Source organism: Nannobrachium achirus, assembly GCF_963921795.1.
Source record: "Nannobrachium achirus genome assembly, chromosome: 2".
Classification (NCBI taxonomy): Eukaryota; Metazoa; Chordata; class Actinopteri; order Myctophiformes; family Myctophidae; genus Nannobrachium; species Nannobrachium achirus.
The window spans coordinates 36,227,270-36,358,470 of record NC_137811.1 but is presented as its reverse complement, the minus strand read 5'-3'; the positions used below and the strand labels follow the sequence as shown (position 1 = coordinate 36,358,470).

Sequence of the window (131,201 nt, the reverse complement as noted above, 5' to 3'; positions counted from 1 at the left end):
CTTTCTGATGACCAACGAGTTAGCATGGTGCGATATCTGACAGCGGGACGACACAGGGAGACCCAGGGACAGGGAGGTACTACGCGTGGCACGCCAAACCCCTCTTCTGACCAGCTGACCATTAACGTTCCACTCATCATGTCCCTTCCTAACCCTTCCTCTTTCTGCGCCATGGACGTTCGTGTCCCTTTAAACTGCTGATCAGATCTCCATCATTAGGCTGTGTGTGTGTGTGTGTGGGGGGGAGGTCATGGTCTACTTTCTGAAGCACAAAGGCGGTAAGGGAAGACTGGTGTGGTCCCAGGACACACAGAGGTCCTTTCACTGGGCTGCTCAGCACTGTGACAGAGTGATTTTACTGCTGCTGGACTGAAATGTCAACGCTCATTAGTGGAACTGGGTCCAGTGACCAAACATTATAGTTCAACCCATCTCAAATGTGTCATTTTCATTTTTGATTTGTTTATTGATCTGGCCAATCCCCGGAAGACAACGTACAGCAGTTAACAGCAGTTATCAGGTGAAAAACGCAGGAGATGAGTTTTGTTGAGAACACTTGCTCAAAAAGAGCGGTAACCATGGCAACTTTGGTGGACTGGTGGAGACACAACAAGGAGGGTTTTGTGCATGTGGCACAGAGCCGTTTAGCTGGCCCTGTGTGACTGCTCTCTCTTTTTGTACTCCTTCTCCTCCCCCCCCCCCCTCTCTCTTACCCACAGAGAGAGAGACATAGACTGAGGAGAGAGAGAGAGAGAGAGAGAGAGAGAGAGAGAGAGAGAGAGAGAGAGAGAGAGAGAGAGAGAGAACCAGTATGTTCCCAGAGTGTTGTGGTGTCCCTGCACCATGGGGAGTGTTTACAGGATGTTATCTGTCTGTGCCTGGCCCCCACCATCTCTCTCTCTCTCCGAGTGGGTTCCCGTGGAATGCTTGGAGGGGATGGAGGAGTTCCAAAGGGGAGTGACGAGAGAGGGGGAGAGAGAGGGAGGGAGGGAGGGAGAGAGAGAGAGAGAGAGAGAGAGAGAGAGAGAGAGAGAGAGAGAGAGAGAGAGAGAGAGAGAGTCTATATATACATCCCATGCAGGCTAGTACTCAAATGATACAGCTATAGCTGGATAACTGGACTGTATCCACAGCATTCTTGAACTTGTGAGGTAAGTTTGATATGTTGATTAATTACTATTATTATTATTATTTGTCTTTTATACATTAAAACAAATGCATTTTGTATATTTTGTTTGGTTAGATTTTTTTTTATCACTATGGCAATCATAGCTTGGCTAAGAACTAGAGTATGGGAGCTTGAAGACCTTTGATGACATGACTTCTAGAGACATCCATATCTCATTTTGACTTTTTGCACAATAAGATTCAAAATGTCAAACTGCTTAAATTCAAGTAGAGCAGATGTTAGAGATCTTATCATCCACGGATGTGGTCTGGGTTGTTTTCATGACATGAGGATGTGGTCTCCATAAGAGCTCAATAGGTTGGTACTGCCACCAGTTAAGTGGAAAGTAACGGATCATAATGGTGTTTTAAGCATCACTTATGTGAAAAGCCAAGAAACGTATTGCACTGAAGGAGAGGCCAGAAGTTATCTTATTGGGTGCGGCGTATCAACTGATACTCACCTTCAAAATTTTAAAACTGCTTGCTTTTTAATATTTTCAAGCACAAAGAAAATCGATCAGTAAGTATATTTATATTATATAAATATAACTATTTATTGTTTTTAAATGTATTTTATAATAGAATGCCAATTGCTCAAATTAGGAATAGTATCATTCCAAATTCCATTAGAGCTATGCCTTTCTCATCATTTTTGATCAGCTAGCTCAAATAGGAACGTGGGAAATCGTGTAAGCAGTGATGTTATCTGACTACGCAAGGCAAAATGTAATTAGTGCAGTGATAGTCCTTAGGACAGCTTGTAAAATGACACCATTGATCTCAACACTGCAGCAATTACTGGAAAGCCTGTGACGTTCAAACCTGTATTTTTCTAAATCATTTGTTGTAATCACACCATTGATATAACAAATACATTTTGTGTTTCATATTTTGTGTTGGTTATTTGGGCTTCAATCATAACATCCATTATTGCAAAAAAGTTGACTTTTTTTCTTCTTACCAGAACAAGTGCAGTTGTGGGGGTTTTCTTTTCTCAGACTAGGGTAGGGTGTGCCTTTTTCTGAACTGGATATGGACTCCAGGGAATTATATGTGAGCTCATCTCTCTTGTGTATTTTACACTGAAAACTACGATATAGTCACCCAAGTAAAGCCCTTTTATTTCCCATGTTGTGAACATCTGTGTTTGCTTTGGGTCTTGGCTATTGTTGGAGCAGTAAATTACATCCCAAAAGGCCAGTACTGCAGTGTTGCGCAATTTTGATGTCATTGTGTACACATACCATGTTTGATATTTGCTCTGAATTGCCATTTAGGTTTTCTGTGTACCTATCTGTACGCTGTGTACTTTCATATGATTTGTAATGTGTGACAATGCCACCAAAGGTCTAATCCAGTCCCTGTCATTATGAGACGCGCAGGGTGCGGCATGAAACTGGAGGGCCTGCAAGTACTGACATGAACGGCCGTTTTTTTTATGGAGGGGTTTTGTTTGTCAGGAAACACTTGTGAAAATATTACTTTAGATTGAATGTTCTCTAGATACTGAACCTGCTTTGTCCCTGGGTTCCGTTAAAAAAAGAAAAGGCACCGAAGTGGCAATGTTGCTGTAGTGTAAGACATATAATCACACTACAATGAGGTTTACAGTGGTTTTATGTTTCTTCTCCTTTCAGGAAACTGGCTGTTGACAGACCAAAGTTTGGATTAGTAAGTCTCACACATACTATCTAAAGATGACCAGTGTGGCAGATTGGCTCGTACAGAACAGGGGCAAGATTGAGAAAGGTGTGGAGATCATGGGGCAAGCTTCTGAGGTTCTGGCAGCCACTGTGGGCCAGCTTCACCCTATCTTGGAGGCTGTCTTTGTGGCCTCAGCTGAAATCCTCAGCAACCCGGATGGGAGTGAGGCTCGCTACCTGACCGAACAGTTTGACCAGGTCAACCAGAAGCTTGAGGGTATCCAAGATGAGATTGATAAAATTGCGCTGGAGCTTCAGAGGACCTCCATGAACAGGCAGAACTTTGATCAGGAGGCCCAGATGCTCAGCCAGTATGAAAAGTTCCAGGACTTTATCAAAGCTAAGCCTAAATTTAAAGAGAAGAAGATGGAGAAGTTCCTCATCCAATATGATAACACAGGTCGTGATATGAATTTAGATGCTCTGTACAATTCTGTCACTGGAGAAGCCATGGGAGGATCAGTAGATCCCATGCTGGAGACAGTAGTTGCAACAGAGCAGAGGAGCAGGAGGGCAGTTGAGGATTTCTGTGCGAGTCTCAAGAAGCTTTTTGTGGTTGGCATCATTGCAGTCATGGGCCATGCTGCCCTAAAGCAGGGGGTAGTTGGGGATGATATTGTAAAGAAGTGGCAGGAGCGCATGGAGGATGTGGAGAAGCGCATGAAAGCTGCAGTGGACGACTGCACTGAGAACTTTGCAGATCAGGCCAAGCTGGACATGGAGCACCAGCTTCAGCAGACACCTGGCAGTGTTGACCTTGACTTCAACAAATCCCTTCTGGATTCCCTCGTTAAGAAATATGACTGGGTGAATTGGTCCATCAGAGTCTTCAATGACAAGGAGCGCATTTTCTTCTTCAACTGGTTGGCGGGGAAGAAGTACCACGGCAGCGGGGGAGGAGCTAACTACTTTGACGTGTTGACCAAGAACAACATCAAAGTGGTGATCTCTTTCAGCGTCAACCCAAAGCCTATCAACAAGAGCCAGATTCAGGAGCAGATCGAGAGGCAAAAGCTGAAGGGGAACATGATGGATGTGGCCCTGTCTTTGAGCACCAGCTTCCCCAACTGTTTGGTGCACGCTGTCAGCCACTATAAGGAGGTGGTGGAGACCAACAACTTCCATGAGGATTGTTACTACTATGGGAAACATAAAAGAGCCTACCTCTGCATTCACCCTGAGTAGTTTCACAATTCAGAGTCAATGCAGATTGTTTTAATGGGGGAAAGTACCAAATACAATTCATGAATGTTTACCCCTGAATTGTAATGTTATACAGCAGTATTGCTTGTAATCTGTTCTGTGTTGAGGCTGGAATGTAAATTGCTGTCTTTCTTTTTTACATGATTATAATATATATGTATATTTCTTTTCTCTAGTGATATAAAAGGCAGGCTTTTTATTTAGTTTTTTGTTCTTTTACAGCAAATTCACCTTTTTGCATCTGTGTTCAAGTTGTTCAGAGCCCACGTGTCAGTGTTCAGCGTTAGGGAAAACCACTCTATTCACAAATAATTCAATAAAATGAGTTACATTCCAAACATTTACTGCTTACATGCAAATGATTTAGGGCAGTAGCCTACTAGCAGGCAACCTACTGCAGACAATCTTCTCATATAATCTACAGATCTTTTTTTTCTGCTTTTATTTGTAATAAACCAAATGTATACATGATTTTGTTATCACTGGTCTTCATTACATTGTTAGAATAGTCAGCTTCAGGTGCAATATAGGCATATAAGAATGACTAATAACCTCTATTCCTGTGATAGGCGTTTTACATTTGGTTTCCTGTCAAAATGTTGTGGCTGTTTTATTCCTGAGGGGCATTATTACACATCATGTGTTCACCATAAATGTCGTTATATTAACAGACATATATTTATCAAATGGGTGGAGGCTTCTCGTTTAGACTCTGGGCATCAACTTTTTCCACCGCCCAAGTTTTGTCATTTTCTGTTGTTTTTCTTCCCCTCCCCCTGTCTCTGGGTGTGCCTCTGTAACCCGAGACACTTCAGAAACACTTTAGTTAGCTGTTCCGCAAACTTTCTAAGGTGAGTCCATTTCAGTTCAGAATATTTGTTTGTAATTGTAGCACATCTATTATAGTACTCAAATTAGTCAAATGTTGTCCTATTTTTCAAAGATAAATATGTAATGACCCCCGGCCGTTCTGTCGAGCTCGTTCGTTTCACAAGCGAGCCTATATTTGCAATAAAGATTGTTATTCTCTTTGAATATCAAATAGTACAGAGTAGACTGCTCGTTGTTGACATTTATAAGTTGATTTTTATACGACATAAGTTAATGTAGGGGTTTTGCAAACATTGTTTTCGTAAAGGGCGTTGGTGTATCGAGGAAAAGCGTTCCCGTTTTCAATCCAGGATTCAGGAAGTGTCACAAGTTATTAAAGACGAAGGTGCGTGCGTGAGTGCGCGTGTTACAATACGCCATCTTAATGCGATGTTTGTTTATAGCTCGCTGTTTTAACACGGGTCAAATGATACAATTAGAGCCCTTGTACACGAGTCGATCGATATATCTTCCATTAGGGAGGCGCATTAACAGACCGTTGATCTTTACGTTCATCTGAGCTCTGAGTCTGGACAATCTCTCACTGGCCAGACGGACGGACACTTGTCTCCTCCTCTTCCTCAGGGCGACGGTCTGTCACAAGACAAGTCGAGACATGAATAATGTTTTTCCTTCGTTCTGCTAAATGACAGAATGGGGTCATCAATATGTCCGTACATGGACAAATGTGCCATGGCAAGACTTTGTCCTTGTCCGTGGCACATTTTAGAATTACTTCACCCTTATAATGTTATTATTTTGACCGACCCAATTTCTGAATGTCAAGTCTCAAGGTTTTCTCAATATGACACTGAAGTAGCCTACTATGACATGACACATTAGGAGTCTACTAGTACTAATGGTTCTCAAAGATTATATTTGCTGAGATAATAACTGAGAGTGTACAAAATGGACCTGTGGGGTTCATTTGGTTCCATTTGAACACTCTGAGTTACAGACTTGTTATGGTCATTCAGGGCTATATCTTTGTGTGTTTCTGGTAATATTCTGCTCATTTTGCATGTCCGTGGCAAAACATTTTTTCCCTCCCCAAAAATGTCCACCTCAAGCCAGCATGGCAATGAACCCTGAATGTAATTTGGGTCAACATGTTAACTTTCAACTCTATTATTTGTGTGCAGATATATTTGAAGTAAAATACCTACTATGTATTTTTTTTTTATGGAAGTTGATATTCGTCAGTGGTTCAATGAGCCTGGGGTCCATGTTATGTGGGGGTTCCAGGGAGTCCCAGCTAAATGATTGATAGTTGACATTCTGGACCAAATGGTGCTGTCTTGTGGTGGACATTCTCCCAGGGAGATAGCCCTTAATTACCATAACAGGTCAGTAGCCCAACGGGTCCATTTGGTGGTTCCATTTGTACTCTCTCAGAGTTAAGGGGGTCCTTGCAAATGAAACATTTGCAAATAGCCAACTGAATAGCCAACTGTCAGTGAACACACAATGCTGTATTGTTGAATATTAAAGCCAAATTCACACTGTATAAGTGCATATGGTTCTTGTTTGTGGACTGGCATGACATTCATCCATGATTCTGTATACTGTCCAAGTCCATTGTCTCTGAAAATGTGAAATCTTACAGCACTTTACTCCTAGTGGAATTATCCACTGTCTGTAATGTCTGTGTGATGGTGCTTCACGAGCACTCAGAATGCTGTTAAACCACCCCTGGGACCTTGAGAGAGAGGGGGAGAGAGAAAGCACATCAAACCAGAAATATCTCATTTTTAACATGGCCTAATCATATCACTAATGCTCCACCAACATGTATATACTAGGTTAATGTAAAGCTGTGTTGTTGTTGATACAATCTATTCACAATTAGAGGGAGACATGTTCGTGGATTTGTAAATGCCTTCGCACAGCCTTCTCTGACAACTATAAGGGGTGTGATGTATACTATAGGCCTGTCACAATTATTACATAATCGTCTCATCGCAATTATTTGGCAGTAATCGTTTCCATGTTGAAAAATAACTCATTTATTTTCAAACAATTGAACAAATAGTGGAAATAGATGATCTACAAGCTCACAACGCATCAACGCTATTTCCACAATCAATATTCATCTTTGAGTATAAAGTTGTCAAATATGTCAGTAATTTCTTCGTATATTTAGGTTATGTGTCATATCTGCCATGTTCAACTTCAAAGCCTACAAGCCAAACAGAAATGTAATTGTCAACGACAAAAACACAATTGAAACGTCAATCGCAATTATTTGAGTGACAATTAATCGTCATGTAAAATGTCGTAATCGTGACAGCCCTATATTTCTCTGAGTGACGACTATTAAGGTGTGTGATGTATGACGTGGAGAAATGGATGCTCTGTCACTACAATCTGTGCACTGTGAAACCCCCCTCGGGACAAGCCTCAGCATATACCAGAGAGCTGACAAAATAGTTTCCACTGTCTGGTTGCCATGGTTACTTGCTGAGTTGCAATAGAAAACTCACCCTTGCCCAGCAAGTTTAACCTCCTACGGTTAATCTATCACTTCCCACGCCTGCTGCTCCGTCTTTGATTGGACTGGACCGCGCTATCATTTAAAGGGCAGGGGAGATTGGTAAACATAGGCTAGATCCGTTAAAGGTCAGGGTATTCGTTACCTCTCGTTGCACTTGCATCAGACTGGACAGGAAATTCATTTCTCTTCCTATAAATGATTCACATGATGTACCAGAGATGAAAACAATGAAATTAAAGATTTATCCATTAACTTATACAAATTAATTTAACAGATTACCTTTTCCAAAGGAAAGAGACAAATGAACAATGCCCACACATTTTATATTATGTAACAAATATGACAAGAAACGCATGGAGACGAAGAGGAAGGAGCAACACGATGATTGCTTAAATAGATGACGTTTTTTATTTTTTATGATTTAATGTTACTCCCTCCCTTTGTATAATGGTTTCCAAATTGTCAAATGTTTTTCTCACTTAGTGAAGGGCAAAATGATGATTTGTGTTAGGCCTCCACCTTAGCACTGGAGAAAGTCAAATGCATAAATGCAATGAAGATCCGCACAGCAGCATGCTGATCCAAGACATTTATTCTAAAATGTTGCAACTTGTTTACAAAAAGAAAATGTATGCTTCCTAGTAGCTACCTTTTGTTTTGTTATTTTCATCATGGTTACAGTAACACAAGCATCCTGACATGAACTCTGCATAAATGGATGATGTAAAACCAGCAAATACTTTTAGATCACTGGCAAATGCAAATGCACCCTTTACTGGTCTTCTCTCACTGGTGGATTCCCTTTGTGTTGTTCATGCATTACTCACTGGGTGTGTCCAGCTACAGAAAGATTTGTATGTTCTGCACACTGAAACTCACTTTGCTGTTTGTCTCTGTCTTTCCTTATCAGCATTCACTGTGAACCGAAGGGCAAGACAGCAGGCCAGAGTCCAACTGTACCTCAATAGCTCCGTAAGTACAACAAGACAGCATTTCTTACTTTAATCAAAATTATGCCTGGAACTATCGATAATTTCCTTTGTGATTATTTTATTGATAACCTTTTTGATTAATCGAATAATCAAGAAGCATTTGGTTTTTTGTTTAATTCTTTATATATCATATATTTATAATCAACAAAATTGAGTAGTCTAATTATATCATATTCATATATTGATTAACTGTAGCATCCCTAAACTAATCTAAATGTTTACATATGTAATCTGATTTGTAATATCTTCAAAACCACACATACTCGGCTGCTTCTAATGTCATGATTTGTTTGTGTTATTAGATTCTCCTGTGATTCTCGCCGTGTCAACAAAGATGGCTGACCAGCTACAGAAATTTGTAGCAGAGAAGAAGGGCATGGTGGAGACTGTGATGGATGTCTTTGAACAAGGAGCTGAATTGGCAGCCAGTATCGTGGGTGACCTCTTCCCCGTCTTTGCCGTTGCTGCACCGATTGTAAGGTTGTGCTTGGACAATGTGGAGAGCAAAGAGGCGGTGTTCATGAAGGAGCAGTTCCAGAAGGTGCGTGATCGCCTGGACGTTGTTTCCGAGGAGATTCAGCGGGTCTCCGATGAGATCAAGAAAAGTGCTGTGGATGCCCAGTACTTCTCCGTGGAGGAGAATATCACTAACCAATTCCGGAAGTACATGGACATCCTCAATGCCAAGCCCAAGTTTCGTGAAGCCAAGAAAAAGCAATTCCTGGATCACTTTGAGAAGACTGGTGGTGACAAAAACCTTCATGTTCTCTACAGTGCAGTGACGGGAGATAACTTTGGAGGTGAATCTGTCCTGGAGATCACGCTCAACTATGAGGAGAAAAGTCGGCGAGTAATGGAGGACATCTGCTTCAGGTTCAAGCATCTCTTCTGTATTGGTATCATTGCCCTGATGGGCCGCACTGCTCTAATGGGGTATGATGATGAGGTGGAAGAGCTCCTTAAAGCCTGGCGCGAGAAGATGACGGACGTGCAAACCAAGATGAATGCTGTCATTGAGGTTTGCATTGTTGACTTTCCCAAACAGGCCGAGCTGGATTCCCGTCGTTTGGTTAGAGACCATTCTGACTTATCCAACCAAGAGCTGGCTGATGCTATCATAGAGAAGCTTAAGAAGAAGTATGACTGGGTGGGTTGGTCTGTTCGCATATTCAGGTCGCCTTCAGGGCTCTTTTCCAGCAAGAAGGATCTCCACTGTGGAACAGGAAAAAGTCGTTTCCAGGTGCCTTCAAGCGATGAGAAATTAAATATTATGGTATCCTACAGTGCCTCGCCGGAGCCTGTGGACAGGAACAACATCCAGCGTCTGATCCAGGGTCAGAAGAAAGCTACCGTGGTGAGTGTAGCAGAACTGTTGTTTGCAGAGCTGCCTGGTCCCTGTGTGGTCCACACAGTCAAGACCTGCAAAGACCTGGCCTGCTCTTGGAGCTTCACGGATGAGCTGCACTACTGGGAGGAGTTCAAGAACTTCTACATCTGTGCTCACTCCGCTTGAAGTAATGAAGAGCTCAAAATGGAGCAAGCTATATACAAGCTATATACGTCCAAACTAACAGGCTTCCAGAGGACCTTTGCACTGCACTGACTGCTCTCATATGGCAGAAAAATAATATAACCTTATGCTTCAATGTTTCACCCCAAGAAGCTATTAGAAATATGCGTCATTCAAAATAATTTGGAGGGCTAAAATTTACCAGGACCAAAATAGTGCCTCAACTGCCTCACGTCAGTAGAAAACACCAAAGGAACACTTTAATAAAAAATGAACAATATGTACAGTATACTGTATATACGTATAAATATTTTGTTTACCACTATTTTATGTAAGTGCTATACAGTTTTAACGTCTCACATAGTAAATGCATTTGATATAAAGGTATAGTTGTTTACTTCCACTAACAATTAATTCAGTGTGGCTTTCTTTTATTTCTTTAGTTATCGTCACTACTCTAAAGTGAGCTAATGCCAATTCCATTACATTTGCTCCACCTACTCCAAGGGCATGTCCAGGCTTAATGATGGCATCGCAGGAATGTTTACTGAGTGAATGTCTAGAACAGGTGTCACATCTTTACCTGTGATGTTATACAATAAATAGTGGAATTTAAGTATTTCTATTAATATTTTAGTCCATGCACAGTTATGCTTCGATAAAAGATTGTATCATTTTGTTGGGGTTTCTTATTCTTTTGTGGCTTTTCTGCCTTTATTGATTTATTTGTTGAAGTGCATTTGTATGACCAAGCTATAAGGAGGTGTACAGTAAGGGATACAAAAAAAAAGCAATGGATAATGCAATTATCTAGTTGATTCTATGTTGAAAATGTGATTTGAAGGTCCACCCCCATTAAATATTAGGAACAATCTAATAGCATTTTATAGAAAGCTTATGTTGTGTTTTTACTTTTCACATGTAATGGGAATTATTTTAACATGACCCATTACAGAACATAGATCAGAATGTATCTGCTGTTATTCCATGAGCAGAATGCCAATGAATGTCTCACGCTTCACAAATAAACACAGTTTTATGTAATTTCATTGTGTGGTGTTTTTGTGAAAGCTAACCAGTCCAGTTAATCTTAGAGAAATGATGAGCAGAAGTGGTGTGATATTGTTCTAAATATATCATCCATTTTAGGTGTGTACTTAATAACAGATACATAGTGGCAAAGTACGTTTACTCAAGTACTGTACTTGAGTACAATTTCAAGGTAATTTGACCATACCTGAGTATTACCATTTCTTGATACTTGCAAATGTACTTTTTACTGTGTATTGAAAAAAGTTAATCTACAAGCTCGCAACACGTCGCATCCTGACCCATTGTGAGGTTGTAAATCTAATAGTATAAAATAGGGCTTAAATGGTTAATGATCTATAATAATTGCCAATATAAAATGACATACTACATATTCTGATATGGGTTTGGGAACCACACTTCTCTAGATTGTATAACAAGAGAACAACAGCACTGAACTGATCTGTGTTCAATAGCAATTTGTCATACAGACATACTTTATTTAGTGAGTATGTGCTTGTAGGGGGTACCCAAGGGCATAGGTTTGGTTTGTACGAAATAGATTTCCCTTGCTTAAACCTGCACTATGTAGCATTCCTGTTCTATTTGAACCCTAGTCTCCTGTGTGCTGATTTGTTTTTATTTTTTACCACTGATAGAGCCCGCTTGCTTGCTTGGCAGAGAAACTTTACCTTAAGGTCAAAACATTGGAGATCAAATGTATAAATTATATTGTATTAACATATTCTACTGTACAGATTTGGCAAAATAAACATTTATTCACTAAACAAAATGACATGATAGAGCTTTAACTTTCAACCAACCAATTATATTACGGGCCCATAAACAACTTCCTCTATGAGCAAAGCAGAATGGAACATATGCCACATCCTGTCTCTCCTACATGTCTTCATTCTGTTGCCGTCTGAAAAAGATTCAGATTTATTACTTAAAGGACCACTTCACCCATTTTCAACCTGTCTTTGTTTAATCGGTCCTCACTAATAATACTAATATAATATGGTACTCTGTTTCTCAAATGGCCTAGTAGAAAAGTACTGGCATAAAAATGCCTATACTCACAGTACCAAAGAAGTACTCATTATGAATAACCCATTTCATAAATGTTTTCAAACAAGTGATTAATGTATATTTTGTCATAATGATCTTTTCAAATAATTGTAGAAGAGTAAAAAAAATAATAGTTAAAAGTAAAATATTTACCTCTGAGATCCTGTAGAAGTAGGTCTGTATTAAAAAAGGGAAATACTCAAGTAAAGCAAAAGTACCTCAAAATTACTTGAAAAAATAAAACAATTGTAAAAGCCTGCACATGATCAATGTTAAAGAAGTTAAAACTGAACCCAGAGTTCCTCCCATTTCTGCTCCACTTCTCTCATTTCTGCCCTGCTGCTTGAACCAGTACCAGTACCAGCATCCTTCTGAACAGAATCTTGTGTATACATGTCCTTCACGCATTTCGAGAACCACCCGATTGATTGAATTCAACCAAGGGAGTGCGGTGTCTGGCTCGAAGTCAGTTGGATTGGTAGTCGTCCAGAACTGCCGAACTTCATGCTGAGCCATATAAACTAGCCGGTCCTATACACACCATGTTTTCCAGCGAGCTAAATGTTGACTAACATTAGGCATTATGTTGATGTAAGCCTATGGTGACACTACAGGAGCTTGTTTTTGTATGTGAAATAAATGTATTGCAAATCTATTGCATATAACACTTTCATTTTCTGATTAGATGAAACCATCCTAGATGCAGCCTTCTCCTCGTAAGATGAGATAATTCTGGGATCAAGGTTAGGCCTCATGTATAAATAGGCCTATTAGTTTATTTGTGAGCCTGTGACAGCAAGTCCAGTTTATCTACACTGCAGTTAAATCAGGCAATCATAATTAATGGAAGAGGTGGACCAGAAGTTCAGACCTTACAGATTAGATGAGATGATAGGAGAGTTTGCTGTTTGCTTCTAGCTGCTGTTATTGTCATCTGTCAGCCCTCACCCTTTGGATGAGGGACCACAATCCCAGAAGGTTAAATTTGTCTTATTTTACGGGAAATATATATATACTTTTAGTAGCGTGTCGAAATGTTGGCTCTATTTTGATTGTCTTAAGTTCCAGCTCTTATGCCTTAACTTTAAGGACTGTCCATACTGTCTCCGACCACCAAACTTTCCGTCGGAAAGGTCCGGTTCAACTACAAAATTACATCAGTTGCATCTTCTGAAAAGCATTCCCCCAAATTAGAGTTCGGAAAGCTGCACGTCGGAAAGTCGGAACTCTCTGATGAAAAGTTTGGTGGTCGGAGACAGTATGGACAGGCCTTAAAGTTAAGGTATAAGAGCTGGTACATAAGACAATCAAAATAGAGCCAGCTCACAATGCGCAACACTGTCATGCTGCGAAGTATGAATTGGGCTTTAGACTTTACCAGATCCATGGAGAGAGAGAGCAATATGTTCATCCATGCCTTACCCCTTATCCATAAACTTCTTTGCCTTTTTTACTATTTTGAAAAACATTTAAAATGCTTCAAATAGCTGATCTACATTGACACATTGTTTGTATGTTGTATAACTATTTAAAATGTTTTTCAAAATGAGGCAAAGAATTTTAGGGATAAGGGATGAAAATAGGGCCCAGAGTATACGTCACACTAGCATAGACTCCCATTGTAAGAATGCAATGTGTAAGTTCTCATTCCATCTCAAAGAGCAAGTTCCAATGTTTGGAACTACAGCCAATAGCATCTCGCCGCAAAGCGCTGTGGCGAGATCAAAGCGTGACGCAACTCTCTCTCTGTGTCTGGGCTTGACATGATGATGCCAGACTGTCATTGGCCACGTTTAGAGTGGACCCACAGGAGCAATTGGATGTTATTATATGTAGCCTGCTTGCTTATGTATACCTGTTTGTTCATAATTTTCAAAGCAACTGAGCAAAGTCTATATAGTTCTTAAAGTTTACAACCAGTGTGGTGAACCGGAGATACCAGCCTTCTCTACAGTTTGATTTTCAGGAATACTTGATGGAGAAACTAAATGAGTAATGTTCTCTGTTCTCCTCAACAAGTAGAGTTTAGGTAACACTGAGCATAATGCTTGAACCTTACATTTTAAAGAAGAAGAAAAAGAAAGATTACAAAGCTGTCTTACAGATGAAACTGAGAAAAGGAATGCTATGGCTTGCTAGTTTGGAAACACCCACCATGCGCTGTAATTTTGTGGTTGTGGTCCTGCCTATTTTTAGTAGATTTCTTTGCCTGTAAACACATGTGGGTCAATATATCCTAACATTGAACAAGTGCACCAACAGCTGTGTGTGACAGTGTGAGCACGTATAGTCATTTTGGGCAGTTAGAGAGGAATCATTCAGTCATTCCATCACTGAGAACACCTGGAAATAGCAGATCTACAAGCTCTCAACGCGTCGCATCGCGACGCGTTGTGAACTTGTAGATCGGCTATTTCCACTATCAAAGTTATTTTTTAAGTATAAAGTTGTCAAATATGTCAGTAATTTCTTTGTATATTTAGGTTATGTGTCATATCTACCATGTACAACTTCAAAGCCTATAAGCCAAACAGAAATGTAATTATCAACGACAAAAACACAATTAAATCGTTAATCGCCAATTATTTGAGTGACAATTAATCGTCATGTAAAATGTCATATCGTGACAGCCCTAGAGGAGACATACTGCAACCCTAAAGTGGCAAACTCATATTCAAATTCCACACTGGTTTTGATCTAATAACCTTCTGGCAACTTGTGGTACTGTAGGCCTATGTCAACTTGAGATTTTTGGTGAAAACTGAATTTACGTTCCAGTTGTTTGAAATCAAATCTACCATTAGAGCACGTTTTTAAAAGATAGTGTCTGGCTTAGTGCAGAATAAGAGATGACAAAAGCAAATATTAATAAACGTGAGTGTGTGCGTGCCTGCGGGCTGTCTCTCTCTCTCTTTCTCTCTCACGCGCACACGCTCACACACACATACAAGCACTATTTTCTTATTAACAATAGCTTAGTGGTCCAAAATCATTATCTTTACATCTCATGAGAGACTAAATAATTTGCCAAAGCATTTAAAGTGCTCCAGTGTCTTACATCATCAGACCGGAGGCGTGTTTTCCTCACAAGTAAAATTATCTCCTGATCAAGAGATTGACATGCTTGCTATAGGCTGACTATATACAGCAGTTTATGTTTATTGATTATGTCTGATAGCTTTCCACTGCACAAAGCTGTTCGGACAGATTCAGTGGATTGCCTATGTTAGCCTAATGTTATCTGAATAGAGGATGAAATGGGAGTGGATTTTCACTCCTGTCACGTCCCACTCCCGCATAAAAAATCCTGTCCCATCCCAATCCCGGGCCAGAGTAAAAAATCGAACCTCTGTTCGAAGTGGAGCTGTGAATTTGAGCAGTTCCAGATCTATGTTTTGATTCTATGTGTTTTAGATCTATGAATTCTAAGTGTTCTATATATATAATTGTGTGTGTGTGTGTGTGTGTGTGTGTGTGTGTGTGTGTGTGTGTGTGTGTGTGTGTGTGTGTGTGTGTGTGTGTGTGTGTGTGTGTGTGGTAAAGCCGCGCATGCGCAGATCCTGTTCATTCTTGACGATAGACTCTGGTGAGACTCTGGTGAGGACACACATTGCTGCCTATGGGGAGCTTGTGTTCCACACAGCTCCAAAAATTCATCCCGTCCTGTCCCACTCCTGTAGATTATTTCCTGGTCCCATCACGCTCCTGGTCAAAATCACTCCCATTAACCTCCCGCTCCCGAAAAAAAAAAGAAATGTTTTCCATTTTGATCCATATATATTTGATATCACGTTTATTATTTATAATGTATAATTTTATAATGTTCGCAGTTCGAATACCTCGCTTTTTCCCCTCCCAAACGGCTAATAAAGTAGCACTGTTTATTTCTGCGGTTTGATGAACTGGTCTGGAATGATTCCCCCTCCTGCCCACTCCTGGTGATTTTCATTCCTGTCATGTCCCGATCACGGCATTAATACAAATCTGACTCCTGTCCTGCGGGAATCCCACGGGACCCATGGGACCCACGGGAATTCCTGTTAAATGTCATCCTCTAATCTGAACACAGTGATTAGACAATGAGGGGGTTTCACATTTGTTACCCCAGCCTGGGAAACAGTAGAATCTGCGAGAGTGAAATCATTAACGTCATGATTAACGTCACAACATCATTAATCGTAGTCTTTTTGCATTGTATTGCATTTTAATGTACAAAATGTGATAAATTAAGTTTGTTTTAATTGTTCATTGATTGGTACAGACATCTGAACAGAGTGCAGATTTGATTGTACAAACAGGCAGATGTAGACCAGGGTATAGGGCATAGGAACTGGGCCGTTGAAAGCGAACTGAAGATGTGTGCTAGGAGGCATAACACAGCCAAATGGCACGAAGGAACATTTGAATGACTCCTTGGTACGTAAATGTGGGATGGATGTACTGAGACCAATGCTGGTCCAGAGAGTCATCATCACAGCATCTGATTGACTAAGTTTAACCACTTGAACCCCAGCAAGCCTATTCTCTTGCCAAAGAGATTTGGTGTAGAAATATGCGGTCCAACTACAGTTGTCTTTATCCATCTTTCTGCCACCACCTCCATGGTGTCCTTCTCCTAAATACGACCATTATAACCCTGAAGTCTAAGTCATTTTCAGCTAATTAAACCAACAGGCAGGAGGTTTTCCATTGGGATTTCAGTTTATCATTGTGTCTCCTCCATCTTCATGGGTCCTCTGAGGCCACCCTCTGCTTCTTGCAGGTGGAGCCATGTTGGCCGACTATATAAAACTAGTGAATAGGCGAAGAGATGCTTTTAATCAGACTAGAATTACTCTACCATGGATATGATTTGGTCACAAAGTCCTGCATTGAGACTCGGCCCATCAGGTGACCTTAGGAACGCAGAAAAACATCACGAGGCAACGAAACGTTTCAGCCGCCATGCAGGGATACATTGTACTCCAGCTCGCCACCTCTCCGTAACCCTTAATTCAGTCTCAATGGAAATAACATTCATTTTGTCCCAGAAAAAAGTGGGCACAAATCTTTATCAGATGGTGGGCTCCAGCAATTTGCTGGCTGCATCACAAGGGCCTGACGCTCAACGCTGGGAGGAGCTGAGCACAGAAAGGTTTTCTGAGATGTATCATGTGCCCTGGACACTGGAACCATTACAAATTAGTTGGTAGGAATAGAATATATTTGGTTCTGAGCAGGAGGAACATGACAGCGTCCATTGATGCTTGAAGGAATTGAGGCAAAGCATCACTGGAGATGCCTCAAAGAAAACTCAATAAAGTTAATTGGTTGCCAAGCTCCTCCTTTGGCCTCCAAACATCAAAAACATGTTCAGGGACAACCATTAAGTCATTTAGCTCACAGTAGATTCTTCCCATGCCGTTTGATGTTTGGAAGTTCTGCCAGTGTTGCAAGACGCTGGTAGGCGGGTGGTGATGAAGATAGATTGGCCGAAAGATGAGAATTATTTTTGAATTTTAATTATGTCTTTGCTTGTACTTACAAGACAAAAACTATCAAGAGTTTCTTTTTTCATTCCTTGCCCTGATGATGACCGCAGTGTTGATCGAAACATCGACAGTTGCCTTTTGAATTTAATAAAGGCTTGTTCCTCTCTTTTAACTTTGAGTGCCTGGATCTCCTCAGTTTTTTCTTATGTCTTGATCCCATTTGAACCGTGAGCACCATCTTTTTTACTCTCCTTTTACCTCCTGTGAGCACCTGGTTTCCCTTGTTTTTTCCGTATGGATTAATTTTGTCCTTTTCCCAAAACATTTCAAAACCGCTGGCACTTAATAATGAAAGAAGAAAACCTTCAGAGATTAAAATGTTTTTTGTAAAGACCTTGAATTTGTGAGACCTTGAAAATGGTAAGCTCTTTGGACTTGCACTCAGATAACACCTCTGCACCACTCATGTTGCTGCTGTCTTCCATTGGTCCCTCTTTGCATACCAGTTTCTGGGCAAGACCCGACAAGCATATTTGGCACTACCATCAGACTACACACAACGGAATTCTATACAATGGAATTTTCTAGTTTCTATCACAATACGCTGGTGTCACTTTCTACCGTTCAAATAGGCCTAATGAGTAAACAGTGTCCTCATTCTTTTTTTACTGTAGTAACAAAAACCAGGACATGGTAAACTATATTCAGGTCACTATCTCCCCCTCCCCGCTCAGTTATGATTTACAAGAGATCACTAACACAGAGACACAACAGAATTGTAAACATTCTGCACAGACACTCTGGCAGTACATGAGCAACTATACTGTAGGTCAGTGGTTCCCAAACCTTTTAGCTCATGACCCAAAAGAGAGATTAGACCTTTGCCCGGTACACAAACTTGTGAAAACAGCAGATCTACAAGCAAAAAATAAAAATAAAAAAGTAGGACACAAAAGTTAAGGGATCCATAAAAATGTGTCTGCGACCCACAAATGGTTCCTGACCCAATGCTTGGGAAACAGGGTTGTATAGCCTGTAGGTAACATATGTATAAGCAGATCAGACCAACGAGACTGCTGTGAGTCTGTGGGAAAGAACTAGGACTATCAGCATGAGAAATGTGTAACAATCTTCTAAGGCTATACTGGACACAGCCTTGAGTTCACTGGTGTGAATTTGTAGGAATCAAAAGCTCAGTGTTAAAAAGAAGAAAAAAAGAATGAAAGACCATGCAAGCTTGGGCAACCCTCTCTAGATAAATAAATGTTGAAAGAGATACAGGTTTCCCATTCAGGGCTGATACTACATGGAAAACACAGACATACCTGAGGTTAAGCCGTGCCTTTGAGCTGCTCTACCTGCTTTTGTTGCTGCATTGAATTCTGACTGCATGAACAAGCACCTGTTGCAGACGTTGGATTAATATTACAATAGTAGAACTTTGTTTTTAATATGCACAATGTTTGGCAGGTGCATGCCTCTCTGTTATTAACTGAACAATCACACTGGAGTTGCCAAGACAAATATCTCACGTAAACAAAGGCACCCACATACTTACAATACAGACAATGTCTGAAATTATAACTACTGTATATTGATATTAATAATAGGCACCAAGACATTGAGTCACTTGTTGCCTTGCATGGGCACCCAAAGCTACTTGTTGCCAAACAGGAAGCTGTTGGGTCTGTTGAGAGAGATAACTTGACATAAAGGCCAATGTGTAATTTTCTTTATTTTTTCCAGCATGGTACTGTAGGTGGTATTTCAAGAAAGGGGAAGAGGAGCACTCATCAGCGTTTGACTCAAGAATATTGTATCTCAGCCGGGTGCACGGTTCAAGCATCAACAAACTTCTTTGAAAAAGAAAACTAGTACTCACTTCAAAGTTACTCTTTCTTGTTTATTCAAGAGTTTACAGTTCATGTCGGACGCTTCGGACCAGAGGCTTTTCTCAGCGTTTCATATGTATTCATATGTATATGTAGACTACAGTTACCAAAACAAATATTTCATAATTTGTGCACATCACGTTCATACACTTCAGAGGATTTGGCCACCATGTGGCCTAACTGGCCTCGCATTATGCCCTCATCTCTATTGCCAACCCTTTCAAACAACTCTGTTGGGTTTGAGTAACACAACCTGTAGGGGGCAGTAGTAAGGCTTTGGGCCCTTATGTCTAATCTTAATAGACATTATTTGGAAAACGTTTTTAAACTCATTTACTGACACAACCCGAGTTTTCCAAGATATTCCGTTGGTCCAGGCCGCCGCGCCCGAGTTTCCTGAGTTTAGATTAATTATATTTAATTAAAAACAATCCAAAATCAGATCACCGATCCAAGGTTCCTAAGGACCTGAGGGTTAGGACTGGAAAAAGAAACAGGATCTCTGTTTTATTGGCCGGAACAACCCATTTCTCTGTTTCCTCTTCCTGCCTCTGTTTACTTCCGTAAACACCAGCTAACACTGCTGCTAACTCAGAAACGGTAGCTTGGATTAGGATTTTGTTTTGTTACATTTTACGGAATGGCTCCTATGGGGTGGAGTAGTTTAGGAGAGGTTCTGTCTGTGTCTGTGAGACTATGATCTGTCTGGGGGTTAACTTCACAAACTGCTGCACTGCAGTGCCAAATATATTGTGCAGGAAGTATATTTATTTCCATATACTGAGGATATCCTTTAAAGTAGCCTGGCAATCCAGCCTGAACTGTGCATTCACTCACTCGTTCCTTCCCACAGTATACTGGCGAAGGAATGAGTGACTGTACATTATCAGGGCTGGCTTGCCAGGCTAGTTTAAAGTGGGATTAGAAAATTGGCGCAAAATATGGAAATGACTGATGTCATAGTACTGATATCATATATGACTAGTGTTAGTAGTATGAGATCCATGGAAGCCATGCTGTCTTGTTCTTTTATCAGTATGATATTTAGAGATCTGGCCAACTGTTCTAACGTATGTCATTCTGCTCTTGTTTGTATGTTGAGAAAATACAATAATGTGAAGAAAGAGTCTAAAGAATGTTTTAATTGCTTACTGCAGTCGTGCTAACCTTAAGGGATGACTGCAGGCTGAGCCAGTAAGAATGTCAAGCATATGCAATAACTACAACCTCCCTCCCTGTCCCTGGGATGATTCCTGGCCATCGACCTGCATTGCATTTAATTGCTTTTGTCTCTCTCCACTCCCCTGTCCAAATAAATCAATTACATTAACATAAAACACAGTTAAGTTCGAGGTCACATTCAAAGAATGGATATATGCTTGCAGTCAGTCTAATAATTGCAAAGCAAAAGCGATATTGATCTATTCACAAAAAAGTATTAAGGGTGTATCTTTACTAGGTACAAGTAAAAAATAATTCAGGCTTAATTGGAGCCTATAGTGTAGGAAAAACACAAGGACCTGAATAGTTTTGATTGCAAGTTTTTGAATGCATGAATGACACCTAGTGGCAAGCTTTAGAAAGAAGAATTGTTTTTCTTTTTTTTTTTGGTTCTTTTTTATTCTTTTTATTCTTTTCTTTTAAATCATTGTGGATGGCTCACTTTGTAGGCAACATGCTGATAATATTACAGTCTATGTGGCCAGACTATAGTGTGATCATGATGAATGAGTTCTAATGAACTATTGTGGGAATCTGACTGTGAATAAATGTTGTCCACTTAATATACTTTGTCTTACAACAAAAAATATAGAATAATCTCACGAGTCAACATGTCGCGATATGAGCGTGCAGATCTGCTATTTTCTAGCATTAATAAAATGCTAAAAATAGCATTGAAAAAGATGACATCCAAAATAGGGATGCCAGGGTTAATGTGCTATGGTATTTTTTTATTTGTATTTTTTAATTTTAGCATTTAATTTATTTCAGCCTTGAAGGGGGAGAAGAAAAAAATATTGTTGACTGCAAAAGTGTTTTTAATATTTCATTGACTCCATGTATGAATATAGCCAGATATCCTCTTCATGAATTACATTTTATGACTGGGTTCTCTGCAGCACTTACATACATCTAATTCAATATAACAATCTGAATGAGTTGTAAAAAACAACAACCTTTTAATAACAAATGGCAGATCTTTCATGTGCTTGTGTACTGCAGTGGAGTGTTAATTTAACTCTATGAGGATAAGAGTATAGGTTACGCTTTTACACTGTATCAACACCCAGGGTTTGACCATGTACCGGTATATTCAATGGAACAACAAAAAGTAACCTTTCAATTTTCTACAAAAACATCCAAGATTAAGCAGGGACATGCCGGGCCCCTGATTCAGCCTGGGAAAAAGAGTTGTAAAGGCCCTCATTGCGCGCTATAGCGCTATAGAGAGAGAGATCTCTCTCTATAGCGCTGCTGCTACTCAAAGATTTGCCATTTCAGATCATGACAAGTGACAAGCCAGTGGGCCAATTACATGAGTTATATTTCGTCGTTGTCGGGTGGAAACCTTGTATTTACGCGAAGTGCGTAATGTCAGTCCCTCTGAGGTAGATAGTGATGAATTTACACAAGTGACGCTGGTTAAAGGGTCCTCGTGGCTGGTTCACTACATTGTAGTATGTTGTAAAATATGGCAACACAACTAAATTAAAATATACATGATTTCTTTATTATTTTTTTGTGGATATAGAGAAATAAATATAGAGATTAAAAGGTAAGCAGGTGAGACGAATGAATAAATAACATTATTTGGATACTAAATAACAGCAAAACTCATGCATGGAGAAAAATGACCAGAAAAAAGTATAACCACAAGATGAGAAAAGGGAACTAAAAGAACATTTTTTTTTTGCTGGAAGCTGCTTTAGTGGGAACTCAACTGATCAGCATGTTCATTGTTCACCCGAACAAACAGGAACACAAACTGTATTGATGTTGGGCTTTCTCTCTTCCTTTTATCTATTTATTGTCAATTATTGCCAATGTTACTGTATGTGTTCAAGGAACGCAAGACATCACTGTAGGCTTTTTGGAAGTGGAATATGGACAGGTCTTTCTCAACAGAGCCTCCAAGGTATTCCTTCAATAATGGCTTTTCCTCCTGAGTGGATATAAAAGAGTAGCATAGTGCACATTATTATCAACAAGACATTATTATATGGTACATTCATATTATAACTATACTATACTATACTATACTATACTATACTATACTATACTATACTATACTATATCTACGTATATATCTTATATAATATTCACCTCTTTTTCCTCATTATTTCTCTGGTGCCTCATAGTCTCCATGGCAAAGACAGCAGCAGACGTGCTGACTAAAATCTGGAGTACAGCAAGGATAATCATGACAGTAGCCAGGACAGCTCCCAGGTTGGTGATGTACAGCCCTATGCCAGTGAGGGCTACAGCGGCAGCCAACAGGTTCATGGCTGCACTAAGGCCAGTCTGAAGACAAACACACTTCAGTCAGGAATACTTTATGTCAGTGGTTCTCAACCTTTTCAGGACGCGACCCCCAAAATAATCATATTTTAACTGCCCCCCCCCCCCCCACACACACACACACACACACCCTGACAAATACTAAGAGTTAAGGCATTACATTTTCCATAACAGTTCTATTGTGAAAATAGCAGATCTACAAGCTCACAACGCCTCGCAACATTGGCCGAATTGTCAAATATTAGAGGCAGAAATTGTGAAAATAGCCGATCTGCATGCTCACAGTGCCTCGCAATGTTTAATTTGTCATTTTAGAGGTGACATTAAATTGTCTCTTTAGAAATGTGCATTTACCCTATATACACTTAAACTTTATGTTGGTTTGTTTACTGTTGAAGGAGAAAACAATGTTGCACATTAAGTTAATCATCTGGGGACCCCCCCAAATTATTTGGGGACCCCCCTGGGGGTCCCGACCCCCCCCCCCCCCCCCATAGGGTGAGAACCAGTGCTTTATGTCATAGGGCATTGGTTCTCAAAGTGGGTCCTTGGAGGTGTTCCAGGAGCTCCCCAACAAAAATCTGCTATTTTTGAACATTTTTGAAAAATCCTAAATGTTTGAAAAATGTAGATTCATTTGAAATATTTGAACACAAATCTTATCCTCTGGGGGTCCCTGGCACAAAAGATTTTCAGATGGGGACCAACGACCAAATACATATAAATGTGGGGGTCCTTGGCACGAAAAGGTTTGAGAACCACTGTCATAGGGATAAACGTTTTGTTTACTTAACTCATTGAATGCCCTTTTCAAGATGGCCGCCAAGTACCAGGATGCCACGTTCCTAGATTTCTAGTGCACGGATCAATTTTTAGTGCACGGATCGTGCACGCCCATGCACCATATATGCATCATATGTGTAGTACTTTTTAACAGCTTTCAAACAAAAAAATCCGCTTGGAAATGAAGTATATCTGATCAGACAATAACGCATAATAATTCAGAATAATATCAACTATTACAATAGTGTGGAATTGGAGCAAATGGCTGTTTAAGACAGCCTCTAGTCCAAACCTCTACCAAGGCAAGACGAGACCAGATTAGGCTTGTTTGTGTTTCAACTGAGTTCTAAATCCTGCTCTTTGTTTGAATGGCCACCTGTGGACCCTAAAGTCATAAAAGACAGTGAGACCCCAGGATATATGTTGATAAGGGCGTCAACAGAGCAGCTGTTAAAAGCTTGTCTTGTCTTATCTGGGAACACATTTCAAAATACAGGGTAACCTTATACTAGTTAAATAATCGATAAGTTGGTGAAATGTGGTTAAACACACAGTTGAGTTAATCATATCCTATCTGTGATGATTCTGTGACATTCAAGAAGAGACTACATGCTGATCTTGTCTTCTTGACATACAGTAATTCTTAAACTGTAGTACCTTTAGCAAAGTATAATTTAAGGTTTATACTCTTTTAAACTGTAAGATGCAAACACATGGTTTTAAGGGTTTTGGTTTATATACATGAGACATATACACATTGAATATTAAAGTAGACATTATGTTAAGAGACATTTACATTACATTTGCTTGGAGTTAAAAATAGTGAACCAAGGAATAGGTCATAAACTGTGCCTGCCCCCCATGCCCACAGGCAGCGGAAAACAGCAGGACACCAACAGGCCATTCTTTTGTTAAGATTGGGGACAACTGCCTGCACCTTTGACCTGGTCAGAAGATGAGATTCCCAGATAGATTTAGACCACTCCTCTGCCTCCTCTGTGTTTGATCTGAATTGTACTTAAAAGTGACTAAATGAGTTAGTAGGAGAAAAGAGAAGCCGGCGAGAGGCTGAGGGCTGTCGGAAGGCTGGAAGCTCATCGCTTCAGCAGGAATGCATTGACTCATGGAATCGATCTATACTCTGTCAATAAAGGAACAACGCTATGGAACAACACTGCTGTCTTCATCTTTCCTCCCAAGTCCTTCCTGGACCTTATAGAGATTCAGTCTAATAATTCAGTCTAATAGGAGAAACAACAGAATGGAACCAAAACCCTGGTTTACTACAAAATGATGCCTCGAAACCCGGTGCTGATGGAGATTTTTCGGTCTCCACACAGAGAACTTTCTGGAGGACGCGAGGAGGACTTTGATGGAGTGATGGCGCTCAGTTGTTTTGTTCCTTTTGGACTTTTTTGGCTGTGAGTAGGTTGGCATGAGCTGAGGACAGTCAGTGTTAGAGAGGCCTCGGTCATTTTTATGTCGAGATGTTATATTAGTCACTCTGGTGATAATTTTTCTAGTTACTTGTGTATTAGACCTACGTTTTGTCTAGTCACTCCTGTGTTAGCCGGTTGTTTGCGTAGGGCTTAGTCGTATTTTTGGGGGGTATTTTCGATTTTTTTCTCCTTTATTCTCTTTTTTCATTCATTCTCTTTGTTCAATGTTTGAGTTTCAGATTTTGTTAAGCAAATCTGAGGGCTGCTACCTCTTAATTTAACAGTAGGACGATTTTGTTGTCTTTCTGTGAATTTACCTAATTCAGCAGTTCCGTTTCGGCTAGAATGGTTTGAATCCTTTTCATTGAACAACTTTTCTTTTTCCCTTCCTTTTCTTGGCTGAGTGTGTGTGACAGGGTTTTATTCTTATAGGGGGTATTCTCTTTGTATGAATGTGTGGGAGGAAGTGTGTGTGTGTGTGAAGGGGCTGACAAGGGCCGCAGCGCACATAGGCTGCATATACAGTATGGTCAGGGGTTTATAGGCTACATTTTGGGGTAACTTGTTTTTATTAGGGGTATTGATTTGAGTTGTCGAGATATATTTGTGATATCTCGAAGAGGGGAGGGTATAGGTATAGGTATAGGTATAGATCGTAACAATATCATTTATTTATTGGGATTTATTGGGATTGTAAAGGAAGTATCATAAATTCATGTAATGGGGTTTTAATGTGGGATAAACATTTTGAAGACAAAGGTTACACTTTAACAGAAGTAATCATTCAGTAGGTAACTAAAAGTAACAGACAGTAAACTAGGTATATTTCATATATATCTATTTTTGATAATTTCATTGGGATTTCAAATTTAAGGGGTTAACTTTCAGATTAAAAGTAGTGAGTAATTACATTGGGAACAAATGGTCAATGTTTGTGTATGGGTGAGAGTGTTGGTGAGTGAGGGAGTTGAGTGTGAAGGAGTGAGTAATGTTAGGGTCTTTTAATCTTTGAGACTAGGCTGTTCTGTAATCTCTTCCTTCATTTTTCTTCTTTGTGTGAAAGAGTCTTGTGAGTTGAGCAGTAAGAGACAGCTTGTTACATTAGGCCTGTATGTAAATGAGTGTGTGGTTGAAGACATTGGCCCCCACTTGTGTGTGTGTGCCTGCAGGGGACATACTGTGACTGCTGACCCCCGACCTGTGTTTGTGACCTGTGACATCTGATCTGAGTGTGTGTGGGTGATATCTGTGTGTGAGTGAGATCTGAATGAGTGTGTGATTGACTCTCTCTCTCTTTATCTTTCACTTTCTCTACTATTATTACTTTTGTAAACAAGACACCATCACTTTTTTGTCTTCGTTTATTTTTTACTCATTTAGTTTTAAGATGGATTCTGAGAAAGTTATGACGCCGGCAGAGGTCATACAGGAAAGTAGCACAGTTTTTAATGGTGTTTTAGAACTTTCTAAAAAATGGGCACGACGTTGGCAAGACATTTGGTTCGACCAGGGAACATTTGAGATAGAGCGAATTAGGAAAATGCAAATTCTGGTCAGCACGTATAGAGCTGGTCAGAACACAGCAAAGAGGGCAGAGAAGCGCCGTGTGGAGCTAGGTGTTTTGGCAATGTTTTTTAAAGAGGGACAGCGGCTGATCAGTCTTACCGAAGAAAAGGAAGTATGCGAAGCAGCTCAACAACATGGGACCTCACATCTGTCAGCATGTGAAGAGCCACCACTTTTTCCACCTACGCATCCTTATTTTTTTCAACCGGAGCCCCTGGCATGCTTGTCACAGCCCCAGAGGGCAGAGAGCAGGCCGCCTCCCTGTATAGAGACATTGACACTGGCAGCACGAGAAGAGTCTCCATTAGGAGAGGAGAAGCAGCCAGCTACGACCACAGCAGCTGCAGCAGTACCTTTTGGACTGAGCACCAGGACGAATCATGGAGAGAAGGAGTCAGCGATGACACCAGCAGATCTACCGGAATCAAGCAGAACAGGCCGCAGCCTGCACAAGAGAAAGGTGATGACGACTACAGCAAGAGGAGCTACTGACCACTGCAGCAAGGACAGCAGCGATGACAGCAGACACCACAGTGAGGAGAGTGCTCACCGCCGTGACGACAGAGGACATTGGCATGCCCGCCATGTTGGCAGGAAGTGCACAGAACGTTCCTGTCTGCCGGACGACACCAGCCCAGCAGAGGAAGATTCTACGGAGTCTCGAATGGACAGTGACAGCGACAGTGACAGTGACAGTGACGATGAGGAGCAGAGAAACCTTTTTGAAACTTTGATCGCTATTGGCAAAAAGTTGAAGAGACACCAGAAAGCTTGTGCCCGCTTGACTAAGCAATTGAGTCAGCTTTCAGCGGCAGAAACTGAGCTAACAATGACTTTTGATGACATTTTGGAGAAGATTAAGAAGTCGGGTCCTCACCGAAGAAGTGTGGTGAAGAGGAACACGCAGGACAGGAGGAAACGGAGGAGAACGGATGAGGATCAGTGTGAGAACTACCAAACTACGAAGCGAGTGGTCAGAGAAGCGAACAGACCACAAAGCAGAACGAGGAGTCCTGAACCGAGACAGGAGGATGAAAGGAGGTCTCAGTACACTGTGAAACAAGCACCAGTGTTCCTCAGAGACCAGATTCTGGACTATAAGCCATTGTCAAGCATGGAGGTTCTACACCTTGAGCGTCATTTGCCAAATCTTGAAGAAGGAGCTTGCGGATGGCTTAACAAGTTGGAGAAGCTTGTCTTGGATATTCCATTAGCGATGGGTGATTTTAAGAGGCTAGTTACACGTGCAACTGGACCCACTGGAGAACAGGTGTTGACTGACATCTTGACCGAAGCAGGACTAACTCAATACATCGAGAATGGAGAATATGACGCAGTCCCTTTCGCCGAGCACAGGGGTGTGCTGGGGCGTGCGTTTAGTGTCCACTATCCGTGGAATAGGACCTTGGATTCTGTAGTTATTGACCCACTACGAGAGGAGGAAGACCCAAATAACTACATTTCCAGAGTGTACGAGCAGTGGGCAGATTTAACAGGAAGAAATGCTACCCGGAGTGACATTGATGAAGCCCTGGTTAGATCAAAAATCATGCAGGGACTACCAGAAGCGATGATATCGGAGCTTGAGCTTGTATGGGAACTTTCTGCAATGAACATTAAGTCCTACACGAAACAAGTGGCACACGCGGTGAATTTAGTCCGTAAGAGAGATGCCAACGAGAAGTTGCAGGCTATGACTATAAAAAGGAAGTTGCAAGAAGCCCAACTGGCAGAAATTATGGAGAAACGACGACAAAAAGAAGGAAGTCAGCCATTGCCATGCGCTGAGCCTGTCAACTACCCGCCCACCGAACAAGTGGTGCAGCAGTATGCGACAGTTCCGGATGCCTACCGAACAAACCAGTTCCAGAGGCTACAACAGATCCCATCGTATTATGCCGGATGCTACACCTGTGGAGCGATGACCCATTTCACAAGAGATTGTGTAGCTGCAAGTCCCTCATTCCGACAGCAGCAGAGACGACGAGGGAAATTGAAAGCACCCTGTTATATCTGTCACAAGAGAACGCACTTCTGGAGACAGTGCAATCGGAAAGAGGAACAGTGTCCACCTTGGAGATTAGCTGCCCAACAGAAGGAGATGGAGCCAACGAGCCGTCAGATGGGTCTATTCTACAGACAAAATTCAAACAACTGGAGGGAAGTTGATTATGGAGAGGATGACTATTATCCCCTGGAACAAGTGCTGACAGTTTAATTGCCCAGACACCTACAGTGGAGGCAACCGCCTGAGATGAAGATGAGAGGAGCACCCTATGCTCCGTCCGCTGCCAGAAGATGTGTCATTGCCCTTTCCAAGAAGGATGACAGTTCCTTGCCCCGCCCCAGTGTCACTTTTGACACAACGGTGCTATCTAAGGCACACCTCTTTTACTCTGTCTAAATCTCAGTCTAACTCTCTAACTATCTTTCTACCTTTTGCTCAGTCAGTATGGCCAAAGTAAAGCGCATATATTTTGTGTGCATTTTGTACATGAAGACAAAGAAGAAGATCATTTTTCGCGTTTTTCCTTTTTTTAAGTTTAAGAAAAGACATTCATTTTGCGTTTAGTCTCAGGAAAAGAAACTTATGAAGTGTGTGTCTATGATTTTACAGATACAATTCCGTAAATCCCCTACAATCATGGCAGATAACATTTTGGCCATGCCCAAAAAAAGGTGGATAGGAATACTTGTTTCTAGTTCGGTGTGAATGGATTTTACCATGTCTGGCTTACTTTTGCATTCATGAACGTATTATTCATCGGCATCCTACTACAGGCGATGATCCAAACTACATTGGTTTATTATATTCCTGTACAGTCATGGCATAGCTCATATACCTTAGGTTGTTCAAATACTTTGATGTTCTAAATTGTGTTGTAGTTGTTTCACTGCCCAGAGGGGACAGTCAACTAGGATACAATTTGAACATTTTATTAGGTATTTTTATTAAGATGATGATGACGATCTTGTTTTATTCAATATTTTTGGGGTTGCTTGGTTAAGTAATCATGATAGTCTAATTGTCCCATAGTTTTTACTGACCATAGCGACAGTGAACTGTGTTACAATCAGATTACACGGATGGATTGATGGAATCATTTTTTGGAACAATGTAACTTTAAGCTGTAATATGTATGTAGACCTGTGGTTACCATGTATGTCTGATCAGTTGGGTGTCGAAATATATTGTTTATATTTCGAAGAGGGGATGTGAAGTATATCTGATCAGACAATAACGCATAATAATTCAGAATAATATCAACTATTACAATAGTGTGGAATTGGAGCAAATGGCTGTTTAAGACAGCCTCTAGTCCAAACCTCTACCAAGGCAAGACGAGACCAGATTAGGCTTGTTTGTGTTTCAACTGAGTTCTAAATCCTGCTCTTTGTTTGAATGGCCACCTGTGGACCCTAAAGTCATAAAAGACAGTGAGACCCCAGGATATATGTTGATAAGGGCGTCAACAGAGCAGCTGTTAAAAGCTTGTCTTGTCTTATCTGGGAACACATTTCAAAATACAGGGTAACCTTATACTAGTTAAATAATCGATAAGTTGGTGAAATGTGGTTAAACACACAGTTGAGTTAATCATATCCTATCTGTGATGATTCTGTGACATTCAAGAAGAGACTACATGCTGATCTTGTCTTCTTGACATACAGTAATTCTTAAACTGTAGTACCTTTAGCAAAGTATAATTTAAGGTTTATACTCTTTTAAACTGTAAGATGCAAACACATGGTTTTAAGGGTTTTGGTTTATATACATGAGACATATACACATTGAATATTAAAGTAGACATTATGTTAAGAGACATTTACATTACATTTGCTTGGAGTTAAAAATAGTGAACCAAGGAATAGGTCATAAACTGTGCCTGCCCCCCATGCCCACAGGCAGCGGAAAACAGCAGGACACCAACAGGCCATTCTTTTGTTAAGATTGGGGACAACTGCCTGCACCTTTGACCTGGTCAGAAGATGAGATTCCCAGATAGATTTAGACCACTCCTCTGCCTCCTCTGTGTTTGATCTGAATTGTACTTAAAAGTGACTAAATGAGTTAGTAGGAGAAAAGAGAAGCCGGCGAGAGGCTGAGGGCTGTCGGAAGGCTGGAAGCTCATCGCTTCAGCAGGAATGCATTGACTCATGGAATCGATCTATACTCTGTCAATAAAGGAACAACGCTATGGAACAACACTGCTGTCTTCATCTTTCCTCCCAAGTCCTTCCTGGACCTTATAGAGATTCAGTCTAATAATTCAGTCTAATAGGAGAAACAACAGAATGGAACCAAAACCCTGGTTTACTACAGAAATCCGTTCAGGCATTCATGAGATAGAAGCCTTCAAAGTCAGACAAAACAAACACTGCCACCTTCCAAAAGTTCTAGTGCACGGATCAATTTTTTGTGCACGGATCGTGCACGCCCATGCACCATATATGCACCACATGTGTAGTACTTTTTAACAGCTTTCAAACAAAAAAATCCGCTTGGAAATCCGTTCAGGCATTCATGAGATAGAAGCCTTCAAAGTCAGACAAAACAGCCATTTTTGCCATTTTGAAAGATGTGTTTGTTATGGGGCTAACCATGCAATTTCGCGATTGCGATCATGCCTAATACATTTTAGGCATTTTTAGAAATGTTTTTATTAAAAAAAAAATGATTTTTTTTTTTTTTTATTTTTATTTTTCAAAATGGCTTCCAACTCGGGAAACTCGGGCTGTGGCAGCCTGGGACTACTGTAATAACTCGGGAAACTCGGGCCTTGGCAGTCAATGAGTTAAGTAAAAGTATCAATATCACATTGTAGAAATACTCTGACTGTCTGGTATTCAACATTTACTTGAGTAAAAAGGAATAAGTAATAATACTGTTACTAACCCTTCTAAAAGCATATTTGATCTGTACAACCTGCAACTGTGCAGCCTTGAATGACTTTAGTTTAGAGTTACGCAAATATTAATCATGGTTGCTAAGATACCCTTTTCACAATAGGATACTGTCATGGTGTTCTTTGACAGAAGACTATGAATTTTGCTTATGCTCTGAATCAAGCACTTAGCAGCCAAGAGCCCCAAATCCCAAAAAGTGAAACTCAGAGAGATGTATTTATACTCACCAAACATCGATGAGGGCATTCCTCTGCAAGAAAACTCAACATGCCAGATGTAATGAACTGGATTTGAACAAAATAACAGGTGAATATTGCAAAGTCTAAGTACAATGCATGCTCTCTGTAAAATATTAACTTACATAATAGATTGTCACATTGACATTTGTATTTGTTTCGTTTTCCTTTTGAATATTCTGTTTCATTTGTTCTTCAAGTGTTTGAGGAACCGGTACATGGTCTAAATACATGGTCTTGCTGCCAGTATTCTGTTTTGTTTTTGTTTTCACACAATATCCATTGAAATGCTGAATTTGCACACACAAGCTCACCATTACTCTTATAAGATGGCACAATTGCTATTTACTTTGTCTGTGTCTCAACGGTTCTGAAACCAGCCTACGAGTGGTAGACATAATCTTTAAGCAGGTTTGGTCATTTTAGACAAGGTTTCTTTCTAATCAATGCAAGAACATTAACTTAGATTCAATTTTCCAGTAAGAGTGAAAAAGAACTGGAGGTCGCATAGCTCGCAGTCACGATGCAGTCAACTTTATTTATAAATTACCAATGTTTCGACATGTTATGTCTTCATCAGGGTTTTTTCCAGGAAGAGAAATACTTGAGTTTCTATTAGCTTGGAATCCCCACTGATTATGTAATTGGTATAGGCAAGTTGAACTGCCCATGGATTTTCTATTATGTATATTGACATCTGGTCCTGCCTTGTGAGCCAAGTTGTAATTATTGTATCAATCTTACCTAGACTAATACTATTATGATTTCAGTACTTGTGGTTATTAAATACAGAAAGGCCTACAGTATACCAATACGTCCATTGTAGTTATTACTATTATGCACAAGTTGCTGACTAATCCATGGTAACAATTATAATGCAATTATTTGCCACAACTTATATACAAATCAGAATTGTTACAAATGTTATCGACCCCTCAATACTATGAGAATTATATTATATAATGTAATCTTCTTGATAGATATATATACATATATACAGTATATACTGTATATATGGATCTCTCACCACAAAGCCAAGCTCACTTATGTTGGACGTTGAGCTATCCTGATATTGTTCCAGTAGCGCTATGCAAAACATGCCCAGCACGCCCTGCAACATCTGCATACCCTACAGAGAGAAACAGAACTAGAAATTAACATATCACAATCTTTTTGAAAATGAGACTATAGCATAAGAAATTATGAAGATAAAATGAGTAACACAACTGTATGACAAATAAACACATTTCTGCAACAGTGTTTATGAATGAAATGTTTCACTTACTCCTAAAAGTCTATGGTGTGGGACCGGGTGATGTAGGCTTGGTTCCTGTACGGGGCATTTCATTGGGTTTTTCAACACTTTCCATAGTATTTTAAAAAGTCGAGGCCAATAAGTGCTTGTTGTGTCAAAGGTCACGTTTGCTTTGACAACCTCTTGATCCTTTCTTATAGGCAGTGACATACTGGTACTGCATAATTATACGAGAGAGAGAGAGAGAGAGAGAGAGAGAGAGAGAGAGAGAGAGAGAGAGAGAGAGAGAGGGTGACAGAAGACATGAATTATGTAGCATGAGTTTTTCCTAACATATTCATTTACAGCAGGGGTCTTCAGCATTTTCAGGCCAAGGACCCCTTAGTTGATAGAGAAATGAAGCAGGGACCATAATCTTTTCATAGATTCCACATAAGTTTCATTGTTTGACAGCACAATCATCAGTGGATTTTGGATTCACGTCAATTTGTGTTTTCAGATTTATCACTCTGTACTTAGTCTGCTCTTTTCCCCCTCTAAACCAAACTTCTTTGCCAAAAATAGCCGATCTACAAGCTCACAACGCCAGGCAGCGTGAGGCGTTGTGAGCTTGTAGATCTGCTATTTTTGTCTAAAGTTCTCAGAATAAGGACACTAGGGTTCAAGTGGTTACTATAAAAAAATACGAAAGAAGTTTCTACCACACAAAGATTTGGAGGTCCCCTTGTAGGAACTCTGAGGACACAGGGATTATTATTATTAATCCAGATCAAACACCCATTATCCTCTGATCATATAGACACAAAAAAAGCTAAGCAACCCCAAAGTAAGTACAGTCATTTTTTTTTTACATTGACACATTACTTCAATATTTTGTTCAATGCATAAAGTCATTATAGAGAAAATAACGTTACTCTACCTGGGAGACAAATCTTGGGCATGATGACATCTCAGTGTGTGTATGAATGAATGAATGTATGTGACAGCTGGTCGTATTTATCACTGCTGTGGTTGCATCACAGGATGTCTTTCCTCTCTCTGACTTTCCTCCCCTTTCATGTAATTCATGCATTCTGTATGGCTGGTTAAAACTACCGGTAAACGTCTTTAGATTATTTTGTGATATATCTTAGGCTTGACCTGATTGACCGCTTATCTGTTTAGCTGCTATACTGAGTCACTTTCATCTGCGTAAGCAGGCATATACAGATAAAGCAGTGATGCCACTGCTTTATCTATATGGTTAGTGTTACACATATTTTTCCCCCCTTGCATTTCTGCTTTATTTCGATAGCGACAGTGAGAGTGAGACAGGAAAGGGGGACAGAGAGCAGGGGAATGACAAACATGTCCCCAGTTCACAGAAGAAGGCATTTTGCTCTTTCCAACCTAGACATTCGACTGTTGGGTCACCCTAACCTTTTGAATTTAGAAAATGTTCACGTAATTATATGAAGCAAAAATAGGGATGCTGAGTCTTGAAAGTGGGTCTGTCTATGGGATTTCATAAATAGGCCTACATAACAAGAGCTTGTGACCCCAAGGAGGATCACATTTGCCTACAGTACCTCAGTCAGGACCAAAGTGTGGTGGAAATGTGAAAGTCTTCAGGGCAGAGAAGTGCACTTGGAAAAGTAAACTATTAAACTATCTTTGAGGTTCACTTGATCAAGTCTCCTGCAGTAACATAGGCTGCAGTAGTACAGTAGGTGCAGAGCTAACAGTAGTGGCTTAACTGAACAGTGATTTTATTTGGCAGATTCCAGATGTGAATCATAATGAGGCAAAGAAAAGTGTAGATTAGCATGGAAGCCTAAAATTGCCACACATCTGATGTGGTTTACTGATGACTGTGCATGTGCAAGCATTACTGGCATATTATCAGACTACAGAATCTTGATTATGTACCAAGCAAATTGGTGTCATCAGTTATTGAAACATGCAAGACTGTGAGACCAGAAGCCCTAAAAGTAAATTATTATCAATATTTATATACAGTAGCAAATGTCATACAGACTCAATGTTCTTAAAATAAACAAGGAATAAAAACATATACAAAAATACACAACAATAATCCCGCTCCTGTATTTAACAATGTATACAATATACTGTAATAATACCTGTATATAAAGATATATACAAACACATGAGAGAGTAATCTCTCCCACACGCACACATAAAATAAAGCATGTAAAATAATATCCATCAACACCTTTACCAGAAATATGTTTCCTTCTATGTACAGTCTAAGAGGCATAGGTGCCGGAGGTCCTGAATGTCACCCTCACTATCGGGGACACTATTGCGATTAACTGGTCTATTTATTTATAGCACCCCATCGTTTCCCATTGTGTTGCACAATCGTTGTTGTGTTGACACACAGTCAATATAAAATCTGGTGGATTGGTGTGTTGAAGTTAGTGTAAAAAAAGTTTGAAATAAAAAATTGAAAAAAAAAAAAAAGTTTGAAAAAAATATTTTTTAGAAAAAAAAAAAAGTTTAGGTCCAAAAATGTGTTAAAAAAATCGACCTGATGGTGGCGCTATATGGGACAGATCCATGTTGATGAGATAAGTGTAGACATACACTTGTAGCGATTTGTGTGATTTTAGGGCAAAAACTGTAGGAGCAGTATTCAAAAATGTGTTTTAAAAAATTTGGCGGGGGTCCCTGGAGCTGCGGGGGTCCCTGGAAGGGTGGAGGTTGTGGATTGGCAGACAAGGATTGTGTGTGGAAAATTTCACATGGATAGGGGCAAAAAAGTGTGATGTGACGTGACAGACAGACTGACGGACAGACAGACAGGCGGTGGAGGTTTTCATAGTAACTGCGACCTGACGGTCGCAATTATAATCATTAGTATTGTTTATTTTAATTATTATTATTAAGGAACTCTAGAAATCTCAGTTGGAACTGTTACCCCAGTGACCCGATGCTGGATAAGCGGTTGAAGATGGATGGATGGATGGATGGATTATTTGAGAGTAAGCTACTTTATTTACCATTATTGTGTAGCAATAAAACACAGGCTTATAGTTTAATAAAGAGCCTAAATGCAACAATAGTATAGGCTTGTCATTCATGATGGAAAATACATTTTGGGGAGAAGTGGAACTTAAAGTCATTTTAGCATGAGGGGGAGATCATGATTACTTGATATCTGGGCTAATGCATTCAGTTGACACACGCAGCACAAGCCAGACTATGCCCATGTCAAATGAGGGTCAACGAGCTCGTTAACCTAACGTTACACAGCCTAGGATAGCTGTAAAATATGCGCAGTGTTGAAGAGAAGACAAATGATCACGCATCGCATCGCATTTCTCTGGATCTAATGCAAGCGGTTGGAGCCTAAAAACGTGGATTTCAATGTGTTGCTGTTGTCCTCTCCAATTGAACATCCAAAGGTAGTAGATCCCTATTTGAGATGTATTGATGATCAGTTATTAATCCAGTGGCAGCGAATGGTTTCCAAGCTGTTTAAACAACTTATTTTCAGACAACTTTTTTCTCCCCCTCTGCTGTCTGCTCAGAGTGACTGACTGAGTGTGTGAGTGAGGAGGGGGGAAGGACATTAGGCAGCGCGTTACAGAAAGGGGGCCCCAGTGTGAGAGGGGGTTTTCGATGGACTGTCATTGGCATTGACCGTGATTTGGACTTAGACTGACCGGCAGTCGGAGGCCCCCCTGACGGCCGCGGCCCGTTTCAATTGACGGTTGAAACATAGTAAAGGCCGCTACTGTCTACACTACAAGATCACAACGTGTCGCATCTGTACTTTTGCTACTTTAAGTACATTTTGATGACAATACTTTCATACTTTTACTCAAGTACATTTTGATTTCTGGACTTTTACTTATAACTGAGTACATCTACAGTGCAGTATTGATACTTTTACGATACTTTTACTTAAGTAAAACATTTGAGTACTTTTTCCAACAGCTAATTTTCCCCATAGCCTGGAGGAGCGCCCCATTGTCTAGAAGGGCACTCCTGGGGTACTGTCCTGCGATTGGCCCTTAGCTCTACCATGTGACATGAATAGCCTATCCAGAAGAGGTACTCAATGGTCGTCAAAGAAAGTGAGGTGATTACTGATCTGTGAGGTGTTACTGATCTGGTTTCCACCAGATAAAAATACGAAAGAAGTTTCTACCACACAAAGATTTGGAGGTCCCCTTGTAGGAACTCTGAGGACACAGGGATTATTATGATTATTATCATTATCACATTCAAGAAAGGGTTACACGTGGCAGAGGTTCGCTGTCTGGCCCACACTCTCCTGCAGCTAATATCTACACATCAGTGTTTCTCTAAAGCAGTGGTTCTCAACCTGTGGGTCGGGACCCCCAGGAGGGTCCCAAAATTATTTTGGGGGGTCCCCAGATGATTAGCTTAATGTGCAACATTGTTTTCTCACTCAACAGTAAACAAACCAACATGAAGTTTAAGTATATAGAGCAGGGGTCAGCAACCTTTTTGAAATGAAGTGCCACGTTTTTATTTTCTAGAGTGTCGGTGTGCCATGTCAACATACGGTACATTTTAATGACAAATATTTTGTCATATTTTGATTGGCAGGACATTGTTGTAAGTATCATTAGACCCAGAGCAATAATCCATCTCCCCGACTCCCTCCCCAGTCAGAGTTCAGAGTTTTAATGAATGTAGAACTATCTGCAAGATATAATTTGCTATAAATTAGCTAACTTCATTTAATTGACCACATTTACATTTTTTAATGACAAATATTTTGACATATTTTGATTGTCAGGACATTGTTATAAGGATCATTAGACCCAGAGCAATAAACCACCTATCTCCCTGACTCCCTCCCCCAGGGACGTGCTGGGCACCTGATTCAGCCCGGGAAAAGGAATTGGAGAGGCCCTCAATGTGCGTGGCTATTGGCAGTGCGCCAGATTTTTTGGGGGGCCGGTATTCACATGATAGACAAGCCAGTGGGGCCAATGTGATTGCTCTGTGGGCTTCTGCTACTCAGCGCAATAGAGAGAGCATATAGGTGCCGTCACCATTTTCAAAAGTATTGCCATTGAGAGGGACTAAATGATGTTGGAACAACAAAGGTTCAGGAGAATAGACCACACCGGATAACCACCTTCTCTCTTCCCTAATCATCTCCAATCTAACCTGCTTTTCTCCTCCCCACCTCGCTTGCTACAGGTCTAACTGATAACACCTCCTCCCTTATCTCCTCCTACCAGGTTAATCAAGCGCTGTATTTAAACCTGGCCGTGCTCACAGCACTTCCCTGCTCAGTTTCTCGCATACAGAGGGACTCGCAACAAGTACAAACTCGCGTCTAAACAGACACTTGTACAAATCGCGTCTAGAAAGACAAAGTACACACGTACAAATCTACGATTAAACAAACAGACAACTTGCTCACAAACAAGTATAACTTCGCGTCTAAATAGTGAAGTCTACTCGTCTCATTGACACCATCGTCGTTCTCCATAAGCATGGAAGAACCCATGGACCTGCTCGCCTCAGAAGACGAGATCCCCCCCACGGCAGATCTCAGGCAGGTTTTGGACAGGCAGAGAAACGTCACCGCCGCCACAACCACGCCACCGCCACCACCCGCCAGCAGCCCAACAAGGGCCACAAGCACCCCACCACCGCCACCGGCTTCCCAGCGCTCCACCCACAGCCCCGTTGCCACCGCCGGCACCGGCCCCTACTCAAGCACACGATCTGCCACCTCCGTGCCACGCTCCAGGTCAGTCAATCCTCCACTAGCCATTAATGATTGGACCGTACGTGGCTTACAGAATGCCCTGACTAGCTGTAACATAGTATTTCCCCGTACCGCATCTAAGCCCGTCCTTTATGAATTGTTTTGTACGGCTATGTGTTGCCCCTCCACGCCTAGTCCGTCGCGCAATGATGATGCGGGACCTAGAGGCGCGTCAGAGGGAAGCCCCGGGGAATCCCAGTCACGACACACTCCCCCCCCCCCCCCCCCCCCTCCTCCCAGAAAACGCGCTCGTAAAACCACCCCAGCTCGCGTGTCCTCCCCCATTGTTACCACCACAGCCACTACTATCGCCACCCCATCAGTAACTACTACAGTGATTCCACCATCACCATCCACATATGCCAATCCACTGCTTCACTTGCTTGCTTTGTATGCACAAAACCCTGGCCAATCATCCACCATCCCACCCCAGGCTAATCAAACCCTCATCCCACCTAATCAAATTCTAGCACCCCCCCACCCCCCCCACCCCTCTCACAACCAAACAATGTTTCAACCCACACAGGGCCAAACAGCCCCCCCCCCACCCCCCCCCTCTCACAACCAAGCAATGATACAATCCACACAGGGCCAAACAGCCCCCCTCCCCCCCCCACGGCCAATCAGCTCCCACACACCCTACCACAGGCTCCATTTCCCATCCTCCGCCTTCCTGCCACGGCCAACCAGGCCGCCCACCTCAACCCACAGATCCAAATGCCCCTCCCCCTCCCATCCATGTATAACCAAGCCCAGGTCCAAATGCCCCTCCCCCTCCCCTCCACGTATAACCAAGCCACCTTTCCTCCCATACCCACGCAGTCTGCTCTGCCCCTCCCTTCCCAGCCATTCTACCAACCCATAGCCCAGGCTCAAGTCCACACCCCCATACCTCAATTCACATATTCTCTCTCCACAGCCCTGCCTGTACCCGTACCCCCGTCGGCCATCTCCGCCAACCCGATGCCGGTGTCAAACACCCTTCGCCACCAGATCCTCCAGGGTATGGACGTGGATTTAGCCGCACTAATCAAACCCTCTGCTTTTTCCCACCAGGCCAGGACCGTAGACTGCGGAGGGGTGTCCATCACCCTCCGCGATCTCAATTCCTCCTCTAACCCCACCATTCTCTCCCCCACAGAGTTTGCCCTGGCTTTCTCCCTCTACCGGAACGTCATTTGTTCCGTTTTCCCCCACCGCAGGCAGGAGCTGAATGATTATTTGCAGATAATCATCGACCTAGCCTTACGCTTCCCGGGGGCCCTCTTTTATCACTACCACAGGCAGTTCGCAGCGACGGCGGCAGCTCGACTCCAGCAGTCAAACCAGCTGACCTACTGGGGCGCACTGGACTCCGAGATGTACTGCCGGCTCTTTGCCGGCAGAACTGCCGTCGCCTGCGAACTGTGCAGCTGCCCGGCCCACCCCACCTCAGCTTGCGTCCTCGCCACCTCCCGCCCCACAGCCCCCACTTCATCCACCCGGCCATCGTCCCACCAGGTACCACAGACCCACACACAATTCCCACAGCCCATGACCCCCCCAGCTAGGTCCCCAACCCAAAGTCCCACCACCTCCCCAGCCTCCTCCCAGGACAGGGACCGTCGAGGCCGCCCCGTGCTCTTCGTCGGGTCAAAAATGCTGTGCAACAATTTTAATGACCAGGGCTGTAAATCGTCCGCATGTAAATTGTTGCACGTGTGCTCCTCTTGCGGCGGAGCCCATTCCCTTGTCGCATGCCCCCACACAACCCCACCAAAACCCTTAAGCAGCCGACGAACGGAGCACTATTCATTGTAGCGGCTTCCCTTGGGGTTCAGAATGGACCAGCCGCTCTGTCCTCATCCACTCAGTCAACCAAACCACCGTAGAGATAATTAACAAGGCAGTTCCTCCTCACTCCCCATTCACACGTACATTCGCTCTAATGCCCACGACCTCCGCCAAGCTCACTCAGTGCTCGTCCATAAATCACGGCTCCTTTTTGGGGACTCTGTTCGGGCCCAGCCATAAGCTGTCCAGAGACAAGCCGTCCAGACACAGGCTGTCCAGAGCCCCAGAGCCAAACTACCCAGGGCTCGTGCCCCGAGCACTCAGCCCCCCCCGCCTTCTCCGCTCCACTCAGCAATGCCCGTCCTCGCTAAAACATCACAATCCCTCCCGTTAACTCACTGGGTTCATTCCACCATCCATCAAACCATTCACTCCTCTCCAACCCGGCCAATCCCCCCATCCACAACAGCAACCATTCACTCACTACAGTCACGGCGTTCCGCCGCCTTCCTGTCACCTAAGCAAAGGCGTTTCCGCCTTCTCCCTGTCACCCAAGCAAAGGCGTTCCGCCTTCCCCTCGTCTAAGCAAAGGCGTTCCGCCTTCCCCTCGACTAAGCCAAGGCGCTCGCCGACCTTCCTGTCACCTAACCAAAGCGTTGTCGCCGCTTTACTTAGCAGGTGTTGTTGCCACCTTCCTGTCACCTAACCAAAGCGTTGTCGCCGCTTTACTTAGCAGGTGTTGTTGCCACCTTCCTGTCCCGAGGCACCTCCCTGGCCTCTTCTTTTCCCCATTCTACCTCCAAACGTATTTCCATGCCTCCATGTTCTCCAAATACATTTTAATAAATACAACCCAAGTGTGTCTCTGTTTGATGGTGTGGTCTTTACTAGTGAATGCGCACGTGAAGTGCACACGCAAATATTTTCGGATGTCCTCGGGTGTGTGTGTGTGTGGGGGGGTGGTTGACAGTTCAGTTCAGGGTGAATAGGGTTAGTAGGCCTACAGGAAGTGTAACACTTTATGATCATTTACATTTTGCATGATTGAAATTATGATCTGATCATTTACATTGTTGCATCATTTAAATTCAAATGTCTTAAGAAACTCTAGCTGAGTAAGCTTAAGTTTTAGTTTATACACAAGTTAATGACCAAGTACTGTATCTCTTAACTGTGTATTCCCCTCCCATTGACACAATGTGTTTACCACAGAGGTCATCAAAATGTCTGTACACAGACAAATGAGTCTGTGGCAAGACTTGTCTATGTCCATGGCTCATTTTGTTTATTTCTTTTAAATGAAAAATATAGTCTTTGCTGAGTACCAATTGTGTTGGAATGACTTGCTCATTAATATGTTGCAGGAGATTTGTGGTAATGTACATGGTACTGTACATGATTGCATCAGATGAGAACAAGACAGCTAGAAGTAATGTTTGATAATAACCTTACTTCCCTGAAAAAAGCAAAACGTGTGTTTAATCCTTTGTTGGAGATTTGGAATTTTTTTGGACAATGGATTCATATGGTGGTCAGACAATGAAACAACTAAGGTCAATGGGACATCAGTGAAATATTGTGCAGGTAAAGATCAAAACAGATCTGTTCAGAAGGATCTATTTGCTACAAAAGAAAAGGAGGGCAGAACTGGACAAGTAAAGCTTGATGAAAAAGATTTTCACCCTTCAGAGAAAGTGTTTGAAATTGTCCAAAAATAACAATATACTTTAGTAACACTCCATAATCATAGTCAGTGGAAACCACTGACCACAGCCTAGGGTCCACAATCACCATCAGACCTCCAGCTTATAAATCTGCTCACCTCTGATTAAAGTTAGGAGACATTGCATGAAAGTAGTTGTGACACTGCATTCCTTTAAATCCTGTCATCCCCTTTATCATTATCTAATCACTGGTCATGTACGTCATGTACAGTACATGACCTTTCCATTTCCATTGTTTCACATATCTTGCATCACAACTCTGCAAGGTCTAGACTGTCTCATCATGATAGAAGATTTCTCATCAAGATATCACCCCTATGAAAACTTAAGAAACCACAACTGTCAAAGCTACCATACCAAAAAATAGTTTTGGATCGATAAGGTAGAACTGGTAGAACTTGATCTCCCCCTCACCTCAACTAACCTCTGACAAGCCAGCAGTCTCTACAATAAGCACATGACACTGTACCTGCACCTAAATGGCCCTTTGGCTCATGTAGTGTGCGATGGAAGTACTAAATGTACTGATAAGACCCAAATATTGAAATCCCAAATACGGAATAGACTTTCACCATGCCACATTTAATGCCTGTCTTAACCTCCTAGAAGTCTAAGGTTTTCTTCATAATATGTAACCTGGCATGCTCCATTTTGGGCATGTCATTGAAGGCCAAGTAAATAAATAAATACGTAATGAGAAACATTTCTGAAAATGTGTCGTGAGCTTTTAGATGGGCTTTCAAAACAATGGCGTATTATGTTTCTCTGTGGCTCAGTGGTTAATGCAGACATACTATCATTGTAAAATGTATAGCACATTGGCATAGACAATAAGGAGTTTATTAAGTATTTTTGGTAAAAGAATAAATGTGTTGATTGATTTGTGTTGGTTGAAATATTTAATACATTCTCTGAAGTTTTGCTATATTTAGTTTTTATAGCCGCATTTGGGCATTGCTTCTGAGATATTTCCACTCATTTGAATCATCTGCTGCCTTGTACATGGTACATGATGACATAGGCCTACATTTAACTTAGTTTTTAACCACATTGTCTTGGTTTATATTTTAATAAAAAGAAATGCTCAAAACTACCGGTAAATAAAATGCCATGTGATCCATATGTGTGTGGTGTTGCCAGGCAATATAGAACATTCTTTTTTTCTTTCTTTCTTTTTTTCTTTTTAATTGCCGGCCTGGACCAGCCGGGAATGGTCCGGCCGTTCGGGAGTTGTCCCGCTTTTCCCAATGGCCAGCACGTCCCTGCCCTCCCCAGTCAGAGTTCAGAGTTTTAATGAATGTAGAATTTTGTGCAATATGTAATTAGCTATTCATTAGCTAACTTCATTTAATTGACCACGTTCAAAAAAAGTTTTGTTTTTAAAATAAAAATCCTCTCTCTCAAACTTCTTCCAGTGTGCCGGCGATCACCCTCCCCTGTGCCAATGTTGGCACCCGTGCCTAAGGTTGCCTACCCCTGATATAGAGGGTATCTGCACATTTCTAAAGTGACAATTTAAGGACTTTTTAATACCTCTAAAATGACAAATTAAACATTGGCCAATTGTCAAATATTAGAGGCAGAAATTGTGAAAATAGCCGATCTACATGCTCACAACGCCTTGCAACGCGAGGCGTTGTGAGCATGTACAGTAGATCTGCTATTTTCACAATAGAACCATGTTATACAAAATGTAATGCCTCAACTCTTAGTGCTCGTCAGGGTGGGGGGTCCCCAGTTACAATGTGATTATTTTGGGGGTCACGGCCTGAAAAGGTTGAGAACCACTGCTCTAAAGGCCAGACCGCACAGTCGCAACTCAGTTTTAAAGACGTAGTGAAATCAAAAATATGTTTTTTCACACTTTTAGAGCATTTCTGTAGTGATAATATGGCCATACCTAACAGTAGATGGCAAAAAAGTGAAAAAATCCTGTGTTTGAGTAACAAGACAATTACAGTCCTAAACAAAAACATAATTTGGTTCTGTGAAAATGTAATTATATGTTATATATTCAATACATATTTTTTGCGTGTTTCTTTCTTTTTCTTTTTTTCTTCACAGAATTAAATATTTTATGGAAAGATTATGCCCTATTTGACCTGTAAGGTAAAATATCCCTTCCCAGGCTGGGGCCCCAATGTATTCAATCTTTGGCGATGCCCCTGAACAGAAGCCTGCACTATATGAGATAAAATGATGACCCTATCTTGAAAACAGCTTGCTTATCCGGGCTCAAAGGACCATTGATACACCTCTGTGAAGTTGGCACCCCATATGTTGAAAACATATATAAAAATGGTGTCATTTTTTAGTGCTGGATTTGTGCTGAATTGTGCCGTAAATTTTATAATTTGTGCTGCTATCATTATTGAGATATTGATATTCTAAAGTTGTAATTTTGCTGAGGCTTGCACCCCCCACTTTTTTGGCTCCAAATCGGGAAAATCTTCTCAATCTTTAGTGCTGGATGTGCTCTAATTTGTGCCATTGAAATCATCAATTGTGCTTTTATATATATTTATATATATACATATTTATATGGTTGAATTAGCAGATTTAGCAGCAGTATACTGATTGACCTACAGAGGGCGGTGTAGAGCAGCAGTGTTTCATGGTAGAAGATAGGAGCAGAACAGTGGTGTTTTGTAGAATATCTCAATAATGATAGCAGCACAAATTATAAAATTTACGGCACAAATTAGAGCACATCCAGCACTAAAGATTGAGCCCATTATTTCCCGATTTGGAGCCAAAGAATTGGGGGGTGCAAGCCTCAGCAAAATTATAACTTTAGAATATCAATATCTCATGTAATAGAATTCTTTAAGCATCACCTTATATAAATAATAACATAATAAATTGAATTGAATTCTTAGAGGGTGGAGTATAATGAATACAACATTTATTGAACAATCTTATCAAGAGCTCTGAGCGACACGCATCCCCATCTGTCGCTCCCATTTCTCAGGCATGGTCCCATTATATACACGGACAGTGTGACAAGAATAGTTGAGAGGGTGTATCCTAAACAATGTCTAAAGATACAATTCTGAAGAGTCTTCCATGTATGGACTGATGACGTCGGAGCGCGCGTGGAGCCACGGTCCCGACAGCTGTTGCTGAGTCAGTCTTACTGTATTCTTAGGTAAAGTGACAGACACGTGACTGCACATATAAAACAAATAGATTACATTTCATAGAATCTATTACAATTCCTCCCTTTGATCATATATCATCATATATGGTCATTAACAGTAAATGTAATGAGATTTTGTTTTCCATCTCCAGGAGGATATTTATTAGACACATTTTAATGTGGTAGGGGCGAAAAAACCAATGATGCATATCTTGGGAAAATTCCATCCTACGACCCTCAGGTTTGAGCGATCACTTCGTAAAGCCAGCATTTTGTTTGTGTATGTGTTTCTCCTGCACTCTTCTCCACTTGAATGAATGAGTTCCTTCTTAGGTTGGTTCGTAATGTCTCTTCTTCCCTTATTTGGGCAATGTCACGACACAGGGCTTCCATGCCCCTTTTCCGATCACAACGTCCTCATAGCAGTTGGATTGACAGCGTCCTTCATAGTGGATGGGATGCAAGGCAGTTAGGGTATATCCCTTGCACAGTTCTATCATCTCATCTGGTTGGGATGCAAGGCGGCAATTCCATGGTGATTTCCCAGACATCTTTTGGTTTCCATACATCTCATTTTTATGGCTCCGTCTCATCTTTCATGTATGGTTTAATTTATTGGATTTCATAAAACTGGAAATAGAAAACTCAGCACCAAGGGTTATCACATCCTAACCTAGAATGATTTTTATAATCTATACAGCCATCAATATTCTGTATTTTCCAACATGGCAATGGGGAGCATTTATCACTTAAACAATATTCAATTTGTAGTACAAAATGGTCATAAATAGTGCAATAATGAATGATACCTTATATTTTTACATACCTTAATGTGTGGAAGTATTTTCTTACCATAGGGTTTAGACATATTTGACATATCTTTCCTTCCATTTTTTCCCTTGTTAGGAGTGTTCTTTTACCATATTGACTCAATGTTTTTGGAAACATTTTGACATCTCCTGTAATTACATTTCATCTACGCAACAATATTTCATAGCATAGACATGTTGTTACGGGTTTAGTTAGTTAGTTTATGTTAACAACACATACAGTATGTTGGGAAGAAAAGAGAAATCCGTTAAGACATCCACAACTTAACATGTGTTTCTCTCTTAAGACCCCCAGAGTATTTCAGCACCTAAAAATTGGAAAATCCTTTCATGGGAGGACCCAATTTTGCATTAAAACACTTGACACCTTTCTCCGTGCCTAAGTGATTCGTGGGAGAAAACAATCTTTCATTAGACAATCCCATGACATACAATATATTTCATTTCCGTCCAAAATGGGACTCAGGCTCCCTATAGAGAGAAATCAAAAATATAGTTAGCGTGACTGTTCTTTCATTTTCAAAGGTGAAAACATCCTAATTTTGAAAACATACTCCGTATAATGCATTCAACATTATTCTCCAACAAACCAGTGATTCTCAAAAAACACTGTCTTCACTCATACATACACATATATTCGACCCATATATGCTCAATATACCCGGGTATCACTCAACCTCAGACATGCACTCCTTGCATTTCAATTCAGTGGGCAGTGGCCTGTGGTTCAGGCTCCTGTTATTCCCAAACATACAGTGACTCCAAGGGTGTACCTCCCATTTCTATCAGCTGGTCATTAACCCAGCAGGAGTCCCTCTGGCCAGTAGAGAACTGAACAGGTGACCAAACAAACCTGAAAATGTACTAGAGTCATTCTATAATTGTAACTTCTTCTAGTCCTCTTATAATTAATAGCCTAATGCTCATAAAAAGGCTAATTCATATCCTGTCTTCTTTTATGATTTATATTACCATTCTTCTTATACGAATTCTTCTTATACTTCTTTTATAATCCATATATTACCTCCCCCCTCTTTTTGAGAAGCACTGGTTAAGCTCACTCTCTCCAAACCGAAGCATCCCGGTCTCCCAATTGAGCATGACCTACAGTACAAGCTCTCACTGTGACGCGCTGCTCACCCAAGAACACCAATAATTATTAGGAGCAGGCAGACTCAAATACACATAAACCCCCCCCCCCCCCCACAGGGCCACTGGCGGTGCGGGGGCGGCGGCGGGGCAAGCAAGCCATAAAAAAATAAAAATAAAGAAAGAGACCAGACTGCCATGTCACCTGTGACGCAAGCCTGGCTTAGTAGCGTCGTATTAGAAACTGAATACAACCGCATTGACCCATTCGAGTTTATGCTGACTGACCCCATGTCGCGGGCCTTATCCATTAAACTCCTAGGAACTTCATGGATAGTGCTTATTAGTTAAATAAGAGGGCTCAATTTGCTAATAACATGCTATCCCCCAACACCGATTATTACCGTCCTTAGGAACCACCGTAAGTGTTCTCACTATTAACTAAAATAGAAGTAAACAACAACCAGCCCACTGGTTTAAGCCTGCATGTATTAACTTAACAACTTAAATGTTAAACTCCATACTGACCTCCCTATGTATAAAACATATATTTTTCCTAGAATTATATATTATTTTATCCGGCACAGGACTTCTTCCTTGTTTTATGGAGGAAATTGGTACGATTCCATTTTGCCTATTAGTAGTGCAATACATTTAATACATAGATTAATCCGTTGTTGCAATGTACTGTACTACTCCAACAAGCTCAACATTACTCCTATGGATATCCTATGAGAAATGACAGAACTATAAGGCCAAACTTTATAGTGAATTCACATTAGTCCAACTCCATGGTATAATTCTCCTTTCAATCTTTGAATGTCCTCATTTCAACCTAGTCAATTACTGTCACCTGAAAACGACACCGTTCTTGTCATTCAGCTATTTTCGTTACCCTTGGGTGATTACAAGCTTGAACCGCTGAACTGACCTCTGCCTGTCTCCCCCAACGTCATATGTCGGACTTTCCAACCCACTGCAGACCAAGTCGTAAGTGGCCACCAGGCGTGATCTAGCCTGAAAATAATAAATACTATTTTTGTTGTTGTCCTTCTGTATGTTTACCCCAGAGTCAGATAATACCTACAGTACATACTAGTAGGCTTACCTAAAGTACCTATTTACTTGAGTCCAACTATTATAGAATCAGTACTGTATGTCAATACATTCAAAATAAGAGTTATATTATAATTATTTATGTCTAAGACATTAGACCCCTCTATTCATATAAAAATGCATCATTCCTACTCTAATCTCAATAGATTTAAGATGACTACCCTATTTAGTCGGAAGAGAACAACATTTGATATTGGCCTACGACAGGGATTCATTCAAATACGATTTTAAATCATTTTAAATCAGTTATAATTATCCTTAATTATATTGGCAACAGTCAGTCTGATGCCACTGTTGTGTTCTTAAATTCCATGCCACTGCACTATTTTACATGATCTGGGTCCAATATTAATGACAATGTGACACTTATCCTATGTAAGTGTAAAAATCAGGCTTCTATTGTTAGACATCCTTGGGACCTTCTCTTAAGTCCAAAGGACTACCCCACGGCTGAACACTTCCTCTCCTGGGCATAATAATTTTCAGTGAGACAATTCTCTTCACAGACTGTCCTATGACTGGCAAGGTTAAGAACCATCCCAGTATACATAGTTATGGGCATATTAACTAAGCATACTACTACTATAAAGTATTTTAAATAGGGTTCAAATTTCACAGAATACTTCATTCCCATTCACCCTCTTTTAGTTAGGTCTATATTTCAAATCCAAAATATCATGGTTCCAAACACTCTACAAAACTCTACATGTTCTGTAAACAATTTTGATTGAGTTATAAGTAAATGGTTTATCTATATACTGGTTTGTATCACCCTGGCATAGGACTATATTTATCTAGATAGTAATGTTGCATTTTCTATTATATGGAAGCCACTTATACCTAGAGAAACAGCCTTTCTACTCACAGTCAGCTCACTACGGATCCATCAATGTCCCACCGCCACACCGCGCTCCACCCGGATAGGAAATGCACCCATTCAAGGAAAAAAAAAAATAGTCAACGGAAAGACAAAATCATTAGTTCATGAAGAGAGTTCATTCTTCCCATGTGACTCCAGGAATGTTCGTCATCAGTCTCTGTTTTTGTTGCCAGTTGCCACCTGGCGACCTCCGTGTGCCCTGGTGACCTCTGTGTGCCCCTCACAGTAGGTCATGCCAATCTCAAAATGTCTCTGGAATTAGATTCCTTCTTAGTCATTGTGTTGCTCCATGTCAACACATGTCGTTCTGGAAGTGCGAATGTACGTGCAGTTTTCCTCCCAGTAATCGCACCATGCGGCAAGTGAGACACTAAATGGAGACGCAGTGAGCAACTGGAAGGATTCCCCATTTTGTTCACCACTACCATGTAATGAATCTTAGTTTGTCTATGCTTTTGAGGGTTGGCCTATACCAAGATGATCAAACAATACAACCATACACTATCACTATCCTTACCCCAATGTTACAATTATCTTCATTCTTCTGGTATTTAATTATAACTTCAATGATAGTAATTAAGTGGGAAATGTCATGCGATCTTATTTTACAGTCACACAGAATCCTCCTTCAAGCAATTCTGTAAATACTATGGACCGAACAGCTGCTGTGAGAGAATTATTTCTATTACGTCCTGACTCCGAAATACATGCACTGTCCGTATACCGTTTTATACTAACCTTCTTATAGTCAGTTTTCTAGATCTGACTATACTAACCTGTCTTCCATTAATAACAAATAATATAATATTATAATATTATGTCTATTTTTCACATGGGAAAAACCCCAGTACATTGGATAATTTCACTACCCATCTTACAATATTAAGTACATACATTCACCACTATTTAGTGCCCGTTTTTCAGCTCCCTTTCTTTAGATACATTTTACATGCCACATCTAAGAATTTAAAATGGTTACACTTAAAAGCTAGTCATTTAACCAATCGGTTGTTTATCCTTTCTCAAAGAAATTGCCATGTTGGCTGCTAAGACTTTAAAAATAAACTAGTAGCAGTGCTCTTCCGAGCACTGGTCTCCACACAAGTTGAAGTATGCGAAAATATACTGACAGGTTGGCAACCGTTTTTTTTTTACTGTCTATATTAGGAAAAATTAGATTCTACTGAAACATTTAACTTCTTGTATGTGACATACTTGTGTAACCAGATTACACCATCACTTTGCTTGAGTTTCACTGAATTAGAGAAACATTTTATCAATAAAGTTTTCAGCCAACCATATATATTTTGCACTACTGTTTATTTCCTACCCTTACCCTTAGTCCTTGCTTGACCTATGAAGAGAATAGCCTGACAACAAGCTGACTACAGCCTATTTTAAATCAATGTTCATTAGTTCATATGGTCACTTTTATTTTTACAACTGCTAAACTGCAAAGCTAAAGATATATTTTGGACAATCTCTTCTTCAGTCCACTGGCTGAAATAAGTTACATTCTCCTTTTAAATGAGCGTACAAAGGCCAAATAGGCCCAAATATTGAAACAGCCATTCCACCCAGACTGACACACATTTGTGATGGACCACAGAAATGTTATTCTCACAGCAGGGGTTGTCTTCCACAGGCCCCCACCATTCCTAAAGCACGGCACCTGTTCCCCATGTCCAGCTATTCTACACTGTCCTATCCAAGTCAGCAAATAGCATAATGTCAATCACAGCCCAAGCTGTCTATTAATGAACTACTAAACCATTTAGACTGACGTCCACTACCATGTCTATGATGTGGTTCTCACCCACAAATTACCTCACTTAATACCTGGCACAAAGCAATGCCAACCGATTTTACCGTAGTGTTAATAATTAAGAATAGACTGCTACCCAACCTTAATTTAACCCTGGTAAAATAATCTAAGTCAAGCTTTAGAGGTCAACCCAGAATGATCTGGTCAACACATACATGTAAATTCATCCATTTAACCTTCAAACATCACTGTTTACCAAACAATGAGATACTCTGTCACAACTATAGCCTAGTTTCCAATCACTGCAGCTAACATTCACAGTACAGTATACAGTCTCAATAGTCAAACTGACTTCTATGTCCTACTTAAATATTAAGACAAAATTAAGCCTTCATTAACCATTATAAATTATAATCAATATTATAATATATATATAATATAATCATGCCTTGAAAACCGCTGATCTACCGTTCTGCTAGAACAGACTCACAAGTTTACAATGGTCTACTCTCATGGGTTTTCCCTGACCCCAACGTGTCCCTGGGTTTTAGATTTAAATCAAATAATGTCTATTTAATTTTGCCGAGGTTTCCTTTGCTGTATGATTATGCAAGCGTTGACGCACGAGAACAATCGTCTCCTCAATGTAGGCCTATCCGCTTCTTCGTATGGCCGGTGCGGTACGCTACTAAAATAGCCAGCAAAGGAACCCTTGCCTGCTGTGACCCTGTATCTCATTTAAAAATAGCAGACCTACAAGCCCACAGCGCAGCGCATTTCACCGTGCTGTCAGCTTGTAGCTCTGACGGGTCCGTGAAGTGAAGTGAGCAGAAAGAACGTTTCCGGTCTGAGAGACGGCAGAAATATGCCAGGCTCCAGCCTTCAAACTAAAGGTGCAGTAGGCCTACATAATGTATATTATAGCCGGCTTTAGGGATACTCTTATTCTTAAGAGACCAGCGCCGGAAGCCTTATTTCTGCTAACGCTATTTCTGCTCATTTCACATAGGCGCTCTGTCACCCCCCCACCGCGCGTAACTGTTGTACGGCGAGAATGGAACGTAACAGAAGCAGACAGCTGCCGTGTCAGACAGGCTCACAAGAGTTTGACAGGTCATAGACCTCAATTAACTAGGTATTGTTGTAGCTTTACCACTTTAGACAAATAATAATGTGTAATTCGAAGTCTATAGGCTTAAATTATAGCTTGAAATTGTTTTCCCCCCGCCCATGGTGGTCGGGGACTCTTTATTACCAGTCAAACGGAAAACTCCAGCATTCCCTCCAAACAGTTTCTTCATTCCAGATATATTGATCGCTCGACCACAACTGAGACTGACTATTTATATAAGGTAACAGACTCTCCCGTTGCCTGGTATTTTTTTACACTAGCATCAGTTATTTGATATAGGTCAAAAATGTATTTCCTTACATTTTACACACTCACATTCACACAGCAGCTCGAGACTTACGCTTTCACAAAAAATTTAAGGTCAAAACCTATATTTAGTCTACCCAATGTCTTAATGACATAAGACCTTCTCCCAGGCCATTTTAACCCAGCGAGAGAAAAGAAAAGATAATACCGATTCCTATTTTGGTTCTGGTTTCAACTACCCACTTCTAGTTGATTATCATAAATGCATAATTAATATCATTACCATGTAATATATTAAATTCCTACTATAATATCATTACCATGTAATATATTAAATTCATATTATATTATCCCCCTTTTGTGAGCAGCTATCACAGGATTGCCTATGGATGTTCGAAGTCACCCCAAAATACAGTAGGCATATCCAGAAAGATGCTCACAACACATCATTTAACAACCAAGTCTGGCATTCATAGTTAAACATTATACGTCTGGTTACCAACCAAGTCTGGCTTTCATAGGTAAACATTACACGTCTTCTAACGTCTCGTCTCCCACGAAGAGTTACCCGCCCACGTGCGGCGTCCCAGAGAATATTTCGTCATGCAATATTCTATACCGAGATGATTATTGCCGAAAGGCGATTCCCCAATCGATAATCATTTCCTCGGTTTCCTACAGGTACTGTACTTTAACAGAAACAACCCACGATCAAGTGGAGCTATGTATTAGCTTTCACCCCGAATTACACGGGTAGGCTACTGTACGATTAAACAGTAGGCCTATTCTTCCGAGATACGGTAGAAACCTTCTATACATGCAAGGCATCTCTCTATTAAATTTTGTTCATGCAAGTATGACAGCCGCATCTTAATGATGTGGCCCGTCCTGGGTACATGCAATTACAATGACCACGTCTGGCCTCCCAAACAATATTGTATACACGATACTCTCACCCCGTTAAGTTCGACCGGCGATACCCTGTCCGTCAGCTGCCCTGAATCCACCGTGTCCTGGACAGAAAAAGAGAAAAGCTGACAGACAGAATATGCCACGCGGCAAAGGACCTCCACTGTAATAGAATTCTTTAAGCATCACCTTATATAAATAATAACATAATAAATTGAATTGAATTCTTAGAGGGTGGAGTATAATGAATACAACATTTATTGAACAATCTTATCAAGAGCTCTGAGCGACACGCATCCCCATCTGTCGCTCCCATTTCTCAGGCATGGTCCCATTATATACACGGACAGTGTGACAAGAATAGTTGAGAGGGTGTATCCTAAACAATGTCTAAAGATACAATTCTGAAGAGTCTTCCATGTATGGACTGATGACGTCGGAGCGCGCGTGGAGCCACGGTCCCGACAGCTGTTGCTGAGTCAGTCTTACTGTATTCTTAGGTAAAGTGACAGACACGTGACTGCACATATAAAACAAATAGATTACATTTCATAGAATCTATTACACTCAATAATGATAGCAGCACAAATTATAAAATTTACGGCACAATTCAGCACAAATCCAGCACTAAATAATGGCACCATTTTTATATATGTTTTCAATATATGGGGTGCCAACTTACTGTGGAGAGCCGTTCAGAGCTCTTGGGTTTGAAATGATGATGGAAGTCTTGTTTCACAGCAGGGTGGTTTAATTTCCCTGAACAAAGAGGCTGAACACACTACACACCAAACTATTATTTGGTTATTTGATAGTTTGTACTTAATATATGATTACCTCAATAATTCTCTTGACATAATTCACCCACAAAAAGCTGTATGGTATATTCTTTTCAAGTGTCCTTATTTGTTTGCATGATTTGTAAAATGTCCTTCTCCTTGGTTAGAAACTAGATGGGTCCCTGATGTTTAGCAACACACTTGGCTCAGCATCATTCTAGCTGTGAAACCCAACAATGTCAGGTGGGTTATGACTAGAAGTGTTGCATCTGGAAATCCTCGTATTGACGGTACTGACGATGTATTGGAATATCACTATATACACTATATACACTAGTTAAAAAAGGATACTGTAACTGTACTAATTGAGTTCTATGGCAGAAAAGATTAATATAGAGAACATTTTTTTTTCTTTTTCAAATTACGTAAAATAACAAATTATGTAGGCTATAAGCTACCCCACCTTCCTTACAAATCGTAATTTCACCCTTGGCTAAATGTAATCCGCATAAAAATTTCCTAACCTGAACTTGGAGTTTAGCTAAGATTTACAAACTTCTATTCATCTGTTTTTATGACACCTTATTGAGAAAAGCTTGATCATAAATATTATGACTCCTCATAAACTGTACCACGGCCTGACAGCATCAGCCCACAACGTGGCATTTAGTTCTTTAGTTCTTTAATCGCAAATGTGCAAATTCTGAAAAAAAACATGGATAGATTTGCCCACCTGATTTCAGCTCAAGTTGTTGAAGCTCAAATGTCACCATCAAGAATGTAGCCTTTATCAGCCATGCTTCATGTAAACTGAGACACTTCCCCATAGAAGTGACCCAGTTCCTGGCAGAACAGTTATTGTTTGTTTTTTATGATGTGTGGGCGTGTGGTATACTGGCCTTGTGATGACTCATACCCTCCTAGCTGGCCATGTTTTTTTTTTCTTTTTTTTTTTTTCATATTTTAAATTTTGATTGTTTTTCATTTTCCAAAATAATTATTACCAACAATACAGAGTTTGAAGTTATCACAGGCTTGTATAAGAAGTGGTCGTGTCTGATGAATGTCTGAATGAATATCAAATATCTAAATACTGAATAAAGCTACTTAAAAACTGTCCAGGGTGCTCCCAAAAGCAAAAGTGTTTTTGAAAGTGAAATATCCCTTTAATTAGAATGAAAACCTCCAGCTCATGTATGTCTGTCTGTCTGTCTGTCTGTCTGTCTGTCTGTCTGTCTGTCTGTCTGTCTGTCTGTCTGTCCGTCCGTCCTTGTCCCTGGGATGAGGTGTCATGCACTGTGACGCACATTAAGCCCATGTGCGTCACAGTGCATGACACCTCATCCCAGCTCATCCATATTTGGGAAAATATGGCCACATTTTTCAAGACTACCTGGCTGCAGACACTAGGGTCCTGTTGATGTCCACGGGAGACAGGAACATCAACAAGTGGCAGGAAGTGACCTCACACCTCTTTCTTGCTCTACCCCATGGAGGTTCTGTTTAGGGTTAGGGGGTAGAGTTGGGTTGTCTAAAAGATAAAAGATAACATGTACACATAGCGACAATGCGGCTCAAAGGGACTGTAGTGCCTTGGACTGCAAGGCAGAGACGTCACGTGACCTCCACAAGCGGCATGAAGTCACTTGACACTGTGAGGTCACTTCCTGCCACTTGTTGATGTTCCTGTCTCCCGTGGACATCAACAGGACCCTAGTGTCTGCAGCCAGGTGCTGCTCACATTTTGGGTACATTTTGTCCTACTTAAATAACCAACCGCAACACGAGTCACACAATTCATTCAAATACATTTGGGGGTCCTTGACATGAAAAGGTTTCAGAGGCAATGTCTTAGACTTAGAGCGACAGGAAATCAATTACTGATCAGAAATCCATGCCCAAATTGCCCACATTGTGAATATTTCACTTTATTGAAATATTCTTTATCTTAAATTATCCAGTGAAAAACATGAGTAATATTAGTCCAGTGTGATTACTCTGAACAAAGCAACAAAGGCAAGACACGGCAGTCTATTTGCACAACACATTACATACACAAAGGAAATTCTAACAGCTTTACATGAGGAATAAAAAGGCATTAAGGGTACGGTCACACCAATGTTTAATTCTACATATCGTCGCTGTCGGGTAGAAACCTCGTATCTCCAAGTTTCAAATTTGTAAATTTTTTCGCAAAGCCCTGCTTCATCAGACAAGGCCGTCGCACAAAAGTAGTGAAAACAGCAGATCTACAAGCACACAACGCCTCGCGACGCGAGGTGTTGTGTGCTTGTAGATCGGCTGTTTTCACTAGTTTAAATCATTTTTAAAATGATAAATGCAAAACAAACGGTTTTGGACATACAAGGTTTCCACCCGACAGCGACGATATGAGGGTGGATTCTGCTAATGCTTTTCAATGGGAATGGAGTGGTTTCTGGCCATTTGCGGGTTTCAGCAAAAAAGTCACACTGTTCCCATTGAAAAGCATTGGCAGAATCCGCCCTGATAAGTACGATTTAACTCGCTGTGACGTACCCTTAAAGGGGTCATGACATCAAAAAAAGCTCCTGACCTCAATTACACAATTTTCCTCTGGACGTACGCATCATCATCCAGGGGAGGATGTGGTTACAGGGGAGGGTGTATCACCTTTGATGTTACTTTACACTGTGTTTGCATCGTTCCAATGCACCATTTACCAGTTCAGTTGTTGCGTTCACCCTCACCTACCGGTACAACCACATCCTCCCCTGGGTGATCATGCGTACATCCAGAGGCAAATTAACCCACTTTTCTGAGCCTAATTATTCCAAAAACTACAGATTACAGACAAAAACACTGAATAACAGAAAGAATAAATCAGAGAAATAAAAAGAGGCATAAAAATACAGTAAAGGTCAAAGTACAGTAAGGTTTTACATTTTCCACACTATCTAACTAACTAAAAAGAATGTAATTCATGTTTATTTGAATGCATAATCCAGTGTTTTCTCATTCTTCAAAGACAGGGAATGAAGGCAATTATCTCAGTTTTGCATCATTTTGTCTACATATGGTGACAGACAGACAGTCAGACAGACAGACAGACAGACAGACAGACAGACAGACAGACAGACAGACAGACAGACAGACAGACAGACAGACAGACAGACAGACAGACAGACAGACAGACAGACAGACAGACAGACAGACAGGGAAATGTATTGCACAATGTTTCTGTTAAACAGCAAGATAGTAGGCAATTTATCTTTTATGCAGCCAAAATAGTGCCTGTTACCTCCTTCGATAATGGCTTGCAATACCCCAAAGTTTGAGCAACCTGTTGGTGTAGAATAAAGTTAGATAATTGCAAAAAATACACAAGAAATATACTGTAAGTATAGAAGATGACAGTATAAAACACTTATGGGACAACCAGGCAGAATGTGTAATTGTTAAACAATAGACCTTTTTAGGTTGCAACCCCCAAAATAATCATAGTTGAACCAGGGACCCCCCACCCTGACGAGCACTTGGAGTTGTAAGAGCATTACATTTTGTATAACACGGTTCTATTGTGAAAATAGCAGATCTACTGTTAGCATGTAGATCTGCTATTTTCACAATTTCTGCCTCTAATACTTGACAATTTGGCCAAATGTTTAATTTGTTTTTAGAGGTATAAAAAAGTCCTTAAATTGTCACTTTAGAAATGTGCAGAATTGTTTACTGTTGAGTGAGAAAACAATGTTGCACATTAAGTTAATCATCTGTCCCCCCCTGGGGGTCCCATGCAACCCTCAGGTTGAGAACCACTGCAATAGACTATATCGGCTCCAGAGGTCATGTGACCTGAGACATAGTCATATCCAGGGACGTGCAGAGAATGTTAAAGAGTCAGGGGCTGAAATGTCTAAAATTGCCATTTGGTGAAAATATCGTTGATTTCTTGATTTCAACATAAGATGCTGCACTCAAGTTCAGGAGAGTTTGGACAAGGCAATTCTCTTCAATGCTGCCTTCAGGTATGGCATGGAAGGGCATTTGCATTTCTTTCACCATAGTGAAAACTGCATTCTTGGTCTGGAGAGGGAACTTTTTACAGACGGGTTAAAGGGCAGGGGCTCAGGCGGCAGGCCCCCTTTAAAGGTGATACACCATGCATTTAAAAAGTATTTATGTCATATTGTTTATGTCCCAAAAACGTTTTTCAAAAGGTTTGAGGCTAAATTACCACTCCTGAATAGAGAGCCTCTCTCATTTTTGAAATTTTTGATTTTTTTTTTATGACAACGTCACAATCGGCAGATGACGTCACAATCGGCAGCAAATCTGGATAGCCTGTTTTGAGAACCCGTGGGATACTTTTAACCTTCGCCTTCTCAAAACCAGAGAAAGACACAACGGTCAGAAATGGGACTTTGTGAGGATAGAAGGTGCTAGTGGGACCCCAAAAAAAGGTTTTAAAATAGGAAAAGTGAAATTTCATGGTGTATCACCTTTAATGTCTATGTGTGCACGTGCCTGGTCATATCATGAGTCTGTCAGTCTGTTCATACCTCTTCCTCTTCCTCTTCCCACTCTTCCTCCTGTCCAATCAATGCCTTGATCCCCAAGGCAGAGATGCTAATGTTGACAATCAGCTGAATGACTGCTAAGACAATCAACAAGATGTCCAGGGTCATCAACAACCTCTGATGGCAGAGACACACACAACGTGTTAATTAAACAGAAAGGCTACATAATGTATCCATTTGGACACAACAAAACCTCAGCTTGAATGTATGTTTATCAAATATACAGTAAGTGAACCGGTCTTAGGGTATAAAGAGCAGGCCTACCTATTGAGTGAAGGATTTAAGTTATTTTCTATCCTTTAAAAATTACCAGAAGAGCAGATTTATCTTTGAATAACATTTATTTAGCTAGATGTAGGTTAAAGTTTTGACATGGTGCCAAATTCTCAATCAATCTTCTAGTTGGCTAATGGTAACAGCAAAAGTGATGAACACTATTGACTGCGTGTATTGACTAGTTCCGTATCCTCATTTTATCAAGTCAAAAATGTTCATTTACATTTTTATTTCAGGGCTTTTATGCCTTTATTGATAGGACAGTAGAATGACAGGCAATGGGGAGTGACACGCAGCAAAGGTTGTGGGGTACAACAAGATTCGAACCTGCAACACACTGTCAGGCTGGTATTGCAGCCTAGGACAGTGGTTCTCAACCTGTGGGTCGGGACCCCCAGGGGGGTCCCCAAATTATTTTTGGGGGTACCCAGCTGATTAACTTAATGTATAACATTGTTTTCTCTCTCTTCAGTAAACAAACCAACATAAAGTTTAAGTGTATAGAGGGTATCTGCACATTTCTAAAGTGACAATTTATGGACTTTTTCAATACATCTAAAATGACACATTAATCAATGGAGGAATTGTCAAATATTAGAGGCTGAAATTGTGAAAATAGCCGATCTACATGCTCACAACGCCTCGCAACTATTTTCACAATAGAACCATGTTATACAAAATGTAATGCCTGAACTCTTAGTGCTCGTAGGGTATGGGTCCCCAGTTAAAATATGATTATTTTGGGGGTCGCGGCCGGAAAAGGTTGAGAACCACTGGCCTAGGGTGCCCGGACCACCACACCGGCATCAAGTCACATTTTTAAGCACACTTACATCAGCGATGAGCGCCACCATCTTGCAGTTGTCCTGTATCTCAGGCCCAACACAGAACCCACTGGTGGAGGGACCTGACATGTCAATGGCATACAGCGCAATGCCTACGATGGCAAAAATACCTCCAATCAGATTTATGGCCACGGCGACACCCACCTGAAATGAAATAATTCATTCAATGAGTTACTTTCAAAAAGGGTTATTATTTTACTGACACCAAATACTTCAACTGATTAATTAACCACTTAAACCTACTTAATTGATTGAATGGAGTACATCAAGTTTATACATGGCCCCCTCCTGTTTTGACAATACACTTATCTTTGCCAAAAATAGCCTATCTAAAAGTTCATAACATATTCGTTCGCTTCATTGTGAGCTTGTAGATCTGTTTTTTTTTACCACGTTTGGCCAAAATAGGGTCGCTCAAGTTTGTGTGGTTAGTGTTAGTGTAACTACATGCAGGCAATCACTGGAGTGCAAAAGAACCACAGCAGACAATAGATGTAGGCCTACTATTATAATCCTGTGACAACACAGTCAAATCCTCAGTGTAATTCATTTGTAGCTTTGTAGCTACATTTGGTTACACAACTGTAACCAAATGGAGGTCATTTGGTTACATTTTTACACTCTCAGAGTTAAATGAACACAGAGGATCTTACTGTGTTATGATCATGTACGGTGGATAACTGTATGATAAGGTATTAAGATATGAGTGCTGGGGAAAGATGACATTACTCACCAGACAGGGAGAAGGGAAAGCTCCAGCCACAATGCACATGATTCCAGCAAAGATGTACTAGAAGGAGGTCAAAATGCAGTTAAAGTTATTATAAACAAATAAAGCATACAGTAGTTTAATACAGTACACTTGAAGCATTACACTTGCATTTATGCACTTTATTTATTTCCAGTGGAAATAGTAAGTAATGGAACTAGTAGCGTATAGTAAGTAGTTTTCTTTTCTCCAATAAACACTGGTGGTGCTTGGATCAAAGCTACAATTTATATTTACAGTTCTATAATATTTACTATTATATTCATTATTGTCAATGTGATGTTTTCATTACACATTAATGCATCTGAAAGTGAAGACTAATGTGTTCAAGTGCTAATGGGAGGGTCCAGACCATACACCCCACCCACTCTCTTGAAGCTCCACGCAGCTTCAGTCTGATAATCAGGCTAGTAATGATGACCTCATATTGTAGCCTGCTGAGCTGAAGTTTAAAGATTTTAGAAGCTGCAGTTAATAACTATTTTGTTTCAAATGTTTTTTATTGTCAAGCACTTTCAAAATTGTCAAGCATTTTCAAAGTTAATACCTATTTTGAAGTAGCTGTAGCATAGCTTAACCACTCAGTGGTACAGAAGGTTTGCCATTAGGCTTAACTATTTCCGAGGTGGAGTCATTTCAGCACAAATAATTTGGTAGCTTCCCCAACATAGGCGATTTCATTATACAATATGCCAATGTTAAACATGTTTACCAGCTACTGCTGTCATTATCTATATCTGACTACATGTCATCTTATCATGAAATGCAAATTGGAAGGAAAAAGGAATTGATAAAAGTCATTTCATATGCCTGAAAAAGATACATACTGTATGCTTCCATGGTAACAAATGAAAAACACAAAGATCTGCTATTTTTTGTCAAATGTTTTCCCCAGATCACGGATGCAAGGCTTCAATATGGGATGATGACATACCACACCGCCAAGCCAATACGGAGCTCCCAAATCAGACACATCTCCTGTCTGTGTGCTTGTTCGTCCTGGTCCAAGACCAATGTTGACCAGGCCAATAATGATCTGTACAGCCTATTAAAGATAGAAAAGAAGAACATCTATATACTATAGTGTTTTTTGATTTTAACAGATACAGTAATTGTTTTGTGGCTGCATTTAAATGCAGGCAAATAATGTGTGCCTTTCACATCAATGTCACTCACCCCAATAACTGCTGGAGCCCATGCCAGCAGATTCATCAGTGCCTGGGACACAGAGCAGCATGCTGGGTTGCAGCAAAACTTCATCAACAACTTACAGATTTGACGGCAATCGATTGTAGGTTTGGGTTTGGCTGTCACACTGTATCCCTTGGTCACCATTGTCAACATCCTGATTCCTCCTTGCAAATGCAGCAACTGTGACACAAAAGCAACACAGTTTAGTTTAGATTGATATCACACAGGCACTGTCACTGTGGGAAGATTACCTGCAATCCAATCCTGAGCAAACATTAATAGATTTGAGATGGAATTTTCATTATTGACAAGATACTGAACTAAAATAAATGCACTATTAAAATAGTAACTGCATTCATTATTTCCCCAACAGGAGATTCAGATTTCTCGTTTGGTAAGGCTGAGGAGAGTTGTTAAAAGAAAACATAACAGAAGAATGTGGAATATTCTCCTCCCACACTTCCTTCTTTGGCAATTGTATCTGTGTTTACTTTATGTCTTAACATCTTTATGTCTGTTATCCAAAAGCTAACACAAAAAGAACAAAGAGAGAGAGAAATAAGCACGAACTGAACCTTACTTACTCCCCGCCTCCCTTTTATTTTTACTTCTGATTTTCACTGTTGGCACTTTTAAGCCGTGACATCATTTTGTAGGCAGAGGAGAACTCTGCCCCCAGAGCATTTTCTGTCCCTCGCTATTTCAACAGATCCGAGACAAAAATAACGACTAAAGTATAATTCTAACACTTTCCTTTCAACAACAAAGAGAAGAAAAATGTGTAAATGTAGTAAAAATAGTAAAAAGATTCACGGAAACTGGGGGCAGAAATCTCTTCTGCCTACAAAATGATGTCATACTTAACAGCCCTATACACCTAAGCATGCATGCAAATGCTCATCAGCATCATGCACAAACACACAAATCACCCTACTAAACAATCTAATTTCCCATAACTCACCATAACCCATAGCAGCTGTTTTGGTACACTTTATAAGTAATATCAGTCAAAACATTCAACCCAACCGAGGACTTCTTGATGATAACGTTTAAGTGAATCTGTTCCAGAAGTCCCCGATAATTATATCACTAGAATACTTGGAATGTGTAGAAAGCTCACCTCTTACTGGTGAAATGGATGTTCACCTACTGTATAGGCTGTCCTCTGGTACCAGTGACAGATGGTGGTGCGGCCACAGTTCTGTTTCAGCAACAGTGAGGTGAGGTCATGCACAGCTTTGATTTTATGTGAAAGCGCCTCCCACATAGTTCTTGAGCTCACCCTAACAGATTGCAAAATAACACATTTTTTTTACACATTCTCTACGCTGTACAAATTCTCATCACAAATCTCATCGAAAGCTACGAAAAAATATTCTATAACCCACTTGAAATCATTTTTGCAATAAAGATAGTTGTGACAAACTTGAATATGTTTTTTTTTCTTCATAATATGACATGTGTAGTGTGTACACCCACATTTATGTTAGGGTGTAAAATATAGAATTGCCTTATCTGTCCCTCTAGCATATTAGTGAGACCACTCTTTTCCTTCTATACCAAATACATTTGTAACTCAAATCTTTCTTTCTCGGGGTCCCTGGAATAGAAATATTGAGATGGGGGTCTGTGGTCAAATACATAATATCATTCTAGGGGTTCTTGATATGAAAATGTTTGAGCACCATGTTTTTCTGAAAACTGTTAGGATTTAGAAGACATTCTTGATGGGTTAAGATTCTTTGAAATCTTATCATATTTCAGTCATTTGACACTTATTTCAACCTAGTCACTTGAAAAATCACCATAAATACATAAACAAAATAAAGCACACGTGCCTCTGGAATCAACAGCATAGCACAGCAGTTTGTCAAAGGAAAACATCAAATATCTAAAAAAAAAAAATGATGATGCTTTAAATGAAGGTTGTTGGATTATTTTATTTGTTTATTTGACATGAGACAAAGTGGACTAACATAAACTCCCTAGACACAGGTTCTCATTCATTGATTTAGCTGTAACTATAATTTACCAACTGAAAGAATACCAGGTTCAGCTTATTATAGCACTTTATGTAGCCTATAACCAACAATTTAAGGTTCAGCCCGACTTTGATCTACTGCATGAACTTCCCTTTCCAATCAGCTAATCATTTTTGATTTGGAAAAAAACTAACATTACAATGCATTGCTACAGACTTTCTATTCCATATGGGCAAATGCTTGTTTTATGCCGTCGTGTTAGTGGCATCTTCATCCAGCTGTGACTTGTAGACTTCTGAGTCGTGGATGTTCTGAAATAAGTATAAGACTATTAGAATATATATGGGAATCATGAAAGTCCTAATACAATCCAATAATTAATTTTTACCACTTAACCCACTTAAACACTTAAGAATTGATAGGGGTCCCCAGGGGGTCTATATTCGTCCCTATACTTTTTTCCCTCTACACCAGATCTCTTCACCAAAAATAGCTGATCTACAAGCCCACAACCAACACATTGTGAGCTTGTAGATCTGTCATCTGTCCAGAATAGGAATTCTGGGGTTCATGTGGTTAACCGCCTTCATAACATTTGGCCATGCATGCCCTGTCTCACATATACCACAAAACACAGGACAATATTTCTCAATCTAGGTTCCTGTGAAATTGTCACTCAAACTTTACCACTACTCTAAATTAACCATTGGTATGTGGTTTTCAACCCTTTTCACACCAAGGACCTTTATTTATTTGGCATTTGAGCCACAGACTACCATGTGATGAGATTTAGCCTCTCAGAACCAAACCGTAGAATATTTTGTTGTAGTTGGATAAGATTTTGTCCACAATTCCATGTTGTATTGATGTTGGTACGATAGGAGAGATAAAACAGGTATGTTGATCAAAATAACAATTCCTCTACATTTTCTAATTGTGTAGTCTTATAAATTGAGTAATGCAGATGTTTAACAATAATGTAACTCTTGACATATATTATGGGGTCGTTTTGGTTACCAACTCTCCATCATTTAGCTGTGGACCACCTGGAACCCCCTCAAGGACCACTGGTGGCCCCCGGACCACTGGTTGAAAACCACTGGCCTAGATGAATGCTGCTACTGTAGCATTCATGTTCCAACAATGGACCAAGGGCGGAGCGCTTGTTTTCAGTGGAGATGACGGAGGCGCACCGTCTCAGGCGACCATGAGCTACATCAGACACAGCCGAGCGAGCGAGTCGCCGTGTCGAGCGTTGTGACGGTCCTATGAGCCGACTCAGCGCCGTTACCGAGTTATGTGCCGTTATGGACAGAATAGTAAATTTTCGTCCACCGACTTTCGGCACCTCCGCGCGGTCCAGGAGGACACAACGGAGCGCTCCCTATCTCCGGTTCAGCCAATCACAAGCTTCCGCGGGCGGGTCTTAACTGGAACCAGGACGGTGTTAATACACGCGCTACTGTAGTGGATCCTGAAGAAGGGGGTAAAACCTAAAAACACCAGTACATGTAATACCGTACCTCCATCCCCCCCTTTTGGTTCTTCTTCAAAACCTTGATGCCCAAGACGACAGCGCTGATGTTAACACAGAGCTGGAGGACTGCCAGGGTTATCAACAGAACATGCAGACCACCATACAGCATCTAGTGGGGTTCAACATTGGCTTTGATCAATGGAACAAACACTATAGAAAACATGCTGTCATGTTGTCTCTTTCCTAAACCTGATGAATGTGGCAAATCCAAATTATACATCCTCCAAATTGTATAATTTGGTACAGACTCATCATTATAGTATAGCCCATATACAGCATGAACATGTACATGTAGCATTATTTAACCGGTATTATAAAATACTAGAAGCTCGGCCAGCGGCCGAGCGTCTAGTCGGCGACCTGGCCAACTCGGGAACGATGTAAATAGGGAATTAATGCCCCACCCTTTAATGCAAACCCCATTATACCTGTTGCCATAGCCATAGGACCCGTTTTGACCATCTGTTTGCCTGTGTCCATATATGGAGATATCTGTCTGTCTGCGTCCATTTTATGCTCTTATATGGAGATCCCTGTATCTGCCTGACGGGCGGCCGAGCGTCTAGTCGAGGACTGGCCTACTCGGGAACGATGTAAATAGGGAATGAATGCCCCACCCTTTAATGCAAACCCCATTATACCTGTTGTCATACGACCTGTTTTGACCATCTGTTTGCCTGTGTCCATTTATGCCCATATATGGAGATATCTGTTTGTCTGTGTCCATGTTACAGTATGCCCATATTTGGAGATCTCTGTATCTGTCTGTCTGCAGTCCCTTTTATGCCCATACATAGAGATCTCTGCCCTTTGGGCGGCCAAGCATCTAGTCGGGTGCTGGCCTACTCGGGAACGATGTAAATAGGGAACGAATGCCCCACCCTTTAATCCAAACCCCATTATACCTGTTGTCATAGGACCCGTTTTGACTATGTGTTTGCCTGTGTCCATTTATGCCCATATATGGTGATATCATGCCCATACTGTTTATGGAGATATCTGTCTGTCTGCGTCCATTTTATGCCCATATATGGTGATCTCTGTATCTGTCTGTCTGTGTCCCTTTTATGCCCATATATGGAGATCTCTGCCCTTCAGGTGGCCAATCGTCTAGTCGGGGACCGGCCTACTCAGGAATTATTTAAATAGGGAATGAATGCCCCACCCTTTAACGCAAACCCCATTTATCTGTTTGCATGTGTCCATTTATGCCCATATATAGAGATATAGGCAATACCCATCATACCCGTTGTTTGGTTATTGCCTATAGCGGACAACATTGCATACGGAGAATCCGAACCTTTCGCGCCGGTTCCGGAAAATCGCATATCGGGTCGGGTCGAGGCCAGGCACTGCACTCCCTGCTGCGGCGGGGAACGCGTGTGCCGAATTTGAAGCCGGTGGGACGAACGGTTCTCAAGATACGCGGATTACATACATACATACAACCTCACAGAGATTTTTTGTTGACTCATGTGGCGTACGCGATGTCAGAGCCCTTTATGATGTGATGTCACAATGAGTCAGCGGTTGCGCCGATTTCCTCCGGAACAGCCTGATGTCAACAATCAGCTCTGCATAAGGAGATTCCGAACGTTTTGCGCCGGTTCGGGAAAACCGCGCGTCGGGTCAGGGTCGAGGCCCGGCACTGCACTCCGCGCCGTGGCGGGGAACACGCGTGCCGAATCTGAAGCCGGTGGGACGAACGGTTCTCGAGATAAGCGGATTACAGACAGACACACACGCAGAGACTTCTCGTTTATAGATAGATGATACATAATTATATTATACAATGTACTGTATCTCATATATTACAAATTCCAATGAGACGCTGGAGGTATAGAGGCAACTCGTGAAAATTATATCAACACTGTTTTATTTGTATGATTTAAAGTCACTTAAACTAAATCAAGAAGAACATTTTAAAAAGTCTTCATACTCACAGAGAGAACCTGTCTGCCTTTCCTGCATTCCTCCCAGTAATTCTCCTCCATAGGAGAGGGGGTTGTCGTTGTTTGGTAGTATCTATCACGGCGGTAGTAGCGATCATAGTCATAGCCATAGTTCGACTGCTTTTGGCACAGCCAACCATAAGTGCGATTTCCTATGTTTGCCGCGTAGATTACAACAGCTACAATTGCCAAAGCAATTCCCACTAGGTTCACAGACACGTTCATTCCCACCTATAAGTAAAAGAGGCATGGGGTTCACACATTTTCAAATCAGTCATATTACAGGCATATTTTTAGAATAAACAACTTGATGAAGAACAGCTTCACTTAAAAGTTGTATTTCAATGACACTACAGCTTTTTTGCATTGATAAACATTTTAAATAAAATGTTTATTGCTCTCTAGTGTTAAGTGCAAGTATGGGAGTCTGTCCTTTTGCATTGTAGGTGTGTGAAGAACCAAGAATTGTTTAAAGGATCAAAGGGCCACAAAATTCACTCAACATTAAAACTGTCCACTTTCAATTGAAATGACGATCAAACCAAGCAAGATAGAGATGTAAGATATAAGGACCAGGTATGAAACAACTCACCAAGCATGGAGATGGAAACTTCTCTGCCAGAATACACATCACTCCAAATGCAATAAACTAGAGAAAGAATAAACATTTATCTTCACTTGCAGATACAGTAATAGTTTACAGCCGAATCTGAGAACCTTTGGCAAAGAACAGATTTCAGAGGTTGCTTACCAAACTGCCAAGCAAATAAGGATACAAACAGCTATAACAGTAGTTGGGTGGACCCACGGCGATAGACCCAAGGCCTATGTTGAGTAAACCAACCATGATCTGCATAGTCTGTGAAAAATAAATACAATTTTGTTGGTGTTGTTGTATAAGCAATTACTCTGTGTGTGTGTGTGCGTGCGTGTGTGCGTGCGTGCGTGCGTGCGTGCGTGCGTGCGTGCGTGCGTGCGTGTGTGCACAGCTGCACACACGTGAGTGTTTGCTTAAAAATAAAAATCATACTGTGTAGTGTGTACACAACAGTGTTGTCAAATAAAATGCATAAAAAAGAGATGCCACTCACCCCCAGTGCTGTTAAAGTGCTGCCTTGCAGACCTCTCAGCCCAACAGAAACAGAGCAGCATACTGGGCTGTAGCACAGAGAGCCCAGAATTTGGAACAGCGGAGGACAAGGACTTTTGGGGTTAGACTTCAAGGTTAATATTGTCACTCCCTCAGCTTTGGTCATGGACACAGACATCCTGATTATTCCTTAAAAAAAAAAAAGAAAGAAAGAAAGGAAAGTCTCTTAACACATCTGTTGCCATGGCTTATTTCTGTCTGTACTGTGCTCTTGCCATGTTTTTGACCAATAACTTCGAAGACAGCCTCCGCATTCAGTTTTATCGTGACAAAATCACACAACACATCGAATGAAAGAGGAGATTCTCTAGTTTCACCCGGTCCAAGAACCATGTTTCTACGATGTTCGCTTCTGTATTTATAGGCCAGACAAAAAAAAAAAAACGGCCAAAAATGACCCCTTTTTAGACCTTGTTTTGAGAAAAACAGCTTTTAGTGAATGATACTGTATCAGGCTGAAAACTCACTTGATCTTTTTAGCTTTGATTTCAATGACTTCAATATTGTATTTACAGTATTTTTCCTTCAAAGAAATACAAAAGAATAAGACAAATAAGTGTTTTTTATTTTGTTTCTTTACCGTTTTCAATCAAGTGTATTCTTGCTAGTTCAGTGTTTCTCTGGCTTGTTCACATTGTTTCTCACATTGTGTGTCTGCGCGCGTGCATGCGTGCGCCTGTACGTGTGCACGTTCACAGTTCAGAGTCTGCATGCATGCTCGTGTGCGTGTGCATGTGCATGTTCACAGTTCAGAGGCTGCGTGCGTGCACGTGTGAGTTGAGATGAGGCCGGTCAGAAACAGCAGGCAGGCCAAGGAAAGTTTTCAGTTCTCCAAAGGGAAGTCAGCAGGCTCCTCTGCACGAACCACTACCTATAAATATAGAAAAATAAAATCCATTTACAATACAATACAATGTGTCTCACACACACGCACGCACGCACGCACGCACGCACACACACACACACACTATTTCTCTCTCCCCTCCCTCTCTCTCTCACACACACACACAACAATAAATACTTTTTCTCTCTCTCTCTTCCTCCTTCCTCTTTCTCTCACACACAATACATTCTCACTCTCTCACTCACTCACTCACTCACACACACACACACACACACACACACACACACACACACACACACACACACACACACACACACACACACACACACACACACACACACACAATACATTTCTCTCTAACCCTCTCTCTCACAATCAATCACACAGTCAATTCAATGGAGCTTTATCCTCCCTCCCTTTCTTTCTTTCTCTCTCACACACACACACACACACACACACACACACACACACACACACACACACACACACACACACACACACAATAAACACATTTATCTATCCCTCCAGCCCTCTCTCTCTCTCCCCCACATTTATCCTACCCAGAGCGATTTAGATTATAAAAAATAAATTGATTCATCTGACGATTATATAGGCTATATATATATAAAATACAAACTCACTGGAAAGTTGTGGTCTGGGTCTCTGGGAATGGGATGTGTGCCTTCGATCTCGCTGTGGTTTCCACTCTTCACCGAGTCAGTCAGGGGACTACACAACGCCTCCCCATGCGAGGCGTTGTGTGCTTGTAGATCGGCTGGCGTTGTGTGCTTGTAGATCGGCTGTTTTAGACTGCGACTTCTGAGAGCTGAATGGACTCGCGTTAGCGACTGGTTCCGCGCACCACCGCGACCAGCTGCTGTTGTTAGCGCCACCGTCTTTGAAGGAGGTGACATTGTTGTAATGAAATAGAACACGTTTTTTTGTCACAGTGACCCACTAACAGGACATTCACAGCAGCCCGTGATAGACTAGAGTGTGTTGTGATGATGATGATGATGATGATGATGATGATGATGATGATGAAGAATATGTTGTTTGTCACCGCGACCGACTAATTCTTGTGGGGGTCCGCTCACTATCCCGACGGGCCGCTGTTCCGGCTAGCGTGGGCAGGTTTTTAGTTACTGAGGTAAGGTTACTGAGGTGATGATGAACCACAATCGTTTGGAGTGGACCAGGAGGAACCAGGACATCACGGCGTGCGGACAATCGGTCCGGCCGACGGCTAAGCAGCGTGAGGACTGGGACATCACGGTGCGTGATCGGGACATCGTGGTACGTTGACCAGGACGACTTGACGGCGATCCGCGAAGGAGCCGTATCACGGCGTTTGGAACCGAACCGGCCCGGCTCCGCGTCACCGTTTGGAAGAGCCTGCCCGCTTGGAGTTGATCGGCGTCTAGAGAACCGAACCGGCCCGGCACCGCGACGCCGCTTGGAGAAGACTGCCCGTTTGGAGTTGATCGGGGACGGGGAGAACCGGCCCGGCGACGCGGCGGCGGCACCGCAGCCAGCACGTTTGAGCCACTTACCCAGCGAACTATCACCGTTTGCCGTTTGGAGCAGTCTGCACCGTTGGAGTTGATTGAGCAGCGCTCAAACGGTGATCATGATGATGATGAGTAAAATGGATAGTCCCGCTGCTGTTGTAGCGCAGCGTCGCCATCTTTGATGGTGAAGTAGAAATTACAGCGACCCACTCGTTTGTTTGATGTGATGATGAAGCTGCAGAATAATGTAACGATAGGCAGGCAGACTAGAGTTGTTGGTGGGTGATGATCACAACACAAGTAGATAGTGTGTCACAAACACACACCCTGGCTGGCTTGCTTCAGTCCATTGGTTTCACTTCAGCAGGGGGTACACTAATCTGACAATGGCGCCATCGTGTGTAATAAAGGTGAAATTGACTAGCCTGGACCTTTTATATATACTCTATGGCCTGGACGCACTGAAAAGCATTTCGTCATAGCGAGTTATTATGAATTTCATATTTGAGCCATTTGAGCCATGGTTTAGCAATATTGTGGTTCATGGGAAGCATTTGTCTTTGTTTTTGGTCACATTACTTGTTGAATATGTGATTTCTGACTTATTTTTTATCACAGAAGCAACAAACTTTGTAACAAGATGGGTGAGAGTGTAATTAACCTAATTAAGTAATTAAGGCCAAACTCGGGAAACTCGGGGTTGGCACAGCGGTCTATTTGAAAACAAACTCGGGAAACTCGGGGTTGGCACCATATGTGTTAAGCAGCACTTGGAATGGTGTTGTTTATGATAAATTGGGTATAAACTGGAACTTTGGAAACTAGAAACTGTGGTGCAAACTTTGGAAGGCAGTCATAGCCACTTGGAATAAGATCTGAAAAATCTCATACATCTTGATCACATGAGCGCAGAGATAAAGAGTCCGATTTGTATGAGTTTGGAACAAAAATCAGAGTAGTAGCAAAAAATGTGTTTTTTGAAGAATATGCACTATGGCAGAAAATGGAATCTGGCACAAGCGGGTCGATAAATTGTATCATGATCCAAGTAATCCAGAAAATTGTACAAGCAAGCTACAGTTCTAGAGGTATTGGCCCAAACGTAAAGTGGGCTGTCGAAATCTGACAGCCTGATTTTCATTTCTGCTTAGTGTGTTTTTCCCTATAATCCATGGGCCATGTCGCTCTTGGAAAGGTGGCAAAGGTTACGGTATTTTAAGGTATTTTTGAGAAGCTCCATATCTGTAGATTATATTTTGGTATGATATTGATAACCCTTCCTGAGTTACAGCTAAATTGGTGTTATCAGCTGATAAAGTTGGTGTCCCATTAACTTTACTATAGGCTACAGGAAAAAAAATGCTAAAGATTAATTTGCTTTAAGGGGTCAAACTAAGGGTTTTTCATGATTCTGAATCCATTGCAAGCATTTGTTTTGCACGAGAAACATACCTTGTGCTAAAAACGGCCCCACAAAACTGGGGTCCAAGGTATTTTGGATTTTTGAACTACGTTTGAAATTAAAGACGTAAAGTACAACTTGTCTGAGTTCTGATTTTGGGTCCTAATACAAACTTACCCTAACAGTATATCAAATTGCGTGAGGGTGTATCAAATTGCGTGAGGTTTGGACAAAATCTGTCGGAATAGTAGGCCGATTGTGGCCGTAAAAATGGCAGCAGCCGTGCACCCTTAAATGCACAAAAACATATTTTGTTGTACTGTGTATGTGCTTGTACGTGTACTGTGCTTTGGAAATGAGTTGATCGTTGACAATGAAACTGTGCCTGTACCTTGTACTGTATTGACAATAAACTTCTATTCTTCTATTCGATTTGAAAAGCTAGAGTTGCATTTCTTGGCTTATAGTGGAAATGTGCGTGTTCAAGGCAGTTTCAAGGCAGACACTGTGTACATAATTTGTGGCATTTTGTTCAAAACAGGCCCTGCAAACTTTGGAAGGCAATCCTAGCCAATCAGGATGGAATATGACAAAATTGACAGATCCGACTTGATCACATGACTATAGAGATATGTGTATCGATTTGCGTGATTCAGGACTAGAGAGGCATGCACAAATGAGGCGCTGCACATTTGCCCAACCTCCGAGGTACAGGGAAGGTGCACAAAAAGATTAATGATTACATCAAGGATTAAACTCTTAAACCTTATACTATGTTATCTGGTGTCCCTCAGGGCTCTAGGCTATACTAGTGACATTTTTGTTTTCATTCTACATTAACTACATTACTGAAAATTGCCAATTTACAAGTTCTTGTGTCGTGAGCTTGTAGATTTGTTATTTTCTGCAAACGTTTCCTCAAAATAAGGATGCTGTGGTTTAAGTGGTTAAAATTAAATTAAAATCTCAAATAGTGAATAAAATCACTCCTCGTGATGAACTTCCGTAATAAGAAAATAAAAAAAGTTGGATTTCATACGTGTGCACTGGATCATATGGCAGTAACTTCCAACACTTAAAGTAAACAAAGCAAAAATGACCTGGCCACCCTTTGCTGTTACAGTATGTGGTAATTCCCGTTTTCATTAAACAGGCTTGGGTATTTGTACATACAGACAGATTACATTTCCTATCATTGATATCATGCAGAAACAACATTTTAAAATACATTTAAACTGTTATTTGCTCACTAATATAATAATTAAGTTACTGTCACTGACCATCAATATTTCAATATGTTTTTTAATATTACTGATTAACACTAGACAGGATCCATTAATTCAGTATGTTTTATTCCAAATTCGCCCAAGAGGTCTCAAACATTATCGTCCCCAAACGTTGTCAATAATAATGATAATAATATTTTTTTTACCTCAATGAGATATCCACCATTTGATGAATGTGATTTGTATTCGGACAAAACAAATAGTTAGCAAATCACAGACTATTACTTTAATTATTTTATGTTGAACTAATTATTTTCAATGCAACACTTTATTTTATCAATTCAAGTTGGACAATTATAGCCAGAGTCTCTACCTGTTTATGTAAAAGTCCTCTATAGTTCCAGTTGAAACTCACCTCTCTGTTGAAGTTGTTTTGTTGTATGCTCACATTTATATAATAAGGAATACAAGTGCACCTTCCTGGTAGCACCTCCCCCTCCTTTATAGTGTATGGGGGATGTCCTAGTTTCCCTTTAACTATTTGCTTACTGGCTCCTGTTACAGCCAGCCATATTTTTAGTCTTTGTATATTTTGTATTTCAGTTATTTTGTCTTTGCATTGTATTATGGTCTGTGCATTTCCTGTGTTCTGACTGAGGGGGAGTGAGAGGTGGAGACTTGATTGATTTCCAAATGGTAGACAACTGCCTGTGTCTGACATTCACAAATCAATACTGATGTTACATTTTACAAAAAAAAATTGTGTGTGTGTGTGCGTGTGCGTGTGCGTGTGTGTGTGTGTGTGTGTGGGTGTGGGTGTGGGTGTGGGTGTGGGTGTGGGTGTGTGTGTCTGGTCATTCAGAAATCAACTGTAACCCTCTCCTCTCTGATTAACACAGAACATTCACAAAAACAATATGACAAAACCTGCTTATCTTATTTATTGCAGTAAATATAAGTAATTAAGAGAACGGGGAACAAATTGAATTATATTTTTAATGATGAATTGTAGAGTATATACTGTAAATTGCAGGTAACGTTATCACATTATCACAAATCCTCAGAGCGCACCAAATAAACCAACAGGAGATAAGAGTCAGACTTTGCATGAGACTTTAATTTAGTCAGGTAGGCCTATATCATGCTCAGCAAGGACCAGGGCCGGATCTAGGCATAGGGCATTTAGGGGGGCAATGCCCCCCTAAATGCCCTGTCTGCCCCATCAAACATGATGGCATGCAAAAATCTAAAATTTCAAAAGTATTAAACTATTTGAAATGTTATGCTACAACTAGATAGATGGATAGATAAACTGATAAGACATTAGAGAGATAGATAGGTATAAGACCTGTTGTTTGTATTGTGTGTTATAGGTATAAGTGTGCCAAAATGCTTAGTATTCTATTCATTTGGTTTTTTATGGGGTTTGTCCCGCAAAGCGGCATGGGCTGGAATTGGGGAACCCCCTATCATTTCTTCCTGCCCCACCTAGTGCTAAAGGCTAGATCCAGCCCTGGCAAGGACAGCATTTTTCATTACTAACCAGAGCGGCAAATGATTTAAGATTATTTTAAGGCACTAATAAAGCAGACTTCTTTTAACACAACTCAGAGCTGGTAACTCAGAATGTCAATAACATTCTGAGTTACCAGGTATTTAGAGCAAGAATTGTCTGAATGAGGTCAACCCCAGGGAAGTCTGTGGCGATGACACCAAAGCATGGTCTGGGTTGATTTGGAAAGAACTGCCTCAGGTACTGATTTAGCCAGGGGTTAACCTTCTCTGCCACTCTTTTGGGAGTCAGAAACATGCCCCAGAATGTGCCCAGGCCAGTGCCACTAGAGTGTGTCAGAACCACGTTAGCACCGCCGCAAGCCTCAGTGGCTTTGCCCAAGAGTTTAATAATTACATTGTCCTTAGTTTTAACATTAGTAACCTTATTGTCCACTTTAGTACCAGTATCTATGAGTGGAATTCCTAACGTGAAGGTGTTTTTCTGAACAAAGACAATTTTCCCCCTGACCTGGCCCATGGTAGGCATTCCAGTGGTCACCCAAACATACTGGTCGTTGCTAATGAGATTCTGGACCATTTGGTTGACTGTGTTTTTACCGAAAAACTGTGGCGTGACCTGCATGAGGACTGCCTCACTTCTGTACTCTGACAGAAAGGCACGGACCGTGTCAAGGACCTCCCTGAGAGTGCTGTGCTGGTACATTATTCCGTGCATCACATAGAGAGTGTCACCCAGAGCAAAAACCTTGATGTCCAGGTAGCGTATGCCAGCCCTCAGCTGGTCCTTCAAGGACAAGGCCTGGCACTCAGCCATCGGGCCTCCGTGAAACGCCATGCTGTCATGGGTTCCAGGGATGGTGATGAGAGAGAGGGGTCGAAAGTCCTGAATGCCCGCCATCCAGGGAACGCTGTAGGACTCTGGGAGTTGAAGTGTTCCCTTATCATTGAAGAACTGGCCATGGCACAAAACCCTGAAAGTGAAGTTAGAATAATACAGTAATAATATAGAAACAAATAAATGTAATCAAAACAGAGAAACAGAGACATAAGGGTGGCCTTTTTGTGCTGACATTTAGTGCAACTACTCCAAGTTCTATCAACTATGACACAAACTTATAAGGACTTACAAAAACTTTCAAACTATATACTTACATGAAAAACAGCAAGTGGAAAATTTGAAATGTTCTGTTGGTCTTCATTCTCGCGGAAAATCAGCAAACTGGAAGAAAATTAGTTTTGTTTTACATCATTACATCTAAGCCAACAAATAACATTCTGGGTAGATGCTTACCATACATTCTATAGGTAGACATAACTCACCATATAACCTTTGGAACGTCACAGGAGGACACACAGTCAAATCATCAGGAGGCCAGTTAGTTACAGTGGCACACAAAAGTGAGCTCCTGCACCAAATCCCTGTCTTATATATTTGAGGTACCTGAATAATATCAGGCGTTGACTGAAAATATTAATCTCAAGTTGTTGACTCTTGATATGAATGTAATTAAGGTAACCAGAGCATATTTGCATTTCAGGTTGCCTTGCCTATCCCTAGTTTGTGTTAGAAGGTGGATCACTGTTTGGGAGGGGATTTTTGGCACCGAAAATGAACAAATCTGGCAGCCACACCAGCCTAACAAACAAATGCGATTACAATATTGACTCTTAACAGTTGCACGATCAGTTAGTCATGCTTATGCTCTAAAATGTGACTGTTTTTACGCTGCGATTTGTTCTGCCATAGCCATACAGTAGATTGAAAGCTTGCTCATGTTTGAGAGCTACGGCAGTAGGCCTAGTAATAGATCTGTATCTGCAATCTTTGGTTGTTTTTATTTTTTTGTAATGCTGCTGTAAACATTTTTACTCAAGTCAATTGATCAATTAAGGCATTTTTAACATTTTGAAAGGATCCTAGGTATGCCTTAAACATCCCTCTCCTCATTACATTATATATCTAAATCATAAGGCTAAGGCTAATTATATACTACATTGATGATACTACATCAACATATAATTGGAAAAACCTTTGAATTATTAAATTATGAATATTTTACCCCCCATTAATTCCTCCCACTGCTTGCCACTGCTGCAGTACCGCTGGTTCCCCTCACCTGGCAGCCTCCACCGGGAGGATGTCAAGCCTTCATCCTACTCCTGCTGTTAACATTCCCCGATAGATGACAGGTGCTGACCCGGATTAGGCCTAGGTGCAGTGACAAATTTCATTGATTGTAGACTCAAAAGTTAGTCTCAAAGGTTGAGTCGCAGCATTGATCGATTGATTGATTGAAGTATTTATTAGAAGTTTGCATAGGAAAAGGTATAGTTTCGACAGTACAGGTTCACTGGTTCAAGGACAGGTCAACTAAAAGGATACGCTCAGGACATTTGCTTATTTACATTGAGATTCATTTTTTTCAAACTCATATAACATTGAATGACAGACAATTGATGTAGTAGATCTCAGTATGTCTAATCAATAAGAGTTACCAGGAAACTGGATTGGCCCTGTGCACTACAGTCATGATTCAAATTGCTCTTGACTGCTCTTTTACAAGGAAAAAAATACAAAAGGACATTTTGACAATTTGGTTTGTTTATGTGAACAGTTAGAGTGAGGAAACGCAAGTACGCAATCTGAAAGTGATCGTTTCAAAAGCAGAAATGAGTGGCTTATGGAACTGGGCCTTTTGTTTGAAGCATATAGCAGTGGTACTCAAAGTGGATTTTAGAGACTCTCTAGGTTCCTTTATGGGGGTCTAAATTGACCCATACAAGTCTGTAACTCTGACAGTGTACACATTGTTCATTTGGTTACATTTGTACCCTAAAGTTAAGGGAATGTCAAAGTTGGAGAACCACTGGCATAGAGGTTTGAGAAGATCTCCTGCCATAACACTTCCAGGCCACCAGAGGCCAGCTATGCGTTTATCGGGTAAAAGTCGCCGCCCTGATCCAAAGTTGTGTCGCTCTTGTCAGTGTCGTCATGGTCAGTCGGTAAAGATGGCGGAGAACAGCGGCATAGAACCCACCGTGGATCCTAGCGTCGATGAAAATGTCACGCAAGGCGGGACTATGATCGCGATCACCGTTAAAACCCCGAAAGATAAGGAACAGATCGTCGTCTCGGAGGACGCCTCTGTCTCGCTGGTACTTTCTTACACCATGTTTGCCGCGGGGTTGTCATAGGCTAGCGTCAGGCGCTAGGCTAACAGAGCTAATGGCTAACTTTAGCTGGTTCACGTCATCTGTCTATCTGTCAAAATAACACCAAGTGGTGGTGGAAAAAGTACTCGCATTCTTTTACTCGAATAAAAGTATCAGCACTGCAATGTGGAAATACCCCGTCACAAGTAGAAAGTCTGGAATTCTAAATGTACTTGAGTACATAAGTATTGGCAGCGAAATGTAAGCGAAAGTAACAGTAGTCTTTATGCAGAATTTCCTGTTTCACAAGTTCAAAATGGATACAGATCTTTTGAAAATAGCAGATGAGCTTGTAGATTGGCTATTTTTAAATGGCCTAAATGTATATTATGGCTGAAGTGAAAGTTTTCAAATAAATGTAGGGGAGTAAAAGTAAAACATTTATCTCTGATTTGTGGTGGAGTAGAAGTAAAAGTATTGGAAATAGGAAATACACCAGTAAAGTAAGAGTACCTCAAAACTGTACTTACACAGCACTTAAGTAGTAGGCTACTGTACTTAAAATTATAGTTTCTACCACTGAAAATAACACGGTTAAGTTGTATCCTTGTCAACTAACTCTTAACTGATCATCTACTTTGGTGTGCTTGTGTTTAGTGGTGAATGTAAACCCTTAACTATCAAATAGTTCTAGTTAATGTTACACTAGTCCTGTGGGTTGTTAATTGTGACTTTGATTGATTGAAGGCTTTATTAGAAGTTTGCATAGGAAAATGTACAGATTCATGACGGTACAGTTCACTGGTACAAGGTCTACTAAAAGGAGATCCATGAAAAGACTAAGCTTATTTCAACAGGAAACCATTAAAGTATCTCATATAACATTGAATGACAGACAAATAGAACACAGTACTATGCAGTAGATATGTAAAGAAAAAAAGAAAACAGTAGGTCTATACAATCAGTAAGTACAGTATATACAATATATACAAGGAAGGGGCAGGTAACATCAAGTATGTCAGCTATAACAGTTCAACTTGATGACCATTAAGAATTGTCACATAGATCTGATGTTGTGACTTAGTGCCATTGTGTTAACCTTTATGGTAAATAAAGTAGGAGTTACTCTAGGCTACCTAAGTGTATGAAACATGTCAAATTAAATCAGAAATTAAACTATTGCATTGGACTATCAAGACCCGCTTGGCGATTATCTCTGGTTAATAACGATATGGTCCAGAGCTAGTCAAGCACCTACTAATATTGTTTAGAGATCCGTTTCTTGCTGACCTTTTCCTTTTAACTACACTGACCCCTGTGTTCTGTCGTTTCTTCCGACAGTTCAAAGATGAGATCTCTAAGAGGTTCAAGGCCAAAAAAGAGCAGCTGGTGTTAATATTTGCTGGGAAGATCCTGAAGGATGGGGATGCTCTAAACAAACTTGGCATCAAAGATGGACTTACTGTTCATCTTGTCATCAAGACATCACCAAAGTAAGAAGTCATTATCTTAAAGTTGTTCTTTGGGGGGGATGAGAGCATGTTTGTGATTCTTATAAGATGGTTTATTTGATTGATTTCTCTCAGATCCACAGGGGGTGATGCACCTCAGACATCAGGTTCCAGTTCTGCGACATCTCAGACCAGCAACAGTACTACTAACTCCACTGCCAGCACCACACCAGACACAGGACCCACACCAGCACAGCCTGCCACGGCTGCCAGCATATTGAGTAAGTGAACTACAGAATTTCTTGCCTGGAAAGGTACAGAGGGCCCTCTATATCATCATATTATATAATTACCTGGCTCAATCAGCGTCCTCACAGAAATTGATGACAGCCAACGATGCCAATACAAAAATCAACAAAAGAATTGGCTGATTCCGTCAGTACAATTCAATTGTTTGTGTCTGTTGCTCTATATACAATGAAACCTTGAAAAGCATATCGCTTTGAGGACATTTCTCCAGAGGGAAGATGTGCCCGTCCTCCTTCCTGATTGTTTTAACATGATCCAATCGTGTGTTCCCTCATGCCTAAATTATACCATGAAAACATATAGAATCAGTTTGACACCTGACTGATATTGAAATAGCAATAAATCAAGTTTGCTCTATTCAGGCACGTTTGTCAATCTCAAGTGAAGCATGTTTCTCTATCTGGGAGACTAGAATATGCAGTTGGTGTTACTCTTGCAACAAGACATAAAACATATAATAGCGCATTAGCAGCCCCTAGAGGCCATGCTGCTCCTTACAATCCTCAGTAATCAGACATTGCCATTCATTTGCAGGGCTAATAATGTGTGCAAGATCATCTGTATAACAAATGAGACATTACAATCATCTAACCAAGAAATAATTTGCATTGTTGATTAAAATCGTATCTCTCAAAACTGATTCTAGAAGGCAATTGTAATTATCAGCCATACATTCTCTAGAAAAGCTCTGTAAAAGATGACCACAAGCCAGTTCCCAAATCTTAGCACAGCTCATAAGAATTGGCTTTATTTATTGTTTTCTTTCACTCTCTTCTTGTTTCTCCACAGGCGGGCTTGGTGACATGTCTGCCGTTCCAGGCATGGGCTCTTCAAACTTCCTGGAGATGCAGCAGCAGATGCAGAGGCAGCTGATGTCCAATCCGGAGATGCTCTCGCAGATAATGGAGAATCCACTGGTGCAGAACATGATGTCCAACCCAGACCTGATGAGGCAGATGTTTGTGGGGAACCCGCAGATGCAGCAACTGATGGAACGTAACCCTGAGATTTCCCACATGCTCAACAACCCGGAGCTCATGAGACAGGTCAGAGCAGAGCTTGGCAGTAGTCAGATGTTATGGTTTTGTTTGCAGATTGTTGGGTAACATAAAAGAGATATTAATTCTAGGTTCCCAGCATTCTCTGTAACACACACACATACACACACACGTTCAGACGGAGCGTTTCTCCTTCTTTCCGTAGCGGCGTAGCCAACCGGCATGGATCCTTTCTCAACTTCAAATACTTAAAGGAGTAGTTCACCACTTTTCAACCTGTCTTCATATAATAGGTCCTCACTAATGTTCATGATAAAATATCTCAATTTTTTTCTACTCAGTCCAAGTCTCCTAGGAGAGCTGTGGGAAGTTCAGAATCCATCGTCTTGTGACATCATCATTTTCCCCAAAAAAAAAATTAATCAATATTTTTGAAAAAAATATTTAGATTTTTATTATCGCGAGAGCAATGGCTTCGACTTTAAAATTGCAACTTTTCAGGAATAGAAAGCCTGCAGTTTCTATAAGCTGGATTGGCAATCGATGATGTCACAAGACTATGGGTTTCTGACCTGCCCACAGCCCTCCTCTGAGAAAAAAAAAGGAAAAAGCTATTTTTGAGTGAGGACCAATTATATGAACATAGGTTGAAAAGTGGTGGAGTGCCCCTTTAATTTGTCTTGTGTACTTGCGATGAAATTGGACATAACGGGCTGGAATGTCACCGCAGCAGTGCTCCGTTCCCGTTGTGTACAATAGAAGCTAACGCTGTTCTCAGCAGCAACAGCTACTAGTTGTGGCTGCAGCTCAGCCTCTCAGAGGGGAATTAATGGCTGGTAATGAGTGCTGGTTTTGCTTCACTCTGAGTGCCGGTTTGGTCGGCACCACATAAGTTATTGACAGTCGCACTGGTGCACCCAAATATATTCTTTATTTACAATATTACTATTGGAAAACAAGAAACTAAATATCCCTGGTTTCTGATTTGAACTATCATCTCTGTCTCTGCCTCTCAACAGACTATGGAGTTGGCAAGGAACCCAGCAATGATGCAAGAGATGATGCGTAACCAGGACCGCGCACTTAGCAACCTGGAGAGCATACCTGGAGGCTACAATGCTCTCCGAAGGATGTACACAGACATCCAGGAGCCTATGTTCAGCGCTGCTCGGGAGCAGGTGGGTTATAATTGTCCGTCCTGGCACTGACATACTTGCTGGCTCCTCACTTCCAGGGAAGAATTGTACAAAACTATATTAATCTTTTTTTTTTGTATTTGTTGTAGTTTGGAAGCAATCCCTTCTCTGCCTTGGGGGGTAATGCAGATGGTTCTGGAGCACAACCGTCCAGAACGGAGAATAGAGAGCCTTTACCAAACCCCTGGGGACCTCCACCAACAGCGGCATCAGATGGTCGGAGGACAGGCACCTCTGCACCCTCCGCCTCTACAGGGGGAACTGGGCCTAGCATCTCTAGCCCCCTGGGTATCAACACCATGGGCCTTGGCAACGGTACAAGCTCCTCAACACGTAACAGCATGATAGTGTTATTTTATCTAGTAGTTCTTGTTGTTTGAGCATCAGTGAGTCTGTGGATTTGAGTTTGGATGAGATGTTGGCACGGTGTAACCATTAACTCCATTTAAAAACATTACATCTTACATGTAGACATGATCCTGTTTCATTTCATTGTTTGGTTTTATTGTCAACTCATGTAGGTTAGCAGTTAGCCACTCATCAAGACGGAAGAATAACTTAAATCCTAGATTAATAACACTACAAGTAACTAACCGTAAATAAAACGAGGGTCAAAGTCGGAGCACTCAATCACAGGTCAAAGACCACTAATGATACTTGTATTTTCGATATTGGTCATAAGTGGACCAAGGTAAATAAATAGTCAAGTAGAAAGAAAGATGTTTTACTTTCTGTCATTGTAGTTGGATATACTGTATATTGTACCTACTGTATGTATCTCTCTCAACCTGCTCACTGTCCTGTGCTCAGGTGTGTTCAGTAGTCCTGGCATGCAGAGTATGATGCAGCAGCTCACTGAGAACCCACAGCTGTTGCAGAACATGCTGTCGGCACCATACATGCGCACCATGATGCAATCTATGGCACAGAATCCAGACCTGGCTTCACAGGTCTGCACACCTCTCTAAGTTGGCTTTTTTAGGGAGAATTACCATTTCATCATTGGCCTGATTTATGTGGTTATGACCATTTTGGCTAACGTTAACTCTTTCCCCCCTCAGGCATTGATGAACAATCCCCTCTTTGCTGGGAACCCACAATTACAGGAGCAGATGAGAAATCAGCTTCCGATGTTTCTCCAACAGGTTAGATTCCTCTGTCTTTGTGTCCACTGGTACATAGTGGTCGATCTTATTTTTTATACTGTTTGCATATTTTGAACCAATTACCATGTGGTTTATAATAAATAAATGAATAAAGGCAAATTATGTGAGCAATACATACGTTCGATGTTATGAAGAAATAAAAAAAGACAACTATAAGCAATACATTTAAATCTGTCCCATATCTTGTAAGCAGTATTATTATATGTTAATACGTTTTGTATATTATTGTATTTGGAGTGTTAAAATAAAACTTGGAACAAAAATGGGCATGTTAAATTGACATGTTATGTTCATGGCTGGTCAGATGCAGAATCCTGAAGCGTTGTCCACAATGACCAACCCCAGAGTAATGCAGGCCATAACCCAGATCCAGCAAGGCCTTCAGACGTTACAGACAGAGGCACCTGGCTTCATGCCTGGGTACAGTATGCACCACATTCACCTCCAACACATCTTTTTCAAATCTGGCATTAGCCAGTGTTTGTATCATAGTTTTAGAAATGATCAGGGAAATTAATACTTACCTTCTCTCTTCATAGCGTGACACCCGGACTCTCCCCACTTATTCCTCCCGCAACAGGGGGCAGTGTGGCTCCAGAAAACTCTTCTGCCTCAACACCGAGTTCCAATTCTACTTCAGCTCCTAGTTCCTCTCAGCAACAGCAGCAGCTCATGCAACAGATGATACAAATGTTTGCTGGAGGAGGATCATTGGTAAGCAGTATGTAGCTGTTCTAACCCTACATTTCTTCTTTGTAACCACAAGGTCTGGCTGCAGTTAATGCTGCTTATTATAGAGTGCTGTTGTCAAAACCACACCCCCTGAGTCATTCCCATTCAAAAACCTTTGAATAAATTCGTTATTGTTTTGGCTTATTTCTTTTTACCCCATTTTCCTCCTTATGCCAATTTAATTCCTCTCCACACCTTTGTGTGTTGTCAATGCTGTTGTATCCTAGTACTCACTCACCTGCCCCCACCAGGAGGACGTAGAGCCTCCGTCCTACTCCTCCCGCCCAACTCTCCTTGACAGGTGACCGTACCGCCCCAGCCCCAGTGACAAATGTCACTCTCCCCACCCGGCTTCCCACCCATGAACGCGGGACAATTGTGTTTGTATAGACTCCGCAAAGCCGGGTGCACCCAGGTGGATTCGGACCCCCGGCGTTCCCGCGGTGGTGGGCAGAAACTTTATCCACTGTGCCATCCATTACCTTTTGTTTACAATATGAGTGGACTCATTGATTTGTTTCTTAAAGGCCAGCCTGTGATGTCTTATGAGTTATATGATGTATGACTCCAATGTTGGGGCAAGGTGTCAGACCGTTCAGAGACCCATTGTCTTGAATTATAAATTAAAATATTTAAAAAAGTGTTATGGAAAAGATTGTGGAGGTACTGTGTGCACAAATACATTTCTTGGAATGGACACACAGATTGACCCTCTTACAGTATAGACTGTTAGAGTTGTGCAGAGCCACACTGTAAAAAGCCAGGACATTTTCTTTATGACCCAGGAGTCATGCACTATTTATTTGTTTTTAGGAATTCCGACGTCTTCGTGGGATTCATGTCAATTTATATTGGTGGAAAGTATGTGACTCTGTGCTTGATCGTGTCCCTTGCAGACTCAGACCCCAGAAGTACGCTTTCAGCAGCAGCTTGACCAGCTCAGCGCCATGGGGTTCATCAATCGCGAGGCTAACATACAGGCGCTCATCGCTACAGGAGGGGATATCAACGCTGCCATTGAGAGACTGCTGGGCTCCCAGCCCTCCTAACTCGCAGGCCCACTCAGTTTGCTGTGAGCAATGGCAGGAATGAAGGAAACAGTGATACCTTGAGAGAAGAGGGATTCTGATGATTGAAGGTTTGAAGACTGGAAGAGTACAGGATCACAACGGGATATTAAAAAAAATGAAATTTCCTTCATCACATGCAAATCTGCTCATGCTCTTCAGATAGACTCAGTGGACTTCTATTACTCATCTCTTTGTGTGATCTGTGAAATCCTAGGAAACATGAACAGGGAAATTGTAATAGGAGATGTTGGGGGGGGCATTGCCGATTTCAGTTGCTAATGGAAACGGTTCCATGCTAGTGCTGTAGAACAATGCTGTGAAATGATGCCACAACTAACACACCGTCTCATTACTGCCTTCAATGCAACTGGAGATTATTTTCCGCTAAGAGTAAAACTCATTCAGCAGATTTATGCATGAGGTTACCCAGGTATTAAATCACTTGAATGGATTGTGCTTGGGTGGTAACATAGAGTTTTGTCATTTGACCAGGTTTGGCAGTTGCTGGTTTGAAGCCTCTCTGGCTCTTCTTTATGTTTGGAGAACTTGCTTGTTTTGAAATTATTTTTCCCTCTATCTTTAATCCGGCCTGATTGACTAGTATTTATTGCTGTAGTAGTTACCCTCTGTCTATTTCTTCGTCTATAGCTCACACTTTGACAAGTTCTTCACGTTGTGTGCCCTCTCCCCCCTTTCTTATTCCACAGCAAGAATGATCATGAAAAATGCTGTTGGAATCGTTTGTGTGAATACTTCTCACAGCTGCCTAAGTCCTAAGATGTCTGCTTACATGTTTGGCTTGTTTAGCAGGGGTCTTGAGAAGAGTCAATCGTAAAAATATATATATAAACAAACTAGATATATACAAATTGAGGAGGAAAGGTGTCTGCGGTAGGTATATATTTTAAGACTTTGGCGTAAGGTTACAAAAAAACATTTTCCGGAGGTAGGATCCATTTATATTTTAGATATTGGGTTAAGTTGTATGATGGATATTTTGAAGTGAAGTCTTTAGAACAATGTTCTGTTGAGTTTGAGCAATTGATTGATTAGAGAAAGAAGCAAATGTCCAGGGTCTGTTTTTCAACTGATTGAAGTTGAAAAGAATGAACCTTTTACAATAACTATTTTTGTTGTTTATTTTCACAGTGTAGTGCCTAAAAATGTTTCGGGTTCAGCAATATTACAATTAAATATGTGAAATCTATAGCAATGTCGTACTAATGGCATCTGACTTTTGTTAATACCATGTATTATTTGCCGTATCTGCTGGTTTAAGAAATCCTATTCATCTCTGCCTTTTTCTTGGACTCCATTCACACTATTCTAATAATACCTTTCAAAAACCCTAATGGTGTGTCTGTAATTAATTTCACCAGTTGCAAGTGTTGTAGTAAGGAAGTTGTAATATGTTGACTTTTTATCCTAGATACGTAGGCCTGCCCTGCAGTGTTGTTTAGAGACCGTACTACAGACCATTATGTCATGCAAGTGTAACACCTGAGATTCAGACGAGGGTCTCCCACATGTGAAGGGACTCTAGCCGTAACCACTAGATGGAATTCCCTCCCAGGCTTTTGGTCTTCAGGTTGAGGCTCTGCTACACAGCTGATGAATTGAGGCAATTGAACAACTAATCATATAGTGTCTGATGACTGGACATAACTTGGTTTGCTGGACATATACTGCCAATGGTGGACAAAGTAAGTAAACTCGATCAAATATTAGAAAACAGAGTAAGGAGGGCATCTTTTTGGCTGTAGAGTAAAAATCTCCCAACGCAAGGTGCTCTTTGGTAGCAGGTGACAAAATTGATGCAAAGTTAGACCAAGGCACTCTTGGGGGGGAAAGTTGAAAAGCCTTGTTTTTTTTCGTCAAATATTACTTGACTAAAGAGTGAAAGTCACATTTGTTGCAACCGTCAGGTCGCAGTATCAAAACCTCCACTGGCTGTCTTTCACGTCGCGCCACACGTCACACTTTTGCCCTACTCATATTGCCCCGGGCCCTATCCATGCCAAACTTTGCACACACACTCCTTGGCACCACTCATTTCTCACACAGCCCTCTTCTAGCGCCACCATGAGGCCGATTCTTGCAAAACAAATTTTTGGACACTGCTCCTACAGATTCTGCCCTAAAATCACGCAAAGCGTTACACAGTATATCTCTAAAGTCATGTCATCAACATGGATCTGTCCCATTTCCCATATTCCCTCCTGATTGGCTACCATTGCCTTCTGAAGTTTCTGTATGCGACTTGACAGTCGCGTATCTCCCGATTAGGGAGTCTTACTGGTACTCGAGTTAAAAGTACAAGAAGACTTGCTTTAAAAAATAAAATAAGTAGTCAAAAGTATGGTTTTAAAAAGATACTTGGGAATACAAGAGTACATGTTTTATTTATTTATATCAATGCATTGAAGGGAAAATATAGGCCTATGCTATTTTTTCACTATATTATATGGGGCTTTAAGTGGTTAATTCATAAGTTACTTTTCCTTTCCTAGAAATATGGTGGAGGAGAAAGTACAATATTAGTCTTTGAAAATATAGAGGGGTGAATGTCAAACTAAGTATCAAAAAATAAAAATACCCAAGTAAAGTAGGCCTACAGTCTACAGATCTAAAATGTTTTACTTACAGTACAGTACTCAAGCAATGTACGTAGGCCTACTACTTATTGTCCAGTCCACAGGATACTGCTTCTACTAGTGAATAAATCAATCATCAACCATGCAATGATATAGTGTACATTGTTAACAATAATTTCTCATTTCTATTTTAGATTTTACAGTGAAGTTTTGAGCATTTTAGTAAAACTAACAATATTAAACAAAAGCCTCACCAAACCCCTACAGTCTATGCACCAAACCGAGTCCGAACCCAAAGCCTGCTTGGTTGTGAGCTTGGATATCGGCTATTGGTATTTATCATACGATGCACTTTTAATCATGTGATTGCCGCCGACCAATCAAATGGCGAAGAACTTCCCACAATGCATTTATCCGGAAGTTGGCATTCAGATCAGGTGACTTCCATAGAGTTATAAGGTTTTTTATTGTGTTGACGTGAATTCGAGAACAAATTATAAGTCGTTTCGCCTTGTAATTGATTTGTGAATTCATATTCTACGGTAGTGACTAGTTTGCTATGTTACGACCAAAGGCGCTGACGCAGGTTCTCAGCCAAGCCAACACAGGAGGAGTGCAGAGCACACTGTAAGTAATGTTAGCTGTCAACAAGCTAACTGGCTAACTAGTAGTAGTCAACTAATTGATGGTGTCTTTTTAACACTCACGAATACATTATTATAGAAACTTCGCAACGCTCTGTTGACTATTGTGCGTGCCTGTCAGTGGTGCGTGGATATGGACGGAAACATAATGCAATAATGAATACAAATAATTTCTTTCCCAGTTTACTAAATAATGAAGGATCCCTTCTGGCTTACTCTGGTTATGGCGACACTGACGCTCGAGTGACAGCTGCTATTGCAAGCAACATCTGGGCAGCCTATGACAAGAATGGCCATCAAGCTTTTAATGAAGACAAACTCAAATTCATCTTGATGGATTGTATGGTAATGTATGCTTTAACAGAAATTGTGTGTGTGTGTGTGTGTGTGTGTGTGTGTGTGTGTGTGTGTGTGTGTGTGTGTGTGTGTGTGAGAGTGTGAGAGAGAGATTTTTTCTTAGCTGTTGCAAATAATTAGCACACCATCAAGTATAATTTTCCCCTCTCGTTTCAGGAGGGCAGGGTGGCAATAACGCGAGTTGCCAACCTACTGCTGTGCATGTATGCTAAAGAGACTGTGGGCTTTGGAATGCTTAAAGCCAAGGTGAGAAATGTAGCTCCTCTGGTTCATTTCTGAAGTACACCATACATTAAATGTTGTCGTGTTTAGGGTTGCAACTATCGATTGTTCTCGTATTTGATTATTCTGTTTACTTTTTTGATGAATTCAATAATTTGAGAAGCTTCTTTTTGGTGTATGTTCTCCAAGCTATATAGTGTCAGTGTGGTTAAGCTATTTTATATGCCCTATTTTATACTTCGTTATATTGCAGTGTCACATACAATTGAAGCTCTACATGCCCACAATATGTCCCATGGGTTCGGATGTGTTCTGAGCTTGTAGATCTATTATAAACTTGCCACAAAGTTCGGAAATCTAACTTTGGTCGATTATATCTCCCCTTTAATAAACCCAAATGGTATTGTGTTTTATATCATTTTCATTGTTGATTTGTCACCTTTACAACGAGGTACAGCTTGTAAGCATCGGGCATTCGAGGCATGAGCTACACAGCCAAACGTGTGGGTTGCGCTGACCCAAGATTTGCCAACATTCGGTCCATTATATCCCCCCTTTAATTGTGCCAAATGGTATTGTGTTTGATATCATTGTTATCGTTGATTCGTCAGCTTTACAATGAGGTACAGTTTGTAAGGATCTGGCATTCGTGGAATGAGAAACACAGCCAAACGTGTGGGTAGCACTCCTCCAAAAATTGTCAAAATGGCCTGGCAGGCCTGCAATACTGTTCTTTTGGTCTTCACCTTTGTTACTTGGGGCATTGAATGATTGCACTCTCTCACAGTATTAAGGAAAAGAAAAAACAACACACATTGGCAATTTTTACATTTTATTAATGTTAAGCTCAGTGTCAGGGAAGCCCAAAACGAGAGTAAATGCCAGCAGAACAGTATATTGCAAGCCATTTTGGCAAAATTCTGGTCGGCGCTACCCACACGTTTGGCTGTGTAGCTCATGCCTCGAATGCCCGATGCTTACAAGCTGTACTTCGTTGTAAAGGTGACAAATCAACGATAAAAATGATATAAAACACAATACCATTTGGGTTTATTAAAGGGGAGATATAATCGACCAAAGTTAGATTTCCCAACTTTTTGTGGCAAGTTTAGTTGCTATTTAAAAATATTTTGATGAAGTGTAATTTCAAAAATCTATATCAAAATTATTCTTTGTCATTTCTATCAACATTAAGATATTTTTGTTTGAAAACATATTTGTACAGTATGTTTGTAAGTTTGTACCGATCATCTCTTGCCTAAAACATAGACATTTCAAAACGATGTTGGTTTTTAAGATGATTTTGCAAGTTACTGAACTGTACAACCAAACTAACAGAAACTAGCATGAAAGGTAACTGAACCTAAAAAAGGGGTGATCGCCTGCTAAATTGAATTATTTGTATTTTTTTTACAAATACATGAGTAGTAGGTACATGGCCTAACCCTAAATGCATATCAAACTGGGGGTCTGGTCCTTGTAATGAAAAGGATTGCTGATGCACTCTGTGCAGGGTTTTCTTTTGAGGTGGTTGAAAAGGTTTGTTGTGTTGCAGTACGCTAAAATCTTAACTTTTCAAAATAATATTTATTTAATGCTGTGGAGTTATGCGCAGAAAATAACAGATCTATTTTTGTTACGTGGCATAAGTATACCAGCTGTTTTGGAAAATCCAAAACAAACACTGATATAAATGTGATTTTGATGTATTTGCAGGCAGAGGCCCTGGTGCAGTACCTAGAGGAACCTCTGACCCAAGTAGCAGCATCATAGAGGGTGTTTTTCGGATGAAACTCTGCTATGGTGGATCTGGTGCCTAGGTGGACTCCTGTGGTGTTCTATATTAATCATCACATGATAATGCATACATGAGTGAGTGAGTGCATGGATGTATGTGAGTGTTTAGTCTTTGGTCAATGTATTTATTTTCTTGACTTTAACTTTCTGCTTTGCTTTTTAATTATTTGCACTCTTGAGACTTCAAATATTGTTCTGTTCTAAAATGTGTTCTCAGAATATGTCTGTCTGGATGTCTGATTTCAGAAGGGTTTTTCAAGGGTTGATGCATCATTTCACATGATGCGCTGCATCACATTATTAGAGAGCTCTATATTATGGCAAAGATCTATTAAGACACTTCTTGAATTTAGGGTTTCTACAATTGATAAGATAACTGAAAACCAATTCACATGTTTTGACACAAAGCTGTAAAATAAATAATTGTGGAATGAATTTGACTTAATTTGAGTCGTTTGTGCCATTGCACCATTGGGGTGAAAGCACTTTTAAGTCTCAGAAAATGAAGTTTGCTACCATGAGACTTGAATGTTACCACACCTTTATTGAGTTCCAACATTTTAATTTAGAATTTCCATTGAAAGATTATATTTATGTAAAAAGTCATTGTATTTGTAGTCACTGATGCATATTATTATATTTCCATACATTCTAAAGTTTGCCACGAGTGGAAAGCCTTCCTGCATTGCATTACATGCTGTACAGTAAAGAATTCAGGCAGATTTATTTGAACACATTCAGATTGAGCTGATTGCGTTATGCATTTGCCATTGCAAATATTTCAATTAGTTGGCATTCATTGTCAATGTGTGAATTTGACCAGAACACAAATGGATACCACAACTCAGCAATTAATGGATACCTCAATTCAACAGTGGGGCTTTTAAACAAGCCACTTATGTCCCCTGTATGGGACTAGTTTTGATGAATAGTGTGAAAGAGGCTATCACTAAAGCTCTTCATGACAAAACCTTTCCTGTAAGGTTAAAGGTATTCTCATTTGATTTGAGTTTTTCTCATGTCAGTCATAATGTATCATAGTATCTTCAGTCCTTACTGAGGAGCCTTGACTATGTAGACCAGGGGTCGGCAAACCCTTTGACCTTAGTACCAAGTTTCAGTGTGCCATATCAACATTAAGTGTAATTATGACACATCAAAATTAAATATTTCAAACTGATTTTGATTATTCATTGGATATACATAACTTTTTTCTTCTTTAGAAATATTTACTCAATTTTCTTCTCGTTTACATCTGTAAACCTGTGACAAAGTTGAAATGAATGATGGTATCGACCACTGTCTCCCTGCTTCATGTTCCCCAATGTTGTTGGTAGTGATCTAACTGGTCCACAAGGTGGCACTCGGCTGCACCTTGCCAGCTGCTGTACCTGTCTAACCTGCCTACACTGGCCTTCACTCTCATCTCACCAAGACCCGCCCTTGTCCCTGCCTGCCCCCCACCCCCCACCCCTTCCCAACCCAGCCCCCATCCACTGAGTGGAACTACCTGGCTACACACAGCAAGCCTTGTTCAAACAAGACCGTTTCTATTAACAAACGGGGAAGGACAGGCTTGAGGGTGGAATCTGTGTGTCAAAACATTTTTACAGTCATTAGTTGGTCTGAACCTGACGGTTTGAAGAAGAGTGGCTTCGGTAGTGTAAATCAGTGGCATCTGGCATCTTCCACAATCTGCGAATGCAAGGGCTGAGGACAAGGCAGCAGTGTGTGGGGAGGCACCAGTGAAAAGGGCACAAGATGGGTTCAGATGAGGCCTACAACTTTGTCTTTAAAGGTGAGGTCTTGTTCTCCTACACGTCCAATAGTATTTTAAAGTTAATGTCATGTATAGTGTATTTCAATCTATAAAGTAGGGAGTAGTAAAGTGCTAATGTGTGCAGTGTGTTTGCAATTTCAGCATTTTGCAAAACCAGCTCTTAAGTGATCTTGATAGGATTTTCAGTATTTCTTTTCAGCCTTTGATATGTCTCACTTATGCCCTGCCTCACATGTGAACATTGCCAGTTGCTTAATCATTCTGCTGCACATGAGCACATTCCCTACATGTAACAACCAGGATGTGTGTGTTTGTCTGTGCGTGTGCGCGCGCGCGTGTGTGTGTGTGTGTGTGCATGCTTGCGTACAGTATGTATGAAACCCAGCTCATCAGTATCACTCCACGCACAGTATAACATTCCACACTATTACATTGTTGTATTCCAAAATCCAACAACCATTTTGGAAAGAAAAAACATGACCTTAAATTGAACTTTCAGTATAGCTTACTTTTTATTGTAAAATCAGTTAAGTACTCCTACAATTACCTTCCTTACCACGTACTTCAATTGTATTCCAGAAATATTCTTTAGATGACAATCAGGTAAAACATGATATAACAAGGCAGATAAAGTAGTAGCATCACCTTTATTAAGAGATAGGCCATCCAAATTATGTTGGGCATGTAGTAAAATCACATTAGAGAGACACAGATTGTGTAGTAACTGCATTATGTGCATTACAATTGTTTTAGTTGCCCATAATAAAGTCATGGGAACAAATAAGAGGAGAATTTAATCTCAAAAGGAAGGCTCGTTCTTCTCACCTTCCTCAGCATAAACAAGCTTAAAAGAAGCTATTTGTCATGGCAACCAGGGCATTGTTTGTTTAAGTAGTTACTCAGTGCTGGAGGGAAGGCAAAAGCGGCCATGGTCTCACCTCACTAAATAAAGACAAGTATGTTCAATGAGTTAGCTGTGAAGTTCAACTCAAGTTCAGTTGTTATTCAAAGGGTCTGAAAACACTTTCTATTGGATTTACAAAGAAATCACACATTCTTTGGCTTGAACTTTATAATACTGCCTAGATATTTACATCTCTCTATCTCATACATACACAAATACAATATTTCACTCTAGGCTAAACTCAAAATCTCAGATAATAATCATGGGAACGGTCACAGTTACCTTTTTTTCCATGAAATAATTCCCAGTAGAACCGCTTATCAGTGTGTGTCATTGATTTAGAGACAGGATGTACTCCTATCTTTTGTACACTGAAATACTTGGATTTTGTCATGGTATTCACTGTTTTGATTACAGTATCCATATACTTGGGTGCATTCCCTTGAGAAATGCACCAAACTCCCAACTTTTCACTGCCTAGTAGATTTAACTTGACTGCTTCAAGGTCTAATGTGTAGGGTTAGGGTTAGTATGTATACGATATGATGAAACAATTATATCCTTATACCTATTTTTCCTGAAAATGTGCTGTTTAAAGAACTCACATTCCTGCATGTCTTTGCTTAGGTCACAATTAGAATCTGACCAATTCAGCAAAAATTAGATGCAATAATATTTGTAAAACGTGTTGTCCAAAGCACATCGTTTTGAGTTTCCTTTCCTTGGCTGAATCTGTTGATCTGGGGATTTTTACTGTTAAATTCAACTGAATAGTTTACATTTCACATTTAAATAATTTAAGTCCTATCCTGTCATCATAGTATAGCTTGGCTGAGATCATTGGCCCTTTTTTCAGAGTCAGCTATCAGCAGCTCTCAAACACCCAACAGGAGTTACTGGTCAATGAAGTGACAGCCTAACTCGTTCCACCTGATTGGGTATTGCTTCCCACTTTTGAAGGGACTTTAATTTCAGGAAACAGGGACTAACTTAGGTTACTTAAAAAATATTGCTTCCCTTTAGTGTGTGTGTGTGTGTGTGTGTGTGTGTGTGTGTGTGTGTGTGTGTGTGTGTGTGTGTGTGTGTGTGTGTGTGTGTGTGTGTGTAAAAATGACTGCCCTGTACCTTTTACTGTATATATTATCCTTTCTTTACATGTAATTCATTGATGTGTTAATACTAAATTAAATGTATAAAATACATATAAAGTAATGTTAATATTTATCCATAATTGTCAATTTTATGACATTTCATGCATAAACATAATTTCAACGCTGCAGTATGTCTCGCAAACACCTGCACACGTCTCGCTCAATAAAGGTTACATAGGAATAGGAAACATTTTGGTCTGACCTTGACCTTAATAGAACAGACAAACAGTTGAATGTAATAGCATTAATTGTGGGTGTGTTTCATTTTAGGTGTCACTGTGCAAGCATGGGCAGCTCTTAAAACTTCATGTTGGCAAACAGAAACACCTAAATGAAACACACCCACAATTAACATTATTACAGTAAAATCAGCTTAGTTTACCTATGAAAATTATCCATTGAGTGTGAAGTGAAGACTGTGTTTTTGATTATTGGATTTGCGTGTCTACCACATGTATTTGCACATTTAGCTTTCATTTTGATTTTATTCAGGTGTACAAGATAATGTACTGTATGTCTCACCAAAACATTATATCCTTATGTTAATGTCAACATAACATAGGGAAAGAATCCTTATGTTATGTTAACATTATTTCTCACCTGTGGTAATTATTTCCGTTTCCATGCAGGTGTGGTTACGTATTATTAGTTTAAAAGCAGGACAAGATTGTGACATAGCCCCAGACAGCTAAGATGAAGGGCTTATATTAAGATGGGTGAAATCAAAAGCACAGAGCACACCTTGAAGGCCTTACTCAAGGGCATCCTGGGGAGTGGCTCAAACCAGGCCCTGTGAAAAGAATATTTAAGTGTTTCATCTATATTCCAACATACTTAAGGCCCTGAAAACATGCCCTCAGGGGGTCCCTATACCCGATACCCCTTCACCCCAAATATCTTGTTTTGTTTTTAAAACAAGGAAGGGTTGAACCGTTTGCATTGACAAGTACCTCTCTCGCACTCGATATTCCTGCTACACCTGCTATGAACACATCTCCACTTACAAAACCCCTTTCACTCTCTCCTGGACAGGAGAAACCTGGCCTGGATGTTAGAATATAGGTGGTATGGTCAGGTAAAATGGGTGTGAGTTGGTGAATATAAAGGGCGACAACCACAACCCTCAAACCCTGTATTTGCTTGACAAATAAAGGTACAGTATATGTCATATCCCTCTAATCTGTCTTGCCTCTCCTTTGCAGTTGTTCTGATAGGAGAATCTGGTGTGGGCAAGAGCAACCTACTGTCCCGTTTCACGAAGAATGAGTTCAACCATGACAGCCGGACCACTATCGGTGTTGAGTTCAGCACTCGCACAGTACAGCTGAATGGTTTCACCATAAAGGCCCAGATTTGGGATACAGCTGGGTTAGAGAGATACCGAGCTATCACCTCAGCGTGAGTACAAGGGACCATTACACACACTATAATAAACTAGGAAGACTTTTTAATTGCATGAACATTGTACCTGTCCTGAACACAAGTGCACAAGTTTTGGTCTCTCTTTAATTTCTCTTTGTGTTAACCTTTACTTGTGCCTTCTCTTGATCTGTTAACGTTATAAACCAGTTAAAATTGTGTGAATAGTTTTGACTTGCCTTAAATGAGATTAGATCAAATTTAGGACGGTGGTTGACTTGGGAGGTGCTATAGTTTGATCAGGCATTACACACAAACAAGCAATTATGTTCAATTTCCTCCCACATAACCTGAAAAACCTTTCTTCACCTTCCCTGTTCCGGTTAATTTTCAACCAGCACATTCTGGTCCAACAATGCAATTCACCCTTTGTCAAGTCCCGCCCATTGTCCCGTCCCTCTTCACACCCATTGGTTGCAGTGTCTTGGTGGGACATTCGGTGGGACACTCCATCCACTAACATTCTAATTCAGTTGCTTTGTATTGTTATTATGTGTGTTCAATTCTAATTTCAAACTTGGTTTCAGTCAAATGGAGCTGCTCAGTGGCAGTATAGTGACTTAGCATGTTTTTAAATGTTTTTATTTCTCCAAAAATTATGTTTTAGCAAATTCAACATCAAAAAGGCGGAACCAGGGCGGGACAAGGCAGATAGAGCCTGCTGGTTGGTCAGTCAGGGACCAACCAGAAGGCTGACAAAGGGTGAATTGGCCAGAGGCTCGCAGCAACCTTTTATTTGAACACTTGGGCCTCAACAGTGCTCTTCTGGCAATAAGGAAATGTATTTTTTTATGAAGCTAAAGAGATTAACAGTTTATATAAACAATATAACCACGTCTGTTTATTTCTTATGAGAGAATATCTGAGGATATGTTACACCACAGGATTAGCTCTTTGCTATCAGGCCGGCTTTTTTTTAATCATTACTTTTTAGTAATTACTTCAATTATTAAGTGCAACATGCTAATTTCACTCCCAAGGCAATTCCCATTTGTGCCTTAACAGTTACTCAAATTCTATTAAATAGGAATTCATTACTCTGCAGGACCAGGGAAACTCAAATGTAATTGGAAGTTATTTCACAGGGATTACAGTAAATACTAGTTTGCCTGTGAATGATGGGGGAGGGCGCATAATAACAGGAACCAGATTGCTCGCCCCAAAACACGCTCAGTCGCTCACCCTGATTTCTTCCTGCTGATCTCACGCCGCCTGCTCGGTTGGGGAGGTTCTTGCATTCCTGTATTTGTTTTCACAGTAGAACTGAGGATACCATAAAGGTTAGAAATGACTTTAGGGTTAGGCAGTTTTACTGAGGTTAAGATTAGGAATATGGATACGATTTGGCTCCGTTTTACTAAGGTTAAGGTTAGGATTAGGAATAAGGTTAAAACAGTTTACGTTTACCAGGCAGAGACCATGCCACCGTTCCGGATAGACGCCCGAGGCGACTGTGTTCTTGGGCGAGTGTTCTGGTATTCATAATAACATAAATTGAGTATATTCTTGATACTTGTTCTTTGTAAAAGCACAGTATAGATAATAACCACAACATGAACCTGTTCTTATCTCCCTTAACAAGGTATTACAGAGGAGCAGTTGGAGCCCTGTTGGTCTATGACATCACCAAACACCTGACCTATGAGAGTGTGGAACGCTGGCTGAAGGAGCTGTATGACCATGCTGACCCCCATATAGTAGTGATGTTGGTAGGAAACAAAACTGACCTGGCCTCAGAAAGAGCAGTGCCCTCAGAGGAGGCTAAAGACTTTGCAGGTACATACAAATACATTTACATATAACTAATCATTATTTCTCTCTTTCTCTCTCTCTCTCTCTGTCTCCTTCTTGATATAAACCAGGAAATGTTGGTGAGAAAATAAATTGTGCTTTATTTAGCACAAGGATAATGATATTTTACATTGCTTACTTTCTGCAGCGAGGAGGGGCATATTGTATGTGGAGACCTCAGCCTTGGAGTCAACCAATGTTGAGGTAGCGTTCAACGATGTCCTTGCGGGTAAGCTTTAAAAAGATGTATTTCACATGTGTGCCTTCAACTATCCAAATATGTTGTCTATATAACATGTAGTAAAATAAAATGAGTTGAACTGACTGAATGAATTAGGTCAATCTTAACTATATTTCCCTTTCAGAGATTCACAAGAAAGTGAGCAGTAAGGAGGTGATTCGGGGCTCCATCAATGCTGTGTCCTTATCAAGTCCCACCCCCAGAGCAGACAGCACAGAGGAGGCAAAGCCGTGCTGCAGGAACATCTGATCAGACTAAAGCCTAATTTATTCAATGTTGACTGAGCATAAATTAGGCTTAACCCTTAATTTAAGGGGTCAGTCAGGGGGAAATCAGAGTGGAGCAGTTTGTAACTAAACACACTGCAGACCACAACAGATTTGGAGGACAGGCCTCCTGCTGCTTGCCCATTTGACAATGACTGATTTGAAAAGGTTAGATAAGATATGCACAATAAAGTGTTAATGTAGCTCTGATTGTAACATTTGTACACTCTGAGTGCACTCTCACAGTTGCATATGGATAAATTAACACTGAGGATTCTACTGTGTAGCATTTGATGAGATGAAATATCAGTGATCTGAGAGCAGGTCAACGGAAAGAAAAATAGACTTATGTCTAAACAGAGTTTGGAAGGTTATGTGAATGATTAAATGCAACTGTGCAGGAGGCAGAGAACATAAGTCAATGTTATGTTTGAACTTTGCCTTTAGAGACAGTGATTTTCAAAATGTAAATTGTGGTTGTTTCTCATTTTCATCATCCGAACAATTTCGGCTAATCTTATATTTATTGTCTCCACCAGCCGAAGGCTGAGGGGAGAGTATGTTTTCCCCTCCGTCCGTCCGTCCGTGCGTCCGTCCGTCCGTGTGTCCGTGTGTCCGTCCGTGTGTGTGTGTGTCCTCGCAGTTTGTGTGCAGCTAATCTCAGTCGCCGTTGGCCCGGTCGCTGCCAAAGTGAGCACACACATTCCCTGGATGCCAATCTAGAACCTCTGCCCTAAATTTTTCAAATGGGCTTTTTCTAGCGCCACCTAGTGGCCGATGTTCGCAAGACACATTTCTGTGCACTACTCTTACAGATTTTGTCCAAAAATCCTACAAATCGGTAGGCAGTATCTCGACAGTCATGTGATCGACACGGATCTGTCCGATTTTGCATATTCCATCCTGATTGGCTAAGATTGGCTTCCAAAGTTTGTGGGATTGAGCCGTTTTGAACAAAATGCCTCAAATCACAAACGCAAAGTGCAATTATCATGAAATCGCGCACACACGTTACCACTAGGCCGAGGAAGAAATGCCACTTAATTTTTTTTTAATCAGCCTCATGGTGGCGCTATAACAGCCCGATTTGTGGTTTTACCTATAACTCCACCGATCAGTTTCAAACTTTGTAAGCGCACTCCCTAGAGGCTAAGGATAAACCTTTGCCCTGCATTTTTCACATCAGCCTTTTATAGCGCCACCTTTGGGCTGACTTATGTAAAACACATTTTTGGATATTACTCCTTGAGATTTTATCCAAAAATCATGCAAATCGGTACACAGTATCTCTATAGTCATGTGATCAAGTCCGATCCGTCTGATATTTCACATTCCATCCTGATTGGCTAATATTAGCTTCCAAAGTTTGCAGGATTGCTCCGTTTTTGAACAAAATGCCTCAAATCAGCAACGCAGCTTGCGATTACCGTGACATTTGCCACACATATTCCCACTAGGTCAAGGAACAAATGCTACCTTTTTAACATTGTCCTGTTATAGCGCCACCAGCAGGTAGACTTTAGCAAAACTCATTTTTGGAACACAATGCTTGAAATCATGCATGCAGCGTCCGATTGCCATGAAAGATCTAAGGTGAAGAACATATGCCACCCTTTTTACATTGGCCTATTATACAGTAGCACCACCAGGACGCACGGCCTGGTGGAGACCTGTGCTCGGAAGAGCACTGCTTCTAGTTCAATATAACTTGCTGTCACGGCTGTGCATGTGCTCTCATAAATGACCTGTGATCAAATATGACTGACTGTATATTACTGCTGTGAAATAAATGATTAATTGCAGCCTTTCCCACTGAAACACTCACTTGTAAGAATGAAACAGCCATGGAAATAGCTTTTAGATCATATGACATGAAAACTATCCACTGAAACCGTTACGAATGGAAGTGTTTCACATGGACTGGAACTCCTAGAGCAGTGGTTCACATTCACAACCCTTTCTGGATCACTGCCCACTTGAAAACCTCTCAAGTGACTCTCTCATGACCCACCCATCTGACCAAGGCAGCCATGTTGCAGTAAGTGGTCAGGATTAGTGGGCCGGAATGTATTTTCAGACCATGTTTATTGAATGATTAATCAATCGATCGACTGTGTTCCGGCTTGGATCAATGGAACTAACATAGTATACTCAAAGTTCCTATTCATCAGTATCACAATAAAAACCCATTTCATTTCAAAGTTTTAAAGAAAACATACCATGACCTTTGTTTTAATAATTATGTATTATTAATCAATGTTCCCTTGCCCACAGGTTGGGAATCGCTGCTCTAGCACCTAGAGCTAGAGACCACTCTGGCTATTCAGAAATAGGGAAATGTTATCTATTGACAGGAATGTGACCGACATGTTATGTGTCCAATAATAAGCACTGATTATTATATTGGATAGTAGAGTAATCACAGTACTTAACAAATAATATTCTGCTGCCTAGACTGGCATGGAGTGGTATTTAGTACATCAAGTAGGCTATTAGTAGGCCTATTTGTGACTGATTCTCATAAAATAACTGTAAACCTTGTCTTCTTCCTAATTTAGGTTATAGGCTAACCTGTTGTACATTTGCAAACAATAAATACTTTTCAAATAAAAATATTGTATTTTTTATTTGCAACATGGATCTTAAACCTCCTCTCCATTGCATTTCCTTTTGGGGAAGCCAATGTCACCTTATACCAAAAAAATAAATAATAAAAAGAAAGAAGGAGAAAAGGAAGAAAGAAAGGGAAAAGGGTTCCTGACGGCAGCCTGTTCCCTTCAATAATTGATGGGTACCTTCCAACTGGGAGGCATCAAATACAATTGATCTGGTGGTCTGCTTCTAATCCGGAACATAAAGGCAAATAATTTGCAAATTCATGGAAATCACAAAGAAAAGCACTTTAATTACACAAAAATGCAAACATATGCCTACCCATTTTATTCACAATTAAATAATGACTTGCTGACTTCCGTGCTTCAAATTATACTACTCTGAATATACCCTTCCAATGTAGACCTACTGTATATAAAAATATGCTTATCCCCCCCCCCCCCCCCCCCCCCACACACACACACACACACACACACACACAAACATCAAACATACATAGATATCCTACAGTAAGTAGTACATAATATATCCCCATCATACATCATACAACATACAACATATGTATACTCTAAAGCTAGCCTTTATTCTCATAAATGTAACACACAACACAATACTTGTCAGACAGTCTAACTGTACCATTACCTCCTGGTGAGAGACCTGTCACCTGAGTCCTGAGAGACTCCCAAACAACAAGCAAATCGGAGCGACAGCAGCGTTTGACCAATCGCACGCGCTCCTGTTGACAGGTGTCTGTCCTTGATTGACCAGTGGACAATGGAGAGGGAGGCGGGGCTAGGCGGATGACGTAACGTCGCTCGGAAATGCCAAATGACAGCAGGCGTAAAGAAGAAGAAAGAAGAGGAGACGAAACTTCCCGAGGAGGACACTAGTTTGTAGTTCTTTTTCATTGCGAATTTGATGCCCATAAACTACAACACAGCAACACAATAGTAAACGTGTCTACTTTTCTTGTTTTAGAATAAGTTAGTGTCACTGTTGTCAGAGTGAGAGCTGAAAACGGTACACGTCGGGTCTCGGTCGGGTCTGAAGATAAACACTAGAAGTTTGTTCGACCGATACTCGGTAGAATAGTTTAAACCGAAGAGAAGACCGATATCATGACGAACAGAGAAGACGAATACGACTATCTTTTCAAAGGTCTGTAACGTCACTGTGACTGACTGCTCTGATGTTGGACTTTTACATTTCTACTACGTTACTTGTTGATACATGTTGGTACATATGCTAACCGCTTCTGTTCACTTCTGGTTGTTGACCCGTTCTAAAAGTACGTTTACCTTGTACATTTTCCATTCAGCAACGTTACATCCTTGTACTTAACCTAAAGCAGTAGCCTAACATCATCACATGCAGTGTTGAAAAAGTACTCACGTTTTTTTATTTAAGTAAAAGTATCAATACTGCTATGTAGAAAACTAGAAATACTTACAAGTAAAAGTCCGAAATTCAAAATGTACTTGAGTAAATGTACAAAAGTACTTAAAGCACCAAAAGTAAAAGTACTCATTATCCCATGTCAAGTTTTCAAATGTATAACAATCTTTTGAAAATAGCATGTCTACAAGCTCACAATGCGTCGTAGACTAGAGTAGAAGTATTGAAATTTGCAATTACTCAAGTAAAGTACAAATAACTCGAATGTGTACCAGTACCTAAGTAAATGCACTTAGTTACTTTACACCACTAGTCACATGTGTGAATTGCCAGCATGGAATGCTCGGTTGAGATACAAGAAAATGCACAAATGTGATGTCATTGTAACTTTGTTGGCTAGTTGGAAGTTGAAACTAGAACATATGGCTATGTTAGGGGCTGGTGACGAGCATCTATAGGATCATGGATGGGTTTCTAATAAGCAGCACACCCAAGTCAGTGGTTCTCAAACTTTTTCATGTCAAGGACCCCCAAATTGACACTTATTAGCCCGTGGACCCCCCTTTAAAAATATATGCCAGGGATCACCATTAGGGAAGATTTTTTTTTAAAATCAATGTTAATTTAACTCGAGTGTACAAATGGAACCAAATGGGCCCATTTGTGTACTCTTTCTGAGTTACATACCAATAAGGGTCCATAAGGTTCCTACCTATCATTTAGCTGGGGACCCCCTGGAACTCCCTCAAGGACCCCAGGGGGTCCCCGGACCCCACTTTGAGAACCAATGACCTAAGTATCGCAGTTGTGGAGTCAACATCCATACCTATGCTGCAATCGTGTGGTATGGGGGAAGTACTGGTCAAACAAGCAGAATATCATCATCAACACTGCACAGATTGTGTTTCCTCTGTTAAAGGGAAATCATTGCATTGGCTACTATAGGGAAACCGTACGATGGCTTCTGTATTTGAGGACTCCATCTGTGCCCGCACATTCAATGTGTTTAGTCTAAATAGAAGTTGTGTACTGGGTGGGGGTACACCTTAGCCTGGAAATATGTTTTTCAACTGTCTTATGTTTAAAAACAAAAATACATAACTACCTACATACATAAATATAGTGTGTGTGTGTGTGTGTGTGTGTGTGTGTGTGTGTGTGTGTGTGTGTGTGTGTGTGTGTGTGTGTGTGTGTGTGTGTGTGTGTGTGTGTGTGTGTGTGTGTGTGTGTGTGTGTGTGTGTGTGTGTGTGTGGAAAAGCCGAGTGTAAAAGGTAACAGGCCTTCCCTTATTGTTCTCTCTACTAGTTCCCCTTGCTTGTACATTGCCCTAGACGAAGGGAAATGCCATGCTCGGGGTCCTTTGTTCAAATATGGAACTCTAAACAAGGAGTCACCAAACTGGAAATACTTGCATGAAGCTAGACTGTGTGTGTGTGTGCGTGCGTGCGTGCATGCTTTTGTGTCCTCTGCTCTGAACAGCTTCCTGACAGCAAGTAAAAGGGACAATGAGATTTACACCTACTCAAATAAATTGGTTTACTGGCCTCTGGTGACCAAATATCTTGTTTAATCTGAATGTATTTGGCGTACATTGTGAACTGCAGTATAGAAACTAACCTGCTGATATGGGAATGACTGCCAGTTTATCTCCCACCTTAACAGGAAGAACTAGAATGACTGTTGGACTGGTTCAGTCCTATCGCTTCCTTTTTTTAATGGCGTTATTTTTTAGTTTGACTTTGTGTGTTGGTCTCTATGTCCCTATGTATGTGTCCCTCCCTATGTATGCAGTACTAACAGCTCACACAAGACTAACATCATAAAAAGTACGCAGAGACCGACAACACCACAACTGATGCCACGGACAGAACGGCACAAGGAGATATGCTGATATGCACGTGCGTCGTGTTTGATTCCATGCTGTTTTTGAGTGGCGCTAACCGCTCCCACGTCTGGCTTTGTGTGTAGGAGCACGGAATGAGCAATCCATGTATGGAGATGACTAACGTCACGGACAGAACGGCCTATAGATGGAGATATGCACGTGTGTCTTGATACCTTAGGTGCGATTTAATTTTTTTGAGCGGTGCTTTTAAGCGGAGCATTTCACTTTGTGCATTTAGCAGCTAATACATTTTTACTGCACTCTGAGAGCATGAGTCAGTCAGGTGAATCACAATGGGTGAATCATGATTGAATCACAGGCTGCTCCCAGATGAAAAAAAAAGTTGTCCTGCTGCCCTGTTAATGAAGTCATCCCTGCTTACATGAGCAGTCTTCCTTGCCTTCCAGTGAATGCATTCTGAATCCCTACATTTGATTGTGATTATCAAAGTGAGGTTTGTCACTGAATGACTGAATAGTAAATCTCCACAACACATTATTAGTTTTAGCCTTTCTTTGATTGACAATTCAGTTGATTAAAAGTTACTATAAATTTTCATTGCATATTTAAAGCACATTTCATTACAAAGTAACAATAAATATTTTTAGCATTTTGTGGTGTCTCTCTGCTGCAGCGAGTTGTGTCGCTAATTAAGCTAGCATGCACCAAATCATTAGTGTGGTTGCCCTACAGGGCAACACACTGCAGTCCTGGGGAAACTTTATTTTTTCTAGATGAACCTTATTCTAGATAAACTTTATTTGTGAATGACGAATCAAATCCATTGAGTTCAATGGGGGAGTGGTGCTAGCTCGAGGATTGGTCGAACTTCACACGACAATTTGTCCATCTGGTTATACATAGTAGGCAACCACACTTGCAATTTCAATTGCATCTTTCTAGTTATATTCAGTAACATTTCATGGTGTCTAATTGTCTTGGCAAGACAATGGGTACTGGGCAGTGCAGGGCATTAAAACGTTTATTTTTCACTATGTGTTGGCGTGAGCTGTGATTTATTGGTCTACTTTGTGCGAACATTTCAGACAACCGAAATAGCACAGGGTGGATTGGGTAATATTCATGGTTGACCTTGTTTGTTTCTTTAAAATATTACGATGATATTGGTTGAATTTCCCCAAAAGCACTCACAATACCTGCATTAGTTTCACAAACACTTTAGCCAGATCTAATTGTGATTCTGTTGTTACCAGTAATCTGACCTGCCCCTTTCAATTTCCTGACTTTCATATACACACACATACACACTACACAGTCTGTGCCTGCACTGGGATAGGCCACGTAGGTTCTGCAGGGTTGTATCTTATAATAGAAAGGTGTCATGTCTTTCGAGTTGAGGAATGCAAATCTACACAATGCTTAGTGGTAGGGTGTGTAACTTGGCCATAATATTACATATCTCATGGCGAAGGTCCTGAAAAAGGTTGCATAATGGGTTTTTTTTTGGTCCACCCTGGTTCCTTTGTGCCACGTGAAACCCAGAATGTCAGCGTTAACTCTTTAGCATGTTGGTGAGTAATGTTAGTGGATAAATGTAGGCAAAAGAGAACGCCACTTCCAAGAAGTCTCTTTTTAAACTACAAATTCAGACCAGTCGAGTTGATGAAAACTAACTTGTGAGACAAGTGGACCATTGTCTGGCTTTATGAGCTAGAGCCAGCCACATCAGTGCTGACATGTCTCTACCAGTGTCAGTTACAACATAGTAGCGTGATCATGTAATGAGCTTAACTACTGGGCTACAGTTTCCCTGCCGTAGGTGCAGTATTGCTTCAGTACATTATTGCAGATGGCTGATTTGTCAATCTGACTTCAACATCCCACAGTTCCTATTTACCAATAGCAGGGTGGTACAGTAGCTTCTCTCCAACCAACTGTCTCAGCTTGCTTGCCAATCATTGTAGAAATATGTTTCAGAAAAAATCTTCTTATGAAGTCAATTTCATTTTAATCAGCTCTGTTAGCCCTCTAACCAGCCATTTAGTTTTTTTTACAAGTGCACAAGACTGTAGAAGCGAGGTTGGTTGTTTACCTGCCAAAATGGTTGTCACATTATACTCAAACTCTACTGTTGTTAACAGTTACCAGTATGTGGTTGGTGTCAATTTCCCATCCTGGTGGTGATCCAGTAGATCTTAACATAGGTATGAAGAATTCAAATTGAAGCAATTCAATGACATTTTATCTAAGTGTCAAATCACAACGTTATCTCAAATTCTCAAGACACTTTACCTATACAGTAGAGCAGAGACCCCACCCTGAGCAAGCAATTTTGCAACAGTGGTAACGAACCCCCCCACGCTTAAAACTTTCAGAGCTAAACATTATGGATTTTTTAATCTCTAATTATTAATTTAATCTCACTAATTATAGTACATCATGTGCTCTGGCATTCTTCCAAACATATTATACTCAGTACTTTTAGCCATTGATCTTTGACTATTGATTGTTTTGTTTGTTTGTTCTTTTCCAAGTTACAACTTTTATGTTTTCCTGTCTTGTAGTGGTGCTGATTGGAGACTCGGGTGTAGGCAAAAGTAACCTGCTGTCTCGCTTCACTCGTAATGAGTTCAACCTGGAGAGCAAGAGTACCATTGGGGTGGAGTTTGCCACACGCAGCATCCAGGTAGAAGGGAAGACGGTTAAGGCTCAGATCTGGGACACAGCTGGACAGGAGCGGTACCGGGCCATCACCTCTGCGTAAGTTATATAATGGACCATGACAACCTTTATTTAACCGTTAATGATGTGTTCACAGTGCATGTCTTTGACCAAAGCTACAAAGAAACAGAGCATGCACGACCAGCTACATTGCTGCTGAGTTGCCAACTTGCCATTGATTGAACTTTGAAGTGTTGCTCAAACCACACTGTGTAGTGTGTAAATTAAAATGGTAGAATTAAATGGCACAGGGAACTGGTTAACAGCACCAACCAGTTCATCCATTTATGGAACAGAGCAGTAATTGTGGGAACAGAGAAGGGGAATGGAAATGATGAAACAAAAACATTTTATTTTGATTGATGCTTCACTGCGTCATTGAAGTGCTAAAAAAGAAAGCAAGTTGAAGCCAGCCCAACCAGCCTAACTTTTTCTGGTACTGTTAGATTCACCCGTTAGGCAGCGTCGCTTAATGTCGCTGGCTTGACTTCCATTGAAAATGACTTGTAGCCAGTTGTTTTGTCGCCCAAACGCTGCATTATGCTGCGTTCACACTAGTTGCTATAAAATGAGCAAGCTTTCCCAGCTACTTTGCTGTTGAGTTGTCTTTGAAGTGTTGCTTAAAGGGATAGTTCACCCAAAAAAATGTTTTTGCTATTGATTAATCACCCCATGCAGACATGAATTCATGGATATGTTTTTGCATTCCTAAGCCAATAAATTGATGACCAGCAGTGGTTCCCTATGGAGACACAAAGAGTCTCCTCAAAATATTGGCCATGAATTCAAGTCTCCATGGGGTGAGTAATCGATTGGGGGTGAATAAATGAAAAGAGTTGAATTAAAGAGCACAGAGAACTGGTTACGAGTAGGGATGCCCCGATCAGGGTTTTTTTGCTCCCGATCCGATACCGATCAAATATTATTGCTTCCGATTCGATCCCGATCTTTCCCGATCCGATCTTTTGGCAAGGCATTAAGAAGAAAAAAAATTCTATTCATTCTATCACTTGGTTCTCAACCTTTTCAGGCCGTGACCCCCAAAATAATCATATTTTAACTGGGGACCCCCGACCCTGAAGAGTTGAAGTATATTTTGTACAACACGGTTCTATTGTGAAAATAGCAGATCTGCTCACAACGCCTCGCAACGCGAGGAGTTGTGAGCATGTAGATCGGCTATTTTCACAATTTCTGGCTTTAATATTTGACAATTTGGCCAATGTTTAATTTGTCATTTTAGAGGTATTAAAAAGTCCTTAATTTTTCACTTTCGAAATGTGCAGATACCCTCTATACACTTAAACTTTATGTTGATTTGTTTACTGTTGAGAGAGAAAACAATGTTGCACATTAAGTTAATCATCTGGGGACCCCCCCCAAAATAATTTGAGGACCCCCCTGGGGGTCCCGACCCACAGGTTGAGAACCACTGAGCTAGTTGACAGTGCAGAGAGACATAATTGCCTTCCTTTGATCCATTAGCAAGGGGCCAATTACTACTTATTGGCATCAGCTGCCAGCTGTACACAGAGTCTGACACAATCACCTTCCCTCTGCAGTGCTCTGTCCGTCTCATTTCTCCAAAAGCCCTTGAATATGATTGAAAATGATTAAGGATTACTGTGATTATGGTAAGCTTACATTTCATATCGCATTCACCTTACCTGTAACTTTCAGTACTCCCAGAAAATATTTTTTTGAAAAAAAAAAAAAAAAAAAAAAAAACTTTTTTTTTTCCCGATTTTTTTTCCCCGATCTCCGATCTTATAAAAACGGCCATATCGGCTTACTTTTTCTTCTATTTACGGAATAGAGCAGGAATTGTGGGGAGAGAGAAGGGTAGTGGGAATTGTGAAACAAAAACATGATTGATTGACACTTCACTGCGTCATTAGAGAGCTGAAAAAGCTGACACCATCTGAACTTTTTTCTTTTGTATCGCCCGTCACACAGCGGCAAGTGTCCGGCATCAGTTTGTAGCTTCATGACTTCTTTTGGAAATGACTTGTATCCTGTTGCTCCGTTCACACAGTGAGCACTAACGCATTCCCTGTTTGCATCGTTCTGAACTTGCTTTATTCCTGAGTAGGCCGGTGCCCGAAAGGCAGTACGTACCCTACCAGTCAAAGGTTTGGATACAGCTTCTGGACACATTGAATGAGAAGCTGTATCCAAACTTTGGACGGTAGGGTAGGTCTAGTAATAGTAACTACAATTTGGGACACCCTTCGGGGACAAAATATATATAATTTTTCCCATTTGGTTTTTGCCTATGGTGGCAGCACTCCTTTTTTTGTGTAGAAAGTAGAAACAGAAACTCGGTTTGGCTGCTCCCCTTTCTTAGTCCACTTCCTCCCAGTGCTTCTGTGTTTATTCTTACTACACTAACAACACTACATGTTTAGTGGCGCTGACAGATTCTGCTAACCGCAGTATCTCGTCTTCATGAGAGATTACTGTAACTATAAAATCGTCAATTGGATGGCACTCATGGCAGAGTTCACACCAACTCTAAAAAATATACAATGGTGAATGATAATTATAGTTAAATGCTCAGTGTGAATGGCCCTTTAGTGCTACACACATTATCTTTCTCTCTTGCATGTATAGTATACCAAAGCACATATACACATGACTGAGCATTCACTTTTCTTTCTGTTTGGATCCATTTTCAGATGTTGAGTAAGTCATACAAACCAGCAGTTATACATGAATATATCAACACGGTATTCTGCAAATCTGCATGGGTTAGGGTTAAGAAATATATGTACTGAAATACAAGCACATGTATGTGCTATAGCTTAATTGAATAATTTAAATGTAAACATCTAATTAATTGCAGTACATGATAATGAAAAAGTAAAGTAAAACTGCTGTCTACATTACACTTCCAGGAGAAATGAGAATGAATTGTCATTGTTGTAAAACAGAAGAATGAAACAGAGGATTGTCCTCTGTATGAATTGTCCCTAGAACCGACAGATTTGACTGTTCAGTCCTTAAACCATATGCATTATGAACCCTAGCATTTCATAATAGGCAAGTGTTTGGCAAACAGTGAACATTATGCTATTTTTGGCAAAAAGATTTGATGTTGAGGGAAATAAGGAGAGGACCCAAGACCCCTGTGTGATGCTCCTGTAACCGGAAGGTGCCAGGAATCATGCCCTATGACCGCAAGTTTTAAATCCTGGCGTTGCTGAGCTTTGTCTCGCGAGCCAAACTGTTGGCTCCCACAATTTTCAAAAGCTTCCATCATACACTCTGGACCATGGAAGCGCTGGAAACCATTCAGGTGTAAAGAGGATATTGCAATCTTTGCAGTTGCGTACATTTGTCCTAATGTAAATCACATTAGTCGAAGCTTATCTAGCTCGCTGCTTAGCTAAAATAAAAGCTAAGCAAGGTATTTTAAGATTGTGGAATAGTAGTCTGGCCAAGCGAGACTACTCTGAACTAGACTCTTAATACCTGCTGTACCAGCGTTTCTCTTTGAGTACCACACATAAAAGTGGTCTAATCCAATTTAATTTGTCTCCCTCTATTGTTTAGGTACTACCGTGGGGCAGTTGGAGCTCTCTTGGTTTACGACATTGCGAAGCACCTGACCTATGAAAATGCCGAGCGCTGGCTGAAAGAGCTGCAGGACCATGCAGACAGCAACATTGTCATAATGCTGGTGGGCAACAAAAGTGACCTGCGCCATCTACGGGCGGTGCCCACAGATGAGGCCAAGGCCTTTTCAGGTACCTCAAATAACACGGTTAAAGTCAGGTCCCATTTTTCAAGTTTGCAAATGGAACCATGTTGTTTTTGGCTATGCAAATAATTGTTTAGTTGGTTATTGTTTTAATTTGTAATTTTGGACAGAATGTGAATAATTAGATAATTCATTTTGGTCAGATAGACCGTACCAGACCAGAGAGTAACCCTAACCCTAACCCAGTTTAAAAGGTTTGTTACATGCAAACGCAATAAATTGTGGAACAACAAGGACCCTGGTGGCACCTGTTATGTAAATTCCCATTCAAATGAAGTTTGAGTTTCTGAAACACAACAATCAGAACCCTGTGTGTAGTTTAGCGTGGTACAATCATATGGGTTTAGCAAAGAAAAACAACAGCTATTAAAGGAGTAGTTCACCCCAAAATTGACCTTTTTTCTATTGATAACTCACGCTCTGGAGACTTGAGTTCAATAATATATATATTTTTTTGTAATTGTAGCATTCCTAAGACAAAAATGTGATTATAGTACATTTTCCCTATTGATTCCGGATGGGGACCCAAATGCATTTAGGTACCCATCCGGAATCAATGGGGGTCAATTTATTGTAATCAAATTATTGTCTTAGGAATGCAACAAAAAACTACAAATATTATTGAACTCAAGTCTTCATGGTGTGAGTAATCAATAGCAAAAAAATAAAAAATAAAACATTTTGGGGGTGAACTAGAACTACTCCTTTAACTCCTTTAAGTTTGATGTGTTGCCCATCTGTTTTTTTTTTTACAGTAAGATGTGTTGCTTAGTGCAAAACACCAAGACCTGGGTCAAAAGACAAGAGTGGAATTCAGTTAACTTCTCACAAGTTCAAACAAGGGTTAATTTTTTACAGGTGGCCTGGCTGCCTGGTCAAGTGTAACTTTGACAATCTTTCGCCATTTCTAATTAGTAGATTGGCTGTGCTGGGCCTATGTATTTATCTTGACCTTGGCTTATGTTTGGTTTGGTATTGTGCATAATGCTTTGACTTGTAAATGACTCTTGATAAGGCTGTCTCCAAACAGCAGACAAATTCTGTACAAGAGTGCTGTTGGTCCACATGAGAGTGAAATGAAAAAGTAGGCTTCATAGTTTTTCAATGCCATTGGACTAGTGTACCTTGGTGTTGTCTAATCCAGTGGTTTTCAACCAGTGGTCCTGGGACCACTAGTGGTCCTTGAAGGGACTCTAGGTGGTCCCCAGCTAAATGATGGAGAGTTGGTAACCAAATGGACCCTTATAGATCTTTAACTCTTGAGAGCGTAACATGAAACCAAATGGACATGTAGAGTTAAATTATTGCGACCGTAGGTCGCATTTACTACCAAAACCTCCACAGGCTGTCCGTGAGTGAGTCAGTCAGTCAGTCAGTCCGTCAGTCACACGTCACACGTCACACTCTTGCCCTGCTCATATCTCCGCAACCGTTGCCCCGATCCATGCCAAATTTTGCACACACACTCCTTACCTGCCAAACTACAACCTCCAAGGACCCCCGGAGCTCCAGGGACCCCCAGGTCCCTGGGGGACCCCCAGATGTAAAAAATTACCAAATGTGCTAAACTGACCAAATGACCACCCCAACGGGGCTGCTCACGGGGAATTCCCGGGGACCACCGACTCCTGGTGCTCCAGAACGGATGCAAAAGTGGTGGCGCCCCCAGTGGAGGACCCCCTACACTGCAGCTCACATAAAATGCCGTAACTCCGGCTAGGAGCGACCGGGACAGCCGGGGCCGGTACCTATTCGTCCGCCTTGGCGGCGCGGAGACCCCACCCCTCATTTCTCACATGGCCCTCTTCTAGCGCCACCATGAGGCCGATTCTTGCAAAACACATTTTTGGACACTGCTCCTACAATTTTTGCCCTAAAATCACGCAAATCGGTACACAGTATGTCTACACTCATCCCATCAACATGAATCTCTCCCATATAGCGCCACCTCCAGGCTGATTTTTAAAAACACATTTTTGGACACTGCTCCTACAGATTTTGCCCTAAAATCACGAAAATCACTACACAGTATGTCTACACTCATGTCATCAACATGGATCAGGAAGATTTTGGCAAAACACATTTTTGCCCTATTTGTGGAGATAAGTGACCTACGGTCACTTATCTCCCGATTAGGGAGTCTTACTGGTCATTAAACATCTGCATTACTTAATTTACAAGAAGTCTACACAATTAAAGAATAGCGAGACTACTATGAACTAATTGTTAATGTATATTGGTCAACATTTTGCCTGTTATCTCTCCTAACACATCAATACATCATGGAATTGTGGACAAAATCTTACCTTACGATAACAAAATCTTTACATTTTGAGTCTGAGAGGCTACAACTCATCAAATGGTGGTCTGCGGATCAAATGCAGAATAAATAATGGACCTTGATTTGGAAAAAAATGAAAACCACTGTTCTAAACTACAAATAAAAAGGATGAAATAAAATCTTATTCTACCACATTTTGCAATAGCACAAATACATTTTAGCATTGGGAAGACCCAGTGGCAGTGTTGGTACCATATTCTACCCATCTAAATTATATGATAACATTGTGTGCTTGTATTTTTACAGAGAAGAATGGCTTGTCCTTCCTGGAGACCTCAGCGTTAGATTCATCCAACGTGGAGCTTGCTTTCCAGACAATCCTCACAGGTCAGTTTCATTGCACTCAAAAATATTCATTACATTTGTATTTAAAATCTGAGAAAGGAAGAGCTATTGAATTGGTCACTATGGTAGAACCTTGTGTTGCATAGCTACCTGGGCAACATAGAAGTCAAAATATTATTGATCATGTTGCTTCTGTTCTTCTGTGATCAAGGTACCAGAAGTAGCAATTCTATTCTCTCCATGACCAAATACAAACAAAAAGTCCAGATAGCTCTATCTACAGTATATAGGCATAATATGCATCATCTGTTTTTGTTTGTGCTAAAAGGTGATTTTGAGATATTTTAAGCCATACAAACTAAAAAGAATGAATGGACTACTTTAGTTTCCTTTATCACAGAAGCATCATATAAAGATGCTCAACATTATTTGGACATAATTATATCTTGACCCGGTAGCTATACAAGCCAAGGCTGTTCCAAAGGTTCAGCATAGCGTTGTTTCAGCTACTTCTCAAGCCTTTTTCCCCCATACATGTTGATGAATTGTGAAGTTGTATCTGGATACTTGTTGGTGCTCGTCTTGTACACTAGGTGGCAGCAGAATCCAGTTTATCAAATGGCATATCACTGGCGTTCAGTCAATGGCTTTAACACCACCTGATGTCAAAAGCATGGGTAATTGGCAAACTCAAGGGCCTCTCACCTGGTGAGAGCCCCTATCAAGGCAGCCATTTCCCAGCAAGTCACCGAGAGGTTTTCTTTGGGTCTGGTCACTCTCTGGAATGCAACTATGGACCTACCTGTCCACTGAGGGAAAATACAGTTTAGTTTTGTTTCACATGTATTTACTATTACATTTATATAACCAATTTATAAGGGATATATTTAGCCACCCGGAGGAATTGTTTGGTCACAGATGGGTAAGCTGACTATCTCAAACTGTGGAGTGTCCAAAGGGATGAGCAACCAGTTGAGCCATGTGAGGGAGTGCCTTTGCCCAGTCAGATAGGGGGTTTCCAGAACCGCCAAATCAACCGATATGCCCATAATGGAGACCCGTTATTCCCATTTATGGGACAGAACGACTTTAACTCAGCGTGCGTATCGCTGAGTTCCAGAGTGATGTGCCAAGTGGGAAGTCGTCGGATCTACGGATCTCAAAAAATAAATCGCATGATGTCTAGGGTGACCAGACGTCCCAGTTTACCCGGGACAGTCCCGTTTTCAAGCTGCGTGTCCCAGTGTCCCGACAAATATCTCTAAAACACTAATGTGTCCCGGTTTTCAACATTCACTGCAAGATTGTCCCGGTTTTCGCCAGAATTAAAATAATAGTAGCTGTTTTCAGTGTTTGCATAGACATTTATCATGTTCTTTTCATGAAAACATGCCCACCTAACCAATCAGAAAACATGAACAAATTTATTGCGTGTCTGAATTCAACGCTGATCTGTTTGTCAAGCACTCACTGCCTGTTTGCAACCCTGCGGTACGTGAGTGCGCGTGCACGAACGTTAGAGAATGGGCGCGTGCGTGCGCGATAACATGCGTATTGCTTTCAGGGTCCCGGTTTTAAGCAACAGTGTTTCGCGTCCCAGTTTGAGTGGCTGAAAATATGGTCACCCTAATGATGTCATCAGTATGATGTGAAACGGAACTCCATATGAGAATAAGAGGGACACTGACAGACAGTTACAGAAATCTTCCTATATGTGAATAAAAGGTACACAGCGAGACAAGACGGGTACAGCGGGTATTGCATAACTGGGTGGGGCATGTATTTCTAACTTTCATTGTTCTCGATGCCAAGTAGACCAGTCTAGTAATTTCTAATTCATAAAAACTACCAACAAGTGAGCCCCATTGAGCTAATGACAATACTAATTAGCTCATTATGGCAAATTCCCATAAAAAAAGTAGCGGCACGAAGCGTTTATCTCACGCGTTGTTAGATTAGTTTGGGTACCGGGCAAACGTCTAATTTCTCTTTGGGTCACAAGCTAAAAAGTTTGGGAAACACTGTCTGCTGTAGGTCACTTCTTTAAGTACCATCCATCTGGTAACTAATAGAGAATTAAAACCACCAAACCTGTATAGTGTCACAGCTGTAGCGAAGGAGCTCTTCATGTTTTCTTTTACTCATCCTTTGCTTTTCACGACTGAATGCCAATGGGCTGTAGTTTTTATTAAAAGTTAAGCAGTGCCTAAAAATAGATGCGGGAAGCCGGGAACCCCAGATGACAAGAGACTCTGTGATGCCTGATTAAGATGCATTGTAGATCCTGCAGTGAGGAGCCTTGTTATACTGTCTTTTTTATGTTTTTCAACATATAAAACGCAGCCCGTTTTGCGACTTTGTTTTAGTCATATCTGCTACTAACTCTCTGTGTCCCGTCAATCTTTTCTCTCTCCTGCAGCCATCTACAACATAGTGTCGCAGAGGCAAATGTCAGGACGCACTGACTCTGACTTTTCACCCGGCTCCAACGTGGTTCCCATCACGGTGCAGCCCACACAGACCTCAGCCAAGCAGGGACCCTGCTGCCAGAACAACTGAGACCCTGTTACCTCCACCTCTAGGGCCAGGGAGACAGACAGGAAGACAGGGGAGACAGAGACAAGGTAGAGCGAAACATCGGATGCAGAGGCACATGTACAGGGGTTGGATTTGGTCAATTAAGAGATGTATATATGAAGAAGGAAACCTGAGTCTGAGGAAGTTTAGAAAAACAGACTGGGAATGAAAAGGAGAAAGAGGCTGGAAAGCGAGACATCAGCTTTGCTTCTTGCATCTGCTTTGTATTGTGTCCTCCGAATGATCTGTCCCATCCATATACGATGCGTTAAGCTTTGCTATCAGTATCAGCTTCTTAAATATTTTTTAAAATGTGGGCAGACTCGAAGTAGTAAGAAACTGAGGATGTTCGTCGCCTTGTATCTCATCACATTCTCAACCATTGAAATCTCTTATTTAATAACGCTGTCCTCGGTTCCCCTGAACAACAAGGTGAATTGGCATTAAGAAGCGTCATAGAATACACCAGTGTGAACTGCAAAACTCATCTCCATGGTCAGTCCCATCATCCCAAAATTCATTGCATTTATCCCACATGATAACTTATTGAGCACTAGATGGTCTCATTTTGCAGAGGGGTTTTTGCAACAACTCTTAGGTTAAGACTTTTGACGCTGCTTACTTTTCAGTGAAGGGTGTCTGTTCACTGGTAATTAAATCACATTTTATGAGGGTGCTGTTAGGGGCAACTATCCCTCACTAATGGAGGAAAGGGAGTTAAAAGCGACCTCATCCCGAGATGAGAACAAGTCGCAAACCAATCAAATCTATGCGTAACAGGAAGTCTCATCCTGTCCCTTTACATGGAGCATGTCATTTCTCTTTTGATTGCTTGTGATCCATGTTCTGAGCACATTTCCTATCCTTTTTTTGGACACTTGCTATTCTACTGACGAGTCACACTTTCGCAAGCTTCTTTAGGGTGTTGTTTGAACACTATACATAGCAAGATTATTGCATCGATATTGGACAGGATAACTGTCACTCTACTGTCTATGACCATTTCAGTACTTCAGCCCATGGGAGGGGGTAGAGTGGGCTGATGGCGGAGACCAGTTCAAATGGACCCGGTAGCTGGGATGGAGGAATAGATCATGTTTCAGGGGATGGGGTAGTGAGGGCACTCAGCCCTGCCCTGCTCCCCTACAGTCTCTGATGCACCCAAGATGGCCTGTTTTACTGTAAATTAAATCCTCCACTGCCCACCACCTGCCCCCCTCTGATCTCACTCTCCTCTGTATTGAACTGCAACAGGAACATGCCTTCTGGAATCTCCCTCAAGAATACACCAGCCTTTAACTTGTCGTTGCTTTCCTGTAGCTTACTCAGGGGGTGGGATTTCTTTTTTTCTTTTTTTTAAGTAGACTATAGATGCACTGCAATAACGTGGTCTTAACAATGCAGGTTCGTATTTTTCATTTAAACTATGCCAATTTACAATCAAACAGCAACAGCTGTGAAACAAGTTTCCTTCTCACTTTGGGAGGTCAGAGGTCTTAAGTCACTTGTTTGAATCAGACATTTATATTTATAAAACTTTAAGGCCCAGTATACAAAAAAACACATGTATCCTCTTATCTGTGCATTCAGATAGCTTCAGTGTTCCAAATGCCATTGAGCTCCATTGTATATATCTGCATGGATATAGCACTCCAGATAAGAGGAAAAACATGGTATTTTTTACATTGGGTGAACTTCCCCTAAGACGATAAAATATTAAATGCCTTAAGATTGTTTTCTTTTTTGTGTGATGGGTTGTCAGAATTCTTTTTGTTAAGTGTTCTTTGCAGCGAACACATATTTATTTATCTGCTGACATGTTTCTTCATCAACACTTGTTCTGTCAACTTCACAGGTCCTCAATTGGGTGGTGTATGTTAAAGATTTTTAGATGTTTAATCTGTATATTTGGAGTTTGGACTACATACTGTATGTTTAAATAAATCACATTTGTTAATTGTCTGACTCATTATTTCATTGTTTAATTTGGATTGCATTATTTAAATAAATCAAGAGACATGAACATAGCACACTGACTTTCTATTATTGATTATTTCATTTTTTGTTTTATTAGAAACATTTACAATACATCTTGAATCTTGGAAAAATAACAAAGAACTGAAACTAATATGGCGCAGATACAATAATAAAAGTGTTCCAAAAAATGTAAATCACAAAAAACATGTGCTATACGAAATAAACCTGCAATATCACATGCCTTGTAGGGGCATGCCACACTGTAACAGAGTTCAAAGACTTTCTTTTTCATCCATCAAAGTGACGGTCAGCCACAGAGGGCCAATGGCAAACCCTCAAACTGTTCACATAGAAACCAGAAACTAGTGCCAGGTGATGCTGGCCCAAAAAACTAATGCACTAAGACCACTATTAGACCGGTATGTACTGTAACAGCTCTACTGTGCTGGAAGAATCGGAAACGCTACCAAAGACAAACTGTTAGACTGTATTGGCCCCTTTGGAAGAGTTAGGAGTTTGATGGGCAGCACTAGTTCAGTCCCCCCATGCTTCACAGGTGGTAGCAAATTTGCCAGTCTAGTGTAACGTATCACTCTTCTGTGTCAACTCTAGTGTTACTGTTGAGCTTAAAGTCAGCCCTTATGAGATGGCAACAGCTTTGCATCACCTAAAGAGAACACGAAAAGAAATCGGGTGTGGAAAAAGTGGCACTGAGGACTGAAATGCTTGATGTCAAACTCCTTTCAACTTGCTTGTTTCCAGTGAGGCTCAACTATGAAAATCTACCGAGGAGAAACAACCCAAGAGTACTTGGTTAAAAAAAATAACACAGGTCCTGCACTGTTTCTCCCATCTAAGTGACCATACAACATACATGCAAACTAGTACGGATATGAATCTGTAGTGTGTATATGTGTGTGTGCAGCTAGTTACATAGATCTACTACATGGTGCACTTTTTCTGCTATTTGATGTCTCTGCTTAATTTGCCCACCCTGTCTTTTAACACATTAGGGGAAACTCATCATTAAGGCTTTGATTCATTCTTCTTTAATCTAATTACACTCTTGCTATCAATCACAAACTGTCCCAAGTAGTAGATATACAAAATGTATGCATGAAAAGTGTGTACAGGTTATGTGTGACCAACTGGAAAGGGCCACAGCTGCCTCATTCATTCCAAGCATTGCAGTCATAACATGTTTTATAGGTTCGATAAGTAAAAGTGAGTTTAGATTACAGAGGAAATGATTAATGGGTTGAGTCAGTAACATGGGGTTAGTTGAAGGGGAAAGGGGTTTACAGCAAGCAGCATCACACAAAGAATGCTGATGCAGGAAAAATATATGATCGAGGCACAAAATTGATGCTCTGTGACTAAAATATCTCCAAATCCTAAAAAATATTATATTATTTTCTGTTGTTATTCCTTCGTGAATGCACTGGTGTTTGAAATAGTGCATGTCCGAAGTTAAAATTTAAGCTATGTATCTTTCACGTTCCCATTTCCTTCATTTACAGTGAAGTACGTCAAGAATGTGACTTTCCATAACTTTCATAAATAAAACTTCTAAATTTTTCATATTTTTAATTATTAGTAGAAACTGACTCCCTGTTTAGAAATATATTAACTTCTTGTACTTTTAATTAAAAAACAAAACGTCTTGAGGTTACTCATAAATATGTTGCTTCATTTTTTTTCTTTTTACTTTTCATAAATAACATCCAGATACTGACTTTTTTCCTCTGCTTTCTATGAAATAATAACCCATGTTAGCAAAATAGATTTGAGAAACTGTCATATTCTTTTTTTTTTATTCATTTTAAGTCACTTTCTATAAATGTAACGTGGAAGAACTCAAATATAGTCTACGGTGGAAACCTCTCACAAATTCTTTCCAAAGAACAAACTAAAACTTAAAGCTCACATTGTAAATTGAGGAAATAATAAGCGTAAGGAGTGCATTAAGTTGAGTGGTCATCTTTTTACATTCAAATGCATTACTTGCTCGTCTTATGATTTTGACAGGATGGTAGAATTGCTTAAGTGCATTGATTGAAATAAGGATTTCCTATCACTCCTTAAGGGATTCTACATAAATGCATAACGACCTTTTCATAGAAAGAGAAGAAAAACACCAACAGTTTCTATCATTTCTATTATAGTAAGCTTAATACAATAATGTAAATAATACTAACAAGAACTTAATGAATGAAACATCATTGTGTGAACGAGCGACCCAACCCCTTTGTATCTCCATTGACCGTATTTCATACTGGGAGAGTTGGATAAATGAACCTTAACACCTTAGCATAATCACTTGAGTCATAATTAAATGTTCTATCTCAATTAGTTAAACTACAAGGTAAATATAAGGATTTAAACTGACGTCCATTTTAAGATCTTAAAGCTTTTTTATACACTCGTCTCGTGATGATGAATTCTTAATGGGATCTTACTTTTTTCAATAAATCTTACTTCATGTATGTACTATATTTTACTATCATGCAATTCAACTTAAGGAGAATATAGTTAATGGCTCTCTCTATATATGATATTAACTGAATCCACAGTGTTATTTCATCCAAACAATGTGGTGTTATTACACTGACAAATCATTTATATCTCAAACTGCTTACTCAGGGTCATTCTGCTTGAATTTTGTCTACACTGTAAACATAATACCATATTCTGAGTATTTATTTTAAATATTTGGGGCTCATTTACTTGAACTTGATCAAAAGTAATTTTTAATCTAACGTGGTAAGAGAGAGGTACTCTTAAAATACTTTTAAATCTCAGTTGGGGTTGATGTGCCATGGATCAGCGTCTTTGGGGAGTTGCTATAGTATTAAACTAATCTCGCAACACTGAAACTTGATATGCCACAATTCTACAGATAATTGACTGCACTCTCCAAGAGGTTTGGTTCAACAGTCAGGAATTCTAGCTTTGAAGGCTGATTATTTATTTTGTTGACCCTAACCACTAAAAACCCAGTAAGCCCTATAATGTATTTCAATTTTCTGAAAATGGGTTTAACTGCTCATGACCTTGAAACTTTCTATAAGTTTTGTTCTTTGGCTACATTTGACCATGTCTTTCGAAAATACAATGAAAAGTTGTTACAACAGCTAAAAGTATCAAACAGTGCCATCAATAAAAGAAAAGGAAACAAAAAACTATTTCCACTATGTAAACACCAATATCCTCAAGATATGCTAATTTAACTTAAAAGTTTATTCCTACATGCAAGTAAATACAAAGTAATGAATGTAAAATAACTCCTTTCTTGAAAGAAAAACTTTTGGCTCAATGCAGTTGACACGGACAACATAATGATTTGCAGTAAGGGAGTGAGAGGTATATCTTATTATATAGTCCCAGCTTTCAGGTCTTAATTATCTGTCAGAGTAGTTGATGCAATCTGTCATAACCACCAATGGTATCCAGCAATGACAAACAGAAAAGGCATCAGATCAGGCGTTCGTTTTAAGTTCTCTAAAAGCATTTTGTCTTTTAAATAAAACATATTCATGATCTTTTCAGCCACAAGGAAGTTATCTTAAAGTTAGAATAGTATTTGAACACCCTGTTGTATTCAACATGAAAAAGACCGGGATTTAAGCAATCGTAAATGACTGAATACAGGAACAATTACCGTACATGAAACTGCTACTAAGCAATTATGTCTCTTCCCACATTGGTATAAATCCATAATGCATCGTAAGGAGATTTAAGACAAATGCAATAGGATTGTCATAATGAATCAACATCAAATTTGTATGTAATCTTTATGAATTTATTAAGTGGTCTGTTTATTGTCGCATTATATTCATATTATTGCTTTTTAACTTATTATACGTTGAAACGGATTCATCCAAAGGTTTCTGGGGATGATTTTCACTGATAACTTTTCTATTTGAAGGTCTGGATTTATACATGTGTAGATTCATAAAGGCTATTCATTACAGTATATAGTAGTGTCTGGTTAATTTCCTACCTATATATTTGGATGAAATACTAAGTTAACCAGTTTACATAAATTTCATACATGTATGGATCTACCTAATATACTTTTATGATCAAAAGGATGAGGGGACTCATATGAAAATTCCTTTGCCCTACAACGTCTTTTGATTCCATACACCAAAACATTGAAAAGGTAAATTTCCTTTTGTAAAAATAATAATAAAAACCTCACTTTAAGTGGGCATCTGTCTGGATCATCATAACTGATACATATATACAGAGATGCTCAGAACCTTTTCCCATAAAGTACAATACTCATCATCTTATACAGCGTCTAACCAGGGAGACTCTTCAGTAATCCCTCTTTCTTAAACCAGTGCAAAGCTCAACCAAGTCGTCAACACCTACTGAATTGGATGAGAGCTCTCCCAAAATGATCACTAGTACTATTACAAAAAAGTAAGAACCACCATAATAGAACAAATGATAGGGAATCCTTATGTGCATGTCTTTCCAAGTCTGAGGAAATATTCACCATCAGTGGTCGGTTTGGTATTAATCAAATGTATTTTTTTTATTTGTTTTTAGTGTTTTTTGCTCATTTATTTAGCAATAAGGTGCTTTACTCTACATTTTACGTAAAGTGATTTAAGGGCCTAATTTCCTGAATCCCTCTGATCCCCTCCCACACAGACTGATTCACATTCTTCTCTGCAGAGACAGGTACTTTACGTTTTTGGGGGGGACAATACGATCAAAAGGCCTAAGTTGCTACCTTGCTTGCCAAAGTGAAGGCAATATTCATATTTTAAAAAATTAAGGCGGAAAACAAAATCTAAACAATGACGACAACAACATCAATACTAATTTAAGAGAACAGTGTCATACTGCCTTGAATTTGACATTGAAAGCTTATAGGCCAAACCACTGTGCAATGTTGTCATTCATAAAATGGTCACTATCATTTATTTCTCTTATCATATAGGATTTAGGGTACTCTTTTTTGCAAGTATAGTGCTTTCGTCACAGTCCACAGACAAAAGGAGTGGTCTGCTCATTGTAAAAAAATAAAAAATAATAAAGTGTGTGGGTGGGGGGCTGTTTTTCCTAGCCTCGGAGGCAACAGCCTAATGTAATTATTCATCCTATTTCAAGACAGAAGCTGAGTAGAATTGTTCAGTAATAATACCAGTAATATGACATAATCCATGCTAATTTGCATGTATTCATCGCTGTCAGCCCATATGTCGCAGCACCTTGAGACATCAAGGATCCTTAAAATTACAGGATCTGCTAGGTCTCTTCTTTGGAGCAACCTTCCCTCCCTAAACCCCCCCACCCCCCCTTTCTTATCCTTCCAACAGCTTTAATCCCCACCCCTTTTTTGTCCATCCCTCTGAAATTCCCCCTGAAGCAGACACAGAGCATGTGTAATTTGATTCGGCAAGAGTGGTGGCTGAATGGGGCGTTTCCGCCACTTTTCCTGTCAATTACAATTGTCCGATTTTATTTTGGAATCTGAATGCAGAGCCATGGCTGGCAGAGGACCGGGTGTTCACAGTGAGGAGGCAGCTGTAGGATGTCCCATACAGTAGCTAGGTGGCCAGGGTGAGCCAGGAATGAAGGGTCTCAGGTGGGGGTGGTGGGACTTCAACCTCTGTCACACAAACAGACCTTTATCCAAATTTCAGGAAGGTGGGAAGGCAGGTGGGGTGGAAATTAAAATATTACTTGCCGTCACCCTGGCATGTGAACACACAGATTTCTTTTTCATTATTATGAAAGGCAGCCGCAGAATCACATTGTGTGTCATTCAGGTTGAAATATCTGTGGCTGATACACTGTAGATAATCTATTTTGCTCCAAAGAATGCTTATTTTACAATTGCTGCCAAATTCAGACAGCTTTTTCCATCAAATGTGTTCTTTCTAGTGTTAGAACAAAGGATGCCCCATTCCCCGGTAGGGATAGCTCAGAGCAGCAGAGAGGGAACACAGGGGAGAAAGGGAGGGAATGAGAGGAAGGAATACGGAGGGGATCCTATTCGCCCCAGCTGCACCCACACTGTCAGACCTGCCCCCTCCATGCTTTTAACAGTGGGGTGGGGCAATCAGCAGTTCACTGCAGGGCCCCGTTTCACATACGGCACCACGGTCGCCACACAGCTCGCACCTGGCCCATCCTATTTGCCTAATTGTCAAAGAGTCGCTCCGGGCCGTGTCCAAGCACTCTGGGGCCCACGCCACCACCGGACCCAGACAATGCAACCCCACTAAGAGACGCAAAGCATTGTGGGACAGCTGTGGTCATTACTGCCTTCGAAAACCAACAATCGAACTGTAAGGAGTGTGAGGGGTGGGGTGAGTTGGGGTACTGGGCTGGAGTGAAGGCCGCTCCCTAAGAATTGAGAATAAGAGCAGGGGACTATAAAAGAGACCTCCAACTCGAGGTCACATTCAGTGTACCATGAAACACCTGCTCTTGTACAGCGCTGCTAATTACAGGGGAGACACCAAGCCCCAGAGAGCTCCCATACAGAGCTGTTATCATAGGGCGAGCACAATGAAGACCACTGATTTAGGCTTCTGTATTTTACGTTTTTGACCAGTTTAATCAGACTCTACTGCTGATTTTGGACACAGTTAAAATTCTTTACTCAGCTTCTGTCCACAAATTAATGCTCCCTTTTATTTACACTCTGTACACCTCAGAGAAATGCTGGTCAGCTGGAGGTCTTGTTTTGTCTTATATCGTTCAGCGATTGTGGCCAAATGACCACATAAGACAATAATAAAGCGTAGATAAGGTGGCTTTGAAACAATTCCGTCGGGAGAAGTATCTCAAGAACTTGCCAAATGGACGAATTCCAAGGCTTTTGGCCTTACAAATTAAATCAGTGCTTAAACGCCAGCAAGAGACCACATGTTTTTCAAGTGCCACAACGAGCCAGCGTTCCTGAACCTTTTCACTGAACTGCAGTTGAGCTCAGATTCAGATGCATTGACCAACGTTTGACCAAGTAATATTAGAAAGATAATGTTAGAAATTAGTTTTGTATAACTTCCATCAATCTCTGTAAATAAAATTTCAAAAATATAAATGGTTATTCCTATGTAATGTATGAATTGTGAATCTGGCCAGCTACCTGGTGAATTTGAAGTTTCTTCTTTTCAGGAGAGACTTTGACTGGAACCAACGTTCTCCCTTAATCAATTTGTTAAAATTAATAATACCACCTATTTTGGATCAGTCACTATGGAATGAAAAGGGCAAAATTTCAAGGTATGATTGACAATCATATTAGAGACCAAGACGATTGTAAGGTGCGATGAAAATTCAATCTTTTTTTCCTTCTAGTTAAGAACATATTGACTTTCTAGGTCATTTAGGTGCAGATTGGGTACCTCAACAATCATCCTCCTTCCTTCTATATAAAACCACTTCATGGCAAAATAAATTTTTGAATCATAAAATGTTCACATTACTATCTACTTCTGCCTATACCGTGATTCATGAATGAAAAACAGCAGCAGTCAAAAAACTGAAAATGCAAGGTACTATACTTCTCTTATAAACAAAACTTTTATAAAATATATATATGCATATATATATAAAAGAAAAACTTAAAAATATTTCTTATACTTTTTAGTAAAGCAAGCAGCACCTTCTAAAATACCTGCTTGGTTGTTTTTAAATTTTCTGAAAAAAGACAACAAAAACAAAAGAAAAATAACAACAAAAAAAAGGTACTTACGTATTATAATAATCATAATAACAGTAAATAATTATTGAACAAACACTGATGGAAAAAATTATAAAAACTGACATTTCTTTTTTTTTTTTCTTAGGAGAATATCCGGATGGCCTGCGTTACCAAGGTGTGGCACACGGGGCACTCCGGGTGGTTAAGCTCACAGATTCGGATGGCACACTCCATGCAGAAGAGGTTATGGCCACAGGGCACAAGGGCAGCCGTCACTTTACTCTCAAAGCAGGTCATGCAGTCCCGCACAGTGGCCGGCGGCGAGTCTGGCACAGGCAGACGGCCGTGAAAACCCCCGCCGGCTGAAGTGGGCTCACTGTGGGCACGGCGGGCCTGGGCGTGGGGCGAACCGGCCACAGCCACAATGCTGGTGACTGAAGAGTTGGTGGTGCTTCCTCCCCCGCAGGTCTCGGTCAGACCCGGGGAGAGTCTGGTCAAGGGAAGGGGAAGGCCTCCGAAGCTCTTGGACCGCTGCTGGGCATAGAAGGCCACCTGTTTGGGATAGTCAGGGTCACCCCAACTCTGGGTCCCCTCTGATCCAAAGTAAGAGCAGGGCTTCTCTCCAGAGCTTGAGAAATTGCCCTTGGTATAGATCCCCCCTCCCTCGCTTCCCCCTCCTCCTCCGATCATGGCATCTGAGAAGTTTTGGCGGTAGCTGCTGGTGAGGGGCTTGCGCTGGCCCCCCTGCAGCCCCCACACCTGCTGTAGCCGGCTCTCCAGACCGCCGCTGCTGCCCGCCGGGCTGCTTCCGCCATCAGGCCCCAGGCAGTCATTTTCGTTGTTGTGGTCATGCAGGCCTCCTGTTCGGAATGCAATGTGTGCCTCGATCTCCTCGCGAGCTCGCTCGGCGTTGCTCGGTGAACCGGTTATCTCAAAGACGGGGTCACGATCCCGACTAGGAGTGACAATATAGGTGCAGGTCTGCTGTTGGATGCGTTTGATAGTGGAGCCCTTGGGACCCACCACCAGCCCCACCACACGGTACGGCACTCTCACCTGGATGGTGGTCTGGCCTGGTAGTGGTGTGGGTGGAGAGCCACTGAAGGATACACCCAGCTTGTTGCGGGATGCCCGGAGCATGGAGAAGTGCTCCGCAGCAGAGATGATCTCACGGCGAGCCAGTGCAACATCCTCCTTGCGGCCTGTGATCAAGAACACAGGCTCCTCTCCTCTGACAGGGGTTTTGATGTAAGTGTTGGTCTTGGCCCGCAGGGCTTTGATCTTGCAACCTGCAGACATACCAGCAAAAGTTTGAATAAAGCAAAAGAGGCGTTATTGATTCAATTGTGCAACACACCAACCAACAAAATATGTATGTAATTGTAAAACCATGCTCACAATTTTTGGCAAGATTTGGTAAGGTGGGTGGAAAAGGAAATAGAAGGCTTTTTTTCTGCACAGATTTTCTGCAAAGATATTATTTTGGGAAGACACTTGCAGCCTTATCTACCATAAATTCAATGTTTTACAACAGTTCCACTAGTGCCTTCTAATTTAGTTAGACACACAAACATAAATGATGCATTTATGCCTTAGAGAACTAGGATTACTGTAAGGGAGCAGGTTAAATGCAGTATACTCTCATGTAAAATAATTATCTATACCTGTCCTTTACTTGAACTTGATGGTAATTAAGGCAAGACATGAGCATCAGGTTTGTGCCATAAATTGTTCTGCGTTTGCCCAGTTTTTAAGTGTAATAACTTGATACAGTAAGTGCATTTAAGGGAGAGACTTGATGTGAAAGAGTTCTGGCTAATGTCATTTCATGTCCAATTACCTGAGGCTGCACCAGCATTGGAAAAAAGACGAAGCAAGAAATAGATGAATAATTGCCAAGTACATTTGAGGTCAGAAGGTACATGGCACATAAAAAGGACACAACGATAACTTTATATGACATCCCATGAGGAAGAAGTCGATGGCATCAAGCAAGTCCATTTTCAGGCATTTTTCCTGACCAAGACTACCTTTATTGACCAGTTGGTGAGCCTTGTGTGGTCTTAAAGAAGCCAGTGACTCTCTTAGGCATGGTAACAATTATGCCCCAGATCTTACCACATATCAACATATACTGTAATAGCCTTCTTACACTATCAACTTTCATACTTTCCCCGGCCTTAATTTTTTGACATTGTGATCCCTAATAATTTCATTCAAAACCACTTTAATATCGTGGGGGCCTTGATACCTCTAGCTAAAGATTATGTGTATTCCTAATGCTACTAAACAGCCTAATTTACTACGTAACACTGACTTCACATGCACCATTGACACTAGCAAGGTGAAATTGATACTTTGGGGGATTTTGTTAGCTTACACTCAAAATATACCCACTGTGCACATGCCCAATGTCTAATATAACAATATCAAACATGTCTGTTTTGGAGTTCACAGAGCCCTTGTTTTTAACTGTAAATTGTATATTGTGATTGCCACAAAATATTAATATAACAATGTTGGACCATCCATAAATGAAATGGGGTAAAATATAATATAATACATTATATTATAATATATTATAACAAAAAGGGCCATCTAACAAGAATATATGAAAGTTATCCTTGAGTGCAGTTGTTAAGCTTCAGGTGGAGTACAATGATCTTCATAGTTCTCATTAGTCACTACAACATCATGGCATGCATGTCAAATGGAAAGCATGCACTTTTTGTTGTTGATTTTTAAGTGTGCCTACAAAGTAAAATCTGTGGTAATTTGAACTCTGAGAGTGTACAAATGTAACCCAATGTACTCACAGGTCCCATTGGGTAAGGGTTACATTTGTACACTCTCAAGAGTTACAAATGGAAAATCAACACTGAGGATTTTACTGTGTACGATACAAATAAGCTTTAATCTAGTGAGGTAGTCAACATATTACAGAAGAAGGCGCAAGAGCCTCCTCTGGAATCAATGCCTGTGACTTTGACAGAGGAGAAAACGATCATATTCGTCCCCCTTTCTCCGTGACGGGACGCTACCACTTGCCAGATTCACCAGGCAGGCAATGATGCATGGTCCTGAGGAAGGAGGGGCGTGGAGCATCAACTAACGAAGGCCCTAAATCAAAAGCAGCTCATCTCCAATCCCCCAAATCAGCACTTCTACTCAGTCAAGGCAAAAAACAGCCTTCTTGCTGCACTTGTGCTCACTGGATCCACCCAGATGGCTGTTCTTCGGTTACCCCATTAAAATTCAAAGCTTACACTTCAGAGTAACGAACAGGAGAAGCAATGGGAGATGAGGGGGCACTTACAGACTAAATCGACATCAGCATAGCAGTGTAACAAAAAGGGAAATACGGCCAAAACAAGTCATCTCAATTCTCGTGGATGGCACTTGACTTGTGATAATGATCCGCTTATTTTGTGTAACAAACATAAATGTGGATGAAGTGATGGTGTCCGTCCTACCTAACCCACTGTCTGTCTCTCCCCCCTTTCTCTTACTCCTTTTGACTTAGGCAGCCATGTGGTATTGAAAGTGTGCAGTGAAGTGGAGCTCAGGAGGAGCTCTTGTGTTGGGTTCCTATGCATGACTCCCATTCAGCTTTTTAGATGCCTCTACTCCTCCATCCATCCAGGTTTTTCCTGCCCGTCTCTCTCATCACAGCAGAGTAAACAATGGGTGCAGCCACGCCACCATATATAAATAGAAGAGGAGGGAAATGAACTTCTGGTTCCTGGTGCTGACATAAAATATACTGAATTTAAAACTTTTGACAGGTAGACTGAACAAAAAGAAAGAAAGAAAGAAAAAAAACAGACAATAGCCTGACAAAAGCAATAGGGAACATTGCTTAATGTATTGGAAATTCTTTGTAATTAATAAATTAAAAATGGTGTGTTGAAAAACAAAAGAGCATAGGGTTCTTTGATCCAACTTATCGCTGAGTCACGCTTCAAGACCATCCAGGAGGCCAAGTGATGGTAACACAGTGTAATGAAGTGCCCCTCCCCTCATCCCCGCACTCAACACCTTTGTTTGACAGCTGCTGTCATTCAAGTTCATGTCCAGGTTGAGAAAAAACAAGATGAGAAAAAAACAACACCACCACCACCAGACTGCAAGAAAAACAACGTTCTGAATCTGGAATTCGACTTTCCAACTCCCAAAAGGGGGGAAAACATGCTCTCTCTATTGTCCAGTCGTGTCACATGGGGCAATGCACACCATAAACAACAATGAGCTGAATACATTTAGAGGAGGCAAAATATATTTCACTATAAAAGACAGCTGTTAACGTCACAGCATAGCGGCTTTAATTCAAAAAACGTGTTTATTTTTTCGAGTAAACAAGTCGAGGTGAAGCAAGAGCATTCCTCCCTGGACCATGTAGCACGTTGCGTTTTTTGAACAGTCTGGCGCGTTTCAGACGACAAAGGAAGCAAGTGCTCTCTCTCCCTGCTTCAGAGTGTGTGTGTGTGTGTGTGTGTGTGTGTGTGTGTGTGTGTGTGTGTGTGTGTGTGTGTGCTGACATTGATGGCGTGGATGGAGAATAATGCGCCCATGAGGCAGCGGTTGCACACATGCTTTTGTGTGCTCTCCCCTCGCATGCAGTTCATGTAATGAAAGCACAAAGAAAGCGAACGAGTCGTTAACAACAACGTATCCACTCTCTCCCAACGAGTGGATGTGAACTTGAAACAGCAGTAACAAGAGTGGGAGCCCGACGTCTCCGTGGAATACAACACACACACACACACACACACACACACCACTCCCTTTTCTTTGTCAATAACACCAGGTAATACTTACAGAACAAAACAACTAAATCACAATGCAGACCACGCCGGGGAGATTGTAAAATAGCTCCACAATAACAACACAACTTTGGGAGAGAGAGAGAAAGATTTCTTTTGTTGATCTAGAGCCGTTTACCTTGTCTCCCCACTATTTCGGCCACATGTTCAGAGCTGGGCACAGGAACGCATTCTGTTATGTTGCAGCCTCGTCCCTTCGTCTCACTCGAGGAGCCCTCGTACAAGGCACACAACTTGCTCTTCCCTTGCAGGACGCCCGTGTCCCCGCCGCCGCCACCTCCGACGCTGTTGGCGTGGTTGTGATGGTTGTTGTTGTTGTTACTCCGGTCCTGTACTCCCGTTGTCGGGGCGCCTCCTCCGCCGCCGCCGTCCTCGCCTTCCCCGAGCCCCAGCAGGGACAGCTGGCCCAGCGCGACCCTGAGGGCACGGGAGTCGTCCTCCTCGTCGTCGGGCGGCACGCCGAGGAGACCCTCGCCGCCGAACCCGGAGCCAGCGGCCAGATCCCCGGCGCCGAAGCCCCCGTTTTTCTCCATGATCCCTGCTAGAACCAGCAGGCTAGGCATGGCTAACAAAAGAGTGTGTGAGACAAAGACAAGGGAAAAGAGACTGGAGAAACAGCACCCGTGCCGCCGCCGCCTCCTCCTCCTCCTCGCCCCCTCCTCCTCCTCGCCCCCTCCTCCTTCCCATTCCCCCCTTTGCGCTAGTCCCTCCCATAGACCGGCCCCCTCTCTCTCTCTCTCTCTCTCTCTCTCTCTCTCTCTCTCTCTCTCTCTCTGTCTGTGTCCGCTACACTTTCAATAATACAGTCTTCTTCTTTAGTCAGTGGTAGAAAAAGTACTCAGATGTTTTACTCAAGTAAAAGTATCATGCTGCAACGTAGAAATACTCCGGAATTCAAAATGCACTTGAGTAAAAGTACAAAAACATTGG

At 40.9% G+C, this 131,201-nt stretch overlaps 10 protein-coding genes across 14 annotated transcripts; 6 read left to right on the top strand and 4 right to left on the bottom strand.

Annotated features, from left to right (window-relative positions):
• Nucleotides 1-1,101: 1,101 nt before the first annotated feature.
• rpz5 (rapunzel 5) lies at nucleotides 1,102-4,449 on the top strand. The gene is made up of 2 exons (XM_080747941.1): nucleotides 1,102-1,151; nucleotides 2,808-4,449. Exon 2 carries the CDS (start codon nucleotides 2,868-2,870, stop codon nucleotides 4,056-4,058), a length of 1,191 nt encoding a protein of 396 aa, XP_080604067.1. The 5' UTR covers nucleotides 1,102-1,151; nucleotides 2,808-2,867; the 3' UTR covers nucleotides 4,059-4,449.
• Nucleotides 4,450-4,856: 407 nt separating this feature from the next.
• On the top strand, nucleotides 4,857-10,864 carry rpz4 (rapunzel 4). The gene is made up of 3 exons (XM_080746503.1): nucleotides 4,857-4,927; nucleotides 8,351-8,412; nucleotides 8,735-10,864. Exon 3 carries the CDS (start codon nucleotides 8,767-8,769, stop codon nucleotides 9,943-9,945), a length of 1,179 nt encoding a protein of 392 aa, XP_080602629.1. The 5' UTR covers nucleotides 4,857-4,927; nucleotides 8,351-8,412; nucleotides 8,735-8,766; the 3' UTR covers nucleotides 9,946-10,864.
• A 45,870-nt stretch (nucleotides 10,865-56,734) lies between these two features.
• On the bottom strand, nucleotides 56,735-62,532 carry LOC308295823 (uncharacterized protein). The gene is made up of 6 exons (XM_080738884.1): nucleotides 61,880-62,532; nucleotides 61,638-61,748; nucleotides 60,668-60,724; nucleotides 59,923-60,078; nucleotides 58,796-58,930; nucleotides 56,735-57,576 (listed from the first exon to the last, which is right to left on the bottom strand). The coding sequence occupies exons 1-6, from the start codon at nucleotides 62,045-62,047 to the stop codon at nucleotides 57,508-57,510; spliced, it is 696 nt and encodes a 231-aa protein (XP_080595010.1). The 5' UTR covers nucleotides 62,048-62,532; the 3' UTR covers nucleotides 56,735-57,507.
• A 982-nt stretch (nucleotides 62,533-63,514) lies between these two features.
• Nucleotides 63,515-73,955, bottom strand: LOC308304314 (uncharacterized protein). 3 transcript variants are annotated; one of them, XM_080748893.1, is made up of 7 exons: nucleotides 73,914-73,955; nucleotides 68,457-68,644; nucleotides 68,117-68,224; nucleotides 67,958-68,014; nucleotides 67,357-67,596; nucleotides 65,400-65,522; nucleotides 63,804-64,187 (listed from the first exon to the last, which is right to left on the bottom strand). In XM_080748893.1, exons 2-7 carry the CDS (start codon nucleotides 68,631-68,633, stop codon nucleotides 64,122-64,124), a joined length of 771 nt encoding a protein of 256 aa, XP_080605019.1. In that variant the 5' UTR covers nucleotides 68,634-68,644; nucleotides 73,914-73,955; the 3' UTR covers nucleotides 63,804-64,121. The 3 variants fall into 3 exon arrangements, with proteins under 3 accessions (XP_080605021.1, XP_080605019.1, XP_080605020.1); XM_080748894.1 differs by having other exon boundaries at nucleotides 73,872-73,923; XM_080748895.1 differs by lacking the exon at nucleotides 65,400-65,522 and having other exon boundaries at nucleotides 63,515-64,187.
• A 1,188-nt stretch (nucleotides 73,956-75,143) lies between these two features.
• On the bottom strand, nucleotides 75,144-77,544 carry LOC308298087 (1-phosphatidylinositol phosphodiesterase-like; the record flags this gene model as incomplete). Its single annotated transcript, XM_080741645.1, has 2 exons — nucleotides 75,144-75,984; nucleotides 77,510-77,544. 2 exons carry the CDS (start codon nucleotides 77,542-77,544, stop codon nucleotides 75,144-75,146), a joined length of 876 nt encoding a protein of 291 aa, XP_080597771.1.
• Nucleotides 77,545-78,022: 478 nt separating this feature from the next.
• Nucleotides 78,023-86,413, top strand: ubqln4 (ubiquilin 4; the record flags this gene model as incomplete). Of its 3 annotated transcripts, none has more annotated exons than XM_080746205.1 (12): nucleotides 78,023-78,169; nucleotides 79,508-79,659; nucleotides 79,753-79,898; nucleotides 80,716-80,972; nucleotides 81,944-82,102; nucleotides 82,210-82,435; nucleotides 82,931-83,070; nucleotides 83,182-83,265; nucleotides 83,597-83,706; nucleotides 83,826-84,000; nucleotides 84,270-84,319; nucleotides 84,915-86,413. In XM_080746205.1, 12 exons carry the CDS (start codon nucleotides 78,023-78,025, stop codon nucleotides 85,108-85,110), a joined length of 1,842 nt encoding a protein of 613 aa, XP_080602331.1. In that variant the 3' UTR covers nucleotides 85,111-86,413. The 3 variants fall into 3 exon arrangements, with proteins under 3 accessions (XP_080602331.1, XP_080602330.1, XP_080602332.1); XM_080746204.1 differs by having other exon boundaries at nucleotides 83,591-83,706; XM_080746206.1 differs by lacking the exon at nucleotides 84,270-84,319 and having other exon boundaries at nucleotides 83,591-83,706.
• A 1,716-nt stretch (nucleotides 86,414-88,129) lies between these two features.
• lamtor2 (late endosomal/lysosomal adaptor, MAPK and MTOR activator 2) lies at nucleotides 88,130-91,668 on the top strand. The gene is made up of 4 exons (XM_080747884.1): nucleotides 88,130-88,309; nucleotides 88,509-88,671; nucleotides 88,840-88,929; nucleotides 90,622-91,668. The coding sequence occupies exons 1-4, from the start codon at nucleotides 88,242-88,244 to the stop codon at nucleotides 90,676-90,678; spliced, it is 378 nt and encodes a 125-aa protein (XP_080604010.1). The 5' UTR covers nucleotides 88,130-88,241; the 3' UTR covers nucleotides 90,679-91,668.
• A 665-nt stretch (nucleotides 91,669-92,333) lies between these two features.
• rab25b (RAB25, member RAS oncogene family b) lies at nucleotides 92,334-98,251 on the top strand. The gene is made up of 5 exons (XM_080745984.1): nucleotides 92,334-92,500; nucleotides 95,740-95,935; nucleotides 97,539-97,732; nucleotides 97,896-97,976; nucleotides 98,113-98,251. Exons 1-5 carry the CDS (start codon nucleotides 92,464-92,466, stop codon nucleotides 98,235-98,237), a joined length of 633 nt encoding a protein of 210 aa, XP_080602110.1. The 5' UTR covers nucleotides 92,334-92,463; the 3' UTR covers nucleotides 98,238-98,251.
• A 3,472-nt stretch (nucleotides 98,252-101,723) lies between these two features.
• rab11al (RAB11a, member RAS oncogene family, like) lies at nucleotides 101,724-117,709 on the top strand. The gene is made up of 5 exons (XM_080720933.1): nucleotides 101,724-102,025; nucleotides 106,674-106,869; nucleotides 110,386-110,579; nucleotides 113,181-113,261; nucleotides 115,639-117,709. The coding sequence occupies exons 1-5, from the start codon at nucleotides 101,986-101,988 to the stop codon at nucleotides 115,776-115,778; spliced, it is 651 nt and encodes a 216-aa protein (XP_080577059.1). The 5' UTR covers nucleotides 101,724-101,985; the 3' UTR covers nucleotides 115,779-117,709.
• Nucleotides 117,710-125,589: 7,880 nt separating this feature from the next.
• Nucleotides 125,590-130,846, bottom strand: mex3a (mex-3 RNA binding family member A; the record flags this gene model as incomplete). Its single annotated transcript, XM_080751942.1, has 2 exons — nucleotides 130,390-130,846; nucleotides 125,590-126,737 (listed from the first exon to the last, which is right to left on the bottom strand). The coding sequence occupies exons 1-2, from the start codon at nucleotides 130,832-130,834 to the stop codon at nucleotides 125,590-125,592; spliced, it is 1,593 nt and encodes a 530-aa protein (XP_080608068.1). The 5' UTR covers nucleotides 130,835-130,846.
• Between the last annotated feature and the right edge of the window lie 355 nt (nucleotides 130,847-131,201).

Coding starts and splice junctions, on each gene's coding strand:
- LOC308295823 (XM_080738884.1), bottom strand. CDS start 62,047: ATGTTGACAATGGTGACCAAGGGATACAGTGTGACAGCCAAACCCAAA. Junction 60,725..61,637: donor CGTATTGGCTTGGCGGTGTG/GTATGTCATCAT, acceptor ACCTCCTTCTAG/TACATCTTTGCTGGAATCAT. Junction 57,577..58,795: donor GGGAAGAGGAAGAGGAAGAG/GTATGAACAGAC, acceptor CTACACCAACAG/GTTGCTCAAACTTTGGGGTA.
- lamtor2 (XM_080747884.1), top strand. CDS start 88,242: ATGTTACGACCAAAGGCGCTGACGCAGGTTCTCAGCCAAGCCAACACA. Junction 88,310..88,508: donor GGAGGAGTGCAGAGCACACT/GTAAGTAATGTT, acceptor TTTCTTTCCCAG/TTTACTAAATAATGAAGGAT. Junction 88,930..90,621: donor TTGGAATGCTTAAAGCCAAG/GTGAGAAATGTA, acceptor ATGTATTTGCAG/GCAGAGGCCCTGGTGCAGTA.
- rpz5 (XM_080747941.1), top strand. CDS start 2,868: ATGACCAGTGTGGCAGATTGGCTCGTACAGAACAGGGGCAAGATTGAG.
- LOC308304314 (XM_080748893.1), bottom strand. CDS start 68,633: ATGTCTGTGTCCATGACCAAAGCTGAGGGAGTGACAATATTAACCTTG. Junction 68,015..68,116: donor CTTATTTGCTTGGCAGTTTG/GTAAGCAACCTC, acceptor TTCTTTCTCTAG/TTTATTGCATTTGGAGTGAT. Junction 65,523..67,356: donor AAGGCAGACAGGTTCTCTCT/GTGAGTATGAAG, acceptor GAACCCCACTAG/ATGCTGTATGGTGGTCTGCA.
- rpz4 (XM_080746503.1), top strand. CDS start 8,767: ATGGCTGACCAGCTACAGAAATTTGTAGCAGAGAAGAAGGGCATGGTG.
- rab11al (XM_080720933.1), top strand. CDS start 101,986: ATGACGAACAGAGAAGACGAATACGACTATCTTTTCAAAG. Junction 102,026..106,673: donor ATACGACTATCTTTTCAAAG/GTCTGTAACGTC, acceptor CCTGTCTTGTAG/TGGTGCTGATTGGAGACTCG. Junction 113,262..115,638: donor TTTCCAGACAATCCTCACAG/GTCAGTTTCATT, acceptor TCTCTCCTGCAG/CCATCTACAACATAGTGTCG.
- rab25b (XM_080745984.1), top strand. CDS start 92,464: ATGGGTTCAGATGAGGCCTACAACTTTGTCTTTAAAG. Junction 95,936..97,538: donor TACCGAGCTATCACCTCAGC/GTGAGTACAAGG, acceptor TCCCTTAACAAG/GTATTACAGAGGAGCAGTTG. Junction 97,733..97,895: donor GGAGGCTAAAGACTTTGCAG/GTACATACAAAT, acceptor TACTTTCTGCAG/CGAGGAGGGGCATATTGTAT.